The 144,179-nt window shown below is 42.1% G+C and overlaps 1 protein-coding gene and 1 pseudogene across 1 annotated transcript; both read left to right on the top strand.

The window, feature by feature from the left end:
- LOC120023349 overlaps positions 1-6,520 on the top strand; it is an 8,468-nt pseudogene extending 1,948 nt beyond the window's left edge.
- A 24,975-nt stretch (positions 6,521-31,495) lies between these two features.
- On the top strand, positions 31,496-124,345 carry LOC120023347 (SH3 and cysteine-rich domain-containing protein-like). Its single transcript, XM_038967359.1, has 12 exons — positions 31,496-31,606; positions 37,673-37,791; positions 37,894-38,051; positions 60,191-60,291; positions 65,271-65,352; positions 65,658-65,764; positions 75,512-75,593; positions 79,051-79,127; positions 97,301-97,395; positions 120,077-120,128; positions 123,327-123,464; positions 124,247-124,345. Exons 1-12 carry the CDS (start codon positions 31,496-31,498, stop codon positions 124,343-124,345), a joined length of 1,221 nt encoding a protein of 406 aa, XP_038823287.1.
- Positions 124,346-144,179: the final 19,834 nt, after the last annotated feature.

The following is a 144,179-nucleotide window of genomic DNA, read 5'->3' as shown; positions in this document are numbered from 1 at the left end:
GGGTTGCACCTCCGTCACTCTGTTGCGTAGTTGCCATTATTATGAACATTCAACAGACGCCGTGGCCATATTGTTGCCCAAACGTCCTGTGAATCACAGTATTCTGAAAGGGGGCTAATGACTGTTTAGTCTAAAATACACGGTAGTGATCTGGAAATACGATGGCATTGCTAAAATAGGCAACTATTTAGTAGGAATCAGCTTTGCCATTATCATGTTGTCAAATTTGCTTTAGACAGATGACAATGCTGTCATTAGCTAGCAAAGTTTGTCCAAAATAGCTAGCAATGTTAATGTCTTAAACCGGTGGTCTCCCCTCAATCCTAGCTAGCTAGCTAATGTTATACTGCTTCTAAAGTCAATCTGGAGACATCAAATTTTATTTGTCACATGCGTCGAATACAACAGGTGTAGACCTTACCGTGAAATGCTTACTTACAAGCCCTTAACCAACAATGCAGTTCAAGAAAGAGTTAAGAAAATGTTTACTAAATAAACTAAAGTAAAAAATGAAATACAAATAAAAAGTAACACGATAAAATAACAATAACGAGGCTATATACAGGGGGTACCGGTACCGAATCATTGTGCAGGGGTACAGGTTAGTTGAGGTAATTTGTACATGTACACTGCCGTTCAAAACTTTGGGGTCACTTTGACATTTCCTTGTTTTTGAAAGAAAAGCATTTTTCCCCCATTAAAATAACATCAAATTGATCAGAAATACATTGTAGACATTGTTAATGTTGTAAATGACTATTGTAGCTAGAAACGGAAGATTTTTAAATGGAATATCTACATAGGCGTACAAAGGCCCATTATCAGCAACCATCGCTCCTGTGTTCCAATGGCATGTTGTGTTAGCTAATCCAAGTTTCTCATTTTAGAAGGCTAATTGATCATTAGAAAACCCTTTTGCAATTATGTTAGCACAGCTGTAAACTGTAGTACTGATTTAAAGAAGCAATAAAACTGGCCTTCTTCAAACTAGTTGAGTATCTGGAGCATCAGCATTTGTGGGATCGATTACAGGCTCAAAATGGCCAGAAACAAAGACTTTCTTCTGAAACTCGTCAGTCTATTCTTGTTCTGAGAAATGAAGGCTGTTCCATGTGAGAAATTGCCAAGAAACTGAAGATCTCGTACAACGCTGTTTTCTACTCCCTTCACAGAACAGAGCAAACTGGCTCAAACCAGAATACAAAGGAGTGGGAGGCCCCGGTGCACAACTGAGCAAGAGGACAAGTACATTAGAATGTCTAGTTTGAGAAACAGACGCCTCACAAGCCATCCACTTGTGAGGTCCCCGCAAAACACCAGTCTCAACGTCAACAGTGAAGAGGTGACTACGGGATGCTGGCCTTCTAGGCAGAGTTCCTCTGTCCAGTGTCTGTGTTCTTTTGTCCATATTAATCTTTTCTTTTTATTGGCCAGTCTGAGATATGGCTTTTTCTTTGCAACTCTGCCTAGAAGGCCAGCATCCCGGAGTCGCCTCTTCACTCTTGACATTGAGACTGGTGTTTGACCACCTAGCTAGGTAGCATTATCATCTACAAACCAAACACACTAACGTTATGTCAGCAATTTGCATAACTAGCTTTAGCTAGCTAAAGTTAGCTAGTTTAAATGAAGGCATGGCATCTTGTGGGGTTTATGCAGTGTAGCTGCATGATGGTATTATTAGATTTCTTTGAATACAAAGCAGTCCAAATACAGAAGATGTTAGCTAGCTACCTAAGTATCCATGTTAGCTAGCTTGAACTTTGAACACACTAAGGTTAGCAGCTAACGTAGCTTGCAGGCTACAAATGCACTTATGTCCCAGCTAGCACAGTGGATCTGGGCAGATTCCGGCTGAGAGTCGGGGCACTTGGCTGAGAGTCACTCGGCCGACTTCATGTGGCCTGAGTCTGGGCCGCTTCGGCATTATTACTTATTGCTAGGATGCGGGGATTGAGCTTGGGCCGATTCCGGTGACAGTTATCTGGCCCAAATGTATTACTTGGGGCTCGGGCCGATTGGGGCTACTCTCTGGCAGATGATTTCACATGCTGCTTTATTTATATAACGCATTTATATTAACATTTCCTATTTCTTTTTCTCCGTATTTTTCATTGTTTATGTAATCAAAAAATACAATTGACATTTAAATGAAATTCTTTAAGAGCCCTGTGTAGTATTTTAGTATTTTGATACTTTGTGCAAGGCAATTGATAAGCATCAAAAACTTTGGATTGAGCCTCCAGAGTGGTGTAGCGGTCTAAGACACTGCATCGCAGTGCAAACTGCATTGCTACAGATGCTGGTTCGAGACCCGTGCCGGCCGTGCCCGGGAGACCCATGAGGTGACGCACAATTGGCCCAGCGTTGTCTGAGTTAGGGGAGTGTTTGGCTGGCCGGGATGTCCTTGTCTCATCGCGCTGTAGCGACTCCTGTGGTGGGCCAGGCGCAAATATTTTTTTTGTGGATGGGTATAATTTGTATGTATAATATTAATGTTTAAAATTACTAAATCGGGTAATTTTGTATACATTTATTTAAATTTGCATCGGTCCATTTCTGGGGGGGATTATGGTAAGATGCCGGCAATGTCGGCTGAATTCCGGTAAAAGGAAACGGCCGATGTACTTGGGCCAATTCTGGGCAGTCATTCATTTTGATTCTGGGCCGATTAAGAGCCTCCTGTAATAATCAACCACACTCCACACTGCCCTTTCTCACCTGGACAAAAGGAACACCTATGTGAGAATGCTGTTCATTGACTACAGCTCAGCGTTCAACACAATAGTGCTCACAAAGCTCATCACTAAGCTAAGTACCCTGGGACTAAACACCTCCCTCTGCAACTGGATCCTGGACTTCCTGACGGGCTGTCCCCAGGTGGTAAGGGTAGGCAACAACACATCTGCCATGCTGATCCTCAACACGGGGGCCCCTCAGGGGTGCGTGCTTAGTCCCCTCTTGTACTCCCTGTTCACCCACGACTGTGTGTCCAAGCACAACTCCAACACCATCATTAAGTCTGCTGATGACACAACAGTGGTAGGCCTGATCACCGACAACGATGAGACAGCCTTTAGGGAGGAGGTCAGAGACCTGGCAGTGTGGTGCCAGGACAACAACCTCTCCCTCAACATGAGCAAGACAAAGGAGCTAATCATGGACTACAGGAAAAGTAGGGACGTACACGCCCCCATTCATATCGACGGAGCTGTAGTGGAGTGGGTCGAGAGTTTCAAGTTCCTTGGTGTCCACATCAACAACAAACTATCATGGTCCAACTATCATGGTGTTTGGACTCCAAACACACCAAGACAGTTGTGAAGAGGGCACAACAACACCTTTTCCCCCTCAGGAGACTGAAAAGATTTTGCATGGGTACCCAGATCCTCAAAGTTCTACAGCTGCACCATCGAGAGCATCCTGACCGCCTGGTATAGCAACTACTCGGCATCTGACTGTAAGGTGCTACAGAAAATTGTGCATACAGCCCAGTACATCACTGGGACCAAGCTTTCTGCCATCCAGGACCTATATACTAGGCGGTGTCAGAGGAAGGCCCCAAAAAATTGGCAAAGACTCCAGTCACCCAAGTCATACACTGTTCTCTCTGCTACCACACGGCAAGCGGTCCCGGAGTACCAAGTCTAGGTCCAAAAGGCTCCCTAAACAGCTTCTACCCCCAAGCCATAAGACTGAACAATGAATCAAATGGCCACCCATACTATTTACATTGACCCTCCCACTTGCTGTTTATTATCTATGCATAGTCACTTTACCCCTACCTACATGTACAAATGACCTCGACTAACCTGTACCGCCACACATTAACTCAGTACCGGTACCCCCTGTATATAGCATCGTTATTGTTATTTTGTTGTGTTAATTTTTTATTTATTTTGTAAATGTTTTCTTAACTCTATTTCATGAACTGCATTGTTGGTTAAGGGCTTGTAAAGTAAGCGTTTCACGGTAAGGTCATCATATATTGTATTTGGCGCATGTGATCAATAAAATGTAGTTTTATTTGTTACTGTGTGTATATTTTTTTGTAGGCTTGTCTATTGGTCATTAAGATTGTATGTCTTTCTGCATGGATATGCACAGGAACTCTGTGGCATAAAGTCATGTCATTGTTGCAGGGATTATGATGACCTGTTTCACATGCTCTAGCCAATGCGCTTTTCCTAGACAAGCATAGGGCTTGTCTTCTTAAAGTGATGGGCTTTGGCATTGAAACTGAAAAAACACTGACCCACCCATGCCTCAGAAACTCATCAAGGACATTCTATTAAAAATAGCCTGACTATGTGACCAATGTTCCCTAAAATGTATTTTGCCACTGAACAAATTTCAGGTCTGCTGAACGCAAACTTGAATGTTGTGAAAATTCTGTGCAACTTCCAGTGTGTGTTTACTCTGAACACTGAGGCTGTACCCACTTTAAATTACAGTTTTAAGTGGCTAAGTAGGCTCGTATTTGATCATAATTTGGGCTCCCGAGTGGCGCAGCAGTTTGAGGCACTTCATCTCAGTGCAAGAGGCGTCACTACATTCACTGGTTCGAATCCAGGCTGTATCACATCCGGCCGTGATTGGGAGTCCCATAGGGCGGCACACAATTGGCCCAGTGTCGTCCGGGGTAGGCCATTATTGTAAATAAAAATTTGTTCTTAACTGACTTGCCTAGTTAAATAAAGGTTAAATAAAAAAACTCTAAATAATAATGTAGGCCTACCAGAGTGGCCTACCATCAAAAAAAAGAAAATGTATCCCATAACATTTTAACATGTTCTATCATTCAGCCTACAGTAGCAGCCAATGTGTGGTGTTCAATGGAGGCCTACATTCCATGACACAAAATAAATACAAATGCAGGGTTTGAAATTAACCTGTTTATCCACTTGTCCTTCAGACAAGGAGGTGACTGCAAATGTTTTCGTTTGATGCAAGAAACTACTTTACAAAATAAAATGCATTATTATTTCCAAACCATTATTACAGAGAATCAGACAAATGAGCCTACACCTCTGCCTATTGGCTACTTAGCTTATTCAAGCCTGCATCAAAATACAACACTGCCCCTTTAAGACCACAAAAAGCTCTTTACCTGATTCACTTTTCAAAGATGTGTAGAAAAGTACACGTTTTATGCTCTTGTAGGAAGCAGTCAGACTACAAATGAACTATAACTGGGCTAATAACTCGCAGGGAAAACTCTAGAAAGTGAAGTTCAATCTCATGCTTCTCTCAGTGGGCTGATATTTCTTCTGCTTGGCAGTCCTGGGGGAGCTGCGCGGCAGTCTCGGGGCTACTGCGTGCCCGCGAGCAGCTTAGAAGGAACATGTGACAACAGTGCAGGAGACGAGTTGATTGCCAATCTGTGTCCCTTTTTTAAGGCTCTGTCTGTCCCAATTCTGAGGTTTATTAATGGGAAAATGATGGTATCTAAATTAACTCTGACAAGTTCAATAACTTGCCTGTCACTACTCTGCTCTGTTTGCACCGCTCAAGCTCAAACCCCTTGACACCTGACCCCCTCTCCCCCGACGACACCAGCATGAGCTTTTCAATGGCGCCCTTCAAGATGGCGCCCTACCAGCCCGCCGCCTCTGCCTCCTTCGTCATCAGCGACGTGGTGAGGAGGACGTGGTGTCCATTGTATCGGAGCTGATGCCAGACCCCCTGCCACTTGCGAACATGTCGGCCTTTGACCTGGACCGTCCCAGCATGGACTTCCGGGAGGCGGAGGAGGACATGATGCTGTCCAAGTCCACCAGCTTCGCCGACGTCATGGACATCCTGAAGGACATGAACCGCATGAAGATGAGCAAGGACAGGTAGGTTTAAAGGGCGAGTCAGGACACTGAGGAAAATGCCTCCCTCTCCATTAGTACACACACACACACTGTCTAAATATCATGTTAGCAGAAGGTGTGTGATAATGCATTGGCAGCTGACTGTCATCCTGTTTTCCACAGGTAAAAAACTGCGAGAGGAAACAATTATTAGGTAATACGTTTCAGATTATGTCTTTGTACCAGACCATGCTTTTAACGTGTGTGTCCATGCAGGTATAACAGAGGCTGCACCTCCCTAATGGGGGGAGTCAGAAACTGCCTCGCTGATCTCAGAGGCCCTGAGGAAGAACTTTACCCTGAAGGATAAAGACATTGTGGGGATGAAGAAGGCTCTGTAGTCCTCAACCTCCACCCAACTCCACCTCCCCACATAAGTCAGGCCACATCGAAAGTAGTCCATGTCGACAGACATTCATACACAATAGGGCTCGCAAGATTAGACGGACACATAAATAAACATTTATCTATCAAGCTTTACTTTTAAAATGTCAATTGCCAGTGGACACTCCTATGTGTTGCATGCCAGGATTTTACTCTTGGTCTACAGAGGATTGTGTTTCATTGTTTCCGTGTCTCTCTCTTCTGTTGCCAGGCCTGTGCCTAAGGACCCAGTCCCCATGGAGACCCGGATGCACCTCATCAACCATGGCAATGGCTAAACAACTCTTCTGGAAAAACAAGCAACCACCTCCCAGCAGGCCAAGTCGGTCTGAACCAAACCAAATTGAAACCATACCCCAATGTCCATGCACGACATCTCCTGTTATTCAATCAACACTCCCCGTACGCTCACTATCTTAGCCCACACACCTCCCCAAAAGGAGGATTCCTTATCCCATTGGTTCAAAAGCAATGTCAAAGCAACTTCATTTTGTGGGTGCTGTACAACTTCCACTTCAGATTTCACCTACTTTGATGTCTCTTGCTCACCATCAGACTGACTACAAGTGCTGCCTAGTAACTTTTTTCTCTTCTGTATAGTGCCTGTCCTGGTACCATGAGAGAAACCATTCCCCCTTTTTTTCCCAACAAGCTTCAACAGAAGAGTTGTGGATGAATGCATTTGTTGGAGTGGGATAGTTTTATTTTTTTATCTTTTCATTTCTGTATAGTCCTTGAAGTTGTATGTACAAATAAGACTGCAGAAAGTAACAGAGTACTGCAATACCTACACAATTCTTTGTTAATTTACAGCAAAACATCTGTTCAAGTTTGTTAGTCATGGTCAATGTGTACAGCATAAGTTTGCAAATAAACAATCTTCTTCACATAGCTCCTAACCTACTCATAACCCCATTGTACCAGTAGGAGAAAATGTTATCGCTGTCCTTAGGGTAATAACTCTCAGAATGTAGCTTGATTGATGGACGCTGTGCAACATGATACAGAGAAATAAATCCCAATTTGAAATCGGTCGACGGCCATGACTAAATAATAATGATGTGTGTGGTCTTTGAACTTGTCTGATACAAGGACAGCTTGGAAGACTTGTAAATCTACTATAAAATTTGAATTTAAGTGTTCTCCTTCCTTGTGTGCTGTTGTGCTATATCTGCCTGTTAAGACACCAGCGATAAACTGCCGTTTTTTTTATTACAGAATCTGTGGCTCTTAGGTGTAGGAGACCATGTGCATGTGTGCTGTCACAATATACTAAATATATGAGTATAAGTGTCACTTGTGTGGCTTTTGAAAATAAATTATCCTGTGCATGCCTTACTACAAAACCTATTGCCTCTATCAATATGACAGTTTTTCCTTTTATTCATTGGTTAGTGTGCTTTTTTATTTTTATCAACCCATCCCCATTTGTCTTTCCACTGTTTTGGCTTTTTCCTCCATTTACATCCTCTGTAGCCCCATAAACTTGTATGCATCCGCCACACTTTTGATGACATTTGCATAAATCAAGTGACTGACTACCTCAGGAGCCAATCAGGTGTAATTTCTTAATCTTTGTCACGAAACCCCTACCCCTTCACAGAAGAAATCCTGCTCTCCACTTATTTTAAGCTCTTATATCAGGACAGTAATTCTATTACTGTACTCTTTGAGATGTTTGAATAGCAACTTGTGTCTAGGAAGGGGAACTCTAGTTTAGTTTGCAGTGAAAAGTATGTGGACACCTGCTCATCGAACATCTCATTCCAGAATCATGGGCATTAATATGGAGTTTGTCCCCACTTTGCTGCTATAACAGCCTCCACTCTTCTGGGAAGGCTTTCCACTAGATGTTGGAATATTGCTGCGGGGACATGCTTCCATTCAGCCACGAGCATTAGTGAGGTCGGGCACTGATGTGGGCGATTAGACCTGGCTCACAGTCGCCATTCCAATTCATCCCAAAGGTGTTCGATGGGGTTGAGGTTGAAGTTCTTCCACACCAATCTCAACAAACCATTTCTGTATGGACCTCGCTTTGTGCACAGGGGCAATATCATGCTAAGGGTACTAGTCCAAACCATGAAAATCATATTCTTATCCACCAAACTTTACAGTTGGCACTATGCATTCGGGCAGCTAGTGTTCTCCTGGCATCTGCCAAACCCAGATTCCTTCATCGGACTGCCAGATGGTGAAACGTGATTCATCACTCCAGAGAACGCGTTTCCACTGCTCCAGAGTCCACCACTCTTGCTGACGCTTGGCATTCCGCATGGTAATCTTAGGCTTGTGCTTGGCTGCTTGGCCATGAAAACCCATTTTAATGAAGCTCAACGTTATTGTGCTGACGTTGCTTCCAGAGGAAGTTTGGAACTTGGTAGTGAGTGTTGCAACTGAGGACAGGTGATTTGTAGACGCTACGCGCTTCAGTACTCGGCGGTCACGTTCTGTGAACTTGTGTGGCCTACCACTTCGAGGCAGAGCCGTTGTTGCTCCTAGACGTTTCCACTTCACAATAACAGAACTTACAGTTGACTGGCGAAGCTCTAGCAGGGCCAGAATTTTATTAACTGACTTTCTCAAAAGGTGTCATCCTATGACGGTGGCACGTTGAAAGTCACTGGGCTCTTCAGTAAGGCCAATGTTTGTCTATGGAGATTGCATGGCTGTGTGCTCAATTTTATACACCTGTCAGCAACGGGTGTGGCTGAAATAGCCGAATCCACTCATTTGAAGGGGTGTCCACATACTTTTGTGTATATTGTATATATATCAGGTGAATAAGGATTTGCCCAGCTCTGTTACTGTCGGAGTTATTTTCAGTGTCTGGCTCACCAAATAGGCATTTTTTTGTGTGCAAGATCGAGACAACAAAGCAAAGCTTTGAGCAGAGCATTTCACAAAGAAGTATGTTTAAGAATTATTTATTTTTAAGGTTTGGCATTGCTCATATCTAGTCAAGAGTTTATGGGAACGGAATCAGTGCAGTTATCACTATTCTTGGTGCACCACATTCTCATTGATAAAAAGGGATCTTTATTGACATTTCAGTCACCAGCTTTGTGTTTGTATTCTACTTTGTCACCATTTTTGTTTTGGCTATCTAGTGACCATGCCATCTAATGGTCTCTGATTAAATACCTGCCATGTGTCTGTATTCTGCCAAATGGAAGAAAGAGCTGTGTTTGTTTGTTTTGTGTTTAAACTTAAATAAAGATGGGCTGACGTTTTAAACTCCAGACTCATTCTTTATCATTCCTGCTTGATAATAGACCATTCTTTAAAAAGTCTTACTGACTTTCACAATGTTGTAATATAAATCCTTACAAGTTGTCATTGCTGTAAATAGTGTCAACAGTTGATGGTATGATTGGCTATATTTTGATTGTAAACCCAAAACAGGCCAAAATTACCACCATTAGGTAGTTGTGCATTCCCATATAGTGACACTAGATCACCACTGGGTTGCAGTGTAGATTCACTATTGACTGAATTGTTATACTGTGTCAAGAATTAAATCATTAAATTGATTTACATTTTTTGCATATGTAACCAAGTGGTAGAGCACATTCTTTGTATTATAATGTACAACCCCTTTCTCCTCTTGGGTGTGTAGGCATTTTATATTGTTATACATAATGCTTCATTTCAAAATAGTGACAGTAGTACCATTCTATAAAAACATCCTCCAGACTTATTCTGAAATGGCAGGGCCCCAAGCAAAAATGTATCCTGTGGTTTCTGTTCACGCTACAGTAGCACACTAGAGGAGAAGCACAAAAAATATATAAAAATAAATCATTAGCCAGTGTCATTTGCTCAGATCTTGTTGCCCTTTTGTTAAGATGGGGTCACCTGCCCTGGCCCTATCCACCATCATACCTTCAGTTATTTCAAAATCTTTAAAAGCTCCTCTCTCTCCTTCATTCTCTTGGGAGGCTAATAAATTTGAAGATTCTAGTTAACCTCATTTTTTTTCTTTCTACTCTCTTTCTCGAAGGCCTAAGATGATCCAGGCCAGTCTGTTTTTCCATGTGAGTCCTTGGCATACTTTGTCTCTCACTTCCACCAAGAGCTTCCTGCCTATTTTAGATGCTGGGAGATGTCTGTGGAGAGTTCATCAAATAGAGCTCAGTGTAACGACGTGGCATTGTTAACTGTTAATATAGACCTTAGGGTGACATTGAGACTGTTTTGTAATCCAAGATATACGTAAAGCTCCTCAAAACAGGTTACTGTGCTTCTAAGAGCAAATAAAGGGACCATGACATGAGAAGCCCCATGAGAGATTGTGTCTGCAATAGTAAACTTATTTTCTTTCCCTTGGTCTAAGTAACATTTCCACAGTAAGTGGATGCAATAATGTGACATGGAGTTTTGGTCCTTTTGAATTCTCCCTTACAAATGCCTGCCACAACTTGTCCTGTAAAGGGTTAATTCGATATTGCTCAAGATCAAATACTTGGATGCATAATCTGTATTTTTGCTATATTATCCTCTCAGATAATCCGTGTTCAGGTCCTGAACATCTTAATTTGACTCATGTCTCTCAGCCTCATCCATATATAACAATTTTGTCAAAATGACTGTAGATCCCACTTCTGACACCATGTTATATATGGGATCCAAAGTAACTTTGGCAAAAATGTTTAGGTAACCGCAGGCTTTGATAAATAATTAGAGTTCCTACACTTCCTTTGCCATTTCAACTAGGCTGCTAGCTACCGCAAAGGGTCGTGGTTTCATGAATAGAGTGCTCCTATCTGTCATATGGGCTTGACCAACAGGGTTTTTCAACTTTTCATCAATTCCTCTTTTGTTTTCCCGGAAACTCTTTATAAACAGACAAGTCATTAAGCACAGAAACTTTCCCAATGCTCTTAAAGTTCTCTTCACTTCCCAGACATTGCCATCACCATTTATAACTTTTCCATTTGTTCCAGTCACAGACTAGGATTGTTAGTATTGCTGTTTAGTTGTCAGTCTTCAAAGTGACACAGGAACAAGACACTTTGTCAGCAAAGTGATGAAGTTTTTAATATTTCTGACAAATCTGTCAGGCACTGCACTCATAGAAAAACAAGATCCAAAAGGGTTATTCAGCTGTTCCCATAAGAGAACCCTTTTTGGTTAAGGTAGAACCCTTTTTGGTTCCAAGTAGAACTCTTTTGGGTTCCATTCAGAACCCTCTGTGTATAGGGTTCTATGTGGCACTCAAAAGGGTTCTACCTGGAACCAGAGGGTTCTACCTGGAATCAAATAGGATTCTTCACATGCTTCTCCTATGGGGACAGCTGAAGAAACCTTTTAGGTTCTAGATCGCACCTTTTTTCTAAGAGTGTGTATGAGACTGAGCAGAGAGGTAATTCTGAGGCCTGGCTTGGTTGAGGTGAAGAGTGATTTGCCTGACGTCTCAGCTCCAACCAGGGGAAGAGAGATTGATGACCTAACAGACATCAGTCTCATTAAACTGAAAGCTGCAGGGCAGGTGTTGCAGGGAATGTGTGAAAGTGGGTGTCATTTAGGCAGATTTACACCCTCTTTTGACTGTCAGGGATGTCACTTCAGCACAGTGGAATATCCTCATCCATGGTTCATACCCATTCTATGGAAATAAGCGGAAAATAACTGCACAACGTTTGTATTAATGTACACTATCTCTGTATTTGTGTAAATTAAAGTTGTATTGTATGAGATGTAGTCATTGTTTATGTGCATCTATACGTTTCTACATGGAGTGGAGAATTATTTTAGCAGATTTTTTTTAAAAATTAAATACACTGCTCAAAAAAATAAAGGGAACACTTAAACAACACAATGTAACTCCAAGTCAATCACACTTCTGTGAAATCAAACTGTCCACTTAGGAAGCAACACTGATTGACAATAAATTTCACATGCTGTTGTGCAAATGGAATAGACAAAAGGTGGAAATTATAGGCAATTAGCAAGACACCCCCAATAAAGGAGTGATTCTGCAGGTGGTGACCACAGACCACTTCTCAGTTCCTATGCTTCCTGGCTGATGTTTTGGTCACTTTTGAATGCTGGCGGTGCTTTCACTCTAGTGGTAGCATGAGACGGAGTCTACAACCCACACAAGTGGCTCAGGTAGTGCAGCTCATCCAGGATGGCACATCAATGCGAGCTGTGGCAAGAAGGTTTGCTGTGTCTGTCAGCGTAGTGTCCAGAGCATGGAGGCGCTACCAGGAGACAGGCCAGTACATCAGGAGACGTGGAGGAGGCCGTAGGAGGTCAACAACCCAGCAGCAGGACCGCTACCTCTGCCTTTATGCAAGGAGGAGCACTGCCAGAGCCCTGCAAAATGACCTCCAGCAGGCCACAAATGTGCATGTGTCTGCTCAAACGGTCAGAAACAGACTCCATGAGGGTGGTATGAGGGCCCGATGTCCACAGGTGGGGGTAGTGCTTACAGCCCAACACCGTGCAGGACGTTTGGCATTTGCCAGAGAACACCAAGATTGGCAAATTCGCCACTGGCGCCCTGTGCTCTTCACAGATGAAAGCAGGTTCACACTGAGCACATGAGCACATGTGACAGACGTGACAGAGTCTGGAGACGCCGTGGAGAACATTCTGCTGCCTGCAACATCCTCCAGCATGACCGGTTTGGCGGTGGGTCAGTCATGGTGTGGGGTGGCATTTCTTTGTGGGGCCGCACAGCCCTCCATGTGCTCGCCAGAGGTAGCCTGACTGCCATTAGGTACCGAGATGAGATCCTCAGACCCCTTGTGAGACCATATGCTGACACATGCACATTTGTGGCCTGCTGGAGGTCATTTTGCAGGGCTCTGGCAGTGCTCCTCCTTGCACAAAGGCGGAGGTAGCGGTCCTGCTGCTGGGTTGTTGCCCTCCTACGGCCTCCTCCACGTCTCCTGATGTACTGACCTGTCTCCTGGTAGCGCCTCCATGCTCTGGACACTACGCTGACAGACACAGCAAACCTTCTTGCCACAGCTCGCATTGATGTGCCATCCTGGATGAGCTGCACTACCTGAGCCACTTGTGTGGGTTGTAGACTCCGTCTCATGCTACCACTAGAGTGAGAGCACCGCCAGCATTCAAAAGAGACCAAAACATCAGCCATGACGCATAGGAACTGAGAAGTGGTCTCTGGTCACCACCTGCAGAATCACTCCTTTATTGGGGGTGTCTTGCTAATTGCCTATAATTTGCACCTTTTGTCTATTCCATTTGCACAACAGCATGTGAAATGTATTGTCAATCAGTGTTGCTTCCTAAGTGGACAGTTTTATTTCAAAGAAGTGTGATTGACTTGGAGTTACATTGTGTTGTTTAAGTGTTCCCTTTATTTTTTTGAGCAGTGTATTATTATACAATATTAAAAAAATTACTTTGTATTGTATTTTATCACAATGTCATATCAAACTAAAAAGTGTGAGTTATACTTGAATTGGCTAAAATTCACTTGCGTATGACAGAATTCTCCTTTGAAAAATCCCCCATAATCTCAAGACAATCACAATACACTATATATACAAAAGTATGTGGACACCCCTTCAAATTAGTGGATTCGGATATTTCTGATAGGTGTACAAAATTGAGAACACAGCCATGAAATATACACAGGCAAAAATTGGCTGTAGAACGCCTTACTGAAGACCTCAGTGACTTTCAACGTGGCACTGTCATAGGATGCCACCTTTCCAACAAGTCAGTTCGTAAAATGTCCGCCCTGCTAGAGCTGCCCAGGTCAACTGTAAGTACTGTTATTGTGAAGTGGAAATGTCTAGGAGCAACAACGGCTCAGCCGCAAAGTGGTAGGCCGCACAAGCCCATACAACGGGACCACCGAGTCTTGAAGCCCGTAAAAATCGTCTGTCCTCAGTTGCAACACTCACTACTGAGTTCCAAACTGCCTCTGGAAGCATCGTCAGCACAATAACTGTTCATCGAGAGCTTCATGAAATGGTTTTCCATGGCAGAGCAGCCGCCCACTAGCCTAAGATCACCATGCGCAATGACGAGCGTTGGCTAGAGTGGTGTAAAGCTCGCCGCCATTGGACTCTGGAGCAGTGGAACCGCGTTCTCTGGAGACATGAATCACGCTTCACCATCTGGCAGTCTGATGGACAAATCTGGGTTTGGCAGATGACAGGAGAATGCTACCTGCCCCAATGCATAGTGCCAACTGTAAAGTTTGGTAGAGGAGGAATAATGGTCTGGGGCTATTTTTCATGGTTCGGGCTAGGCCCCTCAGTTCCAGTGAAGGGAATTCTTAAAGCTACAGCATACAATGACATTCTAGACGATTCTGTGCTTCCAACTTTGTGGCAAAAGTTTGGGGAAGGCCCTTTCCTGTTTCAGCATGACAATGCCCCCGTGTACAAAGCGAGGTCCATACAGAAATGGTTTGTCGAGATTGGTGTGGAAGAACTAGACTTGCACAAAGGCCTGACCTCAACCCCATCGAACACCTTTGGGATGAATTGGAACGCTGACTACGAGCCAGGCCTAATTGCCCAACATCAGTGCCCGTCCTCACTAATGCTCTTGTGGCTGAATGGAAGCAAGTTCCCACAGCAATGTTTTGCATCTAGTGGAAAGCTTTCCCAGAAGAGTGGAGCCTGTTATAACAGAAAAGGAGGGAACAACTCCATATTAATGCCTGTGATTTTGGATTGAGATGTTCAATGAGCAGGTGTCCACATACTTTTGGGAATGTAGTGTATCTGTTGCCATAGGATCCAAAGCTCTTGTAATGATGCCATTGTCCAGATGAGTATGAATGACTTGCCAATTTGAAAATAGCAGAAGCCGAGAGCACACAGCTGACAGCTTAATGAGCATTACAGTGCCTGAACTCTGTCTCAACCATACCCATAGCAACATATTAGCAGGAGAACATTACCTTTAGGAACACACCCTACGCCAGTATTTCATATTAATTACATTCTCTGACAGCACCTTGCTCCTGCCCTCTGTCTTATTATGATTGCTTTATGAGGCCCAACTGTCTACTAAATGGTTAGATGGAGGCGCAGGAATATACAGCGCTATCATTCATAGGTTTTATGAAGTAATCAATCACTTAACAATATCTAAACTACCAGAACTACAACTAAAACTGTGCAATCTTTCAAAGGGGTTCTGACAACTTTTAGATTGTTATAATGACAAGAATATACACTATGGACACTGGGTTGAATCTTGATCACCCTCGCATTTACTTCAAACGAATACACTTTTAGAAAAAAGGGTTATTCGGCTGTCCCCATAGGAGAACCCTTTGAAGACCCCTTTTTGGTTCCATGTAGAACCCTTTTTGGGTTCAATGTAGAATCCTTTCCACAGAGGGTTCTGCCTGTAATCAGAAATGGTTCTACTTGGAACCAAAAATGGTTCTTCAAAGGGTTCTCCCACGGGGACAGCCGAAGAACCCATCTCGAAACCTTTTTTCTAAGAGTGTATGACTTAGTCAAAGCTGGGCGTGATGAGGTCTGTTGCAGTGCAATAAATGGTTCCCAGGATGAGTATAAAAAGTTGGAAATCCTTTTTGCGTGTACATGGGGAGTCATTTCTTGCCTCCTGACATCACGCATCGGGAGGTATCGTAGCAACAGCCAATTAGGTGTTGTTAAACTAAATGGAGGACAAGAGTCTTGGGGAACACCCCCACCGCCCTCACCACCCACCTCAGTCGCCTCAAATACACCAAATGCTTATGATTCACAGCCAAGACAAGAAAGTCTCAACAACAAAGAGGGTCTCCTTATCAGATGTATTGTATATTCATTTGGATCTATTTTCAGCGTTCTGATTTCTCCTGCTTTTGAAAATATGTTTGGCCTCTCCTCTTGATGCTTTGTAATGGAAAATAAAGTGTGTCCTTAATGGTACTCAGATAGCACTCGGGAAATGAAGGAGGACTCACACTAGGGAACTATCACGCAATATAGCTTTGTAGTTCAACACTAATGTTGTTGACCTTCAAACTACCTATTGTGAATCAGTCTTGGCTGAAAGCTGCCTCGCTAACTCACCGCCTGTTTTTTCTTAAGAGCTCCACTAATCTCATGACATATTAATTGTGCTGAATTATCAGAAATGAACAGTGTTTTCTTCACTACATAGATTTATGGCTTTGCTCATTTGAAAGTATTTTGAACATGTATTCCATATTTATTGTCTTTTCTGTACAGGTGAGAAATCATTCCAAGTTATTCTGGACATGGCATCCCATCATATTGGAGTGTGATTAAATTCCTAAAATGAGATTGAGGTGAAATTGACCCCAACGGCATAAAGTTAGATTCACAAATGTGTTCATGACGCTTCATTTGGTTTTTGTATGGATTAGAGGATTGTCAAACAGAGAGGGGAGCTGAGGATCAGTCCTGTTTGAAAACAATACAAACCCAGATATTTTTGGGATGCTCAAAATCATCAGTTACACCGTTAATTGGAGAATGCCATCACCATGGTTCTGTTCGAGTCAGCCGTCTTCTTGTGTGGGGGGTTTGGAGTTAATATGACACCTTTGTAACAAAGGGTATGATTTGGGGCACAGTTCTTTCATCCTGGCTGGCCTACTCCCAGCCTGCCTCCGCCGCCAGCTGCCTCCAATAGCTGATAAAAGGGATAAGAGCTGGAGAAAGAGAGAGAAACAGAGCGAAAGAGAGAGAGAGAGAGAGAGAGAGGGGGGGGGGGAGGGAGAATGAGAGTAATTGTGCAGTCTTTTTCCCCTCATCCTCAGCTCAGGGTCACGTTTTGATTAGAAACTGAGGCGAGGCAGTTGTCTTCCACAGATGGCACTCTGGTAACAAGGCTTCTGGGTTAGCGGAGACATGTTATGTTGCTGTAACACTAAAGACCAAATGAAGAAACCAATCACATTTATGGGGGGGAATATGAGAATTATCATATATTCTTGAAGTATCTCTCTGTCTCTATTAAATATTTACTTTATAGGGTATAATTGAAGTGTTATTGGGGTTCATTACCAAAATAATGTGTTTCATGTCACTGAGTTTGTTTTTTGTCAGATAGGACTAACACGTTCTTTCAAAACAATAATGAGATTCATATGGTAAGAATATGACTTGGGAGGAGAATTAATGCTGAGCTAATGAAGTAACAATTACAGGAGAAAAATTGAATTATTTGTGCTGCTTTCTTCAGCAACCCAACAAATGTTGATTATTCAGTTCATGTAGCAGAGTGCCTGTTGATTCCGTCATAGCTTCTGGAGTTATACGCACAAATAAAGCCATTTAGTCTAATATAAATGCACTAAATGACCAAAAGTATGTGGACACCTGCTCGTCGAACATCTCATTCCAAAATCATTAATATGGAGTTGGTCCCCCATTTGCCTCTATAACAGCCTCCACTCTCCTGGGAAGACTTTCCACTAGATGTTGGAACATTGCTGCGGGGACTTGCTTCCATTCAGCCACAGGAGCATTGGTGAGGACGGGCACTGATGTTGGGCGATTAGGCCTGGCTCACAATCAACATTCCAATTCATCCCAAAGGTGTTTGATGAGGTTGAGGTCAGGGCTCTGTGCAGGCCAGTCAAGTTCTTCCACACCGATCTCGACAAACCATTTCTGTATGGACCTCGCTTTGTGGACGAGGGCATTGTCATGCTGAAACAGGAAAGGGCCTTCCCCAAACTGTTGCCACAAAGTTGGAAGCACAGAATCGTCTAGAATGTCATTGTATGCTGTAGCGTTAAGATTTCCCTTCACTGGAACTAAGGGGCCTAGCCCGAACCATGAAAAATAGCCACAGACCATTGTTCCCCCTCCACCAAACTTTACAGTTGGCACTATGCATTCGGGCAGGTAGTGTTCTACCGGCATCCGCCAAACCCAGATTAGTCAGTCGGATTGCCAGATGGTGAAGCGTGATTCATCACTCCAGAGAACACGTTTCCAATGCTCTAGAGTCCAATAGTGGCGAGCTTTACACCACTCCAGCTGATGCTTGGCATTGTGCACAGCTCCAGATGAACAGTTCTTGTGCTGATGTTGCTTCCAGATGTAGTTTGGAACTCGGTAGTGAGTGCTATGCGCTTCAGCACTCGTCGATCCCGTTCTGTGGGCTTGTGCGGCCTACCACTTCACGGCTGAGCCGTTGTTGCTCCTAGATGTTTCCACTTCACAATAACAGCACCTACAGTTGACCGGGGCAGCTCTAGCAGGGCAGAAATTTGACAAACTGACTTTTTGGAAAGGTGGCATCCTATGACGGTGCCACATTGAAAGTCACTAAGCTCTTCTGTACATGCCATTCTACTGACAATGTTTGTCTATGGAGACTGCATGGCTGTGTGCTCGATTTTATACACCTGTCAGCAACGGGTGTGGCTGAAATAGCCAAATCCACTAATTTGAAGGGGTGTCCACATACTTTTGTATATATAGTGTAATAACTACTGGTGAGCAATTGGACATTTCTTGCATCAGAACACAAATAATTCATTTTCAGTCAGAGATGATTCATGCTTTTGTGATGTTGCCCACTCCATTAGTGTTTGTGCCTGCCTTCACAAAAACAATGTGCTTGATTTAGCAATGGTGGCTAACCTACTGTCGCACAGGTGTCGCACACTGAAATTGACCATGACCAAAATGACACAATCAGAATATACAGTACTGTAAATAATGTTAAAAATGAATGAAAATGTACATGTGATATAACATGGTTTCATAAAACATCCTCCTAATACTGATGCTGTATGCCAATGCCCTTTTGGTTACACTTTATAATAATGTTCAGTAATAAACCATTTGTAAGTCATTTGCAAAGAGTTTGCTTACCATTTATTAATCATTAGTCCCACATTTGTAAATGTTAGTAAGCTAGTTATTCACATATTTATAAACAACTTTATTATAAAGTGTTACTGCCATTTTTCATGTCAAATGATACATCTCTGTATATATATGAAACATCTTATCTAAGCTCTCCCCATATAGATCAAAGGGAAATTCAAATTTTTCACATATAAAAGCAATGTTTTTGCATGTGATGGTTATCTTGAAAGATATATGTAGCAAACAAAACTGAGTTGAAACTGAGTTATCGGCTGCCATAATACAATATCTTAACATTTATGAGAATATCAAAAAGAGAATGGTTTACCATCACAGTTAACAACTGAGGAACGGTATGACAGATAGTAGCATAATATAGCAACGCTTTTGTCACGTAGCTAGGAGTGGTGGGTGCGGAGTCAGGCGCAGAGAGCAGAGGGTTCTTCGGGTTTGCCGTATTTATCCCGGTAAGAATAAGGTCATGCCAACAACAACAGGCGAAAATAATGACCTCCCCAAAATAGGACACCAAACAGTCCAAAAACAGAACCAAACACAACCATCCACAAACAGAACAGAAAACAAGCCCGCACAAAAGCAGGCGGGCCTAGAAGGCTTCAATAGCCCTGAACAAAACCCCAAACGAGAAACAGGTGAAACCAATACAGACATAACCAACAGAAAAGGAAAAGGGAATCGGTGGCAGCTAGTAGACCGGTGACGACGGCCGCCGAGCGCCGCCCGAACAGGAAGAGGAGCCACCTTCGGTGGAAGTCGTTTCATATACATTCAGCATGTATGACATACATCTTTAGTGCTGACTATAAGACCTTGTGCCAACATTATGCTAACTAATAACCACATTAGATAGGTAGAGGTTATGGGAGAGATATGAGCGCGTTCCCCCTGGCATTCAGTTTAAAGCACACAGCCCCAGAGTTCGCCAAAAACAAGGGGCCACACATTGTGCTATTTAGAGCCATATTCCAATATGTCAGGTTCAGACATACACGATTAAGCCACAAAATTTTAGACCCCCTGTACAGTACAGTAAGAAAAACCTTTAATGAAAGTTAAACAACTGACAGCTTCCTCTAAAGTGTTGTGGCATTTTCTCTTAGGTATGTTAGGTGAGCATGTTGCTTTTAGGTGAAAATGTTGTTCAGCACAGTAGCATATGTTGAAGAAACTGCATCATCCTTGTATGTGCCTACTGACAGGTGACAGGTATTATTTTGCTACACTCATAATACCTTCGGACAATTATTACTTATATAGAGGTATCACCTCAGCTAAGAATGAGCAATGTGTGGATTGAGGGAATGAGAGGAATACGCGCTAGAACATTTATAAAGGGGAAAAATACAACCAGACCATCTTCACTGTGTGAGCCCTCAATGTGTGTTGCATCTCTCCCTGGGGTTAGGCAGCCTTTACCACAGTGCCACTCTAGGAGAGAGATGCTTTCAGTGAGGCAGGGGGCTGCTGTTACTGTTGCGTGCTGTTTTCAGCCCAAGTCTGCAGCCTCATTAACGCTGGCTGGTGAACACAGAGACAGAGTGACCAGCTGGAGACCAGCATCATGGTCTTAGGGGTTCAGTGGTTTGCGTCACCGGATGAAATACACAGGATGAAAAGTTCAAAACATGACACTTGGCAAAGACAATGAAAAGGGAGTACTATATTTTCTCCATTCTAAGAATTTAGGCAGTGCATTTGACCTTTTCAATAAATTTAGTTTTTGTGATATTGAGTTACACCTATTGAGTTTTTGTGATATAACACACACCCGCTCTCACATCAGACATAATCATAATTGATATCAAATGGTGATATCAAAGTGCAATTTGGTGCTCCACAGGCACTACTACACCCTGACCATGGTATCAATATTATTCTGTTTAAAAAAGTGATACTGTGCACCGCCATCGATTATCATTTTTATCTTAAAAGCAACATTCACTTATAATAATAGTTTCTGTCTTTTATCTCTTATCAGTCTACCTCCCTGCTGAGACCATTCCTTGGATTCCTCATTATGAGTTGGGTTAATTAGCCCGGTGCCAGTGCACAGCTTCTTAGGGAATCCATTTACCCATTACTCCAAACACACGCTGTGCCTCTTTCCGCCATCCCCAGTCGGTACAGACAGTATGGGAGGTGTGTGTCAGGTCATGTGGGGTGGGGTCACAGTATATTTCAGGTCACATTTTTGTTTTCAACATCCTTAGGTTGAGGTCTTCTCTGTCAGTATGAGATTCAAAGCTTGTTAGCGTCCTGATCAAAATTCTATTAGAATAACTGCAGTGCTGACATTCCCACAGCCTGTAATAGTTAATATGGCCATCAGCGAGAATTCATGCCAAAGAAAGGCGATTATGCCAAAGAATAAGCAATCTTTCATCCATAACTTTGAAATTTCACTGAAATACAGATACATTCGCAGCGCCTCACCTTTAAAGGTCAATTTTACTGGATTTTTACGAGGAAGTTTTTTACAGGGTGATGTCAGCATGATTTAGACATTGTGAAATCATTTTCCTCCTCACTCAAAACAATGATTTGTTGTTACATTTTTGCAGATGACCTGACACATTACATTACAGTGGTATCACATCAGGGTAACATCCAAAGAACATCTTACGTAAGAACTTGTTGATATAGTGGTTATTTAAAAATAGAAGTATTACCACATAAATATGTAAGTACAGTACAGTACATTCTCACCTGATAAACAGTGATAATTAGCACTGTAATGTAAAGTGTTACCTTTACCATTTCTTGTTGGCATCAAAGCAGTTAACACCATGTGTGGATGAAGGAAACTACATTCTAAGAATAACTGGCCGACATATTAGTCTCTCAGGGGAGCTGAGAACCAAAAAGAAGGAAGTTGAGATTTTGGCAGACAAGGGTGACAAAGCTTCTGATGCATTAAGAAAGAAATGGTACCCTGACATTCTGATCAGCACCAAGGCAAATGTAATTCATGAAGCAGAGAGAGATAGACAGTCCATTTCCAATCTACAGTTATATTTATCATCTTACCTCATTCTGGCACTGTTTTTGGTGTGGAATGAGAATTTAGCAGCCGGCATAGGGAAATGTGTTCTACAGTAACGCAAAACAATCTCGAACAAAAGTCAAAACAAATAGCCATAAAAAGCCTTTCTGCATATGTTATGTCAGTACTAGTGACAAATTCTAGGTTAACTGTAGAGCATTATAGGGAGGGAACCAAGCAGCTGTATCATATTATTTCAATATAGCACAATTTTGTGTGAAATCATTAAATATTCAGTGTGGAATTGGAACCGTGTATATCTATACTGAACAAAAATATAAACGCAACATGCAACAATTTCATTGATTTACTGAGTTACAGTTCATATGACAAAATCAGTCTATTGAAATACATGAATTACCCCTAATCTATGGATTTCACATGACTGGGAATACAGATATGCATCTGTTGGTAACAGATACCTTTAAAAAAAAATGGGCCTCACAATGGGCCTCAGGATCTCGTCACAGTATTTTTGTGCATTCAAATTGCCATCGATAAAATGCAATTATGTTCATTGTCCTTAGCTTATGCATGCCCATACCATAACCCCACCACCACCATGGGGCACTCTGTTCACAACGTTGACATCAGAAAATCGCTCGCCAACACAACGCCATACACGTGGTCCGGTTGGACATACTGCCAAATTCTCTAAAACGAAGTTGGAGGCAGCTTATGGTAGAGGAATTAACACTAAATTCTCTGGCAACAGCTCTGGTGGACATTCCTGCAGTCAGCATTCCAATTGCACACTCCCTCAAAACTTGAGACATCTGTGGCATTGTGTTGTGTGACAAACTGCACATTTTAGAGTGGCCTTTTATTGTCCCCAGCACAAGGTGCAACTGTGTAAAGATCACGCTGTTTAACCAGATTCTTTATATGTCACACCTGTCAGGTGGATGGATTATCTTGGCAAAGAAGAAATGCGCACTAACAGGGATGTAAACAAATTTGTGGCCAAATGTTGCGTATGGAACATTTCTGGGATCTGTTATTTCAGCTCATGAAACATGGAACCAACACTTTACATGTTGCCTTTATATTTTTGTTCAGTGTAGTATTCTCAGCTCCTTGATGCCAACCTGCAAACAGATAGTGAGCACCCCAGTACATTATTCACACATGCTTAACTCGACAGGTCCCTAAATAAACCCAGAAGATCTGACAACATGGTGAAGGTACTGAGAATGTTGAGGCTTCTGTATATTTAGTGCTTCTGAAACCTAGTAGCCTATATCATCATCTGCTATGTAAGGATTAGCATGGTAATCACAGATGCAGATGGCTCATAGACAAAACCTTGATTCTGTAGCCAATATCTCCATTTGCCTCCATAATTATCATACCGTGTTTGAATTGGGTGTGGTTTGGCAGCGACAGTGACATCATTACAATGTGTACATGTGTAACGTGTAACGTGGTTTGGGAGAGTCAACATTACCAATAAGGTGCTAAATGCCAAATGCTTGTGGCAGAACAGTACACATAAAAAACACAAAAAAATAAATAAAAACAGGTCTCTTGGTAGCTAGCCCCTTTCCCAGAGGCTAATGCATGGATAATGGACGCAGTACAGGACAGCATTCAGGACTGGGTGGCTTAACCCAGGAAAGAGGCTCCCATCAGGACCACAGCCTTTAAGAGATTAGCCATATCTAATGGGAGGTGCTCAGGCTTTTCATAGGCCTACAGAATGGTGTGAGCCACAGAATGGTTCTGGGATCATAGGGACTGGTGGAAAGGCTGTGGTCTTGGACCAGACTGTGTAGATGTTCGTATATTGAGAGCTGAGAAAACGCAGAAGCGCTCTCAATTGAACACATATGATTATTACTTGTATTATTATTATTACTAACACACCAGCTCTCTTGTTGCTTTGTGATGACTATAAATGTAATGTCATAATGGTAAAAAGCAGGCTTTTGAATGCAGTCGAGAATATTGAGCGTGTTTTTATACTAGACTGTAGCCACACACAGTAGGTGATGAGACCGCTGAGAGACTTGAAATGACCTCCCCTTAATGAGTAGCATCTGTGGGCTCTAATGGATGTTATGTGTGTGTGGTGTGTGTGTGTGTTCTCTGGAGGCAGTGGGTCTGACAGCACAGCACTGATTCTGTAGATATGACTGCAACGTACAAGGACTAAATCATGAAAGGTACTCCCAAGGCATTGACCGTTATCGCAAAAGGCGCATCTATCACAGCCAAACCCATTGTTTCTCTATTCTCTGTGTATCACACAACATCCATATAGTAAATACAATCCTTTGAATGGCCACCAAAAGCCTGAGTTTCTATATTTCTTCATCTGAAATGAAATCAAAGGATGGTTGATATTGGTGTCGGTACTGTACATTAGGTTGTTAAAGGGCTGTGATTGGGGTATTCTTTATTTGATTTCCATTTTCTCCCATTTAGAATTCAGTTGATTGCTAATAGATGGGCTTGTGCCATACAGTTCTCTCCCAGAATAGATTACACAAAGAACTCTTACCTTTTACACTTTCCAATCATTCTTATCCACCGGCTGTACAGAAGCTGTCAACGTAAACATTTAATTTATATCTATTTATTTATTTTTCACTAACTCTCTTGCACTGACTCTACCCACACACGCACACATACTTACAATGACATCCCAACACACACACACACACACACACACACACACACACACACACACACACACACACACACACACACACACACACACACACACACACACACACACACACACACACACACTTAACATGTGCACACATGCATAATGACGCCACACACACTCACATACACACACTTTCACACTCACCACATACGCTGCTGCTACTGTCTATTATCTATCCTGTTGCCTAGTCACTTTACCCCTACAGTACCTATATGTACAAGCTACCTAAATTACATCGTACCCATGCACATCGACTTCGTACTGGTACTACCTGTATATAGCTATGTTATTTTTACTTGCTATTGTTATTCGTTATTCAATGTGTGTTTATTCCTCGTGTCACTATTTCTATTTTATTTTTTATCTTTAACTCTGCATTGTTGGAAAAGGACCCGTAAGCATTTCATCGTTAGTCTTGTTTACGAAGCATGTGACAAATACAATTTAATTTAATTTAATTTAATACACAAGCTAATGGACTATGGAATTATGGAATTTTCAAATCAAATCAAACTTTATTTGGCACATTCGCCGAACACAACCTTACCGTGAAATGCTTACTTACAAGCCTTTAATGCAGTTCAAGAAATCGAGTTAAGAAAATACGATAAAAAGTAACACAATAAAAAAACAATAGAGGCTATATATGTGCGGGGGTACAGGTTAGTCAAGGTAATTTGTATATGTAGGTAGGGGTAAAGTGACTATGCATAGATAATGAACAGTGAGTAGCAGCAGTGTAAAATCAAAGGGGGGGGGGGGGGGGGGGGTCAATGTAAACAGTCCGGGTGACCATTTTATTAATTGTTCAGCAGCCTTTTGGACTTAGACTTGGCGCTCCGGTACCGCTTGCCGTGCGGTATTAGAGAGAACTGTCTATGACTTGGGTGACTGGAATTTTTGTCAATTTTTTGGGCCTTCCACTGACACGGCCTAGTATATAGGTCCGGGATGGCAGGAAGCCAGTGATGTACTGGGCCATAAGCACTTCCCTCTGTAGCACCTTACAGTCGGATGCCGAGTAGTTTCCATACCAGGCAGTGATGCAACCAGTCAGGATGTTCTCGAGGGTGCAGCTGTATAACTTTTTGAGGATCTGGGGATCCATTCCAAATATTTTTAGTCTCCTGAGGGGGAAAAGGTGTTATCGTGCCCTCTTCACAACTGTCTTGGTGTGTTTGGACCATGAAGTTTGTTGGTGATGTGGACACCAAGGAAATTGAAACTCTCGACCCACTCCACTACAGCACCATCGATGTGAATGGGGGCGTGTTCGGCCCTCCTTTTCCTGTAGTCCACGATTCACTTCTTTGTCTTGCTCACGTTGAGGGAAAGGTTGTTGTCCTGGACCCACACTGCCAGGTCTCTGACCTCCTCCCTATAGGTTGTCTCATCGTTGTCGGTGATCAGGCCTAACAATGTTGTGTCGTCAGCAAACTTAATGATGGTGTTGGAGTTGTGCTTGGACACACAGTCGTGGGTGAACAGGGAGTACAAGAGGGGACTAAGAACACACCCCTGAGGGGCCCCCGTGTTGAGGATCAGCGTGGCAGATGTGTTGTTGCCTACCCTTACCACCTGGGGGCGGCCCGTAAGGAAGTCCAGGATCTAGTTGCAGAGGGAGGTGTTTAGTCCCAGGGTCCTTATCTTAGTAATGAGCTTCGTGGGCTCTATGGTGTTGAACGCTGAGCTGAAGTCAATGAACAGCATTCTCACATAGCTGTTCCTTTTGTCCAGGTGGGAAAGGGCAGTGTGGAATGCGATTGAATTTGGGGGAATATTTCCTGAATTTGGGGGAAATTGCAAATTGCTGAAATGTTGCCAGGGGAACCACATGCACTGGGCTCTCAAACAGTCAACTTGTGAATGTCAACACTATTTCAAGTGGATATTTGTCATTTTTAAGTGTTTCTTCTGTGCTTTGGAATTCCCCCAATGTGAAAAATAAAGCTGGCACCCATTTATATCCAGTTGAGAAGTTAATGATCACGACCTCTCATTATTCAAGACTTTCAGTCATGCAGTGCTTAAAAGGTAATTTCAAGTTAATTCATGTATTTATCATCCCTCATTCCACCTAGCAAATATAATTCCATAAAGTGGCTGCCTGGCACTATGATTCTGGTACCAAGAACAGAGTGTGAACATTCACTGACAAGGTCATTGAAGATTAGCACTTCAATAGTGTTGTTTGCTAAATCAAGGAGAAGTCTTACAAAATGTCTTTGTAGATCCTGTCCTGATAGGATGTACATTATACTGTGGAGTTCCATAACACGCAAACAATCTCACTGGATTTCTTCCAGAGACTGGCAAAAACTGTAAACCCCCTGGATTAGAACCACAACTGCATTTTGGAGTTATAATGCGAAATAAATCTAGTTTCCAACCCTGGAAGTCTTCAAACAGTCATATCTGAACTTTTGCCTGAGAGAACAATGTGGTAAATTGGACTAAAATTTTCCCAATGGCAGAGGTGAAGCTGTAGCCTTTGTTTTCTTTAAGCAGAGTCTTGGTGTTTAAGGAAAGAAAGAAAAAAAGAAAGAACTGATAGAAAAGAAATAATCTGTGATAATCAGTCTGTCAGCCATGAAATTACACAAGTCAGCTCGTCACAGTGCCTCAGCCTAGACCCTTAATTTGATATAATTAACCCTGCATCTCTCCTAGCCTTTGGCTCTTAGTCATGACCAGCAGCTGAGAGTAGAAATTATAGTGTTTCTTCTCCTTCACTTTCCCACTTCCTGTCTGCAAGTGGTGATGCATTTTTGTCTTAATTGCTGATGAATTGGTTCTCGGTAACCCACCATCTTGGTTGAGTCACCCTCACTCACTTGTGAGTTCTTCTCGCTCACTTGTGTGAGTTCTTCTCACTCACTTGTGACTGATTTCATTAGGGATAATGAATTGTCATGAACCTGTTGATCTGACACTGTTGAGTCTTTATGCTGATGAAAGAAAGACTTTGTGGCCAAAATAAACTTCCATCCTCTCAGGCCAGGGGCACAACAATGTATGAGTTTATGGTTGGATCAGAATCACCGTCATTATCATTGGCCAATACGGAGAATTAAGTAAAACAACAAGTCCAAATCCCTATCTCCATCCATGGCTAATTTAGGAAAGGGACAATTTTAGCTAGCTGGCTAGCTAGGCACTGGAGGACAACAACATAACGAGATGCAACAATTCAAGTTTTTCTGTAAATTACTTATGCTTTCAATTGGATTTGATAGAAGTCACGGCAAATCCAAGCTGGCTTCCCTTAACACTGTTTTGTTGCTGCGCCAGGACCATTCACAGTTGAGCTTGCTCAGTTTAGCTCAATGCTGATTGTCAAGGGAGGTCAGATGCTCGCTGGCTTCCCTTGCCTTCAATGCAACGGGCGGCAACAATGTTATACTCGTTTGGACCAGACCGTATCAGATAGATGGCCTACACATAGAGAGACAGAGGGGCGCTGTTTTGCTCACTCGGATGCCTTCTCCTGTGAGATACATTCAGCCTCTTGCGAATTGAAGGAAAATTATGAAACACAGAGAGACGAAAGATACATTATTTTATGCTTTTAATTTTTTTTGTTGGTACATGTTTTTGGGAAGCATGGCTTCCCTTGGCATCCTTGAATACACACAACTGCCATGTTATTTAGGGCTTGCTGTCTTCATTCATTTTCAAGCAGCACAAGGCCTGCAGGATAATACCAAAACTCGTAGAGTAAACTACATATCAGAATTGATTTCAGACATATGGGCTCCCGAGTGGCGCAGCGTTCTACGGCGCTGCATCTCAGTGGAAGAGGCGTCACTACAGTCCCTGGTTCGGATCCAGGCTGTATCACATCCGGCCGTGATTGGGAATCTCATAGGGCGGCGCACAATTGGCCTAGTGTCATCCGGTTTGGCCTGGGTAGGCCGTCGTTGTAAATGAGAATTTGTTCTTGACTGACTTGCCTAGTTAAATAAAAAAATAAAAAAATATAGACAATCCTATGATGTTAAGATTATTGTTATTTCTGACCCTTACTATTTTTGGATTAATGCATCCTGATATAAGATCAGTAGCATAATATCTGTATTTCATAACCTGCTCTGTTGTGGTGTTTGTATTCAAGTCACAGAGAGGCTGCAGTCTAGCTCGCTCTGCTATTATTTCAAGGACATCACCTCACAGGGGAGCCTTGGGGGAGGCAGAGTGATCTGTCACTACTAGGATGACACGACAGGGATTCATTTGTGAGTAAATTTGCTTTTCATTATAGTTCTGCACTACAAACCAAGTAAATTTTAAACATAATGACAACACATGAGAAAAAAATCTAAAATATATGCATAATTTGTTTGTGGCTACAACATATTGGGGAATAATACCAAACTGATTGGCAATAAAGACACATGTCTGTCTAATTGTATTGACTGTCTCGCGCAGAATTCTGTTTCTGCTCTACTGTGGAAGTAATGTTGAAGGTATGGAGAAACTCAAATTAATTATACCAAACGTCATGGCATTTGGTCCAATTGCTTGAAAGAGTTTCATCAAGTGTTCTAATTTAAACTAGATATGCTGGATCTGGAGAGTGACAGGAAAATTATAGAACTTCAAGGTGAAAGTATTGCCAGAATATGAATTAGACTGTAGTGAAAAGTTTATCATGATTGTATAACATACAGTATTTCAGAAAATATATTATATAAATGTATGAATGAATCTTACAGAACCCAGGAGGTGACATTGACTGAGATTTTCCGTAGAATCCAAAGGCCCTGCAAACAAATTGCCCAACATACCAAACACGTATATTTAAGCAATAAGGCCAGAGAGGGTGTGGTGTATGGCCAATGTACCACAAACCCTCGAGGTGTCTTATTGCTATTATACACTGGTTACCAACGTAATTAGAAGGGTAAAAATACATGTTTTTTCATACCCGTGGTATGTGGTCTGATATACCACGGCTTTCAGCCAATCAGCATTCAGGGCTTGAACCACCCAGTTTATAATATACAGTATACATTGAGTGTACAAAACATTAGGAACACCTGCTCTTTCCATGACATAGAGTGACCAGGTGAATCCAGGTGAAAGCTATGATCCCTTATTATCCCTCACCTGTCACCACTTCAATCCGTGTAGATGAAGGGAAGGAGACAGGTTAAAGAAGGATTTTTAAGCCTTGAGACAATTGAGACATGGATTGTGTATGTGTGCCATTCAGAGGGTGAATGGGTAAGACAAAATATTTCAGTGCCTTTGAACGGGGTATGGTAGTACAGTAGGTGCCAGGTGCACCAGGTTTGAGTGTGTCAACAACTGTAATGCTGCTGTTTTTTTAAATTCTCAGCAGTTTCCTGTGTGTATCAAGAATAGTCCATCACCCAAAGGACATCCAGCCAACGACAGGCATTGATGTTAGAGGACAAAGGAGGCTGACACGAATTGTACAGAGCAACAGACGGGCTACAGTTAGTCAACTGACAGTCCAGTACAGCATTGTTGCCCAAAGACCCATAAAAGAATGCACAACTCATCATACCTTGACACGAAGGGGGTACGGCAGCCGACGACCTTACAGAGTTCCACTTCTATCAACAAAAACACAAAACTGCGGTTGCAGTGGGCTAAGGAATGAAAACACTGAACACTAGAGATTTGGAAAAACATCAAGAATGGTCCACCATCCAAAGGACATCCAGACAACTTGACAACTGTGGGAAGCATTGAGATCAACAAGGGCCAGCATCTCCATGGAACACTTTCAACACCAATTTGAGGCTGTTCTGATGGCAAAGGGGGGTGCAACTCAAACTTAGCAAGGTGTTCTTAATGTTTTGCACACTCATTGTATATTAAATATGATAGCCTGCCTGCTGCTTGCTTCAATCTGACCCAAGAATAATAACCAAATTCATGTAGTATTCTTTCTGAAATTTATGATGACAAAAATAGAAGGATGTCTGGGACTGCCTTACCAAACTACATTGACAAGAAAGACCCCATCCCTCCACATCCGCCATGAGGCAAGCGCTCAAACAGAGAGTAAGCGAGAGGTTTTAGTCTAGCCAAAATCTGTCCAAAATAAGCCCAATGCGTTTCCATTTATTTTGCACCTCAACTTGTTGCCTGCCTTCCCGTCCTTGGGACAAGGACTCCCATTGTTAGGGCGGAGGCATTATCATCTCGTCATTATATACAGATCTCTAGCTCAGCTATCCACGGATAAACAAGCTGACAGCAGAATCCAGCTGATCACTGACAGGACAGCAAGGGCAAGAACAGCTCGAGACCAGAGGCAGCGCGCGCATGGACACGGGTGTGTTGTTGGCAACATTACGCAGCACAAGAGTGGTGGAAAGTACTGAACAGAGTCGATAGTAGGCGAATTATAACACATGTGGCTTACAAGTGTGTGTCCACATACCTAAAGGTAATTTTAAAACCTTATTCTACACACCCTATTGTTTTATTTTCATCAGAGTCGATTCTGTAGCCTACCTTTCCCTTTCGACGGAATTCCAGACATCATCTACAGTATTCCAGAACCGCCGGCATCAGACAGACTTCTCTTCACAAGGACAGTTGAAGAAGTCACGACGAAGACAGGAAAACACTGAAATATGTAGCCAACTGGGGTATTTAAGAGTGTGAAAACTTCCTCAACGCAACACGAAGCTACTCTTTCAGTTATTTTTGTCCAAGAGGAGAGAAAATGATACCACCGGCTAACATCATGCAGGACGAGAGTTTGGGCAAGAATGGGCGCGATCAGCACGAGACACATCAGTCACCAGCGCCCAGTGCTAGTCAACAGGAGACAAAGGTAGTGTACCCAAGAAGGTCGTTTTTAGGTGATGCGACCATTCCATTAGTCAATAGATCGTGAAAGGGTATTAAATAGATAAAGAGGCTGCATGACTGCCTCTCAATCTGGAACAGCCAAAGCTTAGACATGTGTTTTACAAATTTAGCCTGTTCAATTAATTATATATTTTAAATATGCAGCCTCTCAGTCTGGAACAGCCAAAGCTTTGACATGTATTTGACAAATTTAGCTTATTCAATGAATTTGCTATGTTGTATATTTTTAATGGCTCATATATTGGACATGGTCATACTTCACTTATGCACTATGGTGGAAACAAAAAGATATTCACACTGTATATTCCACCCATTCATACATATTTAATGTATTCAGTTATGTATTCCAAAAATGTTAATTAAAACGTATCTGTCCCATAATAGGCATTATTGAGGTAGAGTTATATGATTGAAAAATTAAGCCTCTACTCTGAAATGCTATTCTAAGCAACTATTTTGCATTATAGCTTAATAGCCTTTCATAACAACACTGTTTGTTCCTGAGTTTATTTAGTCTGAAATTATTTTTTGCACTTATTGTTTTCAGCCAATAATATTAATTTATGACATTCAACCTTGCCAATGAAAGTACAGTATCATAAACAGCTTAATATGTATGAATAGGACAGACAGATGGACCCTAAAAGTTATGGGGGTTGCAATGTGGGAACTATAGGATTGTTCCAGCTCTGCCATTGGCATTTTGTCTACAGATGTAAGCTCTTAATTTGATCCAGTTTGCTACAGCAGAAAAATAATCATGAACAGAAGGGAAATAACCCTGCAGCAACAGGAAATTACCCATAAAAGAATGCACAGCTCATCAATACCTTGATATGAAGGGGGGTACGGCAGCCGACGACCTTACAGAGTTCCACTTCTTTCAACAAAAACACGAAACTGCGGTTGCAGGAAATCTTTATAGGGGTTGATACATTTTTCATTAGGGCAAATCAAGTCTGAAATTTCAAAGTGGAATTTACAAACTTTAGAAGCCTTTTACACTATACTCATAACTATACGTTTGCATTTCCTGAATATTCTCAGCAACAATAGAGTGATCAAATTAATATCCCATATCTGTAGTTTTGTAGTCCACACCCATTTATCTGGGTCACCTGTAACCCTGTGTAAGTACTTCAATTAGATGTAAAATACTGGACCAATCACTATAGTTGTAGATTTTAAACCAGTTACGCTCCCTTCCTGTCCCAAAGCTCTCGGGCTTAAGCAGGACACTTTAGACAAGCTTCTGAGTTTTTCTTTCATCACTGACCTGTTTTCATTTCAGTTTTTCCATTTCCTCTCCATGGCAGCCAGTTGCTCCGGCGATGGCAAAATGAGAACTCTTTCCCTTTCATTGTTACATTACTGTAGCACTCCCTATCCCTACACATCAGTAAATGTGGTCACTAGACTGTGCGATTTGAAGGGATTCGTGGTAGGTATCCTGGCATAGTTAGCAGCTGTGGGCAAGCAACTGTACTACTTGCTTCCAGGTGTCTCAGTTGGGATGCTATGGTTGGGTTCCTTTGAGAGGTGCATGACTTTGAGTATGTTGATTGCTTTCTAAATGGATAATGAACTATTTAGCCAGGTGCCATTATACTCTTTAATAATCAGAAATAATATCTTAGAAAGGGAAAAGCATTTAACCCCAACCCCTCTGAATCAGAGAGAGCTGCCTTAATCGACATTGGCGCCCGGGGAACAGTGGATTAACTGCCTTGCTCAGAACAACAGATTTTTACCTTGTCAGCTCGGGGATTCGATCCAGCAACCTTTCGGTTACTGGCCTGCTCTCAGAATTCCCTTGATACTCTAGGGCAGGGGTATTCAACTCTTACCCTACGAGGTCCGGAGTCTGCTGGTTTTCTTTTCTACCTGATAATTAATTGTACCCACCTGGTGTCCCAGGTCTAAATCAGTCCCTGATTAGAGGGGAACAATAAAAAAAACGCAGTGGAACTGGCTTCGAGGTCCAGAGTTGAGTTTGAGGGTTCTAGAGCATTCTAGAAGGTCAGAGTAGTGCATGGAACCATACCTCACATGGGTGATTCAACAATGCACATGGCACAGACTGTTGATTTCACTCAAAATGCATAATAAACCATTTGTAATACATGTTCATGAAGTCGCAGAGAAAGAAGCTAGGCTACTTTTTTGAAGACACCATATAGGGACTCTTTCATTCATTTGAATGTGACTTTTATGGTTTTTCCTTTTAAGGAAAAGTTGGGGTTCATAAAGTAAGAAAAGTTAAGTGCCCTATCAAAACTTGCATCAGTATCTTTGCTAAAACTCTCATTTTGTATAGTCTTAATGACAAACACTATTTAAGCTTCCTTGGGAAAATCAAAATTCATCATATTCCCTGAGGTGTTTTTGGTAAATTAGGTTTTAGCTTGAAATCCTCCCCCCCTTCTCATGGCTCCTTTTAAGCTTGTCCATGTGGCTATTGCTCTTGTGATAGATCCCGTATCAACAGCCAGCTATTTCCCAATGGTGCACTGACAGTCTGGTGTTGCTTGATGCATTTATTTTCTTATTATGCTGACAACCTTTATGTTAATTTCCAGTCTTGAGAAAGAGAACATTGCATCCTTGAGCCTTCATTGTTTAGTAATAGAAATAGCTGAAAGCTCTTCATCCAGAAAGTAGTTTGTTTCATTTTTCATAGTTGGGAAGCAATATATAGGTGCAAATGTTTTCTATACAATGTAATGCATGTCAAATCGTTTTAGAATTGAGGTACAGCAAATGTTCTATTTAATTCCATAGTAGCTCTGTGACTTAATCATAACACAGACAGATCATCCCCTTACTGAGGGAGGGAGAGAGGGTGAGAGTGGACAATATATTTTTTTATACACTACCGTTCAAAAGTTTGGGGTCACTTAGAAATGTCTTTGTTTTTGAAAGAAAATCACATTTTTGTCCATTAAAATAACATCAAATGGATCAGAAATACAGTGTAGACATTGTTAATGTTGTAAATGACTATTGTAGCTGGAAACGGCACATTTTTTATGGAATATCTACATAGGCATACAGAGGCCCATTATCAGCAACCATCACTCCTGTGTTCCAATGGCATGTTGTGTTAGCTAATCCAAGTTTATCATTTTAAAAGGCTAATTGATCATTAGAAAACCCTTTTGCAATTATGTTAGCACAACTGAAAACTGTTGTTCTGATTAATGAAGCAATAAAACTGTCCTTCTTTAGACTAGTTGAGTATCTGGAGCATCAGCATTTGGGTTTGATTACAGGTTCAAAATGACCAGAAACAAAGAACTTTCTTCTGAAACTCGTCAGTCTATTCTTGTTTTGAGAAATGAAGGCTATTCCAGTGCTAACTGGATCTAACCAGAATAGAAAGAGGAGTGGGAGGCCCCGGTGCACAACTGAGCAAGAGGACAAGTACATTAGAGTGTCTAGTTTGAGAAACGGACACCTCAGAAGTCCTCCACTGGTGGCTTCATTAAATAGTACCCGCAAAACACCAGTCTAAACGTCAACAGTGAAGAGGCAACTCCGGGATGCTGGTTGCTGATAATGGGCCTCTGTACGCCTATGTACTGTATATATTCCATATAAAATCAGCCGTTTCCAGCTACAGTAGTCATTTACAACATTAACAATGTCTACACTGTATTTCCGATCAATTTGATGTTATTTTAATGGACAAAAAATGTGCTTTTCTTGGGTAACACACATGCATTGTATGCTCATAAAGTACTAATGTCTACTGTATTATGTCGCTCTCTGGTCTTAGTAGAGAAAAAAGTGCAAAATTCAATGATAATGCTCCTGTAGCTAGACAATGCTAGACATTGCTTTTATGATTATACTTCTCAGCCAGGCCCTATTGAAATGGAAAACAGGTATTCCTTAGATAAGTTATCAGCTCATGTCTTACCCCACCTTATCTGTTTAATTCAATTAGACTTGAATCGAAATGGAAAGAGAGATAACGTTACAATTTGACTTTCAAGATGCCACAATGTATGCCAATTTTTTTTTATCTCGACCGTAGTTTCATTTACATCTCATTACTAAAAAGGTAAACAAACAGAAAAGGTAGCGTTTCTCAGTGAGAACGTTGTGTGTTTCTGAACATTATCGATAGGTATTTTCTTTCCTAATCACCATCTCCTAGAGTGAAGGCTACATCAAAGCTTCAGTGAATTCCCAGAGTACCGTGATGTGTGGGTGGTAGAGGGCTGGATTGATTGTTTCCAGATTGACCTGAGTAATCAATAGGTCATGATCATACACTTGCTGCCACAATGCCACTCAGTTGATTTGAACTGTTATACAATCATTGATCACCCCAGGTGATTTCAACTTAACAAACATTAATGATCCTCTGACTGTATAGGCTTATGTGTGTTAACCTCAACACTTTCCAGTCATGTAACCTAGAAATCATTGTTGAGGCCAATCTAATAAAACCAGATCAAATGTAGTTTACATAAGTTCAATCATGAAGGCTGGTCTGAAGCATAACATAATTCACTTTGTTTCCTATTCCACGGGCATATTGGGAATGAATACAAATGTATCATCATCAAAATAGCGTCTTGTTTCTTCTCCTCTTTCCTATTAGCCATGTGCGGAATGTCATTCACCTACTTACCTTATAGCCTATAACACAGCATAATAATCCACATTCCTCACACTGTTTAACCTTGCAATTATCACCTTCCTCTTTCTCAACCAATGGGTGTAATTCTTGGGATGTATTTATACTGTATGTCAACTTACCCATGTTCTATCACTTGCTGTTTGTTAGCAACAATTTAACAACCATCCACTTCCCCACCACCAGCAGCTATATTAATCTTAAGACCCGTCACTGGAACTCCTTTACCCCAGCGGGCGGGGGGCTTCGATGCCAGCAGCCCTGCATAGGGCTACCTGCCATCACATCATCTGGCATCGAGGATTTTCCCTCGGAAACGAGGTCATTCCCCAAACTATTTAATAAAATGTCATATTGCATTCCGTCTTTGTTGTTCATTCAGTTAAGCCTGTACTCGATTGAACAGCAGTGACAAATGCACCTAAATAGCAAGCAGAAAATAGGCACTCAATTCACCCTGGTGTTGGGTCCCAATTACAGAGCCAACCCTGTCCTGTGTAATTGAACATCATGTTTTTATGAGACCATTCTATGACCGTCATTCACCATAATTTATAAAGAAGTGTTCTTCAATGTTTATTTTTTTATTTTATTTAACCTTTATTTAAATAGGCAAGTCAGTTAAGAACAAATTATTATTTACAATGTGACGCTGCAGGCACTGACTGGACAGATTCGGAAGCAATGAAATGATCGTTTGTTGGAGAATCATTCGGTTGAGACTTGGTCATGACCCAAGTGGGAGCGTAGTAAACGATAAGTCATTCAAGATGAGGAAATACATTTTCTAGAGGTTGTAGAGGAGCTGTTTCCTGTCTCCAGGGTTGCTCTATAAATTATAGTTTAAAAAAGAGAAGCAGTAATGAAATTGATTCAGGTTTGGCACGGAATTGCCGCCCAGCATGGTAGAAATGATAAGCTACTTCCATGATGCATAGCCTAACCCAGGAAATTGCATTTCCTTTCGAGGTGGGGGACCGGACCTACTGTATACAGAGTTTTCACAACAACAACAAAATCAGGTTGCCCTGGCAATGTAAGTGGGCAATATTGAGCATCAGAAAGCTACAAATGAATGAAAGTTCATGAATGGTTGTCTCTTTCAGTTGAGGCAAGACTAAATGTTAGTTTTCTTGGAACAGCCCAATGAGAAGTCATAAGGAGTAATAGTGCAGAACAGGACTTTACGGAACCTTGTACAGATGTAATGCGTATAGTGATGGAAGTTTCAGGAGCAAAGATGCTCATGACTGTAGTATGTATGGGTAAGATTGACTGAATTTGATACATACTGTACGGTATGTAATAAACATGCTTTAATATATTATGATGGGACTATAGTCAATTTCTTCTCAAGCTTCTCTCTCTCTCTCTCTCTAGATGCAAAAGTTGAAGCGCTCCTTTTCCTTCAAAACCAAGAGAATGCGCAGCAAGAGCGCAGACAATTTCTTTCAGCGCAACAACAGTGATGCCAAGCTGTCGACAGAGCTGCTCTCGGACAACAGCAGCATCACAGGCCAAATGAGCATCATCGGGGTTACGGTGGCCAATCCCGTCCACCCTGTCCACCATGCCCCCCCTCGCTCAACCTCCAACCTGGTGATCTCTAATGCGCCCCCGGCTATCCCATGTGCCCCCCCTTCCTTGGTCTACTCCCCGGGACGCCACCCCCTCGCCATCGACCCCACCGGACACGGCTTCATGGAGCACATCTTTAAGAAGCCCATCTTCTGCGACGTCTGCAACCACATGATCGTAGGTAATGGTCAACCTTCCAACCCAAATAAACATTTGCACCGCATTGTATTGCAGAAAAAACCTCAATGCAGATGATCTGGAAGGTGTCACTTATCCAGTGACTCTCGTTGATGTTTTGAAATGCTCCTCTGTAATTACTACATATGGTATTCCAATGATTAAGGGAAAGCATTGTTATGAAACCACCCCTTTCTCGGTGAGCTGTAGTTCTATCCATCAAAATGTGTCAGGCGGTCACAAGTGTCATAGAGTCATACTTAACCACTAGCTTCATTCCCGTAGGAACAGCCCGACAGCGGAAATGTGTCAGAGCTGTCCAGGAGCTGCAGTATGAACAGGGTGCTTAGTGAAAGAGGTCAGTCGGTCTCTCTCAGTGTCTGACATGCAGCACAGTTCCATATGGCGGTCCCCAAACAGATGCTCCACCTTCCTTGCCCCCTTGTTAGGCACCATGCAGGCAGGGACCACCGGGAGCTTATGTAACAAGGTAGTAATGAGGGTCGCTTCAGACCATCTGCTAAGCCAGTGTTTGACAGCCTCTCAGCTAGCCAATAAAACAAAACAGACGGTAGGTAGGTAGGGACCACGTGCTTTTGGTGTTGTTTGATGTGTTGGGGAGATGGGAGTACCAGGGGAATGGATCATTTGTTTCCTCTCTGAGTTTGAGGAACAATAGTGCTTTATTATTATGTAAAAAGTGCTTTGTTATTACGTACACTACCGTTCAAAAGTTTAGGGTCACTTAGAAATGTCCTTGTTTTTGAAAGAAAAGCTAATTTTTTGTCCATTAAAATAACATAACATTGATCAGAAATACAGTGTAGACATTGTTAATGTTGTAAATGACTATTGTAGCTGGAAACGGCAGATTTTTAATAGAATATCTACATAGGCGTACAGAGGCCCATTATCAGCAACCATCACTCCTGTGTTCCAAAGGCACGTTGTGTTAACTAATCCAAGTTTATCATTTTTAAAGGCTAATTGATCATTAGAAAACCCTTTTGCAATTATGTTAGCATAGCTGAAACTGTTGTACTGATTAAAACAGCAATAAAACTGGCCGTCTTTAGACTAGTTGAGTATCTGGAGCATCAGCATTTGTGGGTTCGATTACAGGCTCAAAATGGCCAGAAACAAAGACTTTCTTCTGAAACTCGTCAGTCTATTCTTGTTCTGAGAAATTAAGGCTATTCCATGTGATAAATTGCCAAGAAACTGAAGATCTCGTACAACGCTGTGTACTACTCCCTTCACAGAACAGCGCAAACTGGCTCTAACCAGAATAGAAAGAAGAGTGGGAGGCCCCTGTGCACAACTGAGCAAGAGGACAAGTACATTAGAGTTTCTAGTTTGAGAAACAGACGCCTCACAAGTCCTCAACTGGAAGCTTCATTAAATAGTACCCGCAAAATACCAGTCTCAACATCAACAGTGAAGAGGCGACTCCGGGATGCTGGCCTTCTAGGCAGAGTTGCAAAGAAAAAGCCATATCTCAGACTGACCAATAAAAAGAAAAGATTAAGATGGGCAAAAGAACACAGACACTGGACAGAGGAACTCTGCCTAGAAGGCCAGCATCCCGGAGTCACCTCTTCACTGTTGATGCTATGCATCAATTAAGGGGCCTGATGAACATTCCTCAGCGATCAATGCATCTCTAAATCCTGTCTAGACTGTAGATAGCTGGAAGTAAGCCGTATTAGAACACCTGTTGAGAATTCTCTGCCAGGAGTCAACAACACCCTGTTTGCACTTTTTGGTTTTGTCGCAAAAAATATTTCAGAAAAGTCCATGCTATACTATCTAGCCCTCTCTCGCCACCTCTCTCTCTCTCTAAAGGTGATATTATTTTTCTGACTGGCCCCAAGCACTTGAAAGATGTCTTGTGCGTTGCTCCCTCAAATTTTGGTGGAAATAAGCTTCAGTCGGCTTTTCAAAAAGCCATTTAATTGACTAGAAGGCTCCTTGCGTTCCGCGGATGTAGGCCTTGGCCATTAAAGTCTCTCTTATTGAACGTGATGGGAACTCCACAGCAGATTAGTTGCCTCTGATTGAGCACTGCACGTTACTCGGTTATTGATTAAAGGGCCTTGCTGCAAATTACCTATTAAATAAATGTCTACCTTGTTACTGGGGAGTGAATAGGAGAGTTATAGGGGGGTGACAGAGGGTGGAAATTAATTTACAGTTGAAAAGAGGTGATAAATAATCGTCCAGCTTTTACTGAATGCCTCGATATGAATAATATTCTAGCTGTAAGCTATGCGTGTATGCGTGTGTGTATGAGTATTGAACAAACAGACTTAATGCAGCTTATAAAGCATGTATGGAGGCCAGTTATGCGCGGGTTGACTCAACCTGCTGTCGCTGGGCAGATGGGTTTAGGGTCAATAAATATTGTGGGGCTAAAGGGCGGGTGGGTAGCGTACGGGTTGAATAAAGAGAAACAATACCTTAAAAACATATAAAAAAGTATAATTATTGTGCAATTTACATAGCCTAAAGTAATGAAAGAAAAACCTCAATGTAGCCTATCTGGTATTACTGCATAAGCCTAAACTTCAGGGTTTAACTGTATGTGCGCCAAATAGCCTACACAGCCAATCGCCAAATAATGCTTTTGGGAAGGGCAGAAAAAGTTAAGGTCAATCCACGGATGCAAAAGGATATTGTCGAAGTTTAATTTAATAAAACAAAAGCTGCAAAAGGAGAGTTAAAATAAAGAGAAAGGAGAGCTATAAAAGTAATATTTGGAAAATATTTGGTGAAGTGTGTAAAAGAGGATGATAGCAGTGTTATGTTATGTGTGATGATTGTGAGACTCTATACAAATTCGACAGTCACAAGTCTTGTTTTATTGAATTCAATACATTTAATGTGCTGCGCATAGCATATATATGAAGGGCCTACATGTATCGACTTTCACAGTGAATGCTTTTGTTTATACGTTTTGTGCGAATTAATTGAACATCACCAAATGCATCATAAAAAAATATTGCACCTCTGGAATAACGGCCATTCTGGGGTGATAAATACAGTACCAGTCAAAAGTTTGGACACACCTACTCATTCAAAGGTTTTTCTTTATTTTTACTATTTTCTACATTATAGAATAATAGTGAAGACATCAAAACTATGAAATAACACAAAAAAAGTGTTCAACAAATCAAAATATATTTTATATTCTTCAAAGTAGCCACCCTTTGCCTTGATGACAGCTTTGCACACTCTTGGCATTCTCTCAACCAGCTAAATGAGGTAGTCACCTGGAATGCATTTCAATTAACAGGCGTGCCTTGTTAAAAGTTAATTTGTGGAATTTCTTTCCTTCTTAATGCGTTTGAGCCAATCAGTTCAGGTAGGGGTGGTATACAGAAGATAGCCCTATTTGGTAAAAACCAAGTCCATATTATGGCAAGAACAGCTCAAATAAGCAAAGAGAAACAACAGTCCATCATTACTTTAAAAAAATGATGTCAGTCAATCTGGAAAATTTCAAGAACTTTGAGTGTTTCTTCAAGTGCAGTCGCAAAAACCATCAAGCACTATGATCAAACTGGCTCTAATGAGGACCGCTACAGGAAATGAAGACTTGAGGATAAGTTCATTAGAGTTACCAGCCTCAGAAATTGCAGCCCAAATAAATTCTTTACAGAGTTCAAGTAACACACACATCTCAACATCAACTGTTCAGAGGAGACTGTGTGAATCAGGCCTCCATGGTCTAATTGCTACAAAGAAACCACTACTAAAGGACACCAATAAGAAGAAGAGACTTGCTTGGGCCCAGAAACACGAGCAATGGACATTAGACCGGTGGAAATCTGTTCTTTGCTCTGGAGTCCAAATTTGAGATTTTTGGTTCCAACCGTCTTGTCTTTGTGAGACACAGAGTATATGAACGGATGATCTCCCCATGTGTAGTTCTCACTGTGAAGCATGGAGGAGGTGTGGTGATGGTGTGGGGGTACTTTTCTGGTGGGACTATAATTAGTTTTTCAACAGGACAATGACCCAACACACCTTCAGGCTGTGTAAGGGCTATTTGACCAAGAAGGAAAGTGATGGAGTGCTGCATCAGATGACCTGGCCTCCACAATCACCTGACCTCAACCCAATTGAGATGGTTTGAGATGAGTTGGACCGCAGAGTGAAGGAAAAGCAGCCGACAAGTGTTCAGCATATGTGGGAACTCCTTCAAGACTGTTGGAAAAGCATTCCAGGTGAAGCTGGTTGAGAGAATGCCAAGTGTGTGCAAAGCTGTTATCAAGGCAAAGGGTGGCTACTTTGAAGAATCTAAAATATATTTAGATTTGTTGAACACTTTTGTGACCCGTTTCAGGAAACTAGGCGTATGTCGCAAGTCACAACTTCACAGGAGAGCCATTAGATTTTTGGGGGTATTTTTTTGTATCAAAATGTGTTTTTTGGCAAAATTGCCTTCTGGAACATGTGAACTTTCATGTGCCTTAATGACAAACTTGTATGCCATCTGTAAATACGAATAAAATTGTTAAATTACGAGCGTTGTTGGTTTAGCGGTTTAGCCACAGAAAAAGTGAGCAACCTTCCCACTAGCCATGATTGGCTGAGATAATGAGTGGGCTGGACATGCCAAGAGAGGAGTTCGGATTGGTCTGCCATATAGAAGTCTTCTGTCTATTTGAGCTGGTCTGTCTGTGTTGGTAATCCTGTCGAATACTGCATTTAAAAAAATGTATTGTGTAGTGGAGCTGCATAAGTGTTGCTCTCCACTTTCTGGAGGATCGAGTTTTGAAATCAGTGGAATTAGAGTTTGATAGCTAAAGAGATGGAGAAAACACCTGTCTCCAGATTACATCTTCAAACTAAGGGCAACCGTGGCATGGCATCCGTGACAGGGAGACGCGTCCATCATGCATGATGATGTATTTTAAGATAGTCTAGCTAGCTATATTTTCAGATATTACACGTTTCTAATTTTGACAGTAAGTGGTTTCATTTCAAGCTAAAGTGTACTGTTAGCTAGCTAGCTAACGTTAGCTGGCTGGCTCCCTAGCTAAAGTTACATGTATGATGTTATTTTTCGTATCCCAGAACCATTTGCTTTGCTAGTTAGAGCCTAATGTTAGCTAGCTAACATTGAACCTGGTTGGTTAGGGCCCGCAGATTCATGCAGGGTAGTAACAACGTGATTTGGCACTATGTTCATTGTTGTTTAACAAGCTAATGTTAGCTGGCTGGCTCGTTAACTAACATTACGTGACGTGTGTGATCTTACATGTTGTTTACCTAGCTAGGTTCATTGTTTACCTAGCTAGATAGCTAGATATTTTAAGCTAAAGTGTACTGTTAGCTAGCTAACGTTAGCTGGCTGGCTCCCTAGCTAACGTTACGTGTATGACGTTATTATTCGTATCCCAGAGCCATTTTCTTTGTTAGTTTGAGCCTACAGTTAGCTAGCTAACATTGAACCTGGTTGGTTAGCCTCCACCATAGTCATGCAGGGTAGTAACAACATGATTGGCACTATGTTCATTGTTATTTAACTAGCTAACGTTAAATGGCTGGCTCGTTAGCTAACGTCGACGTTATGTGACGTGTGTGATCTTACACGTTGTTTACCTAGCTAGGTTCATTGTTTACCTCGCTAGCTAGCTACATGTCTTAAGCTAAAGTGTACAACACCCGTTGAATATGGTTGGTGTCAGTAAACGTCGGCAAAAAAGCGTAATGAAATTGTAGACAGCAGAGCTGGTTAGGCTGTTTTCATGTTATCCAGAGGTAAACAAATCATCGGCCAGAGCGTCAAGTGTGCACTCTAAACGTTGTGAGAGCGGAACGAGATGGGTGGGGCTAAAGCTTAAGAGGGGGTGAACGATGTTGAATGGGTGTTGACAAATTATAGCTCTTCACTAGATACCAAAACATTCAAAGGCCATTTTCTCAAAAGTGAGTTTGCAAATGTATACATTTTCAAAGCATAATTAGTTTCCCATTGTTCCTCAAATGCAGTGTATGATATACCATTTTGTAGCTCTGAGTCTAATTTTATCCAATGTAAGAAACACAATTTCAAATTTTGCTACATAAAACCAAATCCAGGTGGTGAGTCACATTTTGTTGTGTTACAGCCTGATTTCAAAATGGATTAAATAGGTCTACACACAATTCCCCATAATGACAAAATGACAAAATGTTTAAATATTTTAGCAAATCTATTGAAAATGAAATACAGAATTTACATAAGTTTCACACCCCTGAGTCAATACTTTCTAGAAGCACCTTTGGCAGTGATTACAGCTTAGAGTCGTCTTGGGTAGGTTGTTTTGCACATATGGATTTGGGGATTTTCTACCATTTGTCCTTGGAGACTTTCTCAAGCTCTGTTAAGTTAGATGGGCAGCGGCGGTGAACAGCAATCTTCAAATTTTTCCACAGATTTTCAAGTCTGGGCTTTGGCTGGTTCATTCAAGGACTTTTACATTCTTGTTCTGAAGCTATTCCAGCATTGCTTTGGCTGTATGCTTGGGATCATTGTCCTGATGGAACATAAATCTTCGCTCCAGTCTAGGATCTTATCAAGGATTTGCCTGTATTTGGCTCCATTCATTGTTCCCTCTATCCTTACCAGTCTGCCAGTCCCTACTGCTGAAAAGCATCCCCATAGCATGATGCATCTACCACCATGCTTCACGGTAGAGATAGTGTTAGACGAGTGATGAGTATTACCTTTTTTTTTACAGACATAGCGCTTTGAATTCAGGCCAAAGAGTAAAAATGTTTGTCTCAACAGAACACAGAATCTTTTGCCTTTGGCGCTGTCACGATCGTCGTAACTTTGAGGAAGAGTGGACCAAGGCGCAGCGTGATAACAATACATCCTTCTTCATTATTAAGACGAACACGAATACTTATATAAACGAACAAAACAACAGACGACCGTGAAGCTATTCAAACAAAATAGTGCTGACACTAAACACTACACATAGACAATTACCCACAATAGCCTAATGCCTATGGCTGCCTTAAATATGGCTCCCAATCAGAGACAATGAATGACAGCTGTCTCTGATTGAGAACCATTCAGGCAACCATAGACTTACCTAGACACCTACACTCAACACAAACCCCTACACTCTACCAAAACCCCCTATACCATACAACCACCCAAGACGAAACAAATACACACAAACATCCCCCCTGTCACACCCTGACCTAACCAAAATATTACAGAAAACAAAGATAACTAAGGCCAGGGCGTGACAGTACCCCTCCCCAAAGGTGCGGACTCCGGCCGCAAAACCTGACACAGAAGGGGAGGGTCCGGGTGGGCCTTCCTACGGCGGCGGCTCGGGTGCGGGACGTGGCCCCCACTCCACCATAGTTAATACCCGCTTTGGTGGCTCTTGCAGATCCTGGCTGACTGGCGGCTCTGGCAGATCCTGGCTGACTGGCGGCTCTGGCAGAACCTGGCTGGCGGGCGGCTCTGGCAGAACCTGGCTGGCGGACGGCTCTGGCAGAACCTGGCTGGCGGGCGGCTCTGGCAGAACCTGGTTGGCGGGCGGCTCTGGCTGCTCCAGGGTGGCGGGCGGCTCTGGCTGCTCCTGTCTGGCGGGCCCCTCTGGCTGCTCCTGTCTGGCGGGCGCCTCTGGCTGCTCCTGTCTGGCGGGCGCCTCTGGCTGCTCCTGTCTGGCGGGCGCCTCTGGCTGCTCCTGTCTGGCGGGCGCCTCTGGCTGCTCCTGTCTGGCGGGCGCCTCTGGCTGCTCCTGTCTGGCGGACGCCTCTGGCTGCTCCTGTCTGGCGGACGGCTCTGGCTGCTCCTGTCTGGCGGACGGCTCTGGCTGCTCCTGTCTGGCGGACGGCTCTGGCGGCTCCTGACTGACGGACGGCTCTGGCGGCTCCTGACTGACGGACGGCTCTAGCGGCTCGGGACAGACGGGCGGCTCTGACGGCTCGGGACAGACGGGCGGCTCTGACGGCTCGGGACAGACGGGCGGCTCTGACGGCTCGGGACAGACGGGCGGCTCTGACGGCTCGGGACAGACGGGCAGCTCTGACGGCTCGGGACAGACGGGCAGCTCTCGGCTCGGGACAGACGGGCAGCTCTGACGGCTCGGGACAGACGGGCAGCTCTGACGGCTCGGGACAGACGGGCAGCTCTGACGGGCTCGGGACAGACGTGCAGTTCAGACGGCGCTGGCCTGACGGATAGCCCAGGCGGCTCTGGGCAGACGGGCAGTGCAGGCGGCACTGGGCAGACGGCAGACTCTGGCCGGCTGAGGCGCACAGTAGGCCTGGTGCGTGGTGCCGGAACTGGTGGTACCGGGCTAAGGACACGCACCTTAAGGCTAGTGCGGGGAGCAGCAGCAGGACGCACAGGACTCTGGAGACGCACAGGAGGCTTGGTGCCGGAACTGGTGGTACCGGGCTGGAGACACGCACCATAGGGCGAGTGCGTGGAGGAGGAACAGGGCTCTGGAGACGCACTGGAAGCCTGGTGCGTGGTGTAGGCACTGGTGGTACTGGGCTGGGGCGGGGAGGTGGCGCCGGATATACCGGACCGTGCAGGGGTACTGGCTCCCTTGAGCACTGAGCCTGCCCAACCTTACCTGGTTGAATGCTCCCCGTAGCCCGACCAGTGCGGGGAGGTGGAATAACCCGCACTGGACTGTGTTGGCGAACCGGGGACACCATGCGTAAAGGCTGGTGCCATGTATGCCGGCCCGAGGAGACGCACTGGAGACCAGACGCGTTGAGCCGGCTTCATGGCACCTGGCTCAATGCCCAATCTAGCCCTGCCAGTGGGGGGAGGTGGAATAACCCGCACCGGGCTATGCACACGTACAGGAGACACCATGCGCTCTATCGCATAACACGGTGTCTGCCCGTACTCTCGCACTCCACGGTAAGCATAGGGAGTTGGCGCAGGTCTCCTACCTGACTTCGCCACACTACCCTTTAGCCCCCTCCCCCCCCAATACATTTTTTGGGCTGACTCACAGGCTTCCTACTGCGTCGTCGTGCTGCCTCCATTCGCCGGTATCCCTCCTCACACTGCTCCAGAGAATCCCAGGCGGGCTCCGGCATTCTCCCTGGGTCGATCGCCCACCTGTCGATCTCCTCCCACGTAGTATAGTCTAGACTCTGCTCCCATTGCCATAAATCCTGTGTAGGTTGCTCCTGCTGCTGCTTAACACGCTGCTTGGTCCTTGTTTGGTGGGTAATTCTGTCACGATCGTCGTAACTTTGAGGAAGAGTGGACCAAGGCGCAGCGTGATAACAATACATCCTTCTTTATTATTAAGAAGACGAACACGAATACTTATATAAACGAACAAAACAACAGACGACCGTGAAGCTATTCAAACAAAATAGTGCTGACACTAAACACTACACATAGACAATTACCCACAATAGCCTAATGCCTATGGCTGCCTTAAATATGGCTCCCAATCAGAGACAATGAATGACAGCTGTCTCTGATTGAGAACCATTCAGGCAACCATAGACTTACCTAGACACCTACACTCAACACAAACCCCTACACTCTACCAAAACCCCCTATACCATACAACCACCCAAGACGAGACAAATACACACAAACATCCCCCCTGTCACACCCTGACCTAACCAAAATATTACAAAAAACAAAGATAACTAAGGCCAGGGCGTGACAGGCGCTCAGTCCTTCTCATGCCTTTTTTGCAAACTCCAGGCCTGCTGTCATGTGCTTTTTTCTCAAGAGTGGCTTCCGTCTGGACTCTCTGGCAGGTTCTCCCATCTCTGCCAAGGAACACTGTAGTTCTGTCAGAGTGGTCATTGGGTTATTGGCCACCTACTGTAAGTCTACACTCCTTTGATTTCTTCATATTTTATTGTGTTACAAAGTGGGATTAAAATGGATTGAATTGTCATTTTTTTGTCAACGATCTGCATAAAATTCTCTGTAATGACAAATTGTAAGAAAAATGTTTTTAAAGGTTCATGAAAAATAAAACACTAATATACCTTGATTAGATAAGTATTCACCCCCCTGATTCAATACATGGTAGAAACCCCTTTGGCAGCGATTACAGGTGTGAGTTTTCTTGGGTATGTTTCATAAGAGCTTTGCACACCTGTATTGTGCAATATTTGCCTATTATTCTTTTCAAAATTCTTCAAGCTCTGTCACGGTGTTGAGGATCGTGGCTAGAAGGTCATTTTCAAATCTTTCCATAGATTTTCAAGCAGATTTAAGTCAAAACTTTGCCACTAAGAAACATTAATTTCTTGGTTAGCAACTCCAGTGTAGATTTGGCTTTGTGTTGTAGGTTATTGTCCTGCTGAAAGGTGAATTCCTCTCCCAGTGTCTCGTGTAAAGCAAACTGAAGCAGGTTTTCATATAGGATTTTGCCTGTGCTTAGCTCCGTCCCGTTTATTTTTATCCTGAAAAACACCCCAGTGCGCAGCTGAACACTGTATGCTGGAAACACTCGGTTTGTTGTTTTTGTTGTTTTTGACTAAAGGTAACCAATCTTCGTTAGATATACAGTGGGGCAAAAAAGTATTTAGTCAGCCACCAATTGTGCAAGTTCTCCCACTTAAAAAGATAAAAGAGGCCTGTAATTTTCATCATAGGTACACTTCAACTATGACAGACAAAATGAGAAAAAAAACTCCAGAAAATCACATTGTAGGATTTTTAATGAATTTATTTGCAAATTATGGTGGAAAATAAGTATTTGGTCACCTACAAACAAGCAAGATTTCTGGCTCTCACAGACCTATTACTTCTTCTTTAAGAGGCTCCTCTGTCCTCCACTCGTTACCTGTATTAATGGCACCTGTTTGAACTTGTTATCAGTATAAAAGACACCTGTCCACAACCTCAAACAGTCACACTCCAAGCTCCACTATGGCCAAGACCAAAGAGCTGTCAAAGGACACCAGAAACAAAATTGTAGACCTGCACCAGGCTGGGAAGACTGAATCTGCAATAGGTAAGCAGCTTGGTTTGAACAAATCAACTGTGGGAGCGATTATTAGGAAATGGAAGACATACAAGACCACTGATAATCTCCCTCGATCTGGGGCTCCACGCAAGATCTCACCCCGTGGGGTCAAAATGATCACAAGAATGGTGAGCAAAAATCCCAGAATCACACGGGGGGACCTAGTGAATGACCTGCAGAGAGCTGGGACCAAAGTAACAAAGCCTACCACCAGTAACACACTACGCCGCCAGGGACTCAAATCCTGCAGTGCCAGACGTGTCCCCCTGCTTAAGCCAGTACATGTCCAGGCCCGTCTGAAGTTTGCTAGAGAGCATTTGGATGATCCAGAAGAAGATTGGGAGAATGTCATATGGTCAGATGAAACCAAAATATAACTTTTTGGTAAAAACTCAACTCGTCGTGTTTGGAGGACAAAGAATGCTGAGTTGCATCCAAAGAACACCATACCTACTGTGAAGCATGGGGGTGGAAACATCATGCTTTGGGGCTGTTTTTCTGCAAAGGGACCAGGACGACTGATCCGTGTAAAGGACATAATGAATGGGGCCATGTATCGTGAGATACAAAACCTCCTTCCATCAGCAAGGGCATTGAAGATGAAACGTGGCTGGGTCTTTCAGCATGACAATGATCCCAAACACACCGCCCGGGCAACGAAGGAGTGGCTTCGTAAGAAGCATTTCAAGGTCCTGGACTGGCCTAGCCAGTCTCCAGATCTCAACCCCATAGAAAATCTTTGGAGGGAGTTGAAAGTCCGTGTTGCCCAGCAACAGCCCCAAAACATCACTGCTCTAGAGGAGATCTGCATGGAGGAATGGGCCAAAATACCAGCAACAGTGTGTGAAAACCTTGTGAAGACTTACAGAAAACGTTTGACCTCTGTCATTTCCAACAAAGGGTATATAACAAAGTATTGAGATAAACTTTTGTTATTGACCAAATACATATTTTCCACCATAATTTGCAAATAAATTCATAAAAAATCCTACAATGTGATTTTCTGGATTTTTTCTTCTAATTTTGTCTGTCATAGTTGAAGTGTACCTATGATGAAAATTACAGGCCTCTCTCATCTTTTTAAGTGGGAGAACTTGCACAATTGGTGGCTGACTAAATACTTTTTTGCCCCACTGTAAATCCTGAACATGTTTTTGCATGAATTCTGCGATGCGGTTAGCTTTTAACAGCTAGAAACGCATTTTTTTTGTCCCGGAATCCCACTTAACAGACAGGTTGAAGCCTGCTTGACAGAGCCGCTAACCTTAGCTAGCCATCAAGCTAAAGAAGTTAGTCCCAGATGAGTTGTGCAATGGAGCCCTCTTTGTCTGGAGAAGTAAATGAACGGTTCCAGCGCTGTAGGAGCTGTATCTACTACGCTTTGTTTTGGGACAAGCTGGATCACTCGGAGTTCCAATGCAGCAATTGTTTGCTTGCCGAGGATTGAAGTGGCTTCCTTGATCAAGCAGGTCACCAGTCTACGTAAGAAACTGGGGAAAAAGCAGAGTGTAATGTTTACCTTTTCTACACCGGTAGCTGGACGGAGTTCACGCTTGTCTGCATCTCTGCCTTGCCGTTTGTCATTGTCCGACTGGCTGGTGTTGCCCGGAGTTCAATCGCCAGGGGAGCCATCTCCTGCCTCTCCTCCCCCATGTGATAGTAGAGTCGAAGGAGCACAGCAAGAGGAGCATGCCAATTAACTATGGTTGCATGTCACGAGCTGTGGAATCCGAAGACCGCGTCCTCACGCAAAGTAGGCTACACTCCCAACGAGAGGCCCGGAGCGGATACAAACAATGAATAGTTTCGCTGCCCTGGAGCCTGATCTTCCTACTCCTTCGTCGCTGGGGGTACCTGTGTCTGCGAACGCTGTGCCTATTCCTTCCCCTACAATTTCGAAGTCGACATCGGCAACCTTCCGTCCTTGCTCTGGATCGAGCGGGGCTTCTCCATCTGTCAGAGGCCTGCACCAAGCTTTGGGAGCTACGGGCTCAAGTTATCCTGCCTCTCGCCCGTCCTTAAAGGGTTCTCCGAATCCTGTGAAGCATGGAAGTGGGCAGATTTCCTCGTCCTTCTCGCCAGCCGTGATTTTGGGCAGCTCCATGGTAAGAAATGTCACTGTTCCTGGTGCAAAAACACTGTCCTATCCCGGAGCTCGAGTAAATGACATTACTAAGCTGCTCCGGAATGTTCTACGCCAGGAGTGTGCAAAGCTGTCATCAAGGCAAAGGGTGGCTACTTTGAAGAATATCAAATATATTTAGATTTGGTTACTACATGATTCATGATTGATATGATTGATATGTGTTATTTCATAGTTTTGATGTCTTCACTATTATTCTACAATATAGAAAATAGTAAACAAAGAAAACCCCTTGAATGAGTAGGTGTGTCCAAACTTTTGACTGGTACTGTATATATATCAGCTGATGTAAGAAGTGCTATATAAATACATTTGATTTGATTAGATTTAATTGTACTTTCTTGTCATTGATCTACATAAAATAATATATAATGTCAAAGTGAAAAGAACATTCTATAAAAAAATATATATATATATTATTATTATTATTATTTTTAATAGAATGTTCTTTTCACTTTGACATTATATATTATTTTATGTAGATCAATGACAAGAAAGTACAATTAAATCTAATCAAATCAAATTGATGTATATAGCCCTTCTTACATCAGCTGATATCTCAAAGTGCTGTACAGAAACCCAGCCTAAAACCCTAAACAGCAAGCAATGCAGGTGTAGAAGCACAGTGGCTAGGAAAAACTCCCTAGAAAGGCCAAAACCTAGGAAGAAACCTAGAGAGGAACCAGGCTATGAGGGGTGGCCAGTCCTCTTCTGGCTGTGCCGGGTGGAGATTATAACAGAACATGGCCAAGATGTTCAAATGTTCATAAATGACCAGCATGGTCAAATAATAATAATCACAGTAGTTGTCGAGGGTGCAACAGGTCAGCACCTCAGGAGTAAATGTCAGTTGGCTTTTCATAGCCGATCATTGAGAGTATCTCTACCGCTCCTGCTGTCTCTAGAGAGTTGAAAACAGCGGGCCTGGGACAGGTAGCACGTCCGGTGAACAGGTCAGGGTTCCATAGCCGCAGGCAGAACAGTTGAAACTGGAGCAGCAGCACGGCCAGGTGGACTGGGGACAGCAAGGAGTCATCATGCCAGGTAGTCCTGAGGCATGGTCCTAGGGCTCAAATCTATTTAAATTCCACTTTGTAACTCAACAAAATGCGAAAAAGTTCAGAAAGTGACAATAAATGGTTCAGGTCTGGCACTTGTCCAAACTATTACTGCTGTTGCCATGGTGTCATCACTTCTCCTGTTATAATCTGAAGCTTCTTGCCAACTCACCCCACCAGCCACCATTCACCACCGTATGTCAATACCCAGCTGAAAGGGCAGTGTGGATGGCTTTTGTCAGATGGAAGTGTCTAGGCACTTGGGCACCATGGCTCATTCTATAGCTGCACTCATCTCATTCAGCGTGAGGGAAGAATCAATCATCATCATTCTTCCATGTTATCACAATGAGTCAGTGAAAGCACCCCCATTCAACAACTGTGTGACAAGGGTTTAATTTGGCCTTTGGTAATATTTGGTATTTTTTAAGGATCCCCATTAGCTGTTGCAAAAGCAGCAGCTACTCTTGCTGGGGTCCACACAAAACATGAAACATTACATAATACAGAACATTAATAGACAACAGCTCAAGGACAGAACTACATCAATTTAAAAAAGACACACGTAGACTACATATCAATACATACACATAAACTATCTAGGTTAAATAGGGGATAGGCGTTGTGCCGTGAGGTGTCGCTTTATCTGTCTTTTGAAACCAGGTTTGCTGTTCATTTGTGCAATATGAGATGGAACAGAGTTCCATGCAATAATGTCTCTATATAATACTGTACGCTTTCTTCCATTTGCTCTGGATTTGGGGACTGTGAAAAGACCCCATGGTGGCATGTCTGATGGGATAAGTGTGTGTGTCAGAGCTGTGGGTAAGTTGACTATGCAAACAATTTGGTATTTTCAACACATTAATGTTTCTTATAAAAAGAAGAAGTGATGCGGTCAGTCTCTCCTCAACTCTTAGCCAAGAGATACTGGCATGCATAGTATTTATATTAGCCCTCTGATTTCAATGAAGAGCAAGACATGCTTCTCTGTTCTGGGCCAGCTGCAACTTAACTAGGTCTTTCCTTGCAGCACTCGACCACACGACTGGACAATAATCAAGATAATCAACTTGTTCAACAGCGACACCATTCATTACCTGATTGAGCTGAGGTCTAATTTAGGGAATGATTTGTACCAAATACAATGCTCTTAGTTTTACAGATGTTCAGGACCATTTTTTTACTGGCCACCCATTCCAAAACAGACTGCAGCTCTTTGTTAAGATTTTCAGTGGCTTCATTAGCTGTCTTTCTGCCCATAATTTCATTTAAAGTACTCCAACGTTTTTTCCATCATTCTTTATATCATTTATCTTGGCTTGATAATACAGTTTCTTCTTCTTTTTGTTGAGTTTACTCATATCATTTTTCAATTTGCAGTAAATCAGCCAGTTATTTGTGCAGCTAGACTTATTAGCCACTCCTTTTGCCTCATTTCTTTCAACCATACAGTTTTTAAATTCCTCATCAATCCATGGAGCCTTAACAGTTCTAACAGTCAGTTTCTTAACAGGTGCATGTTTATCAATAATTGGAAGAAGCAATTTCATAAATTCCTCAAGTGCAGCACCTGGATGCTCCTTATTAATCACATCAGACCAACAAATATCTTCAACGTCATCCACATAAGAGTCACAGCACTATTTTAGGCCCAGCTATTGGAACTTTGGCTTTCCTGGATATAGCCACTGCATCCAATGAGTACAGATACAGCTTTAGAACAAAGTTCTACAGTATTAGTAAAACTGTGATTGATACATGTGAATGATCTTGTTCCTGTAGTGTTTGTAAACACCTTGGTAGTTGATTAACCAGATTATAGGCACTGGTTACATTGAGAAGCTTCCTCTTGAGCAAACAGCTTGATGAAAACCAGTCAATATTCAGGTCCCCAAGAAAGTAGACCTCTCTGTTTACATCACATACACACTATCAAGCATTTCTCACACATTATTTGGATACTGACTGTAAGCACTTGGTGGCCTATAGCAAGATCCCAAAAGAAAAGGCTTTAGATGTGCAAAGTGAACCTGTAACCACAACACTTCAATAACCCTTGATATAAGATCTTCTCTAAGCATTGCAGGGATATGGCTGTGAATATATACAGCAACACCTCCCCCATAAGCATGTCTGTCTCTTCTATAGATGTTATATCCTTGTATTGCTACTGCTGTATCATCAAATTAATTATCTAAGTGAGTCTCAGAAATGGCTATTATATGAATGTTATATATGTAGCCTTATTTCTAAGGCTTCTAAGGCTTTTCTCTAAAAGAGAAAACAAAGCAAGAAAACAAAATATACATTCCATTAATCAGTTGGTGTGTGTGTGTGCTGCGGGTTGAAGCTACGAACCCATAAGCTTGGCTCTATCATCCCTTCCAGTCTTTTGGGAGGGAGGGTGTGCAATGAGCCTGTCATAGCGGATTCAAGCAATGATCCCACACACTATGGCAGCTTTCATGGCTGGGATAAGTTATTTTCTCTTCTGGCGCACAGCTTTAGGATAGTCCTCATTGAGGAAGATGTATGTTCCTCTCATGTTCTTGGCTCTTTCCAGAATAGCTACCTTGTCCTTGAACCTCAGGAACTTGACCACTTACCGGGCCTGTCACCTGGGCCCGGTGGTGGGTTTTCCAGTTCTCTGGGTGCGCTCTACCTCAATCTTCCTGTGGTCCATCTTCAGTTTCTCTGAGATAATTTCCCTCACTTTGTCCTCAGGTCTCATGTGGAGATTCTGCAATTCCGTCCACAACAATGTTGTGTCGCCTTGATTGTACCTCGAGATAATCTGATTTCTCTGTCATTGTTATCATGGATTCACATACAGAACTGATGTCCTCTCTCAATGACTTACAGATTGCTGTCATCTTGGGAGAACTGCAAACTGTTCTTCAGGTCCTGGACCTCTCTGGTCAGGTCGTGCATTCTTTTATTAGTTGACTCCACCAGTATTTGGACAAAACACTTGAAGCTATTTTCTTGTTGTTGTAACTACTGCTTGTAGAACTATTTTTGATTGTTTAAAAGATCCTTCACCTGTGATAGAGACACCACTGTCCTCAATGGTACTCCTGCCGGCTTTGGTCTTTGTCATGGTAGCAAAGTAGGTTGCGCTGTTACTCCTTGCAGTTCCAGACAGGTCAGGTCGTGGGAAGATTGAAAACAATAAACAGCAGGGATCTACATAGCCACAAGCCCGGGACAATCCGTGGTCCCAGCCACAATGGCTAACCGCGTCGTGGGCTGCATTCAAGCCCTCAAGAAAACCCTGCTAGCTTGATAGGCAGCTAGCTAACAGCTGGCTAGCAGCTACACTAAATAGCTCCTCAGACCCGGCCTTGGTCGGCAAGATCACTGGACAGCAGTGGAGGCTGCTGAGGAGAGGTCGGCTCATAATAATGGCTGGAATGGAACGAATGGAGCCCGTTTTCCCTAATTAAGGTGCCACTAACCTCCTGTGCTGGACAGAGAGTAGCAGTCCCAGCAACTAATGCCAACCGGGTTGCGGGATCCAAACTCAAAAGATAGCAAGCTACTAAGAAACTTTTCAATACACTTTTAAAACAACAAACTTTCAAAAACAACAAACCAAGCTCTCCCTCGTTCCGCGTTCAACAGGAAGAGACGTGAATGATTACTGTTTCATTGTCTCCAAGTGGCTACACTGGTTTTCTATGCTGTCAATCAGGCACTCTAAGCTATCCAGATAGATATTGCAGTGATCACAATATATTGTGATCAAGGCCAGTCACAGTTCCTATTAAAAACAGTCATAAAGGGTACACAGTAAATGCAGTAAAAACAGTAATCCATGCCTTCCAAGTCATACTAGTATGAGTTCACTTTGTTGTAACCTTGACATTTGACATTAGCAGTAACCTAACCTTGCCAGGCCTATGAAGTCTACTGTAGTGCACAAGACTATCAATAACCTGACTTTGCGTGAACAAAATCTCTACAGGTGTAGGTTTATAGGGCTCATGTTCCCCTCTGGTTTACAGTTGCTGTTGGTTTGTTTGTTGCCTTGTTGTTGATTGTGATCTGACAAGGATCCTATTCCTCTGGTTTCCATCTCAGTATCACTAACAACTCCTGTTGTTGTCTATTAATGAGGCTTAGTCAAACAACACAGGACAGACTGCAGGATAAGAACCTATCTTTTCCCTCTGGTTAAAGTTGTTTTGGACGGATGGGGGATGTGAAGGTGTGCTCAGTCATTCATGACCTGTTAAGAAAAAAAGTAATTTATGATGATAATTGCGTCATCATTAACCTTTTTTATAGGTCGGTGCTCATAGACAGTACTTTACAACTTTGTATGAAATTACAATATACAAATTGTTTTGTATGCAGATATTCAATAAGTGTTACAACTATGTGAACTCATATGGCTTGGAAGGCATTGAGTACTGTTTTTACTGCTTTTACTGTGTACCTATATGACCGTTTTTTAATGGGAACTATGGCTGTTGCTCTTTGCAGTTTTGTTCATTCCTGCTCTTGGAGTTCTACATTTTAGGTGCTGGTACGCCGATGTAGTCCATACCGGTGTACACCAGCTCAATTCAAGCACTGATGCGTTGAGAGTCACGTCAACAAGTCATTAATTAAGGATAATTTCAGTTTGACAAGAGGGAGAGACACAGACAGTCTCATCAGTCTAGCCTGGACAGGGCCTCTCCAAACGTCACCTGTATATTCAGCTCTCATCCTATGGATCAGATTTTACTACTGTAATTTGGGCCTGTATCACATCTCAACGCTAATCCAGATTCCACTGTAAATTATGAATGATAGCTGTGCAGTAAGTCAACATGGACACTAACAGAACTCAAACAAACCAGGGCTCACTCTGCCTCGGTGCGATGTGAAGGAATCAATCAGGCTTTTGTGTGTTCACATATTCACACACACACAGTGTCTGGGCTGCATGGGCACGTGCTCATTGATTAATCAATTACTGGAAGCAAATCGTTTTGCCAGACAAATGGCAAATGACAGTGGGGCTTGTCGTGGAAATTCAGTACTGAAAGAGATTTGGTCATTTCTTCAAACAATCATCTTTATTTAATATCGATTATTTATTGCAATAATGAGGCTGGTCGACCCCCCACCCTTGAGTGTTGGACCGAGTAACCAAACATTTACACAAATGCAGAATACTATGTATAGCTGACACTAACAATGCTCATTCATGGTTGGTTCAAACCCCCTCATGCAGACCAAGGAGCATCAACTGTTCTGCCTGCGGCTATGGAACCCTGACCTGTTCACCGGACGTGCTACCTGTCCCAGACCTGCTGTTTTCAACTCTCTAGAGACCGCAGGAGCGGTAGAGATACTCTTAATGATCGGCTATGAAAAGCCAACTGACATTTACTCCTGAGGTGCTGACTTGCTGCACCCTCGACAACTACTGTGATTATTATTATTTGACCATGCTGGTCATTTATGAACATTTGAACATCTTGGCCATGTTCTGTTATAATCTCCACCCGGCACAGCCAGAAGAGGACTGGCCACCCCTCATAGCCTGGTTCCTCTCTAGGTTTCTTCCTAGGTTTTGGCCTTTCTAGGGAGTTTTTCCTAGCCACCGTGCTTCTACACCTGCATTGCTTGCTGTTTGGGGTTTTAGGCTGGGTTTCTGTACAGCACTTTGAGATATCAGCTGATGTAAGAAGGGCTATATAAATACATTTGATTTTGATTTGATAAGCCACTCTGGGTTCATCCTGTTGTTATCTGCATGTCGGTTGTTGTCTTAACCCCACCCTGGCTTAGTTTCCCAGATGCAAGGATGATTTAGAGAAAATTAGGAATTGTTCTAAACTCCTCCTGGCTATCTCTATCTCGGTTACACCCACCACATCTTGTTTATGTAATGCAGTCTTTAACTAATTTGTCAGCTCAAGCCATCTCTGGTGACCATATGCCCAGATTAGCTCCAGGGAACTAGAGTGGAGACCATAAAAACACAGACACTAACAGGACAGAAATGTCTTACTATTAGTTCAATATTAATTGTTAACCATTAATATCAAATAACCCAGGTAAATACGTAATTTTTGTATCACAGACTCATATGTTGCATATTATTACGTGATCACCATTGTCGATGGAATTAAATATCAGTTAGGTTTCATAGGAACACGCTATTGTGAAGTCTACTCTACAAAGCCAATCAATAACATGGGCAGAAAAGAGAGGAAAAGGGGTTGATACGGAAATATAGACACAGATAACAGATAATAAAATCCAGTATTAAGGACATTTCGTTTAATCAGTGGTGGTTAACTGCAGTTTTTCAGGCCAGCCACATGCTACATGTCATTAGAATGGTATACGTGGCAAGGATTTAATCTTCATTCAAAAGTACTAACCTTCCTCAGTGAGGCTGAAACAACCCTCTGCTCTGACATTCCAAGGGTCAAAGGTTAAAAATGTGAGCCCTGTGATAAGGTTATCAGTGGCAAATGTCTTTAGGAAAAAACTTTATTTACAGACAGCCTAAGCGTGCTGCTGATTCCCGACCCAAAAAATACCATTCATAAAAATTTGGAAGCCAGTCAGAAAGATGGTGCCAAGCATCTGCTATCATCACCAGGGCTCCTTCACCCAAACAATTCTCTCTCTCTCGCTTACAGAAAGTCACACTGTCTGTTTCATAACTTCCGAACGCAATTAAGCCTAATTAATCTTCATTTATGCCAACGTCTGTGACTCATACATCAATGAAACGCGGCAGTTTAGACACAGAGACAGGAGGTATAATTCCACATGGGGATATTTTTTTGTTGTAGCCAGACTAGGGGAAAGATTTTGAATGTGAATGGAAGCGCATCTAGACACTGAGGAGAAGAGTATTAGATTAAGTTGGGTCCAATTTAATCAAAGTTTAAGAAAGGAAGTTTGCGGTAAATGGTTTGGGGTTGAGGGAGGTCATATTTGTTCCCTTTGTTTATTGAAGACTTGATTTATTTACCTTAGCTAGACAGACAAGTCTAGATAAGTCTGGTCCACTGCACTCTCAAGGTGAACGCTGCTGTGGCTGAGACTGACAGCACTGCAAATGGGCAATGTCTTAGTAGTACTTAGTAGCAATGACTGTGATTACAACAGAATGATAGTTAACTAACCTGTCCTGAATTCCTCTGCATGTAGTCTGGTAAAAGCAATCATGACCATAAAATTGTCAGATACTCCAGTGACCCAAGTCATAGACTGTTTTCTCTGCTACCGCAAGGCAAGCGGTACCGGAGCGCCAAGTCTAGGACCAAAAGGCTCCTTAACAGCTTCTACCCCCAAGCCATAAGACTGCTGAACAATTAATCAGATGGCCACCAGACTATTTACATTGACCCCCCGCCCCCCTCCATTTGTTTTGTGCATTGCTGCTACTCGCTGTTTATTATCTATGCATAGTCACTTCACCCCTTCCTACATGTACAAATTAACCTGTACCCCCGCACACTGACTCGGAACCGGTACCCCCTGTATATAGCCTCGTTATTGTTATGTTATTCTGTTACTTTATATTATTTAAAATGTTTTACTTTCGTTTATTTGGTAAATATTTTCTTAACTCCTCTTGAACTGCACTGTTGGTTAAGAGCTTGTAAGTAAGCATTTCACGGTAAGGTCTACATTTGTTGTATTCAGCGCATGTGATAAATAAAGTTTGATTTGATTTCACATGGCATGGTACTATTTGTGATTGAATCCCCTTTCTTCTGTCATGAAAAATGCTGAGTGAATTGAGTCATGAAATTGTACTGTGTCATGGAAAATGCGGAATGAATTATGTTTTGGAATTTTATTCTGCCATGGGAATTCCCGAATGAACTGTGTAATGGAAAATGTAGATGATTCAGCCAAATAATTTCTGAACACATCACATAAAGATTAATGTTTTCAACAGGCACCACCTCCAAGCATGTGGTGATGCTGGCAGGCAACACAGCCAAGCATGGCCTTCGCTGCAAAGCCTGCAAGATGAGCATCCACCACAAGTGTGAGAAAGGAGTGGGATCGCAACGCTGCCAAGGCAAGCTGGTAAGAGCCTCAACATCGTCACAAAATTAAATATACACTGAACAAAAATATAAACACATGTAAATAAATGTTGGTCTCATGTTTCATGAGCTGATATAATATATTCCAAGCTTATTTCTCTCAAATTTTGTGCACAATTTTTTTTACATCCCTTTTAGTGAGCATTTCGCCTTTGCCTAAATAATCAATTTACCTGACAGGTGTGGCATATCAAGAAGCTGATTAAACAGCATGATCATTACACAGGTGCATCTTGTGCTGGGAACAATAAGGCCACTCTAAAATGTGCAGTTGTCGCACAACACAATGCCACAGATGTCTCAAGTTTTGAGGGAGCGTGCATTTGGCATGCTGACTGCAGTAATGTCCACCAGAGCTGTTGCCAGACAATTGAATATTAATTTCTCTACCATTTGCCGCCTCGAAGGTCGTTTTAGAGAATTTGTCAGTACGTCCAATCAGCCTGACAACCACAAACCACCTGTATGGCACAGTGTGGGCGAGCGGTTTGCTGATATCAACGTTGTGAACAGAGTCCCCCATGGTGGCGGTGGGGTTATGGTATGGGCAGGCTTAAGCTACGGACAATGAACACAATTGCATTTTATCGCTGGCAATTTTAATGCACATACGTACCATGACGAGATCCTGAGGCCCATTGTCGTGCCATTCATCCGCCACCCGCATCACCTTGTGTTTCAGCATGATAATGTACAGCCCCATGTCGCATGTATCTGTACATAATTCCTGGAAGCTGAAAATGTCCCAGTTCTTCCATGGCCTGCATACTCACCAGACATGTCACCCATTGAGCATGTTGGGAATGCTCTGGATTGACGTGTACGACAGCGTGTTCCAGTTCCCACCAATATCCAGCAAATTCGTTCCCACCAATATCCAGCAAATTCGCACAGCCATTGAAGAGGAGTGGTACAACATTCCACAAGCCACAATCAACAGCCTGATCAGCTCTATGCGAAGGAGATGTGTCGCGGTGCATGAGGCAAATACCAGATACTGACTGGTTTTCTGATCCACGCACCTACCTTTTTTTAGGGTGTCTGTGACTAACAGATGCATATCTGTGTTCCCAGTCATGTGAAATCCATAGATTAGGGCCTAATTAATTCATTTCAATAGACTGATTTCCTTATATGAAGTGTAACTCAGTACATTTTCGAAATTGTTGCAAGTTACATTTATATTTTTGTTCAGTGTATTTGTTTCTATTAAGTGTCTTCAGAAAGTATTCAAAACCCTTTACTTTTCCCACGTTTTAAATTGTTGCATGTTGCATTTATGTTTTTGTTCAGTATAGAATTAAATGTAGTACTATACTAGTATAATACTGTATGTACTGTATCTCTATGGTATGTACTGTATCTCTATAGACATCATCACCAGTGTCGTCATTATTGTCGTCATCAATGTCATCATCAATTACACCACTGTCATCATCCATAGACATACAAACACTATGTTCTATCACACATCATCAGTGTAATCATCAGCGTTCTCTCCAGCTAGCCAAAGAACATATTGAAAATATTGTATTAACGTCATCATCAGCACCATCAACCTCTCTTCATGCCTACAGTACAGTATGTCTCCCTGCATAAAGCATTAATCCAAAATCAATAGGTCTGGACTCGAGGCATCTTTTCATTACATGTAATTTATTGACGCCCTACAGTACATGCCATTCTGTTAGAAGTACACCATCGGGATTGAAGCCTGTTGTTTAGTATTATTCACATGTTCATATATTCGTCTCAAAAGTCCCAACAGAATACCAGATTAAAGATGTGGTGTGGAACATATTGTGCAGCGAGGCACAACTCCACAGAGGTTAATGTACTCATCACAAAGACAGGAAAGATAGATTAGTAATGCGGCACTGCAAATACAGTATTGAATAATCATGGTGGACCTCAAAGTCCACTGCAGCTGCCATATGAGTCAATAGGCAGCTCGTAAAAAGAATTCAGCAACAGGATGATCAAGGATACAGTTTGTGAGAAGGGGGGGGGGGGGGGTGGGGGGGGGGTAGTTGCAGAGAATACGAACACCCATCCGCCATTTCGCCGTCGTCCACTGTACTCAAGGGAGCTGGCAGTCACGACTACACAGGGGCTTTTAAGTCATTCATATCGAATCACACGTCCCACGCAGAAAATATACAGCTTGTGCAGTTCTGTCATGTGTGATTGAGCCAGTGACTAACTCCTCCAGAGTCCAGGTTGTTCCTGGCCTGCATAGGAGGGAGTTTACTGGGATTGACAGGGAATTATTGGGAATAACTGGACATTACTGAGTTTAAATGGAGAACTGACCAGTAATGGGTAGGATTAAATGAAAATGATCAGGATTGACCTGGGGTTCAGTGAACCTTGTGAACCATGAGAATATATTAGATACAGGGAGACACGTGTTCCCTTTTCCCTCCTTTTTTTCTTCTTCCATGAGCTGCCCAATGCCTTGAGGATGAGCCTTGTGGAGATAGGGATCAGCTTTCAGGAGTGGAAAATGAGGTTGAAGGGTCAAGCATAAAAAGAGAATATACTCCCAGTGGGGCTCGCCTCTAAATTAAGGTTTCTCTAAACTTGGCAGGTTGTATTTCTACAACCCTGCTCATTTCTCTTGGCAACATAATGTGGTCGGAGTAAAAAGAGAGTACATTGCTGCTTGGGGCTATCTTGAAACCAAATATATATCATGATGCGACGTTTGAGTTGAAGATAAAAATATAACAGTGAAACTGTGACTATTGGGCTGTACTTGAGAGGTGCTTATAGAGTTCGAGAGTTGCTTATTTCAGCTTCTCATTATCAGCCGCGGCACATTGAGAATCAATCAAGGCAGACTACTTATGCAGATTGCTTGAACACACGGTTGATCATACAAAATGTAAACAAACAAAAGGAGGCCTCTCCTCCTTTGTGCAGTGGAGGCAGAATGATTGTGCTAATTGTAGGACTAATGCATCGTCTGTATAGCTGCCAAAAACCCAAAACAAGTAGATTTCATTGTCAGATCATTATCCCAGTAAGGAAATTACCTTTCACTGTATATTATGCTGAGTTGAATCTCTCCTTGTTTTGATAAACGTCGTTATTGATGAACACCTGATGTAGCCCTTTCCTGCAGTCAAATGACCTTGTGGCCTCATGGATGGAATGATATTAATATTTTCATAATTCCATGATAAACATTATTTTAAAAACCCGCTGAAAATCCTTTGCTTCTATGTAAAGCGGTTTTGTTATATTTCAGTCGTCTGTGATGTATTTAAAGTGTAATATTGGGATGCAAACTCAAAACGTACTATATCTGACATGGTACAGGTGTCTTCTTATTTTAAGCCCATAACCATGTGTGAGGTGTATACTTCTGTTTCAAAGTAGATTTGTTTAAGACTACCAAGAAACAAGGCCTCCCGAGTGGTGCAGCAGTCTAAGGTACCGAATCGTAGTGCTAGCTGTGTCACTACGGATTCTGATTCGATTCCAGGCTGTGTCGCAGCCGGCTGCAACCGGGAGACCCTTGAGGCGGTGCTCAATTGGCCCAGCGTCATCTGTGTTAGGGAAGGGTTTGGTCGGTCGGAATGTCCTTGTCCCATCGTGCTCTGGGCACATGCATGCTGGGCACATGCATGCTGACAAGGTGTACGGTGTTTCCTCCAACACATTGGTGCGCCTGCCTTCCGGGTTAAGCGGGCATTGTGTCAAGAAGCAGTGCGGCTTGGCGGGGTTGTGTTTTGGAGGACGCACGGCTCTCGACCTTCGCCTCTCCCGAGTCTGTACGGGAGTTGCCGCGATGGGACAAGACTGTAACTTCAAATTGGATACCACAAAATTGGGGAGAAAATGGGGTAAAATATATATATATATTTAAAAAAAGACTAAACAAGAAACACTGTGTGAGCCTGATTTAGCCAACTGCAGTAAAATGTTATTTATTCCACCTACTTGTCTTATACAAGCATGTATTTCACTGACATTACCATCCTTACCTCAGATTACTCTTTCTTCGGTGAGATACTGATTCAGAAAATTGAGGCTGTCCACTGTCATTTTTCTGGATATACGAGGGACACATCTCTGATGGGAAATATTGATTGTATGGGAAGCAGTAAACACAGAAATGTCATGGTTAGATAAATGATAGATATCTGGAGGAGTGTCCTTGTAAGAACTTGGTATGTGGGGAATGGGACGGGACTTAACAGCAAAGAGACTGGTATACATCTTCTTAATAACTTTGGGGCTGTATTCAAAAAGGGTTTCAGAGTAGGAGTGCTGATTTAGGATCAGGTCCCCCTCCTGTCCATAGAATCTTATTGATTATGCTCTAAAAGGCTAAACTGATCCGTGATCAGCATTCCTACTCTGAAACTATGTGAATACGGGCTATGAAATCTGCTGTCTGGCACTCTGCCAGCTGAGTTGTACAAACTGTACAATAACTACTTAAAGTAACAGAATTGATGCTGGACTAATCTGCTCCTGGTCCAGATGCACTTCTTCAATCAACCCTCATTAAGAAATTTAAACTAAACATTAGATAATATTGTTTAGCATGGCTGATGTAGGGAGAGTGATCAGCAGGTGGTTTAGGGGGGAAACAGGAAGGACATGTCACAGAGTGGTCTAAAGTGATGAATAGGTTTTAACCAGTTTTTCTCGCTTGGGATATGTCTAACATGGCTCCTCTGCTTTGGCCAACTCATTGTCGAGACAAACAATGATGTTGCGTGGTTGAATGCAGAAACACTCTGAAACCCAGACTAAAGTACAGTATAGACAAATACAATTTGATTTATTAATACAGTGCATGTGGAAACTTAACAGAGAAATTAGGTTATGCAGTGGCTCTAATGTATTTTGCTGGTGGTGTGCTGTGCTCTCTGTTGACGTATCGATCTGTCACTCACTATGATGTTCCTGCCCTCTCTTAACCTCTCCCTCCCCCCTCCACAGCCAAAGGGCTTTCGAAGGTACTACAGCTCCCCACTGCTGATAACAGAGCAGTTTGGCTACATCAAAGAAGTCATGCCCATTGGTAAGCACACTCTCTTTCCCTTTGCCTTGACAATACTCTAGAGATGTCACTACAAACCAATGTGCATGAACAGAAGATACTCAGCTATTAAGTCTCCTTAAAAAAAGTATATTTTGTTGTTGAAACCAACACGTTTCGGCAAATGCCTTCATCATTTACTGAGACAAGACAAAGGACTTTATATTCCTTTCAAAAGGACAACATGAACAGTAGGTTACATTGATACACAGCTAGACTGTCATATAGGGGTTCTTGTTGTGTGATTGCTTTGACTGAAAATAGGTTTTCTCAATGTCTCCTCCCAGCTTGTGGCAGTAAAGTGGACCCTGTGTATGAAGCTCTCCGGTTCGGGACGTCTCTGGCACAGAAGAACAAGAGGGCCAGTGGTTTTGAGTCCCCCCACAGAAACTCTGTAAGAACAACAACACAATGTATTAATGAAACAACCTCATCAGCAACTCAACAGCTGACAGTCATTTAGGAAACTACTCCATCAACAGTAGCAGTGCGTGGGTAAAATCACTGAGGAAGCCAAGCCAAGCCAGTAAAAAAGCCATATTACAACCTGTTGTGATAATTGCGTTGTTTGCTCTATAACCCATTCATTCATACGCAACCGAGATATACAATAAGGCCGTGACCATAAAAAGACAGTCACACAGTGGCGGAATATATTCAACTACACGTACGTTTGTTTCATCACAAAACCGGTGAAGTTCACAAAGCAAATATTGCATGTAACACGTTATATCACCTGTAGCATGGTCAATAAGTTCATCCTTTCGACAGTTTACTAAACAACTACTGATTTTGAACCACGGAGTTACCGCAAGTCACCACAAAGACAACAGGAGCACTGCCTCCGCTATTCCAGCACTATTTCAAAGTAAACGTTTAAACATAATCAAATCAACAAGGCTATATATGCTTAGTTTAATACACTGAAAACAAATTTAAAGATACCAAAAACAATTTAGTCCAATCAATGTGGCTAAATATCATGTGGCTGTCCATGGTACTGATTTATCTGTGTGTGTGTGCGTGCGTGTGTGCGTCCGTGCTCATGCAAGTAAAACAAAAAATGTTGACTCACCCTACTTGTAGACTAGTTGAACGGCAATGCCATCCTCCTCTCTTTCATGTTGGCAAAATGGTTTATGGCTCAGTCATACAGTACACTTTTATTTTTGTTGTTATAGGCTACCTAGCTAAAATGTTTGCTAGCCTCAGTTCCTCGTATGGGCAACAATGAACCAGCTAAGTTAGCTAGCTAGTTAGTTAACGTGAGCCTACTAGGATACATCTAGGCTACATATTGAACTTCAATCGTCTCAGGCCAGTGGCACAACATATTCATTTATTGTTAGATCAGAATCGCCATCATAATCATTGGCCTGTACAGAGAATTAAGCCAAAAACACAAGTCCAAATCCCCATCTCCATCCATGGCTTAGGAAAGGCCCGATTTAGCAAGCTAGCTACTGCAGGACATCAACACAGCAGATCAGAAACAGACAAGTTTGAAAATTGTGTTTTGCTTAGAAAGTGTTTTGATTGGTCTGAAGCCAAATCCAAACTGGCTTCCCTTGGTCGGGCATTTTGCTGCACCAAGACAACCCACAGTTCAGCTCAGCTCAACGATGATTGGCTAATTATTTTAGGCCAAATACCAAATGGCCAAATGCTTGCAGGTATCAATCAATCAAATGCTACGGCGGCAACATGCCATACTCTTTTGGTCCAGACAGCATCAGATACATGGGCTACACATACTGAGATTCAGCCACTTGCTAATTCATGGAAATGTATGAAAACACAGAGACGAAAGATAAATTATCTTAGAATTTTTATTGGTTAAATATTTGGGGACACCTGGCTTCCCTTGGAAATCATGAATATATGCCACTGCCCATCAGCAACACATAGTGATTAATAACTAATTAACTAATAGCTATAGTATGTCAAACCAGTGGCTAGGCTACTAACATAACAATCATTAAGCAGGTGATTTGAATGTGTTTATGTCATGAAGTTCTGTGCTTTGGTGCTTTTTGAGGTCGGTTCAGATTGATTATTAAAAAAAATATCACGGGTTTCGATGCATTATGTGGGTTGAATGCTGTAACAACACCGAATAAAATAATGAATACAAGTCCAATGATGTTAGTGACTGCCCATTACTGCTTATCACTTATTAACCATCATATATTACATTTCCTTTACTTTAAATCAAATATTTGTTTTATTTTATGACTATGAGCTGCTGCCTATGCTGTCTGAAAAACTCCTAAAACAGTGATTTTGTCAAAGTAATTAAGGCATACTTTTATGACTGCTGAATACCAACTATCAATCACTTAGATCATGTATTTTCAGGCTCGCGAAGCAACTGCTTTCCATCTCTCTAGATCGTGGGTTCTCTCTTCTCTCAGTCTCCATGTCTGCTCCTCACAGACCGGACAAGTTTAACACTAGAACCGCCATAGCCGAACGGCCACTGACGTTTGATTTTGTAAATAAAAAAATCTGCTCCCCACCAAAAAACTATGCCCTGCTCCTTTCCTGACTTTCCCTAAATGTTTTTTTACACTGCTCGTTTGTCAGAATTTTGAAATCACAAACAGAAAAGTATTTAGAGCCTTTTTACCCATTTTTGTCACACCTATTCCCAACTTAATCCACCAAGACAATCTGCTGTAGGTCGTTGGTACCCAGCCAGGTGCTAATGTGTCTCTCTTTCCTCACTGAATGAATGACAAATGGATGAATGGGCAATAATTATGCACCTTCACAATTGAATTTAAATTAGGCCTAACTGAATGATAAGGAGGGTGAATGATTAGGAAGGTGAAGAGGTTGATTTAATTTAGAAAGACAATTGTGTAATGATGAGTTTGTTATGACTATTTATCAGCATTGGCGCTCAGTTAATAATTTGACCGCGCACCTTGCAGGTTGATACCATTCTCTTTTACGTTTTACTAATCAAATTTATTGGAAGGGAAATGAACACATGCTACATGTGGCAGTAGGCCTTAAGAATAATGCAAAACATATCATTAACTCTATGCAGTGTAGCAAACGATGCCAGCCCACTGAAGGAATGACAAATGAATGGAATGGGCAATAATTGTGCAAGTTACTTTACAATCACATTTAAATTAGGCCAAACTGAATGATGAGGGTGAAGAGGTTGATTTAATTTAGAACAACAATAGTGTAATGGTGAGTTTGTGTTATGCCTATTTATCAGCAATGGCGCTCATGTTAATAATTTGACCGCGTGCCTTGCAGATTGATACCATTCTCTTTTATGTTTTACTTTGTAAAAATAAGCTGTTGAAGGACTGTTTTATTTACTGTAACTCTATTACTAATAAAATGTATTGTAAGGGAAATTAAAACATGCTATATGTTGCAGTAGGCCTTTAGAATAATGCAAAACATATCCTTGACTCTATCCAAGTTGATGAGCGGGAAACAAACGATGCCAGTCAGCCTGCACAGCAGGCCCATCGAAACTACACCTAAACTATACCTAAACTAATTTCACACATAATAAGAGTTAGCCAATAGACAAGATTACATTGACAATAATCTGATGAGTGACAATATTAAGCCTATAAATTGTCAAATTGTACATGAAGAGATGGGAGCATTTTGTAATTGACAGATGCAGGAAAAGGAGCATCGCTTTATCAAATCCGCCTTCAGAGTCACATGCAGCTAAAATATTTTCATTTCTACATAGTATCTGAAATAGCATATTCTGAAGTTTCTATGACACTTACCTTTTTCAAATAACTCTCAAAATTCAAGAGGTGCAGCTCTATTTCCAAATGTAACTTTTTCCAAGAATGTCCGTGCCGTCCATACATTCAGCACATGGCCACTCGCGTGGCAGCATTGCTCTGGCTGTGCGGCAGGTAGCCTAGTGGTTAGAGTGTTGGGCCAGTAAACGAAAGGTTGCTGGATCGAGTCCCTGAGCTGACAAGGTAAAAATCTGTCGTTCTGCCCCTGAGCAAGGCGGTTAACCCACTGTTCCCGGGGCACCAAAGACGTGGCTGTCGATTAAGACAGATCTCGTGCAACGCTGTGTACGACTTCCTTCACAGAACACCTCACAAGTCCTCAACTGGCAGCTTCATTAAATAGTACCTGCAAAACACCAGTCTCAACGTCAACAGTGTAGAGGTGACTCTGGGATGCTGGCCTTCTAGGCAGAGTTGCAAAGAAAAAGCCATATCTCAGACTGGCCAATAAAAAGAAAAGATTAAGATGGGCAAAAGAACACAGACACTGGACAGAGGAACATCCTGGAGTCACCTCTTCACTGTTAACGTTGAGACTGGTGTTTTGCGGGTACTATTTAATGAAGCTGCCAGTTGAGGACTTGTGAGGCGTCTGTTTCTCAAACTAGACACTAATATACTTGTCCTCTTGCTCAGTTGTGCACTGGGGCCTCCCACTCCTCTTTCTATTCTGGTTAGAGACAGTTTGCGCTGTTCTGTGAAGGGAGTAGTACACAGCATTGTACGAGATCTTCTGTTTCTTGGCTTTTCTTAACAGTTTTCAGCTGTGCTAACATAATTGCAAAAGGGTTTTCTAATGATCAATTAGCCTTTTAAAATGATAATCTTGGATTAGCTAACACAACGTGCCAGTGGAACACAGGAGTGATGGTTGCTGATAATGGACCTCTGTACACCTACTGTATGTAGATATTCCATTAAAAAAAATCTGCCGTTTCCAGCTACAATAGCCATTTCCAATATTAACCATGTCTACACTGTATTTCAGATAAATTTGATGTTATTTTAATGGACAATACATTTTATTTTATTTAAAAAACAAGGACATTTCTAATTGACCCCACACTTTTGAACGGTAGTGTACATATGAGATGAGTAATGCAAAATATGTAAACACTATTAAAGTGACTAGTGTTCCATTATTAAAGTGGCCAGTGATTTAAAGTCTATGTGTATAGGGCAGAAGCCTCTAATGTGCTAGTGATGGCAATTTAACAATCTGATGGCCTTGAGATAGAAGCTGTTTTTCAGTCTCTCGGTCCCAGCTTTGATGCACCTGTACTGACCTCGCCTTCTGGATGATAGCAGGGTGAACAGGCAGTGGCTCGGGTGGTTGTTGTCCTTGATAATTTTTTTGGCCTTCCTGTGACATCAAGTGCTGTAGGTGTCCTGGAGGGCAGGTAGGTTGCCCCCGGTGATGCGTTGGGCAGATGGCACAACCCTCTGGAGAGCCCTGCTGTTGTGGGCGGTGCAATTGGCGTACCAGGCGGTGATACAGCCCGACAGGATGCTCTCAATTGTACATCTGTAAAAGTTTGTGAGGGTTTTAGGTGCCAAGCCAAATTTCTTTAGCCTCCTGAGATTGAAGAGGCGCACGCCGAGGAACTTGAAGCGTTCCACCTTCTCCACTGCTGTCCCGTCGATGTGGATAGGGGGATAGGGGGGTGCTCCCTCTGCTCCCTCTGCTGTTTCCTGAAGTCAATGGATGAATGGGCGATAGAAACCAGATAGATATTGATAATGGTGCATGTCACTTTAGTTAAGTTTTGGTTAGCTGCAGATGTCGATGTGGATAGGGGATAGGGGGTGCTCCCTCTACTGTTTCCTGAAGTCAGTGGATGACTCAGTTTTGGTTAGATGTCAAAGCCAAGTACTTGCTCAATGGCTTTCCATATCTGGAGAAAGATGAAACCAGGCCAGCGGGTGAGCGATTTTCTGAGACTGTGGTTTTGAGACTCGTGGAGCCTTACATGGGCAAAGACAGAAATGTGACCATGGAGAACTTATTCACATCAATTCCCCTGGCAGACAAGTTGATTGCAAATAAGACTAGCCTGCTTGGAACAGTGAACAAACAAAGGCGGGAGCTACCCCCCTCTGCGCAAAACAACATACCAGTGGAGCTGTGGTAAAGCAACCTCAGCATCCTCAGCACCATGCATCCCACTGTTGCCATCGGCAGTGACCAGAAGAAGAAACCGGAGACGGTGACAGACTACAATCGCACAATGGTATACATCTCTGCCATATACAGATAGCCTTTCCATCTGCCAAACACCAAATATGGTCCCCTTTTATTATATTACAATAATATTATTACTATTATTATTCTATATAATTCTAACCTATTCTATTTTATGTAATAGGTTAGTGTGGGTGCACTCGGCCAGATGGCAAGACTGTACTCTGTAAAAGGAGGTACTCGCAGCTGTCCTGTTGCGGTGTTCTACAACGTGCTCGACATGGGTGCTATCAACGCGTACGTGTTGTACAAGCAATGCCTTGATAAGACAGTCAGCAGGAGAGATTTCATCATGGATCTGGCATGTGAGCATTGTGAGAACCACATGAACGCCAAGAAAGAAGCTACAGCCGTCAAACAGGCTGCCAAGGCAGCAGGTCCTGCTCTCCCTCTTCCCCAAGCACCACAGATCCCACTCGGGAAAAAGAAGACAATGTCAAGTCGGCAGGTGCATGCGGAATAAGGCACATTTGCTCACACAAAGCCCCGAAGCTGTGTGCTGACTGTGGACCCGAAGCATAAAGAGAAGACGCGATTGATTCATGTGTAAAGGCACGGGTATAAGGGCATAATACAGTGTCTGATACGATCAACAAATGACTGTTTTTATATCTTGTCATGAATATATTTCCACAAATATTTCTTCATGCAATTAATCCTTTGCAATTGTTCATGCACTGGTGCTTTTGTTTAGGAATACAGCAAATTATTTCACCTGCGCAGCTGGCTGTTTGTATTATTATTATTTATCACGTTTCAGGAGAAGACCCAGATGCAGACAGTGTCGAAGTGACAAAAGTTTATTACTAGAACAGGGGGCAGGCAAAACGACAGGCCAAGGGCAGATAGAGGTCAGTAATCCAGATCCGAGTCCATAAGGTACAGAACGGCAGGCAGTCTCGGGGTCAGAGCAGGCAGAGGTCAATTGTCACGTTCCTGACCTGTTTTCTGTTGTTTTGTATGTGTTTAGTTGGTCAGGGCGTGAGTTGGGGTGGGTATTCTATGTTGTGTGTCTAGTTCGTCTGTTTCTATGTTCAGCCTGATATGGTTCTCAATCAGAGACAGCTGTCAATCGTTGTCCCTGATTGAGAATCATATATAGGTGGCTTGTTTTGTGTTGGGGATTGTGGGTGGTTGTTTCCTGTCTCTGTGTTTATGTTCTGCACCAGATAGGACTGTCTCGGCTTTCACGTTTGTTGTTTTGTAATGTTTGTTAATGTTCATCGTTTATTGTTTAATTAAACATGTTGAACACTAACTGCGCTGCATTTTGGTCCTCTCCTTCATCCCAGGAAGAAAGCCGTAACATCAATAATCCAGGGTGGTGTGACAAGGTACAGAACAGCAGGCAGGCTCAGGGCAGGCAGAAATGGTAAAAACCAGGTAAACAGGAACTAGAAAAAGACAGCTGCAAGGGAAAACCGCTGGTAGGCTTGACGAACAAAACAAACTGGCAACAGACAAACAGAGAACACAGGTATAAATACACTGGGGATAATGGGGAAGATAGGCAACACCTGGACAATTATTATCATTTTCGTTTCTACTTTGTCTAAACAAGCTGTAACTGGACTTGATTAATTACTATAACTCTTACTAATCAAATATACAAATAAAGTTGATCAAATTGTTTAAACTTTAATGTTTTAATTGCAAGGGAAATTAAAATAGGCTATAGGCCTATGTTTTTTCTAGGACTTTGTAGAATTATACAAAACAGTTCCTTGACTCTATCTAAACATTTATATATTTTATATATTTCCACGCATATTTCTTTATTGAATTAATCCTTTACAATAGTTTATGCACTATTTATCAAGCATGTTTGCGCATCTTGCAAGTTGATATGCATCTGATGCATATGCTAAAGAGGACGTCTCGTAACGTTCCCTAGCGGATACTTATATGCTGAAAGGCCAGGCGGTTCTAGTGTTAAGCAATGGATTATGGTCATTGTAGTTAATTACCACATTTTCTGTGCTAAACTATGTCGAATATTGGGTGGTTTGAAACTACAACTCCCTGCTACATTGCACAGTTCAGGCTTGATCTGATTTATCTCTACAGCTCACAGAATAAAAAAAACATAACGAAGTGGTATTCAAATAATTTAACCAATTAGTTGTTTTAAAAACGAAAAATAACTGGACATTTTGGAATAATCGCTCAGCATTAATCTTTACCTGCTGTGAGTGAATAAGGGAAGGGAAAGGGAGAGGGGATACCTAGTCATTTGCACAACTGAATGCATTCAACCGAAATGTGTCTTCCGCATTTAACTCCTCTGAGTCAGAGAATAAGTGTAGGGACTCATTACATTAGGACAGATACTGGCACCTAGGAAACATGGTGGTGTATCTGTGCTCCGGCACAGTTGCGTGGCTGCTGTTACACTGGCTTAATTGATTAGAGTTCGATCACTCATTTTAGCCTGGCAGCATGGTTGACGGGTCAAGTGAATACATTATGTACTTTATATATTCTGTCATATTCAGCTGGACTAATGGTATAGATGAGAGACACACATTGAAGTACGTGCCAAAACTAGCGTGCTCTGTTTCTTACAGCAATGATTGGAATGCAATGATTGTACAATTGAAACAAAGAACCGTTTGAAAAGCTACAGTACAGCAGCTTCAATACAGGTGTTCTTGTTGTATATTTACTCCAGCTCTTTAATATCTGATCGTCAGTGGTTGAAAAAGTACCTAATTGTCATACTTGAGTAAAAGTAAAGATAACTTAACAGAAAATGGCTCAAGTAAAAGTGAAAGTCACCCAGTAAAATACTACTTGAGTAAAAGTCTAAAATTATTTTATTTTAAATATACTTAAGTATGAAAAGTAAATGTAATATCAAAAATATACTTCAGTATCAAAAGTAAAAGTATAAATAATTTAAAATTCCTTAAATATGGCAAACCAGACGGCACGATTTTCTTGTTTTTTAAATTTACGGATAGTCAGGGGCACACTCCAACAATCAGACATAATTTACAAATGAAGCATTTGTGTTTAGTGAGTCCACCAAATCAGAGGCAGTAGGGATGAGCAGGGATGTTCTCTTGATAAGTTCGTGAATTGGACCATTTTCCTGTAATGTTAAGCATTCAAAATGTAACGAGTACTTTTGGGTGTCAGAGAAAATGTATGGAGTAAAAAGTACATCATTTTCTTTAGGAATGTAGTGGAGTAAAAGTAAAAGTTGTCAAAAATAGAAATAGTAAAGTAAAGTACAGATACCCCAAAAAACTACTTAAGTACAGTAGTACTTTAAAGTATTTTTACTTAAGTACTTTACACCACTGTTGATCGTGTACTCAGATACAGCCAATGTGGAGTAAATATGACCAATAAAGGAAATCTAGGGGGGATTGGAATGAGGACTCCAGGAGAGATATCTGCTCATGAAAAACGCTCAGATTACAGAGCTTTTAGACAGAGAGGAGGACTCGAAGACTCAAAGCATAAAAATTACACCTTTCATCTCCTCGCTTCTCTGCAGTTTATCTGTGTAAATCTCACATTAACTGTACTGCTACTTGAATCAGCCCTTTCTACAAGGATGTCTCAAAGCAACTAGGGCAGTCCTGTCAACGGCAACTGCTATGGAGTGGGTCTAAATTACTATGTGTTTAGACACTGGGACAATGTGATCACAGCAAGGGTTACCATCAATGATAGAAGAGGGCAAACTCAAGTAAACTCAGCTCACCCACCCCTTTTGTTTACCACTACATACAATAATAATGACCAACTGCAGATTTTGATCCCATATTACTTTACTTCCACATTCAGTTGATGGGATCATCAGTGTTGTTATGATTCCTTCAACTGTAGCCCAGTCATAATATTAGTCAATGTTTTGGAGCTCCATTGAGCAGCTTTTGTAAATTCAAGATAACATCAAAGCTTTTTTGGTGGTCCTGAAAGTGGTCCTACATCTAGACCACCCTCTACGATTTTCAGAAGTTTGGCAAACATTAGGATGTTGTAGAAAGCAGTGTGTGCATGTTCTGGGTACCTATCTACTGTATGATGGGTGATCTGAATGACTGGTATCAATCTGTCAGTTAGATGTAATAGCTTCTATCTGCTCCCACAGACCAGTGACTTGGCCCAGGTTCCAGAAGAGGCCGTCGCTCACAGCAGTCAACATGAACTCACCAGGAAGCACAGTGATAATGGTGAGTACTCTACACAGTGTACTCAGTGGAGTAAAGTACTTAAGTAAAAATACTGTAAAGTAGTACTTAAGTAGATTTTTGGGGTTATTTGTACTTTACTTTACTATTTATATATTTTTTTATACTTTTACTTTTACTTCACTACATTCCTAAAGAAAATAATGTACCTTTTACTCCATTCATTTTCCCAGGCATCCAAAAGTACTCGTTACATTTTGAATGCTTACCAGGCTCGGAACTAGAAGCACAAGCATTTTGCTACACTCGCATTAACATCTGCTAACCATGTGTATGTGACCAATAAAATTTGATTTGATTTGACAGGAAAATTGTCCAATTCACGCACTTATCACGAGAACATCCATGGTCATCCCTATTGCCTCTGATGGCGGACTCACTAAACACAAATGCTTTGTTTGTAAATTATGTCTGAGTGTTGGAGTGTGCTCCTGGCTATCCGTAAAAAAAAGAAACTGGTGCCATCTGGTTTGCTTAATATAAGAAATTTGAAATTATTTATACTTTTGCATATTTTAGCAATTACATTTACTTTTGATACTTAAGTATATTTAAAACATAATACTTTTAGACTTTTACTCAAGTAGTATTTTACTGGGTGACTTTCACTTTTACTTTTTCCACCACTGGGTGTACCAAGAGGCAGCCATTAGTGACACTGGGAAATGCACTTCTGTTATGCATAGACATTATGAATTAAACATTACTGACTACTTAATGATATGTCTATAACCTTAAAAATTCTATACCTAGAATTTCTTAGAATGTCACCCCTAAAGTGGAAGCTAGGTGAATTGCAACAGTACTAGGCTGCATTCAAAACAAATCTCCCCCTCCCACGCATCCCATTTCCTCTAACATGGCAGAGGGTCGCACATGAGCCTTTTACTTTAGTCCACCAGCTTCAAAGGGCTGTAAAAATAATATTTTTTGTTATTGAAAATATATTTCATAGCAATTTAGATGGTATAATGATTCTCTACACTTTTCAGTGCTTGTTTTCTCACGTAAACTGAAATTGAGCGATTTTAGCATCCAGGAAATAACAGAGCGATTTCTACATTGGCCACTTGACCCGATTTCCACTAGATAACATAGCCACAAAGTCAAAACAGCTTTCCCATTTTAACAACAGATGCCGCTCCGGCGGGAAAAATCAATAGCCGAATATCACAGCCAATTACAACACTGGCGAGTAAGTAAAAATGTGAAACACTATCATTCCACTATTACTGCAGATATACACTGAGTATTCAAAACATTAAGAAAATTATAGAACTTCAAGGTGAAAGTATTGCCAGAATAGGAATTAGACTGTAGTGAAAAGTTTATCATGATTGTATAACATACAGTATTTCAGAAAATCAATTATATCAATGTATGAAGGAATCTTACAGAACCCGGGAGGTGACATTGACTGAGCTTTTCCGTAGAATCCGTAGAAGGCCTTGCAAAACAATTGACCAATACACCAAACATGTATATTACATACATTGAGTGTACAAAGATTAGGAACACCTGCTCTTTCCATTACATAGACTGACCAGGTGAACTCAGGTGAAAGCTATGATCCCTTATTGATGTCACTTGTTAAATCCACCTCAATCAGTGTAGATGAACGGGAGTTAAAGAAGGATTTTTAAGCCATGAGACAATTGAGATATGGATTGTGTATGTGTGCCATTCAGAGGGTGAAAGGGCAAGACAAAATATTTCAGTGCCTTTGAACGAGGTATGGTAGTAGGTACCAGGCGCACCGGTTTGTCTGAAGAACTGCAACACTGCTGGGTTTTTCACGCTCAACAGTTTCCCATGTGTATCAAGAATGGTCCACTACCCAAAGGACATCCATCCAACTTGACAACTGTGGGAAGCATTGGAGTCAACATGGGCCAGCATCCCTGTGGAATGCTTTCGACACATTGTAGAGTCCATTCCCTGACAAATTGAGGCTGTTCTGAAGGCAACTACATATCAGAAAGGTGTTCCTAATGTTTGGTATACTCAGTGTATTACAGACATTTTCTGAAATTACAATGCAAAAAAATAAAAAATAAATCCAATGTGTCCTACATTTTTTACCAAAAATGTAGGAAGAGGTAATCATTAGCCGACACAGCTACAAGGATGTTCATGAAACCACATGGTTTCTTCCTTATTAGAGGTTTCAGGATGCTTGTATCTAAACCAAAGTAGATCATTTTAAGATTGTTCTATATATCAGTTGGATTCTCTATAAGCTTAAGTATGAGGTCCTAAACCTAGCATGAAAGTGCATCCTTGTAGCTGTGTCGGCTAATATAGTCAAAATGTTTGCCTTGGGGTACGTTGAGCCAGTTGTTGGGCCAATGGCAAGTTGAGCAAATTGCAAGGCATTATCGCTGGGATATGAGGTAACAACAGGGCCTATAAATTGAAAAAAGGGTTCGAGCCTTAAGAGGTTATTAATTAACTTTTTTTTAAGTACAAAGTGTTTGTTAGGTGTTAAGCCTGAGTTAAAATATGCTTTAAATTATTAAAAGATTAAAGAGCAATTGCGATTGTGTTGAATTGTGTTTCGGAAATAAAGATAGACATGGTCTTAAAAAGGTAGTGGTAAAAATTAATTCAGTACAGAAATGTGTATGCAGCTTCACTTACCCTGTCCTGTAGCTCTACTTACCCCATACCCAGGGTAAGTTGAGCCAAGAGACCTCTTTTTCTGGACAAGCTATGTTTACATGAATTCTGATTCTTTCCAGGGATACAAAACATCCTGAAATACAGTATATGTAAATATATTTGTTAGAAATAATACTATATTTCCCTTGACAGAGTTATGTGGAATTAAAGAACTGCCCAACTTACCCCACTCTCCCCTACTTGCTTCTCAGTTCTATGTACTGTACAGTACTCAGAGTAAGATCTCAAAGACACATTTAATTATAGGAGAAATAAGCCAATGAGCCTGACTTTTTGCTTGCAGTAGCATTCACCCAGAACAATGAAGTCAAAGAAAGCACACTATTCAAAATGCCATTTGAAGATCCACACAGAATATCATCTGTCCCATAAGGATAGAGAAATATAAACATTGTGCTGTGTTCCTCTCTGCTTGCCACGTGTAGAGACTGGAATTTCTACTCAACCATACTTGAATATCTGGACAGGGCTCAGTAGGGAAAAAATGACCCAAACTTAAAGTATGAGAATCTTCCCCGTTTGTAATCCCATCCGAATACCCTGTGGCTTTCTGAAATATGTATTTATTAATGAAATAGCTTCTCTACCAAAGCTTGTAAAATGAATGCTTAGGTTTATTCCAGGACATTCAGTAGATAAAATCCCACTGCTGTAGAGATTCAACCAAGCTTCTCTGTCTTCTATAGCTTTAATGTCTTTGATAATTGAAGTATTTGTCATTGATATGTGGTGATTCATTAAATGTTTTGTGTTCCAGTGTTCACATCACTTGAGAACGGGACGGAGCCCATTCCCTATTGCCATGTGGCCGAGAGGAAACCTGATGATTCACCGGTAAGGAGCCCAAGCACTTAACATACAGTATAGTATGAAGATGGCGATGGCGCTGTACTGGATGGCCGCCGTTTTGCAAGCTTTCGACCCAACTTCGCTATTTTGTGATTCTTTTGCAGTTTATTTTTAGTTTATTTTCATGAAATGTATCCGCTATCATTTCTTACAACCGACAAGAACTTTTGAACATCAGATTGGCAGTTAATTACCTCAATTCCGGCTTTGACTTTCTGTAAATCCGACCCAATTTTAAACATCACAATGACAAGAGTGTGGGGTAGGGCTGTTACGGTGACCGTATTACTGCCACACAGGCGGTCATGAGTCATGACGACATTCAAATTCCAGGTGACCGTTTAGTCACGGTAATTAGGATTCTTCTAGTTCTGATGCTGCTGATGGTCATTAGTAGCCTACCAAACTTGCTAACTGCCTGGTACTCTGCACTCTATTGTCCCTTTAATCACTCTGATGTCAATGCAAATGTAAATCAAACACTTCATAGCAGAACCATGAGCTCATGTTACGCAACGTTTCTATAGGCTATGCAATTGCGTGAGAAAACAGTGATGGCCTCTATTAAAAAGAGGAGGAACCCATTACCTTTCTATAGGCTAGGCCTACTATATTTATTTCTCAACTTTCCTAATATTAAGCACATTCCTTCTCTTTAAAACAGGAGTATAGCCTACTTCGCTGGTATGAAAATGAACCACGGGAAAAGCGCTCTCCATTCGCTATTTAAGTTGTCCATTCTAAATCAAAACAAATTTCATCCATATATTATTTTGTATATGTAAAGACAAGATTGAATCAATAATAGTGTGATGGGTGACAATATTAGCCTATCACTTGTGAATGATATATTATCACTTGTGAATGATGCCCAGCTTTTTTTGCGACTTTTTCAAATCATAGTCACACACCCTCCTGTAACCTAGCCCATAGGCCTATATGTTTTGATCACAACTAAAGTTGGCAAATAACTTCTTAAAAGTAAGCATTCATCTGCTTTACAAGGGGTATAGAGCCTAACTGGCATACATGAGCTGCGTGTGAGTTTCAAGTTTGGGGAAGATAATTTTCACCATAAAATGGTGTTTTCCGGCTAATGGAACATTCACGCTTATAGCCTGCTGCCGTGTGCGCATTGCTGCGCTTATAATGTGAAGAAATAGCCTAATAGTTTGTCAACATTTTAAGCTAAACATTCTCGTCTGTTGCATTAGGCTCATTGCTTAAAACATGTTTTTTGATGCTAGTGGTTGTATTCATTTGGGATCTATCGCATCCCACAACTGTCCCGGACTATGTTTTGAATATTTATTTTTCACACAGAATAGGTCAACTTTTGTACTATGGGGGATAGTAGATTGACATAGGCTAGTGCTTTTGCTGTTCGTTAGGCCTACTAATCTTGTTGGCTGATGAAAAGTAAATGTGGACAGTTCTTCCAATATATTCAATATGCGCCTCGGAATTGGATAAGGACGCGTGAAGTTGCGTCCCCGATGTGTCTGTCTTCACTTGTAGCCTTTGAGATAGACCCGATCACGTGACTGAGAGCCATGTGAGTGAGAGGCACACAGCTCAAGGGCACAACGGCCACTGGCCGCAAAAGGCATGGATTTCTTTAGGGTGCATTACAGCCACACAAAGGGGATGCAGCCGGGAAATTCGAGGCATTATCGAGTGCATGTCAAATTGTGAATGAGATACTGATGAAGTGTGTACAGTCTGCGCAAAAACAAAGCAGAGCTCATGCCTTTCATGCGGCTTTTTTCAAATCATTTTTAGAGCCGCATCATGCCGCCTTAGAATGTATAGAAAATCTTAACATATAGCCCAACATTTGTGTCACAACCAAAGTTACATAAATAACTCTAAATTAAGCATATAGGAGTACTTGTTTCTTTGTTAACCGCTCAACACAGAATAGCCGCATGTGCTCACTCCCTCAAATTATTTGGAGAAAATATTTATATTTTATTCAGCAAATTTAGTCTGCTAAATAAACTAGTGTAGCCCACAGCCATATGGCATAGCCAGAACAGGGCCTAACATCAAATCAAATTATATTTGTCACATGCGCCGAATACAATAGTGAAATGCTTACTTACAAGCCCTTAACAACAATGCAGTTTAAAGAAAAATGAGTGTTTAGTATTTACTAAAATAAACTGAAGTAAAAAATAAATAAATAAAATAAATAAATAGAAAAATAACTAATAATTAAGGAGCAACAATAAAATAACAGTAGCGAGGCTATATACAGGGGATACCGGTACAGAGTCAATGTGCAGCGGCACCAAAGAATAAAGATATAAACTTGCCATTTTCACATACAGTGCCGTGAAAAAGTATTTGCCCCCTTTCTGATTTTCTCTATTTTGGACCATTTTTGATACTGAATGTTATCAGATCTTCAACCAAAATCTAATATTAGATAAAGGGAATCTGAGTTTACAAATAACAAAAAAATGGATGCTTATTTCATTTATTTAATCAACAAAGTTATGCAACACCCAATTCCAAAGTTATGCAACACCCAATGGGACCCATCTTGTCCAAAAAGTTGACTCAAGTTTGCCAAAAAGAACCTGGATGATCATCAAGACTTTTGAAAGAATGTTCTATGGACAGATGAGTCAAAAGTATAACTTTTTGTACGGTATGGGCCCAATTATGCCTGGTGAAAACCCAAACACTGCATTCCACAGTTAGAACTTTATACAACCGGTCAAGCATGGTGCTGGTAGTCTGATGGTTTGGGGATGCTTTGCTGCCTCAGGACCTGGACGTCTTACCTTAATAGAATGAACCATGAATTCTGCTCTGTATCAGAGAATTCTACAGGAGAATGTCAGGCCATCCGTCAAGTCTACATGGAAATGGCTAAAAAGCTACAAATTTGAAGTTTTGGAATGGCCTAGTCAAAGTCCAGACCTAATCCCAATTGAGATGGCAGGACTTGAAATGAGCAGTTCATGCTTGAAAACCCACAAATGTCGCTGAGTTAAAACAGTAATGCATGGAAGAGTGGTCCAAAATTCCTCCACAGCGATGTGAGAGACTGAACAACAACTACAGGAAGTGTTTGGTTGGAGTCATTTCAGCTAAAGGTGGCACAACCAGTTATTGAGTGTAAGGGGGCAATTACTTTTTCACACAGGGGCATTGGGTGTTGCATAACTTTGTTTATGAAATAAGTATGTAATTGTTGTGTTACTTGTTCACTCAGGTTCCCTTTATCTAATATTAAGTTTTGGTTGAAGATCTGATAACATTCAGTATCATAAATATGCAAAAGTAGAGTGAATTGGAAAGGGGTCAAATACTTTTTCAAAGCACTGTATATAGGATGCTGGAGATGATGAATATGATGTTGAAAATTGGCGGAATTGCACTTTAATTCCTACCAAAGTACAATGCATTCAGAAAGTATTCAGACCCCTTGACTTTTTCCTCATGTTGTTACTTTACAAACTTATTCTAAAAATGGAATAAAAATGCTTTCCCCTCATCAGTCTGGACACAACACCCCTTAATTAGAGCTAGGGTCTATTTTCCTGAATTTCTGCCTGACTGACGTGCCCAAAGTAAACTGCCTGTTACTCAGGCCCAGAAGCCAGGATATGCATATAATAACAGAATTGATATGGCAGGCAAAAATCTGAAGAAAAACCAACCAGATTGTTTTTTATTGAGGTCCCAGGCTATTATAATGGAAAGCTATTGTTCCTATGTAATTCCAGCTCCCAGATTGCAATTCCTATGGATTCCACTAGATGTCAACAGTCTTTATTCAAGGTTTCAGGCTTGTTTCTTCAAAAACGAGCAAGAACTTTTGAGTTTTTGTGAAAAGACCACCGGAACAATATCAGTCTTTCGGCGAGCGAGGAAGAGAGCACGTGCTTACAAATTTTACTTTCCTATTGAAATATTATAGTTTATTTACATTTTAAGGTACCTGAGGATTAAATAGAAACATCTTTGACTTGTTTGAACGAAGTTTAGCGGTAGCTTTTTGGATTCCTTTGTCTGCATGTTGAACGAGTGGATTACTGAAATCGATGGCGCCAACTAAACAGACTTTTTGGGATATAAAAAAGGATTTTATCTAACAAAACGACCATTCATGGTGTAGCTGGGACCCTTGGGATTGCAAACAGAGGAAGATTTTCAAAAGTGAGTGATTTATTTAATCGCTATTTGTGATTTTGTGAAGCCTGTGCTGGTTGAAAAATATGTTGATGTGGGGCGCCTCAGACGATCGCATGGTATGCTTTCGCTGTAAAGCCTATTGTAAATCGGACAACGCAGTTAGATTAACAAGAATTTAAGCTTTTAAATGATATAAGATACTTGTATGCTCATGAATGTTTAATATTACGATTATTTATTTGAATTGCGCGCCCTCCAATTTCACCGGATGTTGTTGATCCACATTAATGACAAAGCAAAAACAGGTTTTTAGAATTTTTTGCAAATATATAAAAAATTTGAAATGAAATATCACATTTACATAAGACGCTACAAGCTTGGCACACCTGTATTTGGGGAGTTTCTCCCATTCTTCTCTGCAGTTGACTCAACTGAAAGCTCTATCAGGTTGGATGGGGAATGTCGCTGCACAGCTATTTTCAGGTCTCTCCAGAGATGTTTGACCGGGTTCAAGTCTGGGCTCTGGTTGGCCCACTCAAGGACATTCAGAGACTTGTCCCTAAGCCACTCCTGCATTGACTTGTGCTTAGGGTTGTTGTCCTGTTGGAAGGTGAACTTTCGCCCCAGTCTGAGGTCCTGAGCGTTCTGGAGCTCAATGATCTCTCTGTACTTTGCTCCGTTCATCTTTCCCTCAATCCTGACTAGTCTACCAGTCCCTGCCGCTGAAAAACATCCCCACAGAATGATGCTGTCATGACCATTCTTCACCGTAGGGATGGTGCCAGGTTTCCTGCAGACGTGACGCTTGGTATTCAGGCCAAAGAGTTCAATCTTGGTTTCATCAGACCAGAGAATCTTGTTTTTTAACAGTCAGAGTCCTTTAGGTGCCTTTTGGCAAACTCCAAGCGGGCTGTCATGGGCCTTTTACTGAGGAGTGGCTTCCATCTTGCCACTCTACCATAAAGGCCTGATTGGTGAAATGCTGCAGAGATGGTTGTCTTTCTGGAAGGTTCTCCCATCTCCACAGAGGAACTCTGGAGCTCTGTGAGAGTGACCATCGGGTTCTTGGTCACCTCCCTGACCAAGGCCCTTCTCCCCCGATTGCTCAGTTTGGCCGGACGGCCAGCTCTAGGAAGAGTCTTGGTGGTTCCAAACTTCTCTGTTTAACTTCTCTGCGCTACGGATCCCTTTAGCGGGATCATTTTCCTAAACAACCGCTGAATTGCAGGGCGAAAAATATTACTAAAAATATTTATAATCATGCAATCACAAGTGAAATATACCAAAACACAGCTTAGCTTGTTGTTAATCCACCTATCGTGTCAGATTTTGAAAATATGCTTTGCAGCGAAAGCAATCCAAGCTTTTGTGAGTGTATCAATCAATGCTACAACACCTAGCATAACATTAGCATAAAATTAATCGCTTACCTTTGATAATCTTCGGATGTTTGCACTCACGAGACTCCCAGTTACACAACAAATGTTCTTTTTGTTCGATAAATATTACTTTTATTACAAAAAAACGCCATTTGTGTTGCGCGTTATGTTCAGAAAACCAAAGCCTCGTTCCGTTCGATGAAAATTCCAAAAAGTATCCGTAATGTTCGTAGAAACATGTCAAATGTTTTTTATACTCAATCCTCAGGTTGTTTTTAACAAACATAATCGATAATATTTCAACCGGACCGTAACCTATTCAATAAAAGAGAGAAAGAAAATGGAGAGCTACCCCTCTCGCGCGCAGGAACTAATCAGAGGACACCTGACTAGTTTTGAAAAATCTCGCTCATTTTTCAAAATAAAAGCCTGAAACTATGTCTAAAGCCTGTTCACAGCCTGAGGAAGCCATTGGAAAATGAATCTGGTTGATACCCTTTAAATGGAAGAAAGACGGGCCAGGAAACACAGATAAAAAAAAAAAAAAAAAAAAAATCACTTCCGGGTTAGATTTCCTCAGGTTTTCGCCTGCAGAATCAGTTGTGTTATACTCACAGACAATATTTTGACAGTTTTGGAAACTTTGGAGTGTTTTCTATCCTAATCTGTAAATTATATGCATATTCTACGATCTGGACCTGAGAAATAGTCCGTTTACCTTGGGAAAGTTATATATATTTTTTTAAATCTGACCCCTAGCGTCAAGAGGTTAAGAATGATGGAGGCCAAACCCTTCCCCAGATCTGTGCTTCGACACAATACAGTCTCGGAGCTCTACGGACAATTCCTTAGACCTCATGTGTTGGTTTTTGCTCTGACATGCACTGTCAACTGTGGGATCTTATATAGACAGGTGTGTGCCTTTCCAAATCCTGTCCTATCAATTGCATTTACCACAGATGGAGTCCAATCAAGTTGTAGAAACATCTCAAGGATGATCAATGGAAACAGGAAGCACCTGAGCTCAATTTCGAGTCTCATAGCAAAGGGTCTGAATACTTATGTAAATAAGGTACTTCTGTTTTTTACTTTTAATACATTTGCAAAAATTTCTAAAAACTTGTTTTCGCTTTGTCATAATGGGGTATTGTCTGTACATTGATGAGGATATATATTTTTTAAATCCATTTTAGAATAAGGCTGTAACGTAACAAAATGTGGAAAAAGTCAAGGGATCTGAATACTTTCCGAATCCACTGTATATCATTGGAATGCTATAGTTCTTTTTCTATTGTTTGATTGTGCTTTTTACTCACCCAGGAGGCCCCTTAACACCCAGATACTTTAATCAGGGCCAGTAGAAAGAGAAAATGGATGTAACACTAGAAAATGGTTGAGGAAATGGTACGGTGTGGCACATGTGGGTGTGTGAAGCGGCCTGTCTGTCTTACTCTAGTGGAACAGAGTAGAACACACAAACAGAAATAAGGATTCTTTTGATTTTCATACTGTTTTATAACGTCTCTCGCGAGATGCCTGCCTCATCGGCAGCCCTTTTGTCTTGGGTGCTGCGCTATTTTATGACCAAGCACAAACGCATTGAAAAAGATTGCTGGCACATTGAACACAGGTATAAATAAATTCTGCGAGAGCTGTTCATGACAAATCATAATAACTTCTGGTCTGGAAATAGAAAATGCAAAGCTAATGTTCTTTTGTGGAGCCCTGTGACAGATTTTCTTCTCAGTCCCTATTGTTTGTGCATGCTGCAGGATTTTTTGCCCACAGCTATCCTTAGTCCAGTGCCCATTTCTCCTACGGACTAACACATTGACATCGTAGAATTCTAAGTATAGCACCAACTGCTCTGGAGCTAATAACAGTATGCTATTGAAAGCCTCTGAGAAATGTGTCTGTACTGTGCTTGCTGGCGGGCTGTACTCTACTCTGCCCCTTTAGCCTGAGAACTGATCCTGAGCCAGTTCTTGCTGTGTGTGTGTCCATCAGTGTGCTACTCTTGGCCAGACTCCCATTACTTCTGAATTTCCCAGGAGTTGGGAGAAAAACCCTATCTCCCTTACAGACAAATTATATTCCTGCCTTGGCCACTGGCACACACAGATGTGAATAGGCTCTGATCCTAATGTTTATATCTCCAGCTCTGGTCTGTGCAATATTTATTTTCTGCGTGCAGCTGACATGTTACAGACGTCATTGTTTTGTCTCAGTGAAAGTTGGCAAACCAGTGCAAACTCCATATTGCCCACTATAATATTGAACATTTTATGGGCAAATCTTAGACATATTTATTTTACCCTCTCTGGCTTCTACGATGGTAGAATGACAAAGTTCTAGTATCAGAACGTTCATATTTGTAATATTTCTATCCAGTCTCTATTTATAATATATTTGGCATGTTTATCCTTAATGTCAACTTTGGAAAAGATCAGATAAACACAAAGATATACAATCAAACATGCACTACAAACACACAGCTTTTTCACACACACACACACACACACACACACACACACACACACACACACACACACACACACACACACACACACACACACACACACACACACACACACACACACACACACACACACACACACACACACACACACACACAGCAAGTGTTTATTCTATTCTACTGAGCTATTTACATTGTGGCAAAATCCTGCACAAAGCCTTTACCGTGCGCTGACACTTTACAGTTTTTTTCAATTGTTTAAGCACAATTTTGAAAACAGGGCCCGGTTTGTCAAAACACTACACACAATTAGCACAACCCTACACCAAAGTAGCACAACACTTCAGATCATTTGCAAAATGGAACACTTGTCAAAACTATACACAACTTCATAAAAATAATATTTTGTTACCATACGAAACATTTCATATGACTTCAATCTTTTTTAACCAGTTACACACTGCTGTTGCTAACCTAAAACACTTTTAGCAAGTCTAATTGTCAGTGATTAGACTACTGTAAATGAAGTACACAGAGAAAGTGCAACTATACAAACACTACACAAGACCAATGCTGCAGACTGAGGAAAATATCATTTATTTCTCTCCATATACCCAAATCAGTCAACATGGAGAATCACAACAAAACATGTCCCAGTTTTCATGCTACTACAGTAGTGTGCATAACACTGTTGGCTCAGCAAACAGACAAACGTAAAATACTGTATCCAGTACAGGTTACAATTACAGTAAATAACAACAACATAAAAAATAATCTGAAAAAAACTGACAATATTGTACAGAAAATACTACAGTAAACATACTATACATTATCTCTTCGCCTAGCTGGATCTGGCCAGAGAATTTCATCAACATCACAAGCAATATCGTCATTAGCAAGACAACGTGGGAAGAACCATCTTGAACGTCGAATCCATCCTTGCACAGCTGCGGCGTCGACTTGGTCACAGGCGTCCTCCATGGCCTGAATGAGGGGTACCTGAGCCTGGGGCTGGAGATCGTAAACCTTCCACCGCCATGCAGAGAAAAACTCTTCGATAGGGTTTAGAAACGGAGAGTATGGTGGAAGGTATAGTACTGTCAACTGTGGATGGTGTTGAAACCAGTTCTGGACCAAAGCAGAGCGGTGGAATGACACATTGTCCCAGATGACCGTATATTGCATCTGGTGCATTTCATTACCTGCTGTGACGATGTGGTGCAATCGGTCCAAAAAATTGAAAATGTGAGGTGTGTTGTAAGGGCCCATTTTGGCATGACGGAGGCCAACCCCATGCTGTGAAATGGCAGCGCAAAGGGTGATGTTACCCCCACGTTGCCCTGGGACATTGATTATAGCCCTGTGGCCAATGATATTTCTGCCTCTCCTTCTTGCTTTTGTGAGGTTGAACACTTCCTCATCAATATATATGAATTCATGCAGGATTTCCTCAGCATCCATCTGCAAAACTCCCTGAAATACAGTGAAAGACAAGATTGTGTAGTTCAGGATAGGTCGAGTATACAGTTAATGTAAAAAAGTAATGTGTGCAGTATGCAACATCACAGTGCTAAAGTGAACAATACAAACCTCCACATACTCATGCCGCAGCCGTTTGACCCTCTCTGAATTTCGCTCAAAAGGCACTCGATAAGTTGTTTCATTTGAACCTGATGTCTTTTCAGGATGCGTGCCAGTGTTGACTGAGAGACCTGATGGACATTATTAAAAATGGCATGGTCACCGATAATGTTGGCTTGTAGTTCTCTGAGCCTGATAGCATTATTGGCCAAAACCATGTTTATTATCTCTCTTGTTCTTGCGTGAATATGGGCCCCCCTCCTCCTTGTCATTCCCGACCCTCAATCCTATGTAGAGAATAATACATGTAACTTACTGTACAATGTCACAGGAAGGGGTATCACAAGTGCTGATATGGTGCATACAATAAGCGGCTGATTACTGTAACTGTAGACAGATCTTTTACCTGTTTTCCTGTTGAAAAGTCCTTACGACAGATGCCACTGTATATCTGCTAAGATTTGGCTGAACTCTCAGTCCAGCCTCCCTCAGCGTCAGTCCGTGGTTCACAACATGGTCCACTAGTGTTGCACGAATGTCATTTGATAAGTTTGGTCCTCTTCTTCTTTGTGCACGTTCTCCTCCTGCTTCAGGTCTTCCTCGACCTCTGGCTCGGCCTCTGCCTCTTCCTCTACCTCCTTCTCCTCCTCTGTGTACTCCTCCTCTCATCCTCACTCTTCTTCTGACTCCTTCCATTTTGGTTGAAGGCAGTTGAACCTACCTGCTGCATTTTTATAGTGCTTAAACCTGATTGGTGTGTCTACAATTTAGAAATCATGTGTTTGTGCACCTGATGGCTGTGTTTAACAGATTGGCTCATAGGTGTGGTAATTTGACAGTCAGTGCTTTGGAATTGCAAGGACGTGACATCATGATATACTTCTGTGTCTGATGTATACAAGTGTGTTTAGTGTTTTGCAAATCACTGTGTGTAATATTTTGCAAATAGTGTGAAGCTGACAATGTGCTTACAGTTGTGCAAATCTAGCCTTGTGTTTTGCTCCTTGAGTGTAAGGTTTTGCTAATTGTGGGAAAAGTAAAATTTTAGTGTGTAAGCAATCGTAAAAAACTGTAAGAGTGCATCAGCAGTCAGGGAGGAGAAAATAAAGATAGCTCTTCCGGCTCTGTGTGGGAGCTCTCGGTTGTCGCGGCAGTTTGATAGTGTGTGCAACTCTGCAGAAGTCTATTTTCAGCGTGCTTAGTTTGTAAAGTGGTCCCGTGTGGCTCAGTTGGTAGAGCATGGCGCTTGCAACGCCAGGGTTGTGGGTTCATTCCCCACGGGGGGACCAGGATGAATATGTGTGAACTTTCCAATTTGTAAGTCGCTCTGGATAAGAGCGTCTGCTAAATGACTTAAATGTAAATGTAATGTAAAGTGTTTAAGACGATAGGCGGTGTTACTGCTCTAGGTCGTGGTTGTAAACTTTCGGGACCGCTCCTGTTATTGATCGCATGGATTAGTAGCAACATTATTGTGAAGCATACAAACCAACAGGTATTGCTCGCCTGAGGTAGAGTACCTCATGATAAGCTGTAGACCACACTATCTACCAAGAGAGTTTTAATCTATATTTTCGTAGCCGTCTATTTACCACCACAAACCGACGCTGGTACTAAGACCGCACTCAACGAGCTGTATAAGGCCATAAGCAAACAAGAAAGTGCTCATTCAAAAGCGGCGCTCCTAGTGGCCGGGGACTTTATTGCAGGCAAACTTAAATCCGTTTTACCTAATTTCTACCAGCATGTCACATGTGCAACCAGAGGAAAAACAACTCTAGATCACCTTTGCACCACACACAGAGATGCGTACAAAGCTCTCCCTCACCCTCCATTTGGAAAATCTGACCATAATTCTATCCTCCTGATTCCTGCTTACATGCAAAAACTAAAGCAGGAAGTACCAGTGACTCGCTCAATACGGAGGTGGTCAGATGACGTGGATGCTATGCTACAGGACTGCTTTGCTACCACAGACTGGAATATGTTTCCGGAATTCTTCCAATGGCATTGAGAGTATACCACCTCAGTCACCGACTTCATGAATAAGTGCATCGACGGCGTCGTCCCCACAGTGACCGTACGTACATATCCCAACCAGAAGCAATCGATTACAGACAACATCCACACTGAGCATTTAAAAAAATTATATTTAACCATTATTTAACAAGGCAAGTCAATTAAGAACAAATTCTTATTTACAATGATGGCCTACCCCGGCCAAACCCGGACGACGCTGGGCAAATTGTGCGCCGCCCTATGGGACTCCAAATCACGGCCGGATGTGATTCAGCCTGGATACAAACCAGGTACTGCAGTGACACCTCTTGCACTGCGATGCAGTGTCTTAGACCACTGCGCCACTTGGTAGCCCGGGAGCTAAAGGCTAGAGCTGCAGCTTTCAAGGAGCGGGACACAAATCCGGATGCTTATAAGAAATCCCGCTATGCCCTCAGATAAACCATCAAACAGGCAAAGCGTCAATACAGGACTAAGATTGCATCCTACTACACCGGCTCTGATGCTTGTCGGATGTGGCAGGGCTTGCAAACTATTACGGACTACAAAGGGAAGCACCGCCGCGAGCTGCCCAGTGACGCGAGCCTCCCAGACGGCTAAATGCCTTTTATGCTTGCTTCGAGGCAAGTAACACTGAAGCATGCATAAGAGCACCAGCCGTTCCGGATGACTGTGTGATCACGCTCTCCATAGCCGATGTGAGCAAGACCTTTAAACAGGTCAAAATTCACAAGGCCGCAGGACCAGATGGATTACCAGGATGTGTACTCAGAGCATACACGGACCAATTGGCAAGTCCACTGACATTTTCAACCTCTCCCTAACCGAGGCTGTGATACCTACATGTTTCAAGAAAAGAAAGAAAAGTGCTCAAGATAGCGACGTTAACCTGCCTAAATGACTATCGCCCCGTAGCACTCACGTCTGTAGCCATGAAGTGCTTTGAAATGCTGGTCATGGCGCACATCAACACCATCATCCCAGAAACCCTAAACCCACTCCAATTTGCATACCGCCCCAACAGATCCACAGGTGACACAATCTCAATCGCACTTCACACTGCCGTTTCCCACCTGGACAAAAGGAACACATATGTGAGAATGCTGTTCATTGACTAAAGTTCAGCGTTCAACACCATAGTGTCCATAAAGCTCATCACTAAGTTAAGGACCCTGGGATAAAAACCTCCCCTGCAACTGGATCCTGGACTTCCTGACGGGCTGCCCAAGGTGGTAAGGGTAGGCAACAACTCATCTGCCATGCTGATACTCAACACGGGGGTTCCTCAGGGGTGTGTGCTGAGTCCCCTCCTGTACTCCCTGTTCACCCACGACTGCGTGGCCAAGCACGATTCCAACACCATCATTAAGTTTGCTGACGACTCAATTGTAGTAGGCCTGATTACCGGCAACGAAGAGACAACCTATAGGGAGGTCAGAGACCTGGCAGTGTGGTACCAGGACAACAACCTCTCCTTCGACGTGAGCAAGACAAAGGAGATGATCGTGGACTACAGGAAAAGTAGGGCCGAACACGCCCCCATTCGCATCGACGGGGCTGTAGTGGAGCGCGTCGAGAGTTTCAAGTTCCTTTGCGTCCACATCACCAACGAACTATCATGGTCCAAACACACCAAGACAGTCGTAAAGAGGGCACGACAATACCTTTCCCCCCTCAGGAGACTGAAAAGATTTGTTATGGGGCCCCAGATCCTCAAAATGTTCTACAGCTGCACCATCGAGAGCATCCTGACCGGTTGCATCACCGCCTGGTATGGCAACTGCTCGGCATCCGAAAGTAGGGCACTACAGAGAGTAGTACGTATGGCCCAGTACATCATTGGGGCCAAGCTTCCTGCCATCCAGGAACTATATGCTAGGCGGTGTCAGTGGAAGGCCCAAAACATTGTCAAAGACTCCAGTCACCCAAATCATAGACTCTTCTCTCTGCTACCGCAAGGCAAGCGGACCGGAGCGCCACGTCTAGGTCCAAAAGGCTCCTTAGCAGCTTCTGCCTCCAAGCCACAATTAATCAAATGACCACCTGGTCTATTTGCATTGATACCCCCCCCCCCTTTGTTTTTACACTGCTGCTACTTACTGTTTATTATCTATTTATAGTCACTTTACCCCTACCTACATGTACAAATTACCTTGACTAACCTGTACCCCCGTACATTGACTCGGTACCGGTATTTGCAATATTCTGTATTACCTCCCAGTGGAGGAGGGGGGAATGAATGGGTGTGTGGCGGTGTGTTCACAGACAAAACAAAGGCCTTAAAATGTCCAAAATCGTCCCCGGAAAATGTCAGTAGTAACACACCAAATCAATACAGTTCAAACAACAATAAACAAATCAACTCGCACACAAGCTCCCTTTAACTAAAATGTCAACCCAAATACATCTGGAATGGCAATAATACTCCAGCGACACTGAACATCAAAGGGAGCACATTGAAAAAAACGAAGTCTGCTGCAGTATATAGCACTGGAATGATAGAGAGAAAATTAGACTAAGCGAGAGAGGGGGGGGGGGTCTTAGCTGTTGCACTGTCTGAGCTCTTTGTAAATTCTGAGATGAACTGTGGACCTTGGTCAGAGAGAATTTGGTCTGGAATCCTGTATCTGGTAAAGACCTCCCTTCACAGAATTAGAGCAATGGCAGATGCAGTATATAGCCTCATTATTGTTATTTCATTGTGTTACTTTTTTTGCTTTAGTTTATTTAGTAAATGTTTTCTTAACTCTATTTTCCTAAAACTGCATTGTTGGTTAAGGGCTTGCAAGTAAGCATTTCACGGTAAGGTCTACAACTGTTGTATTCGGTGCGTGTGACAAATACAATTTTATTTTATTTGACATTTGGGTTGACATTTTAGTTAAAGGAAGGTTGTGTGCAAGTTTGTTTATTGTTCTTTGAACTGTATTGATTTGGTGTGGTACTATTGACATTTGGCCGAGAAGATTTTGGACATTTTAAGGCCTTTGTCTATGAACACACACCTACACACCTATTAATTCCCCCTCACTCCTCCACTGGGAGGTAATACAGAATATTGCAAATTCTCTAAGGGTTATGACTGGGTTCATTCTTGTCAATTGTTTCTATGAAGTTGGCATTATTCTTTTATAAGGTATTATTGGTTTGGTTACCCCCGTGCTGTAACATGTGTTTTATATGGTGTGTCTTATCCTTTCTCTTCACTGGCTATGTCGCGCCCTGACCTTAGAGATCCCTATTATTCTCTATGTTTGGTTAGGTCAGGGTGTGACTCGAAGTGGGAAAGTCTGTTTTCTATTTCTTTGTTTTGGCCGAGTGTGGTTCCCAATCAGAGGCAGCTGTCTATCGTTGTCTCTGATTGGGGATCATATCTTGTTTTCTGTTTCGTGGGTGTACCTGACAGAACTGTGCGCTTTCGTTTTCACTTCGGTTATTTTGTTTGAGTGTTTTTTGAAAATAAAAATCATGAACACTTTCCACTCCTTTGGTCCACTCCTTTCGACGAGAGCCGTAACAGGCTATCTGGCAAACAGGCTACCCTCTAGGCAGTCTCTTCTGATATGTGTGCATCTGGTAGTGGGTCTCTATCTATCCTACTCTTTTCCTTTAGGCAGGGTTTATACCTGCCTAGAACCCAAATAAAAATATTTTTCTTTACCCTCTAGCAATACTCCTATAACTTTATGTTTGTATTCTTATCTTTTATTATTTCTTATTGTTGTTGAGAAGGAACCTGCAATTAAGCATTTTATTGGACGGTGTATACCATGTGTATCCTCTACAAATGACTAATAAAACTTGAATCTTGAAATAAAACTTGAAACACACACGCTGCACACGCATACACTATGCAATCTCTCCTGGCCAGCTCGCTCAAACATGTAAAGTGGTATTTTCCACTCTTATCTGGCTGAGCTTAGCACAGCTGGGTGGAGGTCATTTGTCTGTCTGAAGGCAGGTGTATAAAAGCCTGGCACAGAGACACAGGCTCTGACTTTGAATTAACCACACACTGCAGGAGCAGATTGCCCCATGGTGCCTCCTGTCCTATCTGAAATAAGAGCCACAAACAACCGGCTGGCCTGTTCAAATTTGCAGCCTATTTATTTTCCCATATTCCGAACACACCTGTTCCCTGGACATTTAATGTCCCCATGTATTGAACGATTGAGAACTAATCAAATGGCTTGTACTTCTCACACTAAAATGTGAGCTTGTAGATTTTATTTGCTGCTCCTCATATAACCTCTAATGCTTCACTATTTCTTATTGGTCTTTCTTCAGTGATCTCCGCTTTCCCAATGTAATGGCCACCATACAGACACATACAGTACATATATTATCACCTAGCGCTAGCCATCAGAGTCGAAAGGCCCCCAGAGAGCTGTTGGTTTGCCATAATGAATCGCCTAAAGTTTCTGTGCCTTACTGCATTTTAACCCAGAGCCAGCAGAGCATTGCTAGAGAGTAACTCAGCTCATCCATCACTAATATCAGGTGCCCACCTGGGTGATGCATGCTGACCAATTTGGAACACGTCATCCCAAGACACGACACATCATAGCTATGCAGTACCATAACGGCAGTCTGGGAGGAGAGGGACTTTGAGATGTTGTTATTTTTGTTGGAATGGAATAAGACCGTTTAGCAAATGTACAGTACATTGCGGTCTCTACTTTGCTATGATTCTCCCTCAATTCATGACACCAAAGTATTTTCTCCTGTAAGAGAATTACAATGAGAACAAGTTTGTTGACTGGTTGCAATATTTTAGGTCATTGTGAACTCGCGACTAATTGTGACAAAAGTAGAAAAATGCCTTTCGGTGTGGGTGTGTGCAATTACATTAACAAAATGTGTCTGCGATAATTGTGTTAGCTCTTCTCTAACAACATCCTCTCCGCCCCCGCTTTTATTGTCTTTTAATTTCCTGGGCGCTTATGAAAACAGAACAACTAAACAAGGGGATGCTTCCTCCCACTCATGTTGATGATATAATGTTGTGGAAACTTTACAGTAGCAGAACGACTTGAGCAATTCTCCTTCCTTCGATTGGAACAACAGCTCATTATAATCTTGGAATAATCAAAAGGAAACATAGCTCCGAAGAGCAATGATTGGGGTTCACAGGATGGCAGAAAGGACACAAGATTAGTTTGATAACAAAGCAAGCACTCTATCATGTAGGAACTATCTTACTTTATGTGCAATCATTGAAAACATTACTATGTTGATTTAAATCACAGTTGGTACTCTCAACATTAGCATTCCCAAATGGACTCATAGCAGTAATACGCTGACTGCGTTAGCGGCAGGACTCATTCTCATTTTACAGTATAAAATATCCCCTTTTCACTATGTTCAGACCACATAATATGGCAACAATATTTGATTATACTAATCATGATATACTAATCACGATATTTCACATTGTTCATCTGCATGCGGGGCGGCAGGGTAGCCTAGTGGTTAGAGCGTTGGGCTAGTAACCGAAAGGTTGCAAGTTCAAATCCCCGAGCTGACAAGGTACAAATCTGTCGTTCTGCCCCTGAACAAGGCAGTTAACCCACTGTTCCTAGGCCGTCATTGAAAAATAAGAGTTTGTTCTTAACTGACTTGCCTAGTTAAATAAAGGTTAAATGTAAGTCGCTCTGGATAAGAGCGTCTGCTAAATGACTTAAATGTAAAATGTAAATGCATAATTGAAATCTAACATTAATTTGCATGAGACAAAGTCCACTATCCTATGGTGCCAATGACATCTATAGTGCTGCCTACTGGTCTGGTGTAGCCAGGCCCTCAGATCAGAAGGCATGAGTTGGACCGCAGAGGGAAGGAAAAGCAGTCAACAAGTGCTCAGCATATGTGGGAACTCATTCAAGACTGTTGGAAAAGCATTCCAGGTGTAGCTGGTTGAGAGAATGCCAAGAGTGTGCAAAACTGTCATCAAGGGAAAGGGTGGCTACTTTGAAGAATCTCAAATATATTTAGATTTGTTGAACACTTTTTTGGTTACTACATGATTCCATGTGTGTTTTTTCATAGTGTTGATGTCTTCACTATTATTCTACAATTTAGAAAATAGTAAAAATAAAGAAAAACCCTTGAATGAGTAGGTGTGTCCAAACTTTTGACTGGTACTGTACATATAAACAATGTACAATTTCAACATAAATAGTTGACTGATTTGTGTTCCAAAATGGCTTAGCATACAAGAAAGGAAAGAGAGAAAAAAGGATAGTCACTTATGACAGAGCATTAGTATCTAAAATACCAGTGATAGATAGTGATCGTTTTATTTTTTACACCATGTGTCCAAAGTTTGTGTGCCAAATTAGAAAAAAAGTTACCAATGTATGCTTGAGTTATTTGACCATGTCGCTGTGAACCTCTAGTAAATAAATTATGCATTTCCTCTTTGAGTCGATTAGTGAATAACAAAAAGCTGTTTTGGATGTCTATGCTCAGACAACCTGTTTGGTGGATTGTGCTGACAGCTTCTGTGTTGTGTGTTGTGTGTGTGTGTGTGTGTGTGTGTGTGTGCTTTGTAGGAGAGGAGACTGCTGCAGAAGGACATACTGCAGCTCAACACCTATGTGGCTTTGTTCACATTCACACCCCAGGAAAGTGAAGACCTGGAGATGAGGTCAGTGGGATCCACACACACACAGTAACAAAAAACAGACTGATCAACTGTCAGACTAATTTGTTGGATTGCTTAGTTAAAAGTCACTTATCTACAGAGGCCAAAAGCTCCTAGCAGCTCACTGTCAGAACTGGATGGATGTTTGATTGGTTTCTAAAGGGCCTTGGCTTTGCCTGAACTTTTCCTGCATTCTCTTTGTAATCCCATTGTGTTAACAATTACCTATGCTCATTTTGAATATCTAACATATACTGTGTTTACCTAGATAAGCAGGCAGGCGTCACTGAATGCATGCTCTAATCACCGCTCAATAGATATTTGTCAGAGTTCTTCTCTAATACAACATGAACAAACATTATATTTTTTGTTACGCATTATAATTTAATTGTCTGTGATTTGTGTGTGATCTTCCGTTTATACCTGCTCAGTTAAATGACCATAAAACCGTCTCCTAATCATACACTCTCAGAGAAAAAGGTATAGAATTGTACTTATACTTTTTCTCAATCGCATACAAGCATTTTTTGGAACAATGTTGGTGACACAGAACTCTGTGGCATTTTGCGAAACAGTACATATGTTTTCAAAATGTAGTTGCCTTCTCAAAACATAAATACATCCATCAAAACAATATTATACCGTCAAAATTGCAAAAAGATCAATCAAAAAGATTAACGCAACCATACTTATCTCTTGAGTCCAAGCAGACAAAACAAAAAGTTTGTTAAAAATACAAGTAGATACATTTTCTTTGCGGTCACTAAATCATGATGATCAAAATTGGAAGTACAACTATCCAAAGGTGCAGAATTATGGGCAATTACACTCCTTTTATGCATATTTCACCAAACAATTTCATGCGCATCCAATATTATTATTATATTTTTTTTAAAGAAGCAAAAAGCACAATTTGTAAAGGATTCATTCTTCGGTATCATCACAATCCAAATCCATGTATTCAATAGATAGACTGGTTTGCTCATAGTTTTGTAGACTTTCCATTGGCACACAGAAACACAATCCACAATAGAAATAAGGAAGGGTGAATACAATGGAGGAACACAACTGGTATGAATGTATAGGCCTCAATCCACACCAAAGCAAAGCTCTAAAATGAAAGGTCACAATGTTAGAGACAATGACTTAGGAGTAACCCAAAGTTACTTAGAAGTAACCCAACTTCATCTTCATCTCTGCATGTCCGCAATATTGTAAAAATTCATACAAATTAGACAGTCCATTGCCTAGATACAGTATTTCCCCATATTGTACATGGTATGACACTGATGGGGTGATTTAGAATTTTATGCACTAGTGTTCACGGATTGCCGGAAACAGTAAGAACAATTGCACACATTTCTTCTCTCTGTTGAAAACAATGTTAATATTCGGTGAACAAAACACTTAAAGCAGCAATCAGCTGTTGAAACAAAGCAATCTCCCCACCCCTATTTCAGTAAAAAGCTGAACATCTATGATATCAAAATGATAGCCTCAAAACATGGTTAAAACTATGTGTTTACATTTACTTTGTTTACAAACATTGGAGTAAAACAAGCTTATATTTTGGGTTCTGATGGGCTTAGACAGTTGAACTAAGCTCATGAGACATTTATAAGTTATATTCTGCAAGAATCAGTGGGTACATATTATTAATTTCTAAGTTAAAAAAATTGATGTAGCAAGTGAAGATTGCCCCTTTAACAGTACATTTTGTATTCACTGATGACATTTGAATTTAAAGTTAAAGTTTAGCAAAAAGTGGTCTAAGATATGCAAGTCAGGTACAAAGCCAGGAAAAGTATCAGAAGTTCTGTTCATGTATTTAAGCATTTGATCATTGCTATTCTGCTATAGATTCGTTTTAACACAGATCCAAAAATTGCTTGTACGCAAATAAGAAAAACTGTAAAGCTGAGATCCGCGAAAGTTGAAACAGCGCCACTGGTCTCCCCAGGCACATTTGTTATTGTTTTTGTTGACTAAATGGAGGTGAGGTGCGTCCAAACGGAGGTGAGCAGTGTGGTAAAAAAATGTAAGTACATATTCTTCTGTTCTATCACGCGTGCAAAAAACAGTGTTTGTTGTTTGCAGTAACTTCTTTGTTGTTGTAATATCACACAGACGTGGCAGTTTCAGCATTAACACTTGAAACGCTGGGCCTTGAGGGACCCCCCTTCGAGCTAATGAACAGTTACTCTGAATGCAACATTCTAAAGGTGTATTTAATGCATATATGCTATCACAAAAATTATAATTTGGTTGTGTTTATGAAGGTCTTAGGTAACATTAGATACAAAAAAATATTTCAAATAACCCAATTGCAATTGCATGTTACTGTAGGCTAAATGCTAAAACAAAAGAAAACTAATAACAACTTTTTTCTAGTGTTCAATAAATGTTATGCAGTAGCATCTTCTTTTTATAACAACAACAAAATATATATACTGAACAAAAATATAAACAACATATAAAGTCCACGTCCCTGTTAGTGCTGGTGTAACGCTCGTCTTCCTCCTCGTCTGAAGAGGAGCATGGATCGGACCAAAACGCAGCGTGGTTTGAATACATACTTATTGTTTATTAAACGAAGACGGAAAAACACTTAAACAAACTACAAAACAATAAACGATGTGAACAGACCTGAACTTGAGTACATATAAAAATGAACGCACGAACAGGAACAAACGAAACGAAACAGTACCGTGTGGCGAACAAACACAGACACAGCAACAATCACCCACCAACAAACAGTGAGAACAGCCTACCTTAATATGGTTCTCAATCAGAGGAAACGTAAAACACCTGCCCCTGATTGAGAACCATATCAGGCTAGTTGACAACCCAACATAGAAACACATAACATAGAATGCCCACCCAGCTCACGTCCTGACCAACTAAACAAGACTAAACAAAGGAAATAAGGTCAGGAACGTGACAGCTGGGGACAATAAAAGGCAGTTTTGTCACACAACACAAGGACACAGATGTCTCAAGTTTTGAGCGTCATTTAAAAAGTGCTCACAAAACTCAGAAAACCAAAATATACAAAATAATAAAAGTGGGTACAAAACCCGCCGCACACCAGAACATAACTTGCACATAACATACAATCAAACAATCACCGACAAGGACATGAGGGGAAACAGAGGGTTAAATACACAACATGTAATTGATGGGATTGGAACCAGGTGTGAAGGAAGACAAGACAAAACCAATGGAAATTGAAAAATGGATCAGCGATGGCTAGAAAGTCGGTGACGTCGACCGCCGAACACCGCCCGCACAAGGAGAGGGACCGACTTCGGCGGAAGTCGTGACAGAATTGAATGTTCATTTCTCTACCATAAACCGCGTCCAATGTCTTTTTAAAGAGTTTGTCTGTACGTCCAACTGGCCTCACTACCGCAGACCACGTGTAATGCCAGCCCTCCACATCTGATTTCTTCACCTGCGGGATCGACTGAGACCAGCCACCTGCACATCTGATAAAACTGAGGAGTATTTCTGTCTGTAATAAAGCCTTTATGTGGGGGAAAACTCATTCTGATTGGGTGTGCCTGGCTCCCAAGTGAGTGGGCCTATGCCATCCCAGGCCCACCCATGCCCAGCCATGTGAAATACATAGATTAGGGCCTAATGAATTTATTTCAATTGACTGATTACCTTTTATGAACTCAGTAAAATATTTGAAATTGTTACCTGTTTTTACATTTTTACATTGGATAAAAGTAGATACTCATAGCTAGAAAATGGTATATCACACACTACAGTTGAGGAACAATGGGAAAGTAATTCTACTTTGAAAGTTGATAAACTTCTAACCTCACTTTTGTGAAAATGGCCCATGAATATTTTTGGTACACCTACTGGAGAGCTCTTCTTTGTCTACACCCACAGCATCGTTCACACCCTCTTAAGCTTGAGTTCCACCCATCTCTTTAACGATTCACATGTGAGGCCATGTACTAAACAACCAAAGATTACAAGACTAAAGGCTGGTTTATACTACGAGTGTGTTACGGCTGTCCTCGCTGACAGAAGGTGGGGACCAAAACGCAGAGTGGTTAGTGTTCATTCTTTTAATGAAAATCAACAAAACACTTCAAAATACAAAAACAACCAACGTGACAAAACCGAAACCGTCCTGTGTGGCAACAAAACCTCCACAGGAACAAACACCCACAAAACACAAGTGAAACCCTGGCTGCCTAAGTATGATTCTCAGGGGGCGCTAGAGAGCGTGCTATGGAGTAGACGTGCATTGCTAGAGCTCCGCTCAATTTTGAAACAAATTAATATTTATCTTAACCTCTCACAACCTATAACTTCAAACAAATATGACAAAGGGAAAAGGCAACAAAAAAGGGGGCGCTAAACAAGATAATTGGAATGAGATAGACAACGAACCAATTTCAACGTCGCCGACCCACGAGGAGCTAGCTGAAGAGGCTAGCTTCCAAGAGTTCCCCACAGATCCTACTCAAAGTGACATACTGGCTGCCATAAACGCACTAAGCAAGAAGGTGGACACAAGGTTGGCTGATATCTCAAAGAGTATTGGGACTTTGGCCGAAACTGTGAAGGCAACTAAGGGAAGGGTGCACGAGGTTGAGCAGACGACAATCGATCACGAGGCCAGGCTACAGGACATAGAGAAACAGTGCGCAACGTTCAAAAATGACAACAAAACCCTGAAGGCCCGACTGGAAATGCTCGAGTCGCATTCAAGACGCCAGAACATCCGAATATGTGGGATCCAGGAGGACACTGAGAAAGGGAAACCCACTGAATTTGTCTCGGAGCTGATACCGGCATTGCTGGGGAGTGAACACTTCAAAACGGCCATCCTGATCGACCGCGCACACAGAGCACAGGCAACGAAGCCGGCCAAGGGCGGGCCACCAAGGCCATTCATTGTAAGGCTGCACTATCCCCACACCAGGGATCTCATCCTCAAGCTGGCTAGTCAAAAGTTCCCCCTTAACTACAACGGAGCCAGGGTGTCTTTCTACCCAGATCTTACCTTGGAGGTGAGGAACCAACGGAAAGAGTATGATGAGGTACGCAACAAATGCAGGGCGGCCAACATCCGATATGGATTCCTCTTCCCAGCCCGGTTTAAGGTGACAGTCGAGGGATCAACACGTACGTTTGACAACGCAAAAGAGGCCGATCTGTTCTTGACAAGCAAGCTCCCCGGCTGAGGATACAGAACGGCTGTGCCAGCAGGCTAAATGGCCAAATACAGGCCAGGAATGTGTGTGAATTGAATTTCCGGCCTATGTCTTTTCGATCAGAAGATCAGAAATTGGGACTTATATGATAGGTGAGATGTTGTGGCTAATATAGCATTGTTTGGCATGTCATGTTTTAGCGCCACTCACCCCCTTACGTGAGAGTTAAGTTAAGTGTTATTTAATATTAGTTTATATGCGGAGCATCTATAGACGACGAGTTAGTTCAAGCTTTATGTCTAGACACCCTAACGTTTGTGTGTTAGCCAAGGAGTGCTTCGTTTGGGGAAGTCACTCAGTAAAGGGACGGGAGGGGGGATGGGGTCTGTGTTTTATGTTCACGTTTATTAGTACAGGTGGCATGACAAGCTCCCGCACGGCGGGACGTTTTTCTTCTGGGTTTTGTATGACAGCAGCAATTTGCTTTAAAATAAGAAATGCCACATAGTGACCGAGCACAGAGTAGACCAGGTGGAATAAAGATAGTCAGCTGGAACTGTAATGGATTAGGGCATGTCGTGAAACGAGCTAAGGTTTTTTCTCATCTTAAATCACTGGGTGCTGACATAGTGCTTCTTCAAGAAACTCATATTAAACACTCCGCGCAGGCCAAGCTACGAGTCGGCTGGATCGGTCAGATATACCAGTCTAACTTTGATGCAAAAGCGAGAGGGGTAGCAATCCTGATAAGGAAAAACATTCCTTTTATTTACTCAACCTCGATTTCAGATCCTAATGGTCGGTATATTATTGTGGCTGGTACACTGAATTCAAAACCAATAACCTTGGTCAATTTATATGGACCCAACTTCGATGATCCATTATTTTTTCAAAGGGTATTTAAGGCCATACCAAATATCTCGGATACAAGTGTTATTGTTGGAGGTGACTTTAACTGTACGTTAGATCCTCTTTTAGATAAACAGCTATCAAGGTCACTTCAACAATCAAATGCCAGTGTCTGTCTAAATACATTGATGACAAACCTTAACATTGTCGATATTTGGAGACTGACGCACCCAACAGACAGGGATTATTCTTTCTTTTCATCAGTTCATAAATCATATTCCAGAATTGACTATTTTTTGTTGGACTCCAAACTAATTTCAGCAGCTGAGTCGGTTACCTATCACCCCATTCTAATTACGGACCACTCTCCTCTGTCCATGGTGCTGAAACTCGACAATATGTCGACAGGTCGGCGACCGTGGCGCTTAGACGCATACCTGTTGAAAGATGAGGCTTTTTGTCAGTATTTGAAGGAGCAGATTGCCTTTTTCCTCAGTACTAACGACACGGGGGATGTTGACGACTCCACCCTTTGGGAATCTCTAAAGGCTGTGATTAGAGGTTACATTATTTCTTATACATCAGAGAGGAAGAAACGTGCCAATACTAGGCTGAGAGAAATTGAAAGAGAGTTAGGGGAACAGGAGAACGTTTTTAGGACAAATTCCTCGTATACAGTCCTTGAGAAGATCACAAAGTTAAAGTATGAATACAATACCATCCTTTCGAAACGGGTGGGCTCTTTACTTGCTAGAACGCAACAAAGTTATTTTGAACTGGGGGACAAACCACATAAATTATTAGCAAGACAGCTAAGGCATGTACAAGCATCTAGAGCTATTCACAAAATAAAAGACAAGAAGGGTAAAATAGTAACAGATCCGCAGGACATTAATAAATGCTTTGCACAGTTTTACTCAGAGCTATACCAATCAAAATGCGATGCTACTGATCCACAAACTATGGAACGCTTTCTCGCTGAATGTGAACTTCCTAAACTAGACAGGGGGGCAGCTGCCGCACTCGATGCAGGGATAACCTTAGATGAAATTAACACAGCGATAGCACAATTTCCAAACAGCAAGGCCCCTGGGCCCGATGGATATGTAATAGAATTCTATAAGAAGTACTGCGCTAGTCTATCTCCACTTATGCTGCGAATGTTTCAACAATCCAAAGAAAATACCAAACTCCCGCAAACACTGTATGAGGCTACAATAGCCCTGATCTTGAAAAAAGATAGAGATTCCATGGAGATGTCGTCGTATCGCCCCGTGTCGTTACTCCCCATAGAAAACAAGGTGTTGACAAAGATATTGGCAAACCGATTGAAAAAATATATTTCCGACATCATACACCCTGACCAGACAGGTTTTATCCCGGGCCGACATATATACTACAATTTGAGACGCCTTTTCAACGTAATGTATCATGATCATAAAGTTGAGGCAGTGGTAATAGCTCTTGATGCAGAGAAGGCGTTTGATCAGATTGAGTGGAAGTATATGATGTCGGTTCTGGAGCATTTCGGATTTGGAAAGGAATTTATTAATTGGATAAGAATTATTTATGCACACCCAATGGCGTCCGTGGTGACCAATCAGGAAATGTCGCAGTCATTCCGCCTGTTCAAGGGGTGCCGACAGGGGTGCCCTATTTCGCCTGCTCTCTTCGCTATAGCCATGGAACCCCTTGCTACTCGCATTCGGGCATGTGCCGATATAGCTTCTGTTAAAATAAAAGACACACAGCACAAAATTTCCCTATATGCAGACGATGTTCTTTTGTTTTTGTCCAAGCCTAAAACTTCTATTCCACCATTACTTAACTTGATAAACACATTCGGCTCCTTCTCTGGCTACAAGATAAACTGGCAAAAAAGTGAGTTGATGCCAATATCACGGCCTGTGGATATGCAATTTCTGCAATCTACCCCGTTTAGAACAGTGAGGGACAAGTTCACAAGCCTTGGCATTGTAGTGACAAGAGACCTTGACCAGCTATTGAAAGTGAATTGGGACATGAAAATATATCAGCTTAAACAAAATATAGATTTCTGGAAAACTCTGCCTATTTCCTTGGTTGGTCGTATAAACGCTATTAAAATGGTTGTCCTACCCAGGTTTCTTTACCTCTTCCAATGTCTACCCAATTTCATACCACAAAGCTATTTTAAGAAACTGGATTCAATAGTAACTCCATTTTTATGGGATAACAAGGCAGCCAGAATTTCAAAGAAGCATTTATGCAAGTACAAGATAGAGGGGGGCTTTGGCCTTCCTCACTTCAAACTGTATTATTGGGCTGCTAATCTGAACATTGTGTCTTTCTGGAGGGAAAGTTTACCTGCGATGAGACAGAAGGATATGCCTTCATGGCTTTTGATCGAGCAGGCCTCCTGTCAACGTTCCTCACTCCCTGCACTTGTTAATAGCCCATCATATGTGAAAAAAGCCACTTATGACTCCAATCCAGTCATTTGTCATACGCTTAGGATCTGGAAACAGATTAGGGATTTTCTTAACATACCCACTGTTTACATAGACAGCCCGATTAGCCTGAATCATGCTTTCCACCCTGCATTGGATGATGTGGTGTTTTCACAGTGGAGGGAGAAGGGGCTCACAACAATTGGTAATTTATACATAGACGGTCAGTTAGCTTCATTTCAACAATTACAGGCAAAGTTCAACATGCCAACAACACATTTTTTCAGATACCTCCAAATCAGGAATTTCTTAAGGACACATATCCCACAGTATGGCATGAAGCCAAATAGTCCTACATTAGATAGCTTGATCCTTGTCAAACCCCATTCAAAAGGGTCGGTCTCTAGACTGTATGATGTGCTACAGGCCCACATAGAGGTATCCACAGACACCATTAAAAGGGCTTGGGAACAAGAACTTGGTTCAGAAATCTCAAATGAGGACTGGATAGAAGCTCTCAGGAATATAAACCACAGTTCAGTGAATGCCAGACACAACCTTGTACAGTTTAAGGTGATACACAGGTTACACTACTCAAAAGTAAAACTGCATAAAATATTCCCGGACACCTCACCACTGTGTGAGAGGTGCAAGCAGGAGGAGGGGACGTTGACCCACTTATTCTGGACATGCCCTAAATTACATGCTTACTGGGCTCTCATTTTTGATTACTTATCTAAGGCCTTTGATAGAGTTCTAGCCCCAGACCCATTGATCGCTCTGTTTGGTACAGTTGATGGGAATAACCAGGAGGGGAAAGCTGTCTCTCTTTGTACTCTATTAGCCAAAAGGCTCATATTGCAATTTTGGAAATTGGAGACTGTACCTACCTTTGAAATGTGGTTACGGGATTTAGGGAATGTAATCCATATGGAAAAGATTCGATACAACACCTCCAATAGAAGTCCATTGTTTTACAAAATATGGCAGCCGATACTGGATAAATGGTCTAGTCCCGCTTCATAACTGGGCTGACGATCTGCTGCTACTCTGTGCTGTACTCCACTCAATATTTATTTTTGGCTGAACTACACTGCTTGTAATGACTATATGCTGTCTTCTTATACATGTACCACCTAATAGGATTTTGTTTTATTTTGTGTATGTGTGAGTTAACTTTTGTTTTGTCCTCTAAACTGGCCATCCCATCCAACAGTACAATGAATGTCATTGTTTGTATTGCTGTCTTTTTTACTTTATTTTTATTGGAAAATAATAAACATATTATAAAAAAAATAAAAAAAAGTATGATTCTCAATCAGGGACAACGATTGACAGCTGTCTCTGATTGAGAATCATACCAGGCCGAACACAAAATCCCAACATAGAAAATCAACCATAGACAACCCACCCAACTCACGCCCTGACCAACTAAAATAAATACAAAACAAAGGAAAACAGGTCAGGAACGTGACAGAACCCCCCCCCCTTAAGGTGCGAACTCCGGGCGCACCAGCACAAAGTCTAGGGGAGGGTCTGGGTGGGCGTCTGTCCACGGTGGCGGCTCTGGCGCTGGTCGTGGTCCCCACCCCACCATAGTCAACCCCCGCTTCCGTGGCCTCCTCCCAATATCCACCCTCCATGTCAATCCCACTATACTAAAGGGCAGTAACAGACTGAGGGGCAGCACCGGACTGAGGGGCGGATCCTGGCTGGCTGGCTCTGGCGGATCCTGGCTGGCTGGCTCTGGCGGATCCTGGCTGGCTGGCTCTGGCGGATCCTGGCTGGCGGAAGGCTCTGGCGGATCCTGGCTGGCGGAAGGCTCTGGCGGATCCTGGCTGGCGGAAGGCTCTGGCGGATCCTGGCTGGCGGAAGGCTCTGGCGGATCCTGGCTGGCGGAAGGCTCTGGCGGATCCTGGCTGGCGGAAGGCTCTGGCGGATCCTGGCTGGCGGAAGGCTCTGGCGGATTCTGGCTGGCTGGCTCCGGCAGCTCCTGGCTGGCTGGCAGCTCCTGGCTGGCTGGCTCTGGCTGGTCCTGGCTGGACGGCTCTGGCTGGTCCTGGCTGGACGGCTCTGGCTGGTCCTGGCTGGACGGCTCTGGCTGGTCCTGGCTGGACGGCTCTGGCTGGTCCTGGCTGGACGGCTCTGGCTGGTCCTGGCTGGACGGCTCTGAAGGCTCGGGACAGACGGGCAGCGCTGGGCAGGCAGACAGTTCAGACCACGCTGGGCAGGCAGGCAGTTCAGACAGCGCTGGGAAGGCAGACAGTTCGGGCAGCGCTGAGCAGGCAAGCAGCGCAGGCGGCGTTGGGCAGACGGCCGACTCTGACCTGCTGAGGCGCACAGTAGGCCTGGTGCGTGGTGCCGGAACTGGAGGCACTGGGCTGGAGACACGCACCACAGGGAGAGTGCGTGGAGGAGGAACAGGGCTCTGGAAACGCACTGGAAGCCTGGTGCGTGGTGTCGGCACTGATGGTACTGGGCTGGGGTGGGAAGGTGGCGCCGGATATACCGGACCGTGAAGGAGGACACGCGCTCTTGAGCACCGAGCCTCCCCAACCTTACCAGGTTGAATGGTCCCCGTAGCCCTGCCAGTGCGGCGAGGTGGAATAGCCCGCACTGGGCTATGCAGGCGAACCGGGGACACCACCTGTAAGGCTGGTGCCATGTACGCCGGCCCGAGGAGACATACTGGAGGCCAGATATGTTGGGCCGGCTTCATGGCACCCGGCTCGATGCCCAACCTAGCCCTACCAGTGCGGCAAGGTGGAATAGCCCGCACTGGACTAAGCACGCGTACTGGGGACACCGTGCGCTCCACCGCATAATACGGTGTCTGACCAGTACGACGCCCTCTCACTCCACGGTAAGCCCGGGGAGTTGGCTCAGGTATCCAACCCGGCTTCGCCACACTCCCCTTTAGCCCCCCCCCAAGAAATTTTTGGGTGAGCCTCTCGGGCTTCCGTGCTAGCCGCGTACCCTCATACCTCCGGTTCCTCTCTCCGGTTGCCTCTGCTCTCCTCGCTGCCTCCAGCTGTTCCCATGGGAGGCGATCCTTTCCAGCCAGGATCTCCTCCCATGTGTAGCAACCCTTGCCGTTCAAGACGTCTTCCCATGTCCATTCCTCTGTCTGTCTCTGCTGCTGTCGCTGCCCTTCTCCACTCCGCTTGGTCCTCTTGTGGTGGGTGTTTCTGTTACGGCTGTCCTCGCTGACAGAAGGTGGGGACCAAAACGCAGAGTGGTTAGTGTTCATTCTTTTAATGAAAATCAACAAAACACTTCAAAATACAAAAACAACCAACGTGACAAAACCGAAACCGTCCTGTGTGGCAACAAAACCTCCACAGGAACAAACACCCACAAAACACAAGTGAAACCCTGGCTGCCTAAGTATGATTCTCAATCAGGGACAACGATTGACAGCTGTCTCTGATTGAGAATCATACCAGGCCGAACACAAAATCCCAACATAGAAAATCAACCATAGACAACCCACCCAACTCACGCCCTGACCAACTAAAATAAATACAAAACAAAGGAAAACAGGTCAGGAACGTGACAGAGTGTGTTTGTAAATTTTAATCTGGAGTGCCAGAGTGTGCTCTGGGGGTTCGTAAATTCAGAGCTTTTCGCTCTCAGAGCATTTAGAGCTCACACTGGACGCTCTGGCCGAGAACTAGGGTTGATCTGAGCGTTCTGACCTAACAGCAGTCAAGCACCCAAGCTAACTGGCTAACGTTGGCTAGCTGGCTAGCTACTTCCAGACACAAATGAGAGAACAGCTCACTCTGACCATTTTACTCTCCCTAACAGAGCTGATTAGGCTATTTTTATGTTATCCAGAGCTTTGGTGATTGCAACTGTGTTGCTGGCAACAATTTAATTACGCTTTTTTGCCAATGTTTACTGACACCGGCCATATTCAACGGGTGTTTGGTGTTCGTAAATTCGTAAATTATTCTGTCTATTGACAGTTGTCGCAGTGACATCATGAACATTCTATTGAAATAGTTACTTGCATAGTGGAGTCTTTTGTTAAGACATGTAGCTAGCTAGCTAGCTAAACAATGAACCATAATCCCAACTCATAACGTTACTACCCTGCATGAAGCTGCAGGTAGCTAACCAACCAGGTTCAATGTTAACTAGCTAACATTAGGCATTAACTAGCAATGAAAATGGCTCTGAGATACAAATAATATTACTACACTTATTATACACGTAACGTTAGCTAGCGAGCCAGCCAGCTTACATTATCTAGCTAGCTAACAGTACACTTTAACCTGAAATGAAAATGACTTATAAACGTGTAATATCTGAAAATGTAGCTAGCTAGACTATCTTACCCGTATAAATGGATGGACGCTTCTCCCTCTCTGTCACGGATGTCATGGTTGCCCTTAGTTTGAAGATGTAATCCGGAGACAGGTGTTTTATACAACAGCCTTTTGTGTGTTCTCTTTTGGACTCTGTCTGCATATTTACAATCCAACGCCAGAATATTCTCCATCTCCTTAGCTATCATACTCTAATTCCACGGATTTCAATACTCGGTCCTCCAGAAAGTGGAGAGCTACACTTATGCAGTTCTACTACGTGATATCTTTCAAAAAAAGCTGCATTAGAAATGATTACCTACACATACTGACCAGCTCATGTTATAGACAGAAGAGTGCTACATGGAAGACCAATCAGAACTCATCTCTCGGCATGTCCAGCTGACAAAATATATCAGCCAATCATGGCTAGCAGGAAGGTTACAGATGGCATACAAGTGTGTTAAGGCACATGAAAGTTCACATTCCAGAAGGCATTTCTGCCAAAAAACGCATTTAGATAAAAAAAGGGTACGTTCAAATGGCTCTCCTGTGAAGTAGTGACGCGTGACATACGTCTAGTTTCCTGAAATGAGTCACATTTTTGTTCAGTGTATATATACCCCAACCACCAAGATGCACAGTCATCGAGACTCACGGCCAAATTATGAAAACGTCAGTAGCCTAAACATCTTTAAGCACCAAGTGTGCTTGATAAATAGTGAAAATCAGCACAAAAGCAAAAATGACATTATAATGAATATAATGTAAATGTCGATATGACAGCAGTTAAAAATGGTCAGCTTGTGCTTACATGGTGTGCGTCTTCACGCAATGGCATCAGTTGGAGAATGTCCATGTCACATAAACAACAAAAGCTGTTGAGTGCGTTGCTGATGTTGTTTTTTTCTTGAGATGTAGGGCCTGCTCTCTCAGTGAGGACATTTTGTACTGATACTCGTCCCGTAACATTGTCACCGGCTGGTTGTTATATGTGTGAAATTAGTTTCGGTATAGTTTAAATAAAGTTGAGGAAGAAACCTAAGCATATGCAGCCTGAATGGAGAATGTTTTAGGTACGAACCAGTCCGCGAGAGATACGAATGTATTGCCGGCTGCATACAATGCATTTGGATAGTAAGATGAAATGACTCAATATCACCATCTACCGGCCTTTGGGCTAGGTATAACTCCAGTTCTGTTTCTGATATTACGATTCTAACAACGACAGTGTGTTATATAGACTTATTTAGGAAATGTCGAGGACGGAGAGGGGCATGACTTTACAAACGACAAGAGTACCATTTTATTTTTATTAATGAGCGGTCCAAATCAAATCAATTTTTATTTGTCACATACGCCGAATATAACAGATGTAGATCTTACCGTGAAATGCTTACTTACCTTAACCAACGATGTTGAATGACTCACAATCCTCTAAAAACAGAGCCATGTGGCAAGATAGGAAGTGCAAGGAGATTAAATCCAGACTTACAATGAGTTCAATCACGCAATTTTGTATATCTTTGGTTATCCTCATGAAATATACTTACATTTGAGCAACATATTAAGTGCGATTTATTCTGGCAATTTTTGGTAAAATTAAATTAACAAATCATTGAAACGACTTGCTTTCATTTTTATTAAGGCTTAGATTCAATCAGATCAAGCATTAACCGACGATGGAAGACACCCCCATAGCGGATGTTTTGGCGGTGTCGAAGGTGGAGCTGAAAGAGTTATAACAATATTTACTAAATAAACTAAAGTAAAAAATACAACAACAAAAAACCACAATAAGGGGGTACCCGGAGTCCATGTGCGGTGTACAGGTTTGTCGAGGTAATTTCTACATGTAGGTATGGGTAAAGTGACTATGATAGACAACGCGTAGCAGCAGTGTAAAAGCAAATGGAGTGGGGGTGTCAATATAAATATTCCGGCTGGCCATTTGATTAATTGTTCAGCAGTCTATTGTCTTGGGGGTAGAATCTGTTAAGGAGCCTTTTGGTCCTAGACTTGGCGCTCCGGTACCGCTTGCTGTGCAGTAGCAGAGCGAACAGTCTATGACTATGGTAGCTGGAGTCTTTGACAATTTTTTGGGCCTTCCTCTGACACTGCCTAGTATATACAGTTGAAGTCAGGAGTTTACATATACCTTAGCCAAATACATTTGAACTCAGTTTTTCACAATTCCTGACATTTAATCCAAGTAAAAATTCCCTGTTTTAGGTCAGTTAGGATCACCACTTTATTTTAAGAATGTGAAATGTCAGAATAATAGTAGAGAGAATGATTTATTTCAGCTTTTATTTCTTTCATCACATTCCCAGTGGGTCAGAAGTTCACATACACTCAATTAGTATTTGGTAGCATTGACTTTAAGTTGCTTAACTGGCCTCCCGTGTGGTGCAGTGGTCTAAGGCACTGCTAGCTGTGCCACCAGAGACTCTGGGTTCGAGCCCAGGCTCTGTCCGGGTTAGGGAGGGTTTGGCCGGTAGGGATATCCTTGTCTCATCGCGCACTAGCGACTCCTCGCAGTGCACGCTGACCAGGTCGCTAGGTGTACGGTGTTTCCTCTGACACATTGGTGCAGCTGGCTTCCGGGTTGGATGTGTGCTGTGTTAAGAAGCAGTGCGGTTGGGTTGTGTTTCGAAGGATGCATGGCTCTCGACCTTCGTCTCTCCCGAGCCCGTATGGGAGTTGTAGTGATGAGACAAGACAGTAACTACTATCAATTGGATACCACGAAATTGGGGAGAGAAAGGGGGTTAGGGGGGGGGGTCTTTTTCTTCCACAAGCTTCCCACAATAAGTTGGGTGAATTTTGGCCCATTCCTCCTGACAGGGCTGGTGTAACTGCGTCAGGTTTGTAGGCCTCCTTGCTTGCACACACCTTTTCAGTTCTGTCCACACATTTTCTATAGGATTGAGGTCAGGGCTTTGTGATGGCCACTCCAATACCTTTGTTGTCCTTAAGCCATTTTGCCACAACTTTGGAAGTATGCTTGGGGTCATTGTCCATTTGGAAGACCCATTTGAGACCAAGCTTTAACTTCCTGACTGATGTCTTGAGATGTTGCTTCGATATATCCACATAATTTTCCTGGCTAATGATGCCATCTATTTTGTGAAGTACACCAGTCCCTCCTGCAGCAAAGCACCCCCACAACATGATGCTGCCACCCCCGTGCTTCACTGTTGGGATGGTGTTCTTCGGCTTGCAAGCCTCCCCATTTTTCCTCCAAACATAACGATGGTCATTATGGACAAACAGTTCTATTAATGTTTCATCAGACCAGAGGACATTTCTCCAAAAAGTAAGATTTTTGTCCCCATGTGCAGTTGCAAACCGTAGTCTGGCTTTTATATGGCGGTTTTGAAGCAGTGGCTTCTTCCCTGCTGAGCGGCCTTTCAGGTTATGTCGATATAGGACTCGTTTTACTGTGGATATAGATACTTTTGTACCCGTTTCCTCTAGCATCTTCACAAGGTCCTTTGCTGTTGTTCTGGGATTGATTTGCACTTTTCACACCAAAGTACGTTCATCTCTAGGAGACAGAACATGTCTCCTTCCTGAGCGGTATGACGGCTGCGTGGTCCCATGGTGTTTATACTTGCGTACTATTGTTTGTACAGATGAATATGGTATTTGGAAATTGCTCCCAAGGATGAACCAGACTTGTGTAGGTCTACAATTTTTTTTCTGAGGTCCTGGCTGATTTCGTTTGATTTTCCCATTATGTCAAGCAAAGAGGCACTGAGTTTGAAGGTAGGCCTTGAAATACATCCACAGGTACACCTCCAATTGACTCAAATTATGTCAATTAGCCTATCAGAAGCTTCTAAAGCCATGACACCATTTTTTTGAATATTCCAAGCAGTTTAAAAGCACAGTCAATTTATGTAAACTTCTGACTCACTGGAATTGTGATGCAGTGAATTATAAGTGAAATAATCTGTCTGTAAACAATTGTTGGAAAAATTCCTTGTGTCATGCACAAAGTAGATGTCCTAACCGACTTGCAAAAACTATAGTTTGGAGACAGAAATTTGAAAAAAAACGAGTTTTAATGACTCCAACCTAAGTGTATGTAAACTTCCGACTTCAACTTTACGTCCTGGATGTCAGGAAGCTTGGTCCTAATGATGTACTGGGCTGTACGCACTACCCTATGTAGCTCCTTATGGTCAGATACCATATACCAGGCGGTGATGCAACCGGTCAGGATGCTCTCGATGGTGCAGCTGTATAACTTTTTGAGGATCTGGGGACCCCAGCCAAATCTTTTCAGTCTCTTGAGGGGGAAAAGGTGTTGTTGTGCCCTCTTCACTACTGTCTTGGTGTGTTTGGACCATGATAGTTCATTGGTGATGTGGTCACCAAGGAACTTGAAACTCTCGACCCGCTCCACTACAGCCCCGTCGATGTTAATGGGGGCCTGTACGGCCCGCCTTTTCCTGTTGTCCATAATCAGCTCCTTTATCTTGCTGACATTGTCATCGCACCACACTGCCAAGTCTCTGACCTCCTCCCTATAGGCTGTCTCATCGTTGTCTGTGATCAGGCCTACTACCGCTGTTGTGTTGTCAGCAAACTTAATGATGGTGTTGGAATCGTGTTTGGCCACGCAGTCGTGGGTGAACCGGGATTACAGGAGGGGACTAAGCACTCACCCCTGAGGGGCCCCAGTGTTGAGGATCAGCGTGGCAGATGTGTTGTTGCCTACCCTTACCACCTGGGGGTGGCCCGTCAGGAAGTCCAGGATCCAGTTGCAGAGGGAGGTGTTTAGTCCCAGGGCCCCTAGCTTAGTGATGAGCTTTGTGGGCACTATGATGTTGAACGCTGAGCTGTAGTCAATGAACAGCATTCTCACATAGGTGTTCCTTTTGTCCAGGCAGGAAAGGGCAGTGTGGAGTGTGATTCAGATTGCGTCGTCTGTGGATCTATTGGGGCGGTATGCAAATTGGAGTGGGTCTAGGGTTTCCGGAATGATGGTGTTGATGTGAGCCATGACCAGCCTTTCAAAGCACTTCATGGCTACAGACGTGAGTGCTACGGATTGGTAGTCATTTAGGCAGGTTACCTTGGTGTTCTTGGGAAAAGGCACTTTTGATGTGAGATCACTCTGAAGGTACATTATGTGTATTTATATTTTTGTACCCCAGGGAACAATACTGTTCCCTAACTGTACCCTTTTTTCATGGAGTGTAAACCAAACATTAACTGAAAAAAGATTATAAAGATATAATTTGACCCGATGACAATATGATGGTTATGAGACAATGTCTCTGTGTCTGAGATTTTCTAAAACCTTTTGTAAGCTGACAATTGTCTGGACTACCATAACGTAAATCTTTTTTTAATGTACTTTTTGATTCGCCGTTACGAAATAAGGGTTTCTCTCTCAACAGCCCTTGGCCCTAAGTATCCATTTTACTACATCATTCCCTCAGTAATCCTGATAGTCTTCTCTTTGACGCTCCAATATGAGATCCCCAGACAGATTTCAATCATCCCACACTTAATTTGAAATGTATTGACACCCACAGCACAGCATGACTCCTAGCCCACAATTAGCTGCTGTACAGTTGCCCGCTGCTCCAAGTGTTGTTTTAAATGTTTTCCAATGAAAGCCAAGCTAGACATGATCAAGGTCTCAGGATCCCAATACAGACCTTAATCAATACTTCAGACGGACACAAAAAAATCACAATGTAGGCACCCTCATCAAAAACGGGAACATTTCAATCTCTTTTACATTACATGTTGTGGACTTTTTATACCTGGCTTGTGATAACTTTCTTTGGCATTTTTTGATTAGCCTATTGCTACATGATTATGATGGTGATTATGAATACTCAAAGCATGTTTCCAAACATATTCGGATTGGCTATATACTTAATTGTTCAAAATCAACTGTCTTTTTAAAAATATATATATATTTTTTTTGTACAATTTATTTATTGCCATTTCTTTTTTACAATTTAACAATCATCAAAATATGACACAGATAATGGCCCGTTATTCCTTCCACCTACACAAAACACCATGCTACATGGGGGCACATCGTGCAAAACCCTTCCCTCCCCAACACAGGAACACCCCCCTCCCTCCACTCGACCGGTATTAGCTTCACTGATTATCAACAACAAAAAAAGAAACAGAATAACCTTCACATTCCATGCTAGAAAATAAATTATTCAACACAAAAACAAATAATAATAATAGATTAATGAAGAAAGTAGTAATGAGGCAGCTACGGTGACGTCTCTAGAAACTGCTGAAAGTCCCCCCAGACATCAGTAAATTCAAAGGGTTTATTACGTAAATTGTATGTTATTTTTTCAGATGGAATATAGGAAGATAGTTATTTTAGCCACATCTGCTTGCTTGGCGGAGTGTCACTCTTCCATGTAATAGCTGTGCATTTATTGGCTGCAATGACTGCCAATTTAATGAATCTGGTTTTGTTACCAATATTAACTGGTAGAACAGAATCATCTCCAAGAAGTATAAGGGAAGGATCTAGTGGTACCGTCATATTAGTGACCTGTGATCTGAATCATGTCTTTCCAATAATTGCTTAGTTCAGGGCAGGACAAAAACATATGCATAAATAAGTCTGCCCATTCCCGTTCTACACCTTGGGCAAAATTTTGAATATTTAAAATTGATCTTATACAGTCTCTCTGGTGTAAAGTAGACTATATGTAAAATATTGAATTGCATCAACTTGTGCCTTGTGTTAAATGAAAGGTGCTGAGCATCTAAAAAGAGCTTTCCCCATTTCTCATCCTCAACAATGAGACCAAGGTCATCATGCCACTTCATGCAAGCTTTCCAAGGTTCATCGTTCCCCAACAGAGCTTGAAGACCAGAGTACATGTAGGAAATGAAACATTTTACCCCTTTCCTCTCCAACCACAGTTTATCAGTTTTAGGTTTACTCATGGGCTGAATTCTACCTCCCTGCTGAGTGGCAATGTAATGCCTAACCTGTAGGTATTTGAAGAAATTCGTTTGAGGTAACTGAAAATGAGATGCCAGTTTTTGAAAGGATAGTAGTTCACCTTCTCTATAGAGATTACCAAATGTTTTAATTCCTTTGTTGAACCAAGAAAATGTTATACCATCTCTCAGGGCTTTGGGTAAGATGGGGTTATTATAGAAAGGTGTTTGTTCATATATAGATCTAAGCCCTTCTGTTTGTTTACAGACTTCTATCCATATATTTAAAGTGTTTTTAATGAAAGGGTTGTTTATGAGATCTAGCAAAGCTTTAGGTGGGCTAATATAAGGTATAGATGCCAATGTAGCAGGGGTCAGTCACTCCTCCTCTATCTGTCTACAAGAGGGTGAACTTGTTGTTGTATCTTGCCGTACCTACACAGCCTTTAACTGAGATGCCCAGTAATACAACTGGAAGTCAGGTAGAGTAAGTCCTCCTCCTGAGTATGGTTTGCATCACTCTGGGGGGTTTCCCTTTCCACAGAAATTAAGAAACCTTCCTATTAAGTTGTTTGAAAAAAGCTTTGGGAATAGGAAAGGGCAAGGTTTGAAAAAGGTACAAGAATTTTGGTAATATTTTCATTTTTACACAATTGACCCGCACAATAAGAGTAATTGGTAAATCCCGCCATCTATCCAATTCTTCCCCAACCTTTTTGAGAAGTGGAGTATAGTTCAGTTGATATGTCTTAATAATTTCAGAAGGAATTTGCAATCCAAGATATGTCATTTTCTGTGGTTTCCAAGAAAACGGCTGGTCTAAGATTGGGTTCTGCATAGCTGCCCTGTTAAAAGGCATAATTATACACTTCGATAGGTTTATTTTATATCCTGAAAAGGTCCCATATTCTTTCAGGATGTCAACTAATGCTCGGAGTGAAATTTCTGGCTTAGTGAGGTAAAGCAAAATGTCATCGGCATATAGCGAGACCAGATGTTCACGCCCACCTATACGAACACCATGGATGTATGGATGAGATCTAAAAGCTTCTGCCAGTGGCTCTATAGCCAAAGAAAAAGGGAGAGGACTAGCGGGACAACCCTGTCTTGTGCCACGTAATAGAGAGAACTGTGAGGAAATGTTTCCATTAGTCAGGATCTGAGCTACCGGACATTTGTACAGTAATCTAATCAGACCAACATACTTAGGTCTAATATTCATCCTCTGGATAACTTCAAACAGGTAGTTCCATTCTATGCGGTCAAAAGCTTTTTCCACATCTAATGAAGCCGCCACTACAGATTCTTGGTCATTCTCTACATAATGCATAATTTTAAATAATCTTCTGATATTATCAGGAGATGAGCGGTTTCTTACAAAGCTTGTTTGGTCCATATCAACCAAGTCCAGAAGAACCTTATCCAGTCTAAGAGCTATGAGTTTCACAAGAATCTTATATGAAGTGTTCAATAGAGATATTGGTCTATATGACCCACAAAGCAGAGGATCTTTCCCAGGTTTTAACAAAACTGTGATCAGTTCAAGTGTGTCTGGGAGCTTTTCTGTCTCTATGGCATAATAAACATACTGCAGAGGCTCAATTAGTTTGGGTAAAAAGGATCGATAGAATTCAATAGGGAATCCGTCTAAAATTAATTAATTTGTATCATGTTCAAACTCAACAGTCCTGTTTAGGGCAGCAAAATTCCTATAACTTTCCCCAAATTTCGATGTTTTCCCAAAATCCTGGTAGGAGGATTCACGGATTTCCTGCTTATTCCCTTATAATTCCACGAATCTTTGAACCAGGATATATGGAAAATTTATATGAAAAGTAACCCTAGTCATTATGCAATAGACAGCATGGTTAAAAGAGGCGTATGACTTCAGGAAGCAACAAGTGGTAATTGAAACAACATTATTTCAGGTTTGTCTTTCTTATTGTCAGATGAGATCTCATTTAGAGCACCAGAGCTCTATTCTCTCTGAGTAACTCAGAGAGCATTTTCAGTACCAGTCCTCTAATTAGACCACAAGAGATGAATGACAAGCAGGAAACAACTACACTGACTGTTGTTTTTCATTGGTTGAAAAATATTTGTCAAGGCTTCGCATAGGCTTTGAATGGATAACAATGAGAACACATTAAGGAAGGAAAAACAATAGGTGAAAACTGAGGCATCGTTTGTATGGCCATTGATAACTGACAATAATGGAGTGCCATTGAACAGTGTGAGGAGGCAGCAGTTTTCACTTACTTCAGCTACCCTGTAGGGAACAGCAGTAGCATGTGTCTGAATCACCATATTCTGTTCTCCAGAATATCCAACAGTCCTTTGTCCTCCAATATTTATACTGACATACCAGCAATATGTTTTAGATTATACACTGAGTATACCAAACATTAGGAACAGCTTCCTAATATTGAGTTGCACCCTCCCCCCACATTTTGCCCTCAGAACAGCCTCAATTCATCAGGGCATGGACTCAACAAGGTGTCAAAAGCATTCCACAGGGATGCTGGCCCATGTTAACTCCAATGCTTCCCACAGTTGTATCAAGTTGGCTGGATATCCTTTGGGTGCTAGACCATTCCTCATACACACGGGAAACTGTTGAGCATGAAAAACCCAGCAGCATTGCAATTCTTGGCACAAACCGGTGCTCCTGGCACCTACTACCATACCCTATTCAAAGGCACTTACACCCTCTGAATGGCACACATACACAATCCATGTCTCAATTGTCTCGGCTTAAAAATCCTTCTTCAACCTGTCAACTCCCCTTCATCGACACTGATTGAATTGGATTTAAGAAGTGACATAAATAAGGGATCATAGCTTTCACCTGGTCAGTCTGTCATGGAAAGAGCAGGTGTCCTTAATGTTTTGTACATTCAATGTATGTATTTGGCTGTTCCTGTGACTTTGATTTTTAATACGCAATTTATTTCCAATTTAGACCCGGAGACAGAATCGTACTGGCGGACGACTCCAATGATGATTGGTGGAAGGTATGTATGAAAGTGTGTCACTTTTGGAAGTGTCGTGGCAATTTCCTGTATTACCAAATGAGGAGAGTTACAAACCACACACCAGTCAGTTATACTTAAACGTAATCTTTAATAATATGAGCTTTACAATAGCCCTTTGACTCTCAGATCAATTCAGTGTCTATAATGAATTCTGAGAGTCCCTACAGTAGAATAAAAATATATTTTATAGCCAAGATACACCCCTCTCAACTTACATGACGAACCACAGATCTTAGGAACTCTTCACAAAGAAAGACTTTTACTTGAGAGAGGAGTATCCCATAGCCAGATAGCATTCGCTATAAATTATCGTTCAGTTTGGTCTCTAAGACGAGGTTCTAATCTCGTTCCTGGTACTTCATAGTACAAAAACATTACCTCATCCAAGGCATAACTCAATTGTCAACTCTAGGTACTCCCATCTCAAGTAAACCCCCTCTTGACCCCACTCCTGGACAAGCTCACTGAGGGGAGTGACTTGCGCACAGACATTGTGGAGACAAGTAATTGGTTCCCCCTTAATCACGCCATCCCTTCACATGGTTTAACAGATACATTCACATATGAAGACAATGTTCCATTCTGTCCTCTTCCCTTTCTGATATTCTGCATAGCACCATGGACATGTGAAAGACAAGCCTGACCTCTCCCCTCTCTGGGCCCCAAGTGACTGAGAAGGGAAAAGTGCAACTGCCAACACTATAGTCCTTAGTCCAAAGGGATACATTCTAATAAAACGTTTATCACATAAGAATATTATGCAGATATGACATCTTAATTACTTATGTTACCCAACTAATTCTGATTCATCCACCACAGAAGACACACTGTTTAAATTAAGTGCTTTGTAACACCAGAACACTAGTGGCAACTGAGCTGCCACCAACACGAAGGAGACGAAACCTTAACTTTGCTGGAGTATTGAAACACATCATCCTGAGATGTTTTGAAACATTACATGGTGTGTTGTAACACCACTTAATCAAGTGTTGTGCAACACCTTGACAGAAATGGTTAAAAACACTTGTTGTATTTAGTGCAGAATTCTCCTTTGGTGTCGTTCCCTCTCTATAGCTTCTAAACACTATAATGGTGTTTCAAATCCTGCCTAATGCAGAATTACATCTCTTCCTCTGGAGTATTTTTATGTTTAACATTGATTTATGAATCTGATCATTTGCCAGTTTAACCCATTATGGTAGGCATTGTTGAGCACAGTACTCAATCCACCAGCAATAACTATAGGTTTTACAGCAGACGTTGCAGGACGCTGTATTTGTCTCTACAATTAAAAGTTGGAAATGTGGGAATGGGTCGTCTCATCTTTGAATGTAATTTTGCCTGACTGGTTTAATATCTGTTCATCATGACCAATTACAGCTCATAGCACAACAAGCTGATTAATACTAATATAGAAGTATACTTTTCTGTCTTCAAACATGCATACAACATTGTGTATAAGAATCATAAATTCAAAAAAAATGTAATTACTCACAATCCTCTAAAAACAGAGCCATGTGGCAAGATAGGAAGTGCAAGGAGATTAAATCCAGATTTACTATTAGTTCAATCACGCAATTTTGTATATCTTTGGTTATCCTCATAAAATATACATACATTTTGAGCAACATATTAAGTGGGATTTATTCCGAATTTTTTGGGTAAAATTAAATGAACAAATCATAGAAATTACTTGCATTCATTTTTATTAAGGCTTAGATTCAATCAGATCAAGCGTTAACCGGCGATGGCAGACACCCGCATAGCGGATGTTTTGGCGGTGTCGAAGGTGGAGCTGCGTTGGACCTGTCAAATCGGTGAGCAGCTGCTCTTGTGATCATTGTCATGAAGCCACCCCCCCCCCCACTCGTGTTAGAAGTTCCGAACGAGAAAGTGTAGGCTACATAGATATAATTACGCTCAAATTGAAAAATAATTTAACTAAATAATGAAGATATCTATCATCCTAATCGAAGTGTAGATTACATCTCACATTCCAGTGTTCGAACATGTAAACTAGGCTTTCTGTTAATGCCACTTGTGGATTTGACAGTTCTAATGCAGTTCCACCTCCGACACGCCAAAACAACCGCTATGTGGATCGCTATGCGAATATGTTGGCTAAAGCGGATTTGTTTATTACATTTTTGGGGGTAAATTGCAATTCGCCACAGAATATTTTTGCTGTGTGGTTGAGTGTGTTAATTCCATTGAAATTCCAATGAAATGTACCATTTTACGGCCCCAGAAGTCTGGGTTCAATTCCTGTTTCCGCCTGTCCCACTTTCACTCTAATCTGTCTCAATAAAGCATTGAAAAAGGTGGAATTCCACAAAAAATTATATCCATAGGCCCTCATCATCAATAGAATATTTAGGCTATAAACCAATTTCATTTCTTAACCATTTGATAGACACAGTCTGCAAAAAAAATGTGTGTGTGTGTGTTTCGATGCTGCCTTTTAAATGCACTGAAACTCCAAAAAGGGTTTTCACTACACTCTGTTAAAAAAAACGTATTCAGATTGAAGAACCACTTTGAGTACTTCTATTTGGGGCGGCAGGTAGCCTAGTGCTGGCCTTCTAGGCAGAGTTGCAAAGAAAAAGCCATATCTCAGACTGGCCAATAAAAAGAAAAGTTTAAGATGGGCAAAAGAACACAGACACTGGACAGAGGAACTCTGCCTAGAAGGCCAGCATCCTGGAGTCGCCTCTTCACTGTTGACATTGAAACTGGTGTTTTGCGCGTACTATTTAATGAAGCTGCCAGTTGAGGACTTGTGAGGCATCTGTTTCTCAAACTAGACACTCTAATGTACTTGTCCTCTTGCTCAGTTGTGTATTTCTGATCAATTTGATGTTATTTTAATGGGCAAAAAAATTGCTTTTCTTTCAAAAACTAGGACATTTCTATGTGAACCCAAACTTTTGAACGGTAGTGTATATGTTTTAAAACACTTGTGTGTCAAAGCACTTACATTGGGTTTACCCCCTCCAAACACCAGATCTTAGGTTAGGTGCACTACTTTTCATGGTTTCATTACACAATCATGGTGTTTTGAGTCCTATTTTTAAAGTGCACCGAGTACTTACACTTAAACCACACAAGTCTGCTGCCATGATAGTATAAGTACTAGCTGTCGTGGTGTATAACATTTTCTCTGGATGATGGTTCCAGGGCGTGATCGAGGACAGGATTGGTTTCTTCCCAGCAGCCTTTGCTCACCAGGTGAAGGCCGGGGACAGAGTGTTCAGGTGTCACCGGACGTTCATCGGCTGCAAGGAGCAAGGCCAGATCACCCTGAAGGAGGGACAGGTACGTGATCCCACTGTTATATAAAAATACAATATGGCAAACTACTTTGCAACAAAAAAGGACCCACTAATGCCCATTTGAAATGATACACAAGCAAACATGATTGTTATTATCCATTGTTAAAAAATGTCCTTTAATTGTTTCCATGTACTACTTTATTTGGCACAGTTTATGATCAAGCCCCAGCTAAAAGTGGGCATCGGACATAGTTCCTCCTCTCACCAATTCTCATAGGCAAATGGGAATCCTGAGCACTCAGTCCACAGATTCACTCCCAGAACATTCACTTCAAAGGATTGACCTGAGCTGGCCAATTGGGAGTCACCCGTCTCTCAGCAGTTTCCATGGCATTACCATTTTGGCATGGCAAATGGCTTTGCTGTCTCAAATCCTTTTCCCACAATGCTTTGCAGGGGCATTTTGAGATTCAGAGGAGAGTTCAGGCTGTTAACGCCAAATGGAGATGCATTCATTCCAAACACTTTGAAGATGAGTCAGTGACCTCCTAGCTCTGCCTCGATCCCCAATGAGTAGCAACATCTGTTCTCTCTAGTCACACAGCCATTCACACTACCTCTCTGCAGCTGTATTGAAGACTATCAGGCCAATTACAGTCAGGTGTCATTGTTATATGGTGGGGGAAATTATATATTTATTACAGTGGCCCTAAAGCTACTTTGCCCCTTAAGGCCAATGTGCATTGTTTATTGAATGTGTTAAAATGTATTTTGCTTGTACAAAAAGCAACCAGATCACAAGAGTATTCGTCTCTGTTTCACCAGATTTGTGTAAGCGGTGAGGATGAACACAGCGGCTTCATCCGAGTGGCCAGTGGAAAGAAGAGAGGCTACGTGCCCTGTGATGTCCTGGAGAACATCTGAGAGAGAGAGAGAGAAAGAGAGAGAAATAGAAAGAGCCGGAGAGAGATGACGAGAGGAAGAGAAGGAGAGAGTGGAGGGAGGAGAGGCACAGTCACACACTCCATTGGTGTACAGGGATGGCTCTGACAGTAGTTCTGATCAGCTGCCGCCCTCTCAGGCGTGAGGAGGACGATTGTAGTTACAAAATGGCCACCTGAGACCATGGAGGAAGCCCTCTTGAGCTAGGACTCCAAAATGTTGCTGTTGGCATTAAGGGAATGGCTTTGTCAGAAGTCAAAGCCAACCTTCCCCATTTCCTTTAAGTCTGAATGGGAACAGGTTGAGATGGATCAAATAATCTGAATTTCTGGTCACAATGACCCCACTCTCCCTCCTTGTATCACTGACTTTGGTTTGATTTGATTTGGATTTTGGATTTTTGTTTTGATTTTGTTCGATTTAGAGAACTGCTGTACCTCGTTTGTTCTTTGTGTGACTTCCCATTGGAGAATACAGGTGACACATCATGCATGAATTTACTGAATTCATGCTTGCTTATTTAGCGTCAGCTGCAGTATGTTTCAATTACCTGTTTATCTTATGCCCAAATGTTCAAACACTTGTTCTCTATATCAAATAGTTGCCTATAGGCCTAGATAATAATTCACATTACTTTGATGAAAGCGGTTGATGTTACAAACAGCATAAATCCCTTTTCTTCTATGCTTGTACAATGGCTCCACTGAGCCTTGATAGGCTCTAGCTCACAATTAAAAGCCCATTCTCCTGAGACAGAGTTATTTTATCAGACCCTCTGACACAAAGAATTCAATGGTTTTGTAACTGGAGAGGAACAACAAAAAGAATCAGACGAAGCAGAAATGTGTCGATTCTGAGGGGAGTATTATTCAAAGGAGTCAGACGGAATCAAATATGAGGAATTCCTTTTTCTTTCAAATAAATACTGTAGTCTTTTGCACAAATCTAGCTAGTGATGTATCTAGTCTAGCTGCTTACCCATCGTAAGACAAACGGAGCTTTGCATAAAAAATTCTGACTCATGAAAACACCTAAAACCTGTCAAAGAGATTCTTTGAATATTTGAAAACAATGAATACCTAATTTGCTAGTTGAAGTCTGGTGATAATGTTCTCTTCAGGTAGCTTGTCATGATATATAGTTTGTTTTTATTTGTAAAGGATAATGGATTTGATAAGAGAGGATGTGAATTCACTATAGTAAGTGGGCAACCTTTCATAAGTGGTTAGATACATTGTATTTGAATGTAATGTCATCAAATCTGCATACCTGTTATTTCAAGGTATTTGATCATAATCCTTTCAGTGAAACAAGTTAATGGGAGTATAGGACATCTAGAGTATAGAAATGATACAGTATCTTCAGAGCATGAGCTACATGACATTTGGCTTTGATTTACATTCATGTATGCTTACTCCAATTGCACTAAATGGTCACTCAGATATGGCTATAGCCTTATTCCAATGTAAACTTTCGAGCAAATGCTGAAGAATATTTTATGTCAGATCAAGACATGCTTGTTGAGATGTAACTTAAATCTATTTATCCCTTTTAATGTCAACGTTATCACAGTCCGGGGCTATTCCTTTCTCTTCACTGAGATGTTCTTTTAAGATTTCTTGTTCATCCACGTGCATATTTGTTTTCTGTTTTAAAATATTGTTATAAATGAACTGTTAAAGGAAAGGTATTTTAGTAAATCTGTCTCTATCTAAACTAATCTAATCTGTACTGAAACATGGCTTTATTGGATGTCAAAGGCCACTGTATTGTACAGAATCAAACATCTATTTCTGATCAATTTATCAGCATTTTGTGAAAGTATTTACAGAATATATAAAGCACATTGACCTTAATTATGGCTGAGATCGGCTAAGATCCCGTTAACGGGATCGATTTGACAACAGCCAGTGAAAGAAAGTGCAGGGCGCCAAATTCAAACAGAAATCTCATAATTAAAATTCTTCAAACATACAAGTATTTCACACCATTTTAAAGAAGCTTGTTGTTAATCCCACCACAGTGTCCGATTTCAAAAAGGCTTTACGACGAAAGCACACTAAACGATTATGTTAGGTCAGTACCTAGTCACAGAAAAACACAGCCATTTTTCCAGCCAAAGAGAGTCACAAAAAGCAGAAATAGAGATAAAATGAATCACTAACCTTTGATGATCTTCAGATGACACTCATAGGACTTCATGTTACACAATACATGTATGTTTTGTTCGATAAAGTGCATATTTATATCCAAAAATTCTCAGTTTACATTGGCGCGTTATGTTCAGTAATGTTTTGCTTCCAAAACCTCCAGTGATTTTGCAGAGAGCCACATCAATTTACAGAAATAGTAATCATAAACTTTAATATAAGATACAAGTGTTATGCACAGAATTAGAGATATACTTCTCCTTAATGCAACCGCTGTCAGATTTTTTAAAAACTTTACGGAAAAAGCAAACCATGCAATAATCTGAGTACAGCGCTCAGACAAAACCATGTTGGAGTCAACAGAAGTCAGAAATAGCATTATAAATATTCACTTACCTTTGATGATCTTCATCAGAATGCACTCCCAGTAATCCCAGTTCCACAATAAATGTTTGATTTGTTCGATAAAGTACATAATTTATGTCTAAATACCTCAATTTTGTTCCCACGTTTAGCCCAGTAATCCAAATTCATGAGGCGCGAGCAGACAAAGTCCAAAAGTTCCGTTACAGTCTGTAGAAACATGTCAAACGATGTATAGAATCAATCTTTAGAATGTTATCATAAATCTTTAATAATGTTTCAACCGGAGAATTCCTTTGTCTTCAGAAATGCAATGGAACGCAAGCTAACTCTCACGTGAACGCGTGTGGTCAGCTCATGGCACTCTGCCAGAGCCCTGACTCAAAGAGCCCTCATTCCCCCCTCCTTCACAGTAGAAGCAAGGTTCTAAAGACTGTTGACATCTAGGGGAAGCCTTAGGAAGTGCAATATGACCAATATCCCACTGATAGGCGATGAGTTGAAAAACTACAAACCTCAGATTTCCAACTTCCTGGTTGGATTTTTTTCTCAGGTTTTTGCCTGCCATATGAGTTCTGTTATACTCACAGACATCATTCAAACAGTTTTAGAAACTTCAGAGTGTTTTCTATCCAAATAATATGCATATCTTAGCTTCTGGGACTGAGTAGCAGGCAGGTTACTCTGGGCACCTTATTCATCCAAGCTACTCAATACTGCCCCCAGCCATAAGAAGTTAACTTGGTCTCGATAGCTTTCTCTTCGAACACAGGGCACTCAACGCAATATTAGAAAGGTGTTCTTAATGTTTGGTATACTCAGTGAGGTGAAAATTCACTGTGCCGAAGAGGCTGCTATCCCCCTCGTCCTCATCTCCTCGAGCACCATACAGATTTTCCACATGAGAAACAAGACAGTATATCCAATGGTATGTAAAGGTAGAGCATGAATATTACCAGAAAAGATCAACGTGATGCCCATATTCTTCTGGTTTCTTATGAGGGAATTGGAATCCCTTTATTTCCCTTTGAAATATATTTCCCTTTGAAATCTCTGGTAATACAATAATTGACATTTTCATTAGCTCACACATTGGAACTGTTAACTAAATGCAATATGGGCAATCTAGATTGATCACACATTTTATGCAGAAGAGCACCATCTATAGACAGCATAGTGAACATTGTGTTCCCATGATTATACATAGCATCAATAAGCAATATAGTCGCCAAGTCACTGAATCATACAGTTTTTCATTTCTCTTTATACAACTGTCACAAATTATTCATAAAAGTCCCACACAGATAGCCGGGCCTCCAGTTTTTGCACCCACACGTGAATTAGCTTATGCTAAATGGCTCATAATTTGCTCAACTGGACCACTTAAGCTATCTTCGCCCCATCAAGCTGTTATTATGATTTGTATGCTCATGAAAGCCGCTGTATTGTGGCTCCCACACATAATGCAGCAGGATTCTATAAGTATTTTCATAATGTTTTGCAACAGAATGTCTATCACAGCATCCCAGGGACTGGATTTGGAGGGCTCCTGAGTGGCGCAGTGGTCTAAGGCACTGTATCTCAGTGCTTGAGGTATCACTACAGACACCCTGGTTCAAATCCAGCTGTGATTGGGAGTCCCATAGGGCAGCACACAATTGGCCCAGCATGGTCCGGGTTTGGCCCGGGGTAGGACGTCATGGTAAATAATAATTTTTTCTTAACTGACTAACCTAAATAAAATAAATTATTTATTATGGATCCCCATTAGCTGATGCCAAGGCAGCAGCTACTCTTCCTGTCACGTTGTATAATGAATAGGAGACATGCGCAGGAATACAAAAATACTTTTTAAAATTTCTCTACCCAAAATAGCGTACGTCATGAACATGACGGGGACGAAGCCCAAACCAAATACGTGTGTATATATATATATATGCAAAAAAAAATTGACTAGCTCTAAGCCATAATAGATAGGCTATGGTAGTAGTTTGTCACTTGGCTCATTTTGGAAGGCAAAATTAAAACGAAAAAAGGAAGCTATTGACAGAAAAACAAAAGAGAAACTGTAGCAAAAATTAGCTGTGACTGATGACACAGCAAAACCCACTTGGCCGCTTCATTGCTTCGCCTCAGCTAGGAATGCCTGGACTATCTCCAGATATTCAGTGAGATTGCCTGGGAAAGTAAGAAGAAAAGAGGCTGCTTCAGGTATGCTTGAGGTATGCCACCTCAACACAACCTTCTACCGAAGTTACAAAAATACTTTAATAAACAAAAGACTCCTCACAGGTATATAGCATGCCAGGTGCCACAATTTGTCAAAACAATAATTTGATTCATCCCCAGGATTTATATACAACTATTAATAAGTCACTGACCTATGAAATGAGTAGAAGAAGTTGCCTCAAAAGTGTGTTGAGGATTATATTAAGAGTTGCAGGTTGTAGCTTAACTGAGGTTCCCCATAGAGTCATTTAAGTGGTTGAATGAACATGAGGCTGACGTTAATAACTCACACTCTCCCAGTTGTCATGCCAATGAGCTGTGTGACAGTGCCCGTTGTGAAAACTGGCATTGGCCTCCTGGCTGGTACCTTCAACAGCTGGGCCCTCAAACAATCATAACTCTCCTGTAGCTCAACATGATGCCTGTTTGTCTTACAATGCCCTCTTCCATTCTATCCACTTGGTCCATTTCCCTCAGTTGTCCAATAATATAAGAGTCTATGGTATGACTCAAACTTCTAGTATCTGGGCGGATAATTTAACCACGTGTAATAAAACTAGGGTTCATGTGCCGTGGTTAGAGTTTTTGTGTTGTTCAGGTGACATCTCCGGAACAAGCCGGGAACGAGACAAAAACCTCCAGGTGACCATGACAGAACGTTCTAAGTTCATCCTATAAACATCCTTGGGGACATCCCCAGAACAAACCGGGTAGGGGTGAGTGGGGTATGTTCAGCAATTTTTACATTCAGCATCACTACGTCAAGGGAAATATGGTATTATTTCTAACAAAGATATCTACATATATTTTTGGATGTTGTGTATTCCTGGTAATAATCAGAATTCATGTAAACATACGTTTTGAAAACCTATCTTGTCCAAAAAAAAGCGGTCTCTTGACATGGGGTAAGTTGAATATAGTGGCAGGGTAAGTTGAGCCGCCTTGGGGCTGCGGCTATGGAACCCTGACCTGTTCACCGGACGTGCTACCTGTCCCAGACCTGCTGTTTTCAACTCTCTAGAGAACGCAGGAGCGGTAGAGATACTCTTAATGATCGGCTATGAAAAGCCAACTGACATTAATCCTGAGGTGCTGACTTGCTGCACCCTCGACAACTACTGTGATTATTATTATTTGACCATGCTGGTCATTTATGAACATTTGAACATCTTGGCCATGTTCTGTTATAATCTCCACCCGTCACAGCTAGAAGAGGACTGGCCACCCCTCATAGCCTGGTTCCTCTCTAGGTTTCTTCCTAGGTTTTGGCCTTTCTAGGGAGTTTTTCCTAGCCACCGTGCTTCTACACCTGCATTGCTTGCTGTTTGGGGTTTTAGGCTGGGGTTCTGTACAGCACTTTGAGATATCAGCTGATGATATATAAAGAGAGAAAGAGAGAATTAGAGAGAGCATACTTAAATTCACACAGGACACCGGATAAGACAGGAGAAGTACTCCAGATATAACAGACTGACCCTAGCCCCCCGACACAAACTACTGCAGCATAAATACTGGAGACTGAGACAGGAGGGGTCAGGAGACACTGTGGCCCCATCCGATGATACCCCCGGACAGGGCCAAACAGGCAGGATATAACCCCACCCACTTCGCCAAAGCACAGCCCCCACACCACTAGAGGGATATCTTCAACCACCAATTTACCATCCTGAGACAAGGCAGAGTATAGCCCACAAAGATCTCCGCCACGGCACAACCCAAGGGGGGGCGCCAACTCATCATGTTGTGTGTTTCTGAATTTAAAAGTAATCCAAGAAGTAATCATCTATTTTTTCAAAAGTATCTGTAATCTGATTACAATATTTATTCTGGTAATGTAACTGATTACAGTTCGGTTTTATTTTTAAATCAGAGTACGTTACTCCCCAACCCTGCTCTTCAGTGCCATTCAGTACATTTTTTCATCCCTTTCTGCTGCTTGAACGGATTTATTTCCTTCTGTTCTCTCACTTCCTTGGCTGCTCTCTTTAGAACCTCAAAGGGAGATAGACCCCTTGTTTTACATTTGTATACACAGGGCATGATGATGTCTGCTCTGTAATAATACAAATTAGTTCATATGCATGACACATTGCAAAGATACTATGCATATTGTGCATAAAATGGACAAAATGTAATCATAATTTGTATGGGGTATGGTGGCCATTGGATCAACCTACCCCAAGTCAAACATGTTGACTAATAAACTCAGCAAGAAAAGGAACGTCCCTTTTTCAGGACCCTGTCTTTCAAAGATAATTGGTAAAAATCCAAATAACTTCACAAATCTTCATTGTAAAGGGTTTAAACACATGTTTGTTCAATGAACCATAAACAATTAATGAACATCCACGGTCGTTAAGACATTAACAGCTTACAGACGGTAGGCAATTAAGGTCACAGTTATGAAAACGTAGGACTCTAATAAAGAGGCCTTTCTACTGACTCCAAAAAAAAAAACACCAAAAGAAAGATGCCCAGGGTCCCTGCTCATCTGCGTGAACGTGCCTTAGGCATGCTGCAAGGAGGCATGAGGACTGCAGATGTGGCCAGGGCAATAAATTGCAATGTCCGTACTGTGAGACGCCTAAGACAGCGCTACAGGGAGACAGGACGGACAGCTGATCGTCCTCGCAGTGGTAGACCACATGTAACACCTGCACAGGATCGGTACATCCGAACATCACACCTGCGGGACAGGTACAGGATGGCAACAACAACTGCCCGCGGTTTTGTCGCACATGGGGTGATGGTCGGATTCGCGTTTATCGCCGAAGGAATGAGCATTACACTGAGGCCTGTACTCTGGAGCGGGATCGATTTGGAGGTGGAGGGTCCATCATGGTCTGGGGCGGTGTGTCACAGCATCATCGGACAGAGTTTGTTGTCATTGCAGGCAATCAACGCTGTGCGTTGCAGGGAAGACATCCTCCTCCCTCATGTGGTACCCTTCCTGCAAGCTCATCCTGACATGACCCTCCAGCATGACAATGCCACCAGCCGAACTGCTCGTTCTGTGCTTGATTTCCTGCAAGACAGGAATGTCAGTGTTCTGCCATGGCCAGCGAAGAGCCCGGATCTCAATCCCATTGAGCACGTCTGGGACCTGTTGGATCGGAGGGTGAGGGCTAGGGCCATTCCCCCCAGAAATGTCCAGGATGGTGCAGGTGCCTTGGTGGCAGAGTGGGGTAACATCTCACAGCAAGAACTGGCAAATCTGGTGCAGTCCATGAGGAGGAGATGCACCGCAGTACTTAATGCAGCTGGTGGCCACACCAGATACTGACATTTACTTTTGATTTTGACCACCCCTTTGTTCAGGGACACATTATTCAATTTCTGTTAGTCACATGTCTGTGGAACTTGTTCAGTTTATGTCTCAGTTGATGAATCTTGTTATATTCATACAAATATTTACACATGTTAAGTTTGCTGAAAATAAACGCAGTTGACAGTGAGAGGACGTTTCTTTTTTTGCAGTTGACAGTGAGAGGACGTTTCTTTTTTTGCTGAGTTTATTAGCCCAGACAGCTACAAGGATGGACTTTCATTGTTACATCTGCTCCTGTCAAGCCCTCTACTTCTCATCCTGTGTCTCCCTAACCTGCCGCCACTCCCCCAGTGCTCTCTTCCTCTTTATGTGTGTGTGTGATTGTGTGGGCGGAGACAGGTGTACTGGATGCAGAGCAGATCCCCACCAGCTGCAACCTGTTCTATAATCAAGACCTCTACAAATACTCATCCCTGCCACTTCCACGCTGCCAGATCGTAACCTCTGCTCAATCAGTCTGTGTTTTTTAGCCATTTGTTCCTGCTTAGATCCTGTTTTCGTGTTATGCCTGTTTACCCTTGCCTGACGCTGTTTTCCTCTCCGCTCCAGTTATGCCCGCTCTGACTTTGGCCCCTGTCTCCAGTCCCATATCTCGTCAGTCCTGCTACTCTGTCCTGGACCCCCCACCCCACGGCGTCCTTGGATTCCTCTCCGGAACTGCTTACCCAGTCCCACTCCCCTCGCTCCAGCCTCAGCACCTGGCTTCCTGCAACCCGTCCGAGCTTCCCCTGGCCTGCACCCCATCTTTCCCCTGGGTTTCAATAAATACCTTGGTTACCTCATCCCAATCTTCTCGTCTGAGTCTGCTCTTGGGTTCACCTGTTCCGCTCCACGTGACATTCATGCTAGGTTTAGGACCTCATGTTGTAGCTTATAGAGACCCCAACTGATGTATAAAACAATCTTAAAACAATCTACTTTAGTTAAGATACAAGCATCATGAAACCTATAACACAATATATATTATTTTTGGGACGCAACTTGCTTAGCACTTTTTCCATCTGGTTTCTTCCTTCACAGACTCCATGAAATGATGACCTCTTCCTAAAATTTGGTCACATTATTAATTATGTGTATGGTTTCCTAGAAACAAGGGGTGGCACAACTAACCGTTTGGCTTAACTTACCCACTCTCCCCTACTAGACAAAACCTCCACAGGGTCAAAATACATCCCAAGAACATCCTAAAATCATCCTTGGGGACGTCCCGGGAACTAACCAGGAACTAGACAAAACCTCCAAAGGACCCTTACACAACGTCTTTACAACTTTAGGCAACAATTTCGTGACGTTCCAGGGACACCCTAACGGTTCATTTTTGTTTGCAGGGCTAGCTGAACAGGTTTTAAATGCCACCCCTATTTCAACATAATCCTGTCCTAGAGAGGAAATGCTTGTTTAGGTTCCACCTCCAAAGAATGAAGTAGGCCACTAATACACGAAATGTGGTGAATTCCACACGGAGAAACAACAACACTGACAACTGTCAGTGTAGCTAGAAAGCTAGCTTTCTAACTTATATAGCTAGCTAATGTTATCTGTTGTTGCTGGTGCTAACTTCACTGATTTTGCCTGGCTTTTCCACCTACTAACTAGCCCTGAATCAGGATAAGTGGTGATGGCTATTATTTTGTTCTAACTAGCAAACGTTTGCTCTGGTCCAATGTTAAACCAACTCGGAAGTTCAAAGACATTCAAAGTTCCTCCATAGAAGCCACTCCTCCATAGGTATAATTCTGTGGGCCTAATTCAGATAATGCATGTCATAAGATGAACAGCACTTCAAGGCAAGCTTCCTCCATCCTCGCTCGCTCTCCTCCTCAACATTTCAGTTGCAACTCACGTCTTACACTTTGACTGGCAGCACAGTGTGTGTGTTTGTCTTTCATTATAATTAAACCATGCTGTTACAGAAAAAACGATTTGCTCTTAACGACATTCCTATACTGATTAAATCGCTTACCCGCTCCACAGCGAGCATCTCTATCCGCACTGACTGGTGAACAGTGGTGTAAAGTACTTAAGTAAAAATACTTTAAAGTACTACTTAAAAACTTCTTGTGAATAGGGGGGCGCTGTTTTCACTTTGGGAAAAATCGTGCCCAAATTAAACGGCCTCGTACTCTGTTCTAGATCATACAATATGCATAGTATTAGTACTATTGGATAGAAAACACTCTGAAGTTTCTAAAACTCTTTGAATTATATCTGTGAGTAAAACAGAACTCATTTGGCAGCAAACTTCACTTCCATATAGGAAGTGAAAAATCTGAAAACGAGGCTCTGTGTCAGGGCTTGCCTATTCAATTGGCTTTTATTTATCGATATGTATGCACTTCATACGCCTTCCACTAGATGTCAACAGGCAGTGGAAGGTTGAATGGGGTGTCTAGCTTGATCTGAGGCCGAATAAGAGCTTTTGGAGTGGCAGGTCCGGTATTTTGTCAGTTTTCGACGGCGCGCGGGGGAACTCGACATTGTCTTCTGAAAAGCGTTAGGTATACACGGCGAATTGCTCCGGCTCTGATTTTATTTGATACATATGAGAAAAACATCATAAAGTAGGATTTTTCAACCGAGTTTGATCAGTCTATTCAACGTTTATTGGGAATTTTGGAATTTTTCGTTCCATGCGTCAAGAGATGATGGACACGTGAGCTCGACATGGCTAGCCAAAGTTGCTAATTCGACAGAAGAAATGGACATTCTAAAACCAAACAACGATTTATTCTGGACCTAGGACTCCTTGAACAACATTCTTATGGAAGAACAGCAAAAGTAAGACAACATTTATGATGTTATTTCGTATTTCTGTGTAATATGTTGACTCCAACACCGCGGAGAATAGGTGAGCGCTGTCTCACAATAACGCATGCTGTATGTTGTGGTAAAGTTATTTTAAAAAATCGAACACAGCGGTTGCATTAAGAACCAGCGTATCTTTCATTTGCTGTACAACATGTATTTTTTAGTAAAGTTTATGATGAGTTCTTTGATTAGATTAGGTGACTGTCCAAAATATCTCCGGAGATTTTGGTGAATTGTTGCTACGTATTCACAATGTATAACCACGATTTGCAGCTCTAAATATGCACATTTTCGAACAAAAGATAAATGTATTGTATAACATGATGTTATAAGACTGTCATCTGATGAAGTTGTCCAAAGGTTAGTGATTAATTTTATATCTATTGCTGGTTTTTGCGAAAGCTATGTTTGCGGTGGATAAATGGCGTTGTGTGTTTGGCTATTGTGATGACCTAATATAATTCTATATTGTGTTTTCGCTGTAAAACACTTTAAAAAATCTGAAATATTGGCTGGATTCACAAGATGTTTATCTTTCATTTGCTGTACACCATGTATTTTTCATAAATGTTTTATGATGAGTATTTATGTATTTCACGTTGCTCTCTGTAATTATTCTGGCTGCTTTGGTGCTATTTGTGATGGTGGCTGCAATGTAAAACCAGGATTTGTAGCTATAAATATGCAAATTTTCGAACAAAACATAAATGTATTGTATAACATGATGTTATAAGACTGTCATCTGATGAAGTTGTTCAAGGTTAGTGATTAATTGTATCTCTATTTGTGGGTTTTGTGAAAGCTACCTATGCGGTGGAAACATGGTGAAAATATGCCGTTGTGTGTTTGGCTATTGTGGTTAGCTAATATAAATACATAGTGTTTTCGCTGTAAAACATTTTTTTTAAATCGGAAATGATGGCTGGATTCACAAGATGTTTATCTTTAATTTGCTGTATTGGACTTGATATCCCTGTCCCGTTAGGCTAGGCTATGCTAGTCAGCTTTTTTGATGAGGAGGATCCCGGATCCGGGAGAGAGAAGCGGTAGTAGTGTTTTTGGGTATCTGTACTTTATTATTTATATTTTTGACAACTTTTACTTCACTACATTCCTAAAGAAAATGATGTACTTTTTACTCCATACATTTTCCCTGACACCCAAAAGTACTCGTTACATTTTGAATGCTTAGCAGGACAGAAAATGGTCAAATTCGCACAACATCCCCGGTCATCCCTACTGCCACTGATCTGGCGGATTCACTAAACACAAATGCTTTGTTTGTAAATTATATCTGAGTGTTGGAGTGTGACACTGGCTATCGTTAAATAAATAAACAAGAAAATTGTGCCGTCTAGTTTGCTTAATATAAGGAATTTAAAATTATTTGTACTTTTACTTTTGATACCTAAGTATATTTTAGCAAGTACATTTACTTTTGATACTTAAGTATATTTATAACCAAATACTTTTGGTTATCATTTTCTATTAAGGTATATTTACTTTTACTCAAGTATGAGATGGGGTACGTTTTCTACTACTGCTGGTGAAGTAATTTAATGTTGCCCTAAATGTACAAATAAATTATTATAGTTTTTTTTACCATTATTTAACTAGGCAAGTCAGTTAAGAACAAATTCTTATTTTCAATGACAGCCTAGGAACAGTGGGAAGAGAAAGGAACAACAGATTTGTACCTTGTCAGCTAAGGGATTTGAACTTGCAACCTTTCGGTTACTAGCCCAACGCTCTAACCACTAGGCTACCCTGTCGCCCTAAATATTTTAGAGGTTTAAAAAGGAAGAGAAAGGAGCAATACAAAACGGTACTTTTTGGGGTTTTGACCTGTACATAACTTTATTTTGCTGGTCAGAACAGTGGAACAGAATGACCTAAAATAATGGTTCTGTTCAGAACGAAACGATTGTAAAATCATTTCAGTTCCAACTCTTAATTTTTTTAAATATTATTTAAAAAAATGTAACCCCATTTTTCCCCAAAGGGCTCAGGCAAGGCCGCCAAGCCGCACTGCTTCTTAACACATTGCTCACTTTACCCAGATGCCAGCCGCACAAATGTGTGAGAGGAAACACAGTTCGACTAACTGAAGTCAGCTTGTAGGCACCCAGCCCGCCACAAGGAGTCACTAGAGCGCAATGAGCCAAGGAATGACCCACGGCCAAACCGTTCCCTAACCCAGACTGCGCTGGGCAAATTGTGCACCGCCCTATGGGGCTCCAGGTCACGGCAAGCTGTGACACAGCCTAGGATCAAACCCCAGGCTGTAGTGGCACCTCAGCTGTGCGATGCAGTGCCTTAGACCGCTGCACCACTCGGGAAGCAACCCTTGCTTTTAACATACAATGTTTCAACTTCACTTTAACTTAACATTAATAATTACATGTTCATTTATACAGTTATCATTATTATTCATCATGTCCTCACCTGAGATTTGAGCTAACAACCTCTTGGTTCACGGCATTCCGATCTTCCTACTTCAACACTATGTCTGTGTCAGTTATCAATTAATTTGACTATCCGGCGTCATTTGGGTTCTTGAATTGGAATTATATTATGCTTATTTCACGATATACCACAATTAACATAGAAGTTCAAATGCTTTTGGCCAAGAACTGACAGGTTCAACGGCACAAAATCTCAGCTGCGCTTTATCAGAACCTTGGACAGCACCCTACACACTAAAGCAAGATTTTGATAAAAACCAACCAGCTAGATTGTTTCAATTACCTGTTCAAAAGAGTTGCAGCCTCCTTGATGCTTTGTGGAAATCCTGAGTAATCAATTATTCCATTCTGCCAGAAATTGAATTTCTGCAAAGAGGAGTGGGACAAAATCCCTCCTGAGATGTGTGCAAACCTGGTGGCCAACTACAAGAAACGTCTGACCTCTGTGATTGCCAACAAGGACTAAGTCAAGTTTTGCAGAGGGGTCAATACTTATTTCCCTCATTAAAATGCAAATCAATTTATAACATTTTTGACATGCGTTTTATTGGATTTTTGTTGTTGTTATTCTGTCTCTCACTGTTCAAATAAACCTACCATTAAAATTACAGACCGATCATTTCTTTGTCAGTGGGCAAAGAAATTTTCCAGACTCACAAAAAGCTTATTTCTCTAAAATCTTGCAGGCTTTCTGTCTTTACTTCACTGTTAATGAGAATTTCTCCTTTGCCAAGATAATCCATCCATCTGACAGGTGTGGCATATCATAACAGAAGCAGATTAAACAGCATGATCATTACACAGGTGCACCTTGTGCTGTGAACAATAAAAGGCCACTCTAAAATGTGCTGTTTTGTCACAACACAATGGCACATTGGTCTCAAGTTAAGTGAGTGGGCAATTGGCATACTGACTGCAAGCATATCCACCAGAGCTGTTGCCAGATATTTGAATGTTAATTTCTCTACCATAAGCCACTTCCACCATTGTTTTAGAGAATTTGCTGGTACGTCTAACTGGCCTCACAACCGCAGACCAACCTGTATGGCGTTGTGTGGGCGAGCAGGTTGCTGATGTCCATGTTGTGAACAGAGTGCCCCATGGTGGCGGTGGGTTTATGGTATGGACAGGCATAAGCTAAGGATATCGATGGCAATTTGAATGCACAGAAATATCATGAAGAGATCCTGAGGACCATTGTGAAGCCCATGATCATACAAAGCTTTGGATGTCATTGATCACATGATAATGTTACTTCGAAACAAGCATCGGTACATTGTCGGATCAATAGTGCTTTAAAAACTGCGTCGGAGCTCCGGTAGCAATCATCTCATCACTACTAACCTCTACTTCGTTCATCTCTCAACCACATGCTTTAGAGTTCTTTTGTTTTTAATTGCCATCTTCAGGCTCTTTATATCCCTCGTTCTTCTCATATCACAGACCAAACCAGCTTTCACAACATTTCCTCTCCGCCAAGTTGGCCAGCTCCACAGCCCATTCACAGTGTGCTCTCCCAAGCGAATTTCCCAACTATCCACGGCCTTGCTTCAGCAAACGCACCAGCGCATCTCCCGGCCAGATGAAAGCCACATGCCCCGCTCCTCGGTGGACCAGATTAAAGCTCCAGGGTCAAGTGTGCCACAGTCCATGTGATGGCAGGCCACACATAGTATCAGATAGCATCAATTGGTTGCAAATTCACCATATTGGCCACATACTATCATCCTTCTCATACTATCTTCCTTCTCACTCTAGAGACGCATGCCATTTTCATGCGTCCATCCAGCCATGATTCCACTAAACTACTTCTCCCTCTCTTTGGTCGGATGATTATGGCTAACCCTCCTGCCGGGAACACAACAATATCCACCTCCACCCATGTTGCCTACCGCATGATGACACCATGCACTCGAGGGCCAACATGACGACATCCTGCGGCCTCCACTGCCGCATATTTATTCAGCCAAGCCTCAGATCAGGCCTAAAAGACTTTGACCCAGGTCCCCAAACCAGCTCCAGATCTGGCTTCTCTTCCAGCTTCACAACTTGGTATCCAATACAGCCTTAGTCCACGCAGTTAAAGCTCCCCGACAGCCCAGCAGGCAGGCTTTCTCTCTTTTCGGATGTGAGAAGGTGATGAAGCGTACTTCATGAGCTGTAACCGAAAAATAACTGCCGTTTGGAAAGTTAGGGAACTAGTGTGGTGGAACAAGAATTGTTAGCATTGTTAAGTATCTTGCTTGCTTCTCCATTAGCTTGCCAGAGAAACTTAGCTGATCAAATTGAGTTTATGATGTGAAAATTTCCTGGCTAACGAAGTCAGACAGCCAGCTAGCTAGTGTTACAACATTAGATGAGCTAACATTAGCTTGAGGAAACAATTAGCTATATATAGTATTAACAAGTGGGCTATTTTAGCATGTAAATGTTGGTGGGGCAAACAACAAAAAATATGTCGATGCACGCAAGCAAAGCCGCAACACAACACTAAACAATACATGAATTGGACTACATAAAGCTGTCCCAACAGCAGAGTCCCTACAGCAGTCCCAACATCTTACCGCCGCTACACATGGTGGGGCGTTGTCTGGCAGTGAAACAGTTCATTGAGCCTCATTTACTGCCTTTTAAAAAAACATAGCTGATATGGCTTGACTTGCTGAAAAAAATGTGGTTTCTACTGACAAACTATGGCATAAGGGAACGACGAGCGGAGAAGAGGCAATCTTTAATTTCGATTAAGACATTAATGAGCGAGCTAGGACAGGATGTAGTCAATATAACTATTTGTTTAGCACTTTTGAAATGTACAGCGACAGAATTCAGAACATTCTTACATTATTCTCCCTGTACACTGAGTCAGAACCGTAGGATAAATAAAGGGGGCTTATAAGCAGACAATGAAAGTTCTTACAGTATTCGATGATGACATTTCACTAAAACAGGCTATAGGCTACATGTGCACCACCAAGTCAGAGCAGTAGGCTAAATTATGAGGGGAAAAGGGACCACATGGGCTACTAACAGCTTACTACACAACATACACTTAGTATTATGGGTTGGCGCCCCCCCTTGGGTTGTGCCGTGGCGGAGATCTTTGTGGGCTATACTCAGCCTTGTCTCAGGATGGTAAGTTGGTGGTTGACGTTATCCCTCTAGTGGTGTGGGGGCTGTGCTTTGGCAAAGTGGGTGGGGTTATATCCTTCCTGTTTGGCCCTGTCCGGGGGTATCATCGGATGGGGCCACAGTGTCTCCTGACCCCTCCTGTCTCAGCATCCAGTATTTATGCTGCAGTAGTTTATGTGTCGGGGGGCTAGGGTCAGTCTGTTATATCTGGAGTACTTCTCCTGTCTTATCCGGTGTCCTGTGTGAATTTAAGTATGCACTCTCTAATTCTCTCTCTTTCTTTCTCTCTCTCGGAGGACCTGAGCCCTAGGACCATGCTTCAGGACTACCTGGCATGATGACTCCTTGCTGTCCCCAGTCCACCTGGCCGTGCTGCTGCTCCAGTTTCAACTGTTCTGCCTGCGGCTATGGAACCCTGACCTGTTCACCGGACGTGCTACCTGTCCCAGACCTGCTGTTTTCAACTCTCTAGAGACTGCAGGAGCGGTAGAGATACTCTTAATGATCGGCTATGAAAACCAACTGACATTTACTCCTGAGGTGCTGACTTGTTGCACCCTCGACAACTACTGTGATTATTATTTGACCATGCTGGTAATCTATGAACATCTTGGCCATGTTCTGTTATAATCTCCACCCGGCACAGCCAGAAGAGGACTGGCCACCCCTCATAGCCTGATTCCTCTCTAGGTTTCTTCCTAGGTTTTGACCTTTCTAGGGAGTTTTTCCTAGCCACCGTGCTTCTACACCTGCATTGCATGGCTGGGTTTCTGTACAGCACTTTGAGATATCAGCTGATATAAGAAGGGCTATATAAATACATTTGATTTGATTTATAACTTTTTTAGCTACAATATACATATCTCCGTGGCATATTAAATCATTCATGCAGAAGCATGCAATACATTTTTGAACTCACGTTGTTGTGCTGTGTTCACTTGAACAGGAAGGTGGCGCAGCGGTCCTTCGTGGGCAAATTTTCTAACTTTGTCATCAAAGTCTGCCATTCTCTGGAATATTGTCTTTCAAAACAACTGGGAACTCTGAAAAAAGCAAGGTTGAATCATGACATTAGTGATATTCAGGTCGGAGCTGTAGAAAGAGGCCCGAGTTCCCGACTTGGAATTCTGTGTTGGATGACCGTTCGAAACATGTTTTCCCTGTCACGGCCGTCAAAGGAAGTGGACCAAAGTGAAGCATCGTGAGCGTACATATTCCTTTTATTTTGAAAAAATGACACCAACAAAACAACAAACGAAGAAAACAACCGTGAAGCTTACAGGGCTAAGTGCCACTAACAAATGTCAACTACCCACAACAAAAGGAGGGAAAAAGGGCTACCTAAGTATGGTTCCCAATCAGAGACAACGATAGAAAGCTGTCCCTGATTGAGAACCATACCCGGCCAAAACATAAAAACACAAAATCATAGAAAACAAAACATAGAATGCCCACCCCAAATCACACCCTGACAAAACCAAATAGAGACATAAAAAGGCTCTCTAAGGTCAGGGCGTGACATTCCCAGTCAGAGCATTGCATTGACAGCATGGCCAATGTTGAATGTTTATCCTCTTAAGTTGGACCACACATCGACTCCACCGAACAGCAGACTAGGGATTGCATTGCAATGCTTGCAGTTAGCCACTTATTCCTTCCAAACCACTCATTGTTGAATTTCAATTTCCAACTTGTTGTGTAATGTTTATGTCCAACGGCCGATGAGCTCCGATACATTTTATCTATAATTTCATTCTATAACCCAAGATGACTATCGTTTGTGTCACATCTGCTCCCACTACGCCCTCTGCTGTCCATCCGGTGTTGTCCTAACCTTCAGTTCTCTCCTGGTGTACTCTCTCTCATGGTGTGATTGTGTGGTTGGAGACAGGTGTGCTGGAGTCAGGGCAATCTCTACCAGCTGCATATCGTCCCATAATCAAGACCTCTACATATACTCAAGCCTGCCATCTTCACAGTGCCAGATTGTAATCTATACTAGTCAGTTATGTTTCTAGCCTTTTGTCTTTGCTCTAGATCCTGTTTGCACTGCTGTGCTTGTTTCTTTGACTTACATAATTTTTGTCCTCTCCTTGCAGTACCGCTCTGTCTCTGGCTCCTGTCTCCTGTTTCCCATCTCACCACCAACCACCTTGCTCTGGATATTACTCACCACCATTATCTTGGATTGCCCCCAGGACCTGTTCCCCTGTTCCATTCTGCCAACACCAACCTCACTCTACACTCCTGGTTATTGCAACTCATCTGAGCTGTCCCGGTTCTGCACTCCCCATTGGCTGTGTTCAATAAACATATTGTACATTCATCCCGGTTTCCTCTGCTGAGTCGGCTCTTGGGTTCCCCCCCTTCGCTCATCGTAGCAGTTTGCCTTCAGCGATGGCGGCTAGCATTTCTTAATGAGCATTGATGAAAAACAAGGCTAAATCAGGAAATGCAGTTTCCCTTTAACGCTTGTTATAAGAATGTGTGAGCCTTCATAATGTCTTATTTGTCTTATAATACTGTGCATTCTGAAAGTATTCAGACCCCTTCACATTTTCCACATTTTGTTACGTTACAGCTTTATTCTAAAATGATTTAAATAAACAATGTTCATAATCAATCTACACATAATGCCAAAGCGAAAACAGGTTTAAGACATTTTTGCAACCAAGAACCCGATGGTCACTCTCACAGAGCTCTAGAGTTCCTATGTGGAGATGGGAGAACCTTCCAGAAGGACAACCATCTCTGCCGCACTCCACCAATCAGGCCTTTATGGTAGAGTGGCCAGACGGAAGCCCCTCCTCAGTAAAAGGCACATGACAGGCCACTTGGAGTTTGCCAAAAGGCACCTAAAGGACTCTCAGACCATGAGAAACATGATTCTCTAGTCTGATGAAACCAATATTGAACTTCTTGGCCTGAATGCCATAAGCGTCACGTCTGGAGGAAACCTGGCACCATCCCTACAGTGAAGCATTGTGGTGGCAGCATCATGCTGTGGGGATGTTTTTCAGCGGCAGGAACTGGAATACTAGTCAGGTTTGAGGGAAAGATGAACTGAGCAAAGTACAGAAAGATCTTTGATGAAAACCTGCTCCAGATTGCTCAGGACCTCAGACTGGGGCAAAGGTTCGCCTTCCAACAGGACAACGACTCTAAGCACACAGCCAAGACAACGCGGCTTCGGGACAAGTCTCTGGAGGGACCGAAAATTGCTGTGAAGCGACGCTCCCCATCCAATCTGACAGAGCTTGAGAGGATCTGCAGAGAAGGGTTAAACTCCCCAAAATACAGGTGTGCCAAGCTTGTAGCATCATATCCAAGAAGACTCTAGGCTG

The sequence above is a fragment of the Salvelinus namaycush genome, chromosome 28, assembly GCF_016432855.1.
Source record: "Salvelinus namaycush isolate Seneca chromosome 28, SaNama_1.0, whole genome shotgun sequence".
NCBI classification, from domain to species: domain Eukaryota; kingdom Metazoa; phylum Chordata; class Actinopteri; order Salmoniformes; family Salmonidae; genus Salvelinus; species Salvelinus namaycush.
The sequence above is the reverse complement of the archived record's forward strand: the minus strand, read 5'-3'. Positions and strand labels throughout refer to the sequence as shown.

What these genes read in the sequence shown, in the direction of transcription:
- LOC120023347 (XM_038967359.1), top strand. Translation starts at nt 31,496, where the DNA reads ATGATACCACCGGCTAACATCATGCAGGACGAGAGTTTGGGCAAGAAT. An exon ending in CTAGTCAACAGGAGACAAAG is followed by an intron (nt 31,607 to 37,672) that starts GTAGTGTACCCA and finishes CTCTCTCTCTAG; the next exon opens with ATGCAAAAGTTGAAGCGCTC. An exon ending in GGAAACCTGATGATTCACCG is followed by an intron (nt 79,128 to 97,300) that starts GTAAGGAGCCCA and finishes TGTGCTTTGTAG; the next exon opens with GAGAGGAGACTGCTGCAGAA.